The following is a 134298-nucleotide window of genomic DNA, read 5'->3' as shown; positions in this document are numbered from 1 at the left end:
TCGCTGATCCTTCAAACCTAGGATGGCCCTTTGCCAGCAGAACTGGGGAGACCCCAGAGAAATGCAAATGTTGGCACTTCCTGTCAAGTTAAAAGTTGGAGCTGGGTTTTCCCTGGGAAGTAAATTAAGAGCTGCTGGATCACTGCCAGGCTGAAAAATGCCTGGCAGGGATGGTTGAGAAGGATGCAACAAGATCCATTATTTCTCTTTTTGTGGGTATTAAGCAAATTATGGTGTTGTATTGCACTGTTTCTTTGTCACCTTTTGATGATGGAACCATTTGTATAGCATATTACCACCCTGACTTTGCAGTTCTTTTTTCTTGGTTGAACAGAAAACATCCTTCTTCCTTGGGCCAGATGATGATAGGCTCAGGAAAGTTGCTATTGCAGACAAGTCTGTTTTTAAAGTGAGAAACTTGTCATCTCTCACCTTGAACACAGGTGTAAAAGATTCACAAAAGATCTCTTGCTTCCAAGATTTTGCCATTTGATTTGTTACTTGCTGTACAGGAATCTTATTCCAATAAGTTCTTTGTATTTGTAAACAAAAGCTTGCATTTGTGTTTTAAATTGAATAAACAACATCTGGCAAAGTTTGGCTAATACAACTCTTAAGAGTTAAAATTACTATCTTATTGTTTCAATTATACAAGATGAAATGTACGAACTTAAATGGAACAAGATTTTTGTTCTCCAGGTCTATATTTGTGGAAAAAGAGGAAACCTAGGTGAGGGTGGAAATTCTTTACTGGAGTGTTCAAAGGACAAATAGATTTTTGTTAATGAGATTCCAACTCAGTTTGGCCTCGCCTAAAGGGAGAGGGCTCAGATTTTATGTCCTTTATTTCTAATACCTGAGGCATTTTATTTTCTTTGTAGTAATGAACTGCAGTTAGCCCCTTCAGGAATCTCCTCAACTGCTTGAGTGCATCATCTTATGCTAAATTGGCACAAGGCCTCAAAATCTATTCGAGATCATACAGCATCATAGCATCTATCATCTTCTAGAGGCATCATTCTCTTGGCAGCAACAAAACAACTGGCTGGTGGCCCCTGAAAGATTAACACAACTGTTACAGCATAAGCCACTATGATTCATGAAAAGCTTCTGCTATCATCGTTGTTTTTCAAAGGACTTTAAGTTTGTATAACAGTTTGATGCAGCCCCAGTGCACATCTGAAACACAGATGGGGCTCTAGAAAACAGAAACAATTAAGATGGCAAATTTTGAGAAAACGGCAAAGAACGAAATCTGAATGAAGGTGCATTCTCTTTAGGTGTGCAGAACCACAGGAAAGGATAGACTAAAGTAGAAAAGAGCCAAGCCCAGAGGACTGGCTATTAACTCCTATTCCAAGAAAGTCCTTGCACAATCAGCCTTTGAATTAGTCTTTTATGCTAAAAGGGAAAAGTCTTTAACCAGGGATCTTTTACATATAAAATATACAGTATAAACATTACAATAAACAGAAATACAATAAACTTTAAAGTCATCAGAGTTCTCTAAGGTAAGTTAGAAATGGGGTTTGCCCTGTGCCTTGTCATAACCAAGGGATTATCAGTCCAGTTCTATTGAGAAAAATGCAGTAGTACTTCTTAGCTAGCAAGGGCTGAATTTGCGTAAATACAGAATATATTTACTTGTTATAATCAGTGGGCCTTCCTTTTAAAGAATACCAATTCCAGAACTACATCATATAATCAAGTCCTGAGTGGTTTCTTCTAGTCAGGGATGTCTGCAAGGGAGGGTAAAAAAAAAATCAAGATGGCAGCCACAACCTAGGTCAAAAGGGGTGGGGCTTCGGTTATTTGTTTGTGGCCATTTTGTCCTCTCCTGCAGACACCCCAGCCCCTAGTGTTAAAATGAACACTAAAATGTCTATAACTTTGTTTTAACTCATGCTTACTGTCTGCCCGTGACATATCATGTTCCACATATTGTAGGGAGGAAAATGTGATGTCTGATTCTGACCATACCAGGGACTTGGGGAACCACCAGTACTTTATACCAGTAAAATCCTCCTCCTTAATTCTCAGGGATCTTCTGCACAACCATTTAATCAGAGACAAAGACTGCTAAGTAGAGTTGTTTAAAGGGCATCTTTCTTATTATGAAGCTTGGTTGAGGAACACTTACCTCAGTAATGAAGAGCCCTTGTCAACTGGTCCTATGACCCTCAGTGGGGTCCTGAAAGATCAGTTACAGGCCCAGCCTTCTCAGGTCCAACTATGGTTGTTGAATGTGTAGCAACTCACACACCAAACAGGCAGAGTATTATTGCACAACACTATAGAATTACCTGAGATTTATCAGCTAACCAAATAAACCTGCTCCCCTGGCTAGCATTGTTATTGATTCTGTAGAGATGCCTAGCATTTCTGCAAAGACTTTTGAAGAATGAAAAGCCACTTGGAGGATTTACTTTTGCCTTTTGCGGGGGGGGGGGGGGGGGGACCTTTTGCATTTCATCCTTTTGTGCTTTTGCAAGCTGTGTTCTTAATCTCCTGCATTTTTTTTTAAACAGAGCTATCACCTGCTGTGACCCATGTACAAGACCCATCTGTCACCACTGTCAGTATTTTAATGTGTGAATCAAGCTAACATCTACTTGTTAAAATTACAAAGTTCAAAGAACACCTGCTCTTTGCAACATACTGACATACTACAGAATCAGTGTTTTGGGAAGCTTATTATTTGATGATGCAACATGAGCTTTGCATTGCACAAAGGTCATACAAAGATATTATTTTAACAAATAATCTAGTGACATGTTTAAGGAGCAACTGATATCAGATAATCCAAAGAAGTGCGGCCAGTTAGGTTCTTTCCAAAGAGATAGAGGTTAGTGTTTCCTTAACTAATATATTGTGTTAAAAACAAAAGAACACTATAGTTGTAGCAGTGGGAAAACATGGAATAATTACACATGAAGCTGACATGATTTGGATCTCTGTAAAATGTGGCAAATGTAACAGAATGACTACAGAGTAAATGCCTCATTAAAAGTACCATCGGCATATTCTGTTATGAGTCAAGGTAAATTCTAAGTGATATCTATGTTTTTTTTTAAAGCTGTCATGTACAAAGTTGGACTTAGTTGTTGCCAACATAAGTGCACTTAATCTTGTGGTTAGACCTAGTGTGACCTCTGAATTTGGCTTATGATTCAAATTATCTTTAAGAAGCATCTTAACCACAGTTTCAAATCTTGGTTTGTCATGAATTTAGTCACCTAAATTGCTATCCAGTATGACATCCAACCCAGACTTAAGCATTAATCTGTGGTTAACTTCTGCTTCTGAGGTGACTGGAGCAGCTATGAAAATAGGCTATTGCAACTGCTGCTTCTTTTCTGTTCACCAGTTGGGTCACCATGTTCTTGTTTGTTAAATTCCAAATTACGCTTTAAAACTTCAGGAAGTGTTGGCTGGCCAGTGCCACAAAGGTGATTGGAATAACAGCCAAAGAAGTAGTTATCCAGCAATCCACAGCTGGCCATAGTTTGCCATTTTGTCTGATCTCAAAGCAGTGTAAATGGTTTACTCGTGGTTAACACCAGACTTGCTTTCCTTTGTTGTGCAGTCTCACCCACTGAATTTAACAATTACAAATAGCTCTTTTAAGTAGTTGTGAATTTAGCAAGTATGATTAAATCAGTATTAGGGCAGATCTGGCAAGCAACTTTAGTGTTGAAAATATCTTACTGATATAGAATAAGATGGGGAACTGAACAAGCATATGACAGTTTCAGTCAAACCCACACTGTGTAGTTAAAAACATTATAATGTTCCTGTATGTTTGGCAAGATAACTATCATTAATTATCATTTAATTGGTTTCAAATGTTGCAAAAAAAGGCTAGCAACAATACTGTAGCTTAAACAAGAAAATCAGAACTTTAATAATAGTTACGTGGTTTTCTTACAATAATTTCACTGCACAGGATGCCAACCCCACCCCACCCCAAATAGTCTATTGAAGTTTAATAGCAGAAAAAAGGCGTACTTTGGCTGGAAAACACTATAATGGCTTCCTGAAGAAATGTTTAAATTTGCAGAATTCAAATCAACTTGTCAGACTGAGCTGAGGAATATGGGTAGAAACAATAGTATCAGTGTATGCACAAGAACCCTTTTGTTCATCACTCCTAAATACTGCCTATTCTGGTACAATCAGAATTAAAGGCCCAGGATTTCAGGGCAAATAAAATATGTCTATCTATCTATCTATCTATCTATCTATCTATCTATCTATCGTATGAAGAATCACCATCTAAAAATCAAGCACTACTGCAGACCACTCTGAAGCCTTTTAGGGACCTCATGTGAAAAAGTCTAAAATGAGGATCACATCACCAGTCCTAGCCAGCCTTAAGACAGCAAGTAAAAGATACTTGAATTTCCCACACCACCTGCACATTCCTACCCACAGTTCATAAGCAATGCTCCTGCTCCGTTTCCATCTCTTTGCCCATCCCTTGCTATATGGGAGACAGTCAAAACATCAGACGGTGGAATTGCAGTCATGAGTTTGCTAATAAAACCTGAAGCAAAACCTTTTTCCCTGTTAGCACAAAGCTCTTATGTACACTTGTGCTGGTCAGGGAAAAGAGTTCTACGACCATAACAAATTGCTGCCCTTGCACTGTTCTTTGGTGGAAAAAGATTATAATAAATACAGGCTAAATAAAACATGCAGTATTAGCTATCAGGGAGCAATTTAAAAACAGAGCCCACATTGTGCTGGACATGTGTCCTTTTTTACAGAGGACCATTCTCCATTTGAAGAGATGTTTAGTCAAAGTCTGAGTTGAAAGTTAAGACTTCCAAGAAAGAAGAGAGGAAGTTACCTATCAATAGGCAACACCCAGAGAGCAACTGAAGAGCCACATACTTTACTGGTCATAGTTTTCCCAGCTAAATTGAGATGGACTGTATTTCTATTTAAATAATAGGAATTCTTTGCAAATGAGCATCAGTACCTATCTGCCCTCATATGCACATTCTAAACAAAACTCTATCTCCTGTTAAAGTAATTTCTTTATTAATGATCCATAAATGACCTCAGGCTGGACTGATTACCACATTTGAGGCAAAGGTCACGTATGCATCTTTCCTTCTCCTTGCATCTCTAGTCATGCAACGGAATTACTTTCATTCCTTTCTTGCAGAGCTCTGCTTTTATGTTTTAGTGGCTTCACAAAATAAAAATTAGACTTGAAAGGAAATGTGCAACTTTCCCTCTATACCCTGGGGGAAAACAGACTACCAATTATTGGGTGATGGCTACTACAACATTCATTCTCTTCCTTTATCATTACAGTTCTGAGTCCTGTAATGCTTAGAACAGACTAAAGACAAGCCCTTGAAAGCTCAGAAGCATCAGAATGACATTTTAAAGTACTCCCCACACAAATAACCACTCTTCCCCCGAACTGTACCCTCCCAATGTGTGAGTAACAGCTTCCAGAATCCCCAGCCAGCATTAGCCATTCCCCCCCCCCCACTTTTTGCTTGATTTTGTATGCTGCCCAGTCCTTGGGGATTGGGGTGAGTTATAAATAATGAAAAATAAATGAATAAAATTCTTTGTATTTTCAAAGCTTCAGCAAAGGGACCTAAATGACTAAGTCTTTCACAGAGTAGGGGGTACCTTATCTGGGGTGCAAAATCCAAGTCATCACCACACAAGAGCAAAGAGATAGAGAACACTTTTAACTCCTTTCAGCCAACTAGGAACCATCCAGATTTTTGCAGCCGAAATCTGGTAGCCCTAGTAATGCAGTAACAACTATATTAAGTCCTACTGATTTCCCCACCCCAAGAAGAACATTTCAGCTGTTCTCTCTGCACAATTGCAGTGTTGGCATTAAGGTCCTCTTTCACCAAATAAGCAGGTGGGTCTCCAAGCCAGCAGGGCTAGCTTTCTACATGTTAAAAGAAGTGACACGGTACACATTTCCAACTAAGAAGACACCCTGTTATTAAGGGCAGAGTCTTAAATGACCTAACAGCATGTTTAAGTTTAGCCCAGCAACAAACAGCTGCCTACCACTGCAGCCTCAAGAAAAGAACAAGGTTGAAAACACAGATACCCGTTCTCTGCTTCAAAAAAGAGTTACAATTCCAGGCTTATCCACTTGCTTCCTATACGTTCTCCTGTGAGACTCCAGAGCAAGGTCAATGTGACCTGTGGCTGCCTTGCACCGGCCTGGGCCTCAAGCCAACCCCACTTGTTCCAGGACAGCTACTGCTCCTCCTCCTCACCTTCTCACATAACAGCTGCACTCAGCAGGAGGCCAAACAGGAGTCTCCAGCAAGAAAACACATATCAGAGCCTGTGATTTACTTTGTACCAGGCATTTTATTTGTCCTCTTTTGAAATAGATAGCTAAAAAAGAGGGTGAATGCAAGAGGAAAAGCAATTAGCAAATTCTTTGTAAGCGTAGCCAAAAAGGAAGAAACAAGTCAACAGTGACATAATTAAGATACCTTTTTTCTTATCATTGTCAATTATTATTGACAATAATTATTGTCACCTTGTCTCCAGGGACTCAAGATGGTGTATACATAGACAGCACTCCCTCCTCCAAGTTTTCCACAAATCAAAAACCCTCCGAGGGAAGTTGGGCCAAGAGAGAACAACTGCCTCAGTCATATTGTACAGGAGGCCATCTTGTCAAATGCATGCGTCTTCTCCCATAGTCTGTATCTGCTTCCAACTGTCATAAAATAAGAAATGAAGTCTGGATGTGCATGAGTAAAGTGCAGGGGTGTACTGTAGCAACAAGCATATCATATCTCACTATTGACACTTCTTCTGGATGACCACTCTTCAGAAACCTCTAAGAAGGTCGCAACATTTTTATCAATAGCTATAGCTGTTAGAAACCGTCTGGTTCCTCCTTCATGCTATTAAATGTTAACTGCTAAATGCTTTAGGATTTTCTAGCAATTTTTAAAATTTTCCTTTATAGTTATTGTATTGTATGCTGGTCTTTTACTGTGCTTGGTCTTGGACTGTAAATACATTTTTATTTGATGATCTGTTTTAAATTTTCTGTAGGGAAACCCTTGGCGGGTTGATTTGTGTCAGCACCTGTGGTACCCATGTACAAATGGGTAAGTTCACTGTTAGGGGAGCACAAAACCATTATATCTCCAGCTTGTTCAGGTAAATTGTTCAGTTAAATTTGAAATACTAGTTGTTGCCCAAAATTATCTTACAGGATTCTGTGTTCCACCTACCAAGGACTTTGTGTAATTGCCCTGGGAAAGTTTTGCATGCAACTCAAATCCATTTCACTAACTAAGCAAGCCTCTTTTGAATGTCAGCAGACTAGTCCTTTATCCTGCCAAGACTGTCACAATTTGCAGACTCCCAGTGCGCAAATCCTCTAATTTTTCCTCCTCCCCCACAATACCTTTAACATTTTATTTCTAAACTCAATAACTTGGGGGTGATGGGTGTTTTTTACTTTTATGTAAGATGAAAAGTTCTTAAGAATTTAAAAGCTTCCATATTTATGATCTTACATATTGATGTAAGAAAAGGCACTGCACCTATATCACTTTTTATAGGACCTCTTTATGTCTATTGCACCCTTGACTATAACATTAGAATTTTTTGCATAAGAATAAATTAATTTCATCCATCAAGGATTTAAAATAGACAACTCCAGACAACATGTTGATAATAATCATGTGCTGCCTTCTTTTCTGCAATCATCTCCTGAATTTGTGGTCAAAGGTTTCTGAATAAACATACTAGGGAGTGTTTGCACTGAATCAAGTAAACAGGCTCATAATGTTTACCTGAAGCAAATGTTGTACTTATGTCTACCGTTTGTAGAATAAATCCAGGTAAAATAACCAGGATAATGGAATAGAAAGATTAGAATTAGAAACAAGAATCCAGATCACCTTGTGTTATTCCAATTGCAGTTTTCATTTTTAAGTACTGGATTTATGCTGCCAACTTCCTTCACTGATTCTCCTGGTGCTTCTTGTTTTGAATTCTGTAAACATGTTATCAATGGCCAACTAAACAGGATATAGCCCTAGATGTGATTCCATGCATATGCAGATTTGATACAATGTGTTTTACTCTTATAGGTCATGAACAAATAGTTGGATGGTGGGACTTGTAATGTATAGGTCATTTAGCAACATGGCACATCTGTCCAGTCATATCAACCATTAAATTTAGGTTTTTCTTTTGCATGTGAGCCCTTGAAGTTCAATCTAATGGAATGCTTTCTCATTTTCTAGGAAAAGCATGCTTATATATGCTCAAAACATGCCTGTCTCTTTAGTTGTATTCATGCTTCCAAAAATGTAAACTTCCATTATACGTTTTCTGTAACATTTCAGTAGAAAAAATAATGTTGGAGTTGGGCAGCTAATTTGAATAATTATAATAATATTCACTCTGCTATATAACCTTTTGACTCCTATATAGTATGAATCAGAAGAATCTAGGTGAGAATGTGGCTGACTCTTTCTCCATTATAGTTTTCTTACATTAATGCAGGGAAGAAACCATGGACACAAGTGTGTCAGTAAATTAACTACTGATTTTAGTCTTTGCAAAATAGCAAGTAACTGTTGGAATTCTCTAGGGTGCCACCAGATGGGTGCTAAGCAAAATGAGGGGAGAGGCAGATTATGGCTAAAATGGGTCTATAATGGTAAGAGCTGTAGTTTAAGCACTTTAAAAAGCCCAGTGATTTATTACTTTAGAGAATATCCTGAGCTCAGGTTTGTACAGCTCATGTTTTGTTTGGAGAAAGTCCTGGATTTTATCCCTTTAATCTCTAGTTTAAAAGGTTTTCAGAATTTCTGTTGCAATTTCTATGGCTTTCAGCAAATGAAAAACAAAAACCACCATCCAAAACTGTTTCTCCTTCATTGTAATATCTCTTGTCCAATCGTCTATGTTTATGAATTTTTACATATTTCTTCCTTACTTCCATGTAGACAGCCAACCTGATGTAGTAGTTAAGGTGGTATGGGGCGAATCAGATTCTAGTCCTTCCTTAGGCACAAAAGCTGGGAGACTTTGGGCCAATCACTCCCTCTTAGGCTCTTCCACATGCTGGCAGATAAACACCCTCATCACATCATGCATTGAGAGCCTCATTGGAAGAACTAGGCAAGGGCCTGTACAGTGGAAAAACAAAACCATGCAGGACAAATGCTAAGCAAAACCAACAACTTCCTACTGACAGGTCTCATGTCTGCCATTTCCATACACCCCCCAAAATGGAAGAAGGGAAAACAAACCATTCTTTACCTAGTGGAAAATTACCTTTCTACAAAAAAGAAAATACCTACTTATTTGAAATTATGCAAATGTATTAGTTAAGGCAACTGCTATTTTTGTATCAATTGGCTACAAGAAGCACAGTGATGCGTTACTGCCCCCTTTATCTAAAGACTGTTCTGTGTTGCATGGCATCTACATTTGTGATGAAAAATATCAGGAAATGTTTTAAATCAATACATAAAGAAGCTTAGCAAAAACACTTCATGCATACAGTAATTGTCTGAAATTTGGCCACTGTCAGCCCCTAATGTGTCAGCCCCACTAGGTAGACCAGACCAGGAAGGCTAAAACTATTTTCATTGAGATTGGCTGTAATAACACGATCTTGCAGTTGCGCTGTATCTCCTCTTCTAGTTCAGTGAATTAGCGAGGCATCTGCCTGAGCCACCTCCAAATGTTATCTCATTCTGGACTTTAAAAATGCTTTCTAGTCTGGTCTACCTAGTGGGGATGACCTGTACCAACTTTTCATCTAATTACTTTTGGAAGGCATCTCCATACTTCTTTTTTCTGTTTCTTGCTTCCTCAATATGCCATTTAGTATAATTTACACACACATAGACACACATACAGAGAAACTAGCTTGTAAACAACCCAAATATTATGTAGTGCTTTTTACTGTCTCCCAGAAAATATGGGAATCTACCAATCTATCAAATATGGTAAAGAATGAGTAGAATGAGATGAATCTCAAAGACAAGGCAGAAGAATCTCAGCCCAATGTATGAGTTTTAACCTCTTGCTGGAACAGTTTCAGATTTTTCAGTGGTAAGATCACTGATTTCCCTGATGCAAATTTATTGAAAATCACTCTCACTTTAAATCAACTCACTCCTTGATGAGGATCTTTTCTTTGAACTGGCACCCTCCTGTTGTATTAGGCAATTCTCATCAACTCCATTCAGTCACCTTACCAATGGACATGCTGACCGGCCCTGATAAGAACTAGTCAATATATTTGGAAAATGGCAGGCGAGTGAAGGCTACAGCAGAGCAGAGAGGACCAATAGAAGAGAATATCTGTAGCTCAGTAACTCTGGAATCCTTGGTGCTCTCTGAGCTTGGCTGTTTGCTTGCAGACATTTCATTGCCTGACTAGGTAACACGTAATACTTAGACTAGGTAACTACATTTACACACCATTCAAAAGAGAATTAAAAAAACTAACGAAACAAAAAGACCATGACACATCCCCTCCAGCAGCCAACACCCAGATAAGCAGGGATTAACACCAGACAAACCATCAAGCAGAAAACAATACCCTAACCAAGGAACTACCAAGGAGAAAACCACACCCCCACCAACACCAGCAGGGCAAGCTACTGCATATAAACAGGGAACAAACCCCACACTCCCTAGCACCAATGATGTTACCTAGTTGGGTTATGAAACATCTGCAAGCAAGCAAGCAAGCTCGCTCAGAGAGCACTGAGGACTCCACAGAGCAGAGAGATTTCAGGACCTTATGTATGCAGTTCCCAAAGATTTGAATGCAACAGGGTCTCTCCAAAAGTGGCCACCAATCTGTATTTTTAAGTGACAAAAGTGAACAATTACTAAATAGATGAATAATCATGAATGATCATGTATTATTAAATGATCTGTAAATCAAAATTAAATCAAGTTGAGTTTTGTCCTGATTCCCCCCAATTCCTTTTATTTTTATTTTTTTGTAGCTCCAGCATGCTACTCAAACGTCAAGCGCTGCTTTTGGCTTGAGAGAAATTGTGTGCTCCTGGACTGGAGCTTTGCAACTAAACTTAGCCTCTGCTGAAACTAAACCCACCCTCTCCAACATGTAGTCAGTGCATTTGTCAACCAGAGCTGTTTCCTTTGCTTATGGCAAAGGCAGCTGCAAGGAAGGGAAAGGATAGTATGATGAGCAAGCAAAGAGTTTGCAACACATATAATGCAGCATTGTACTATGAAGTCTCCAAAGGTTCTGCCCACGCACTACGATCCAGTAGAGTGGGCATGCTGCAAATCCCCTCAATTAAACAATGTCATCCACTGGGACACAGGAAGTATGCCTTCCCTTTTGCATCATCTGCCCTCTAGAACTGCATGCCCCCAGGAGGTCCACATGGGTCTCATCCTTCAGTTGTTCCAGAAGTTTTTGAAGACCTGGCTTTGCTTCCAGGAGTAGGGTCAGGGTGGTTGCTGAGCCCCTGATGGTTATTTTGTTATTTTTTGGTTGTTATTGTATTCTTTTCTGGACAATCTTGTTTTTTTCTATTTGTTTTCTGTCTTTGGATGTAAGCTGCCCAGAGTCATCAGGGAGTTGAATGGCCTTCAAATTTGAAATGAAATGAAATTTAAAACAAAAATAAGTTTGGAATGCTGTCCATATAAAGAGCCTTGTGTGGGGTGAATACAGCTTGCTAAAACAGTTGCTGTTTAATCTACAGGACATAAATACATTTTTTTATGTATGCATTCCTGAGGCCCCAGTCACTTGATTCCAAGGGATTTCTATAACTTAGTATTTGACTCCCTGATTTTCATTGAAAGGTAGCATAGGCATACCAAGATTTTAAAACAAACATTACACCTTACGCCCCAAGTCACTATCATGTGCCAAGGCATTTAGTCAACTCTTGCTTAGCTCAGAGGCTATAAATTATGCAAGACTATGTTTTAAACAATGAATAGAAAGTTCATTGTCAGATGTAAAACGGAGGGTGATTCAGTCAGATGTAGCTTTCAAACATCAGGTTTGCAGAGTTTCATAAACACGGCTCTGATATGAAACTTCCAGCAGCAGCTCTCAAAATTTGTATTTCCAGGACCAGACACATTGCATCCTAGGATAACGAAGTGATTAGTTGATGATCCAGCCAAATTCTTAAATATTATTGTTGAGAACGCCTGGAGAACTGTTGTAGTATCAAGTGACAAGAGGAGAGCAAATATTCCTGTCTTCCGAAGAAGGAAAAATGAAAGATTCAGCAAAACACAAACACCTAGGAAGATTCTAGAGCACATCATAGAGATAGATCTGCAAGCACTTCGAAAACAACATGGTAATCAGAAGTGAGCTTGGATTTGTCAAGAACAAATATTTGGTTTCTGGGCACTCCTTATGAATGCCAGCAATAAATCTGCAATAAACCTGTCCTCAGGAGAAGGGTTCACCTCTCAGAAATGTGGTCATCCAGGCTTTGGGTTTCGCATTTCTATGGAGTTGATTGGTTCTTCCCATCTCCATGGGTGGGGAGAGAGGACCAGTTTGACTGGTCCATCCCATGGAAGAGGAGATGAAGCATCTAAAGAGATGCCTGAGGTGACACTAGCAAAAGACAAAAAGTGAATTGACTATGTGGCAGAGATCCTTGTAGACAGAGAGGTGGGGAGCTAACATATAATAGAGAGCAAACACTGGACTCACCACAATATAGAGAACCTCCTGAAATTTATTTTTCCCAGTCCCTTTAGCATTCAAGAACAGGGGTTGAAAACAAAGACTCCTTGGAGCCTCAGCAGTCCAAACCAAGAACTCAAAGTAACTCTCCAAATAAAATATCTAACCAAGGAAGTAAATGAAACTGACAGCAGCAGTTTGAGACTTGTTCTCTTGCTCTCACACCAACAGTTTCAATCAGCTTTCCAGCCTCTGATGTGAGCATATAAGCAACTCCTTACTTGAGTGGTCTCCGGCCCCCGTCTTCCCTCTGAGTAAGCCTGAGGAACCAGCTTTCTTCTCTTCCTGGTCAATGAACTGAGTCCCAGTCAGCCAGCATAGAAGGGTGGGAGAATTAGTTTATACACACCTGATAAGGGTAATCCAGCATTTCTCTATAAGCTTCTTTGTCATCCTCTGATATCTCCCTCAACCTTCTTCTCCAACTCCCCACATCTGCCCTTTCTTCAGAGCAGCTTTTATGCTTGCAAGCACTGAGTCTGCAGGGACTCATAGTCTGGTGCTCTGGCTTATTCACAAGGAGATTGGTGTTTTCTCTTCACCATAGACTGAATATAGGAAAGCATTCAGGCTCAAGAGTGAAATATCAGTACTTTTCCATTCTTACTGCATCTTCAGATTGTTGCTCAGCATCTCTTTTCAGAATGACCTAGGGCTGGAAGAACTTTTAGTGGGATGCTATGAAGTGTTTGCAGTGCATCTTAAGGATAAGCTACTCAGATTCATCCAGAGTTATAGGCTGGTTGAGCAGGTCCAGTAGAGGTGATAGGGGCCTCATCTTGTGAGGTTATCCAGGATGAGTTTGTGTCTGGCAGTCCTAACAAAATAGACAAAGTCCTTTGTGTGATCAGCAGTGCCACCTGTCAGTGAGACACCTGCCCTTCCTGACTGGTGAAAGCCTCAAGGGAAGTGGCTGGGTCAGAGTTGTGGTTAGTGCATCCTTAAGGGAGGGGATGGTACCATTGGCCCTTAGAGGTGTATCCCTTCCTCAAGAAGCTATTGCTTGACTCAGGTGTGTTAGATAACTATCAACCCTTCTCCAACCACACCTTCTTAGGGAAAATTTTTGAATGAAAGATGATGATTTTGCAGATTTGGAAGGCCCTGAAGGAGATGGATTAATTGAACTCATTTCAGTCTGGATTTAGGTCAGAATATGATACTAAGGAGAGCCCGTTTGGTATAGAGGTTAAGACATCAGGCTAGAAATTGGGATGAGTTCTAGTCCTGCCTTAGGCACAAAGCCAACTGGGTGACCTTGAGCCAATCACTTTCTCTCAGCCCTAAGAAGGAAGCAATGGCAAACCACTTCTGAAAATCCTTGCCAAGAAAACTGCAGGGACTAATCCAGGCAGCTGCCATGAGTAAAAAACTGACTTGAAGGCATCCCCCCAAAAGGTACTAAAATCACATTGATTACTCTTGTAGATGACCTGTGGTTAGACCTTGTTCATATCTGATCTGTTGGCTGCCTTGAATACTGTCAATCATGGTATTCCTCTGGACCAGCTCTAGGAGCTGGGGGGGGGGGTACTGTGTTGCAGTGGTGCTTCTCTTTCTTCCAAGATTGGTTCCAGTCCTCCTTTATGGGGTAATGCAGGCCTCTATTTTCTCGCCCTTCCTATTCAATGTCTACCTGAAGCCATTGGGAGAGGTCATCTGCCAGATATCATGCAGATGATACTTAGTTGTAAATCAAATTCCTGGGTTGAACTGGAGATGTAGTTAAAGTGCTATCCCAGTTCCTGGAGACTATAAGGATCAAGATAAGGAAAAACACTCTGGCTCAATCCCACCAAGATAGAGTAGATAAGGGTTTGGAAGCTAAATAAGACCAGTGATATTCCATTTTTAGTTCTGGACAGGTTCGTGCTCCCAGCACTGAACTGTTTTTTAACTTGGGGTCTTCCTGTACTCACAAAAACTGCTTGAAGAGCAAGTGGCAGTTGGGGCTAGGAGAGTCTTCCCACAACTCCTTCTTGTGCACCAGTCTGATGGTATGGTAGGTCTCCCTATCATTGTTGCTTTTGGATTTGGGGGTTGGTTCCACTTTTTTTCTTTCGTTCAATGATCTCTATTTTATTTTTGCATTATTATAAGCTGTGCAGGGCAATTTTTGGAACTGAGTGGAATATAAATAGCAGAAATAAAGCCATCTCATTTTTTGATTGGGTAATTATCTTACTATGTTGTGGGAACGTTACAGACATCATATCTCTTGACTTCAGCAAAGCATTTGACAAAGTATCCCGTGACCTGTTGATTAGCAAGCTTGTTAAGGTTGTACCAGATGACAGAACAAGTAGATATACAAATGTATCTAAGTACATAAATTGTACTTAGCTCATCAAGGATTTCTCATCATATTTGCAGATGATACAAAATTGGGTGGAGCTACTAGTACCCTCTGGGAGAAAAATAAAAATTTTATTTTGATAGAGTAGAGAAATTGGCTAAAAGTAATAGAGTCTGTTTCTAGTTCTCCAACACCCAGTTCAAGCACCCATCACAGAATAATATATTTAAATTAGAGGAGTGCAGATTCCAACCAAATGTTAGAAAATACTTCTTAATTATAAGAACAGTGACAGTTGAATAAACTATAGTGACTCCAGTTGATTTCATTAGACATGATGTCATGCCAGGATTGTAAATAGTAGTACTAAATATATAGTAATTATTATTTTATTAACACCAACATTAACATAATTAAATTAACAAAATTAACATAAATCAGTTGTTGATAACACAAGCATCCTATCAATGAACACATGATATGTGAAAATAACTATTAAAGATTCTATCACAAGTTGATAGAATCAAAACATTCAATAAGAGCAAGTTAGTTACTATACAGTAAGTAAACTGTCATCTTTCTATATTTTCACTTATCTCTGATATCACTGGTTACAGTCCTCACCCTTCCCCACAAGATCATGTATATACAAAAGCCAAAAGAAAATAAAAATTTTAGTTGAGCTGCTTTATCATATGCTTTAATATGGATCTGCAGGAAATAAGGATCCTGCAGTGATGACCCTAGAGAACTGTTTGTACTCTAAGGGATCACTAGTAGAACAGCTTTCCACATACTTGTGCTTCAACAAATATGTTGAAGAACAATTTAGAATTGCTAGTCAGCAAGCATGCTTAAACACCTGCACAGGGTTGGAGTCTTAGTAATTATATAACAAAGTTTTTAATAAAAAAAGAATGACAAAAGGAATGACCCAATACATCAGGAATGTATAAGATTGAGATAGTTCTGATGGGATTTAAAATGCTTGCTGGAATTAGAAGTTCCTTGACCAATTATATCCCAAACTTCTAAACTGCTGATGATACGCAACTGTACATCTCTCAAATCAGTCCTAACAAGACTGAGTGGCTGTGGCTATTTGGGCCTCCTAAGTCTAGGATGTTTTCACCTTTGCTCTTAGATGGGCTTATACTTCCCCACTGAAGACTACCGTAGAATTTTTATTTATTAATTTTCTACCCCGCCTTTATTATTTTTATAAATAACAATACTTTTTAAAATTACTTTTATAAACAATAATTTGGCAGACCTTCTGGACTTACAGCCACTGCTCAAAAAGCAGGTCACACTTGTGGCCAGGAAATGCTTTGCACAGGCCCACCTTGTGCACCAGTTACCCCTTTTCTCAACTGGAGGCCATTCAGATAGTCAATCATGCCCTAGTCACCTCATGATTAGACCATTGCAATGCACCCTACCCGGGGCTGCCCTTGAAGAAGCTACAAGCGATTCAAAATGTAGTAGTGCGGGCAGTAATGGGCACTTCTAGTTACACACATGTACCATTGCTGCTTTGCAAGTTGCATTAGTTACCAGTAGACTTCCAGGTGCAAATTCTGATGGAGTTTTTAAAGGTTAATAAAAGAACTCCAAGCTGCTAACAGCAATCTTGCAGAGTAGAAGCATGAACCAAAAGGGAACTTGCACATTAAGCTTAATTGCATTCAGAAATAAATTCAGTCTTCACACTGTAGTTAGATGAAGAAAAATAGAGATAGCTTACTTTTATTCAGTAGAACTGGATACAAGTAGATTCATAGTAGAAAGCACTTGATCATCACTGGTTCTTTGTAGACACTTTCTATGTGGAATAGAAAGGGCGAGGAGCTGCATTCTGCAGCCTCCCCCCCCCCACTTGGATGTCTGCCACGAGGTAATGGAGACTGTTAATCCCCAAGCCCAAGGACGAGGAGGAAGAGGAAGTCAGGTGACCCATGTGACATCTCACAAGCACAATAGAGATGCAATTTGCTAGAGCGGCCCCCCTATGCTTATGAGACAATGCTGAGTTGATCCCTGATAATTCCAACAAATTCAAGGTGCTGGTCATCATCTATAAAGCCCTTCATGACATAGGGCTTGTTTATCTGAAGGACTACCTGTCTCTAGTTGTTTCTGCCCATCTGGTTTGTTCAAGTAGAGCGGATGCACTCCAAGTCCTATCGATTAAATATTGTCATCTTATGAGACCCAGGAAGTCTTGTAAGAGATACACATAGCTCCTACACTCCTTGGTTTCTGGAACTCTTTTAAGATCTGGCTCCATTCCCAGGCCTAGAGTTAGGGTGTCTGTGGAGTCCCTGCCAAATTGTTTGTTTCTGGATATTATTTATGTGATTTTGTCTGGGAAGTCATGTTCCTTTTTAAATTATGTATTATTTTAAATAATGTAAGCTGCCCAGAGTCGTTTTGGAGTCAGGTGGTCTCAAAATCAAACAAATAAACAAATAATAAATATTTGGGAGTTCAACCCATAAAAGCCTGCCTAAATCTTAATGTTTTCAAGACTGTCATCAGTAAAAATCACAAGTGCCGGGGGCGGGGGAGAGAGAAGAAATTTATTTTAATTTAATTGCCCAGAGTTGCTGGGAGTCAGGCAGCAAATCATCATCATCATCATCATCATCATCATCATCATCATCATCAGACTTTATTTACCAAGCAGCATAGGTAGGTGTGGAATGTTGCAAGTACACCAGACAGTTGAAAAAGAAAAAAGGGCATTGGAAGAATGTCTGAAGGACAGTGAAGAAGATGCACTGAAGCTAGTACACCATGAAGGCTTACTGAATACCAAGGAGACCAAATTGGCCTGTAAGAAAGACCAAATGAAGAATGGAAAAGAGACATGGCACGGCCAAGTATTACATGGCCAGTACGTTAAAAAAAACTAGCAGGCAAAGCAGATAACAACAAGACCTGGCAATGGCTAAGAGCAGGAAAGTTGAAGAAAGAGACAAAGGAGCTAATTCTGGCTGCACAAGACCAAGCCTTCTGAACAAATGCATATAAAGCCAGAATTGAGAAGCAAATGCCGTCTCTGCAAAGAAAGAAACAGTGGACCACCTAGTTAGCTGCTGCAAGAAGATCACACAGACTGATTACAAACAACCCCATGACAAAGTAGCAACAACGGTGCATTGGAATATCTGCAAGAAATGCCATTTGCCTGCAAAGCAAGAACAGGTGGGACCACAAAACAGACAACATAATATAAAACGAAGAAGCTAAAGTGCTCTGGGACTTTAGAATTCAAACAGACAAGCATCTGCCACACAACAACCCAGACTTAACAACTGTTGATAAGAAAGACAAAAAAGTCTGGATAGTGGACATTGAAATACCCAGAGACAGCAGAATAGAAGAGAAAGAACTAGAGAAAAATCGCTACATACAAAGACCTGCAAATACAAGTAGAATGACTCTGGCAAAAGAAAGCAAAGATAGTACCAATAGTAATAAGCGCCTTGGGTGCAATGCCAAAACATCTGGAGCATCACTTGAACACCATCAGCATTGACAAATCACCATCAGTCAGTTGCAAAAAGCAGCTTTACTTGGAACAACTTACACCCTTCAATGATACCTTTAATATTATTAAACAACATCTGCCTATCCAGGTCCTTGGGAGGGACTCGATAGGTGGACAAAAACACCAAATCCAGTCTAAACATCTGGCTGACTCAGCGACCAACCATAATAATTGTTATTAATCCAGGATCTTTAAAACAGAAAACAATGAAATTACAATGGGTTCAGGACTGGCTAGATTTTTTTCTATCATCTCCCTTATTTGCTTGCTTTTTCTTTCCAGCAACAAACTCATGTTCCCATGTTGTTGAATTCTGGCATATTGTATGATACCTTTGCTTTCTGTTGCTCTCTCGATGGGATAAACTACAATTTTTATTATCTGCAGCAAGTAATTGCAGTACATCTGGAGTATAACAGGTTTGCAAAGATTATTATAAACAGTTTGCAAAGGATTATATTATATTCAGAAACAAAACCCAATAAATTCATGAACAGAACACCATCTATGTAGTTTCCCAAGTATCTTGTTTCAGATGCTAGTTTGTTTCTTTCATCAGTAAACAGAACTTCATATATATTTCACAGTTTGAAGACAAAGGCAATTTAGTGTTTTGGGATCATTGCAGATGAGAACAAAGCAATACATTCAGTGCTATTCCACAAAAATTAGAGCAGTTCTCACGACCCACAATGGCCTCATTCATCCCTTTTTGTGTGGTTGGAGAGGCAGGAAAGGATGGCAGATGACAATGTTAATTGCATAGGACAGGCTACTGATAACCTTAATAACCCCGTGCACTTATAAGATGCATTAGACTATCATTCTATCACTTCTAGAATTCCTAGCCAGCATGACCAAAGCCGTAGAGACTGAGGATTCTGGGAATTTAGTTCAGTGGTTTTGAAAGGCACTAGGATGGGAATGACCACTTAAAGAGATCTGCAAACCAAGGCCAAATATTCAGTTCAAAAGACAGGACGAAAGTATGCTAACACGACCAAGATAATTAATCACTCTGGGAACGGTATCTTATTGTCTGTTAAACAAATGTTGCTATCATTAGATCTGAAATAAATAGGATTATTTGAGATAGAAAGGAAGTACAGTAAATGTTATAAACAATTATTTGTATTTAAGCAGAATTTTACCCCCATTAGTGAGAGAAACTATTTGCACAATTTTGGATCTTCCCCTTTGCCCTCTTCCTCTCCCTTTTACTGGGAAACTGGAGAAACATACACTGAGGTCTGCATTTGGCTTTGTGTTTAAAAAACTATGCCTTTTTGTTTCTTTGAGTGCATTGATTTTGTCCCCCCCCCCAAGTAGCCATAATTGATAAATTTAGGAGCAAGGGAAAGTTTAGAGAGATAAACAGCATCATGCCAGTAACATAATTAGAAGCTTTTCCATCTGGTTCAATGACTGACTTTGCAATCTGTCACCTAGTGTTAATGAGTACTGGGAAAAAATCTCACAAATTCAGTGGCATCCTGAAATAATCTCTTCTGGTTTTCTTGGAATTGACTCATATTTTCAGTATCTACAGAATGAAATGTATGTATTGGGCAGATGACCTGGAGTTATTCAAATTGAAAGGATCATTTCAAATGTGGACTAAATACCTATAGACTTTATTTCTTTGACCTATCGGAAGAGCTGGAAATCTTGTATTGTAGCCAAATGGGGCCATTCAAAGGAAACACTCTACAATTCTGGAGTGCAAGAAATGGGATACTTCTAGCATGAAGCAGCCACCCACTTCACATAGCAAACTGACAACTTCCTTGTGAGAATAAAGATGTACAGTTCTTAATCCCAGAGACAAACTTTTCATATCACCCAGCAACTGCATAGTCTGCTGAATCATCAAGGTACGTACTTTGCTCTCATAACTACTCATGTCCTAGTAATATTAATTATATCATCATGGTTTTATGGTATATGTAATTATCAACAATAATCTTCTATAATACTGAAACAAGGCAAGAAAAAAAAGTCTTAACTTAGACCTGATACAGGAGAAACCTTCAAAAATTGATTGTCACCATCTAGAACTTCCAAAACATCCTGCTGAATAGAAAGTCACGTTTGCTTTCTTTTTAAAAAAGGACAAATGAGATAAAGAAGTGAGATTAGATTTGTCTCGGACTTATTCCACACCTGCTTTTTTAAAACATAGCATAAAAGTTAACCCAAACCAAAGTTATCATAGCAGAACAAAGTTATATTATCTATCATCTGATGCTATGATCTATTCAGTTGTACTTGAGCTTTGCACAGAAATTATTATATTTCTTGCATTTTACAATTTTTTACTTCTGGGGTTTACTTTTTCCCCCTCTTCTGTTTATATATGCATAAACATGTGCACATTTCATTAGCCAGCTGAAGATAATTCAAATATCTAATTCAAATATGCTTAGGAGACTCAGGTTCCAATCTGTCCTCAGCCATGGAAGCTCACTGGATGACTTTCAGCCATTCCCTCGGCCCAACCTATCCCCTTGTTATGGAGAAAACAGAAGGAGCGAGCACTATGTACACTGCCTTCTGCTCCTGTACAAAAGGCAGGATATAAATCTAGTAAGTACTGTCTCCTGACTTCAGCAAAGCATTTGACAAAGCACTCCATTACAGCCTGATCAGCAGACTAATTAAGTGGGCTGGATAGCATGACAAGTAGATACACAGCTGGCTTGAAAACAGTAAGAGTGCTTATCAGTGTTTCCTCATTAAAGCTGGAGTGAGGCATCAACTGTGATGTATTCAGACAGAAATTGGGCAGACATCAGTTGATACTGGATTCCTGCAATAAGCAGGGAATTTGAATGCCTCAGTTGGCCCAGTCCAATTCTATCAAAGAAGAAAAGCCTTGAAGCAAGCAATGGCTAATGGTATGGTCAGTCACAAATCATAGCAAGACAATCTGGTGAGGTTGTTCCAAGCAACATCTTTTAATACGTTGAAGGGCTTGTTGCCATTTTTATTTTCCAACGATGTCTGTGGGACATACCTTTGGTTCAAAAGCATCCTTGTAAATAAAGATGAGATTCTTATGTATGTATGTATATGTACTGTATGTGTGTGTATATGTATGTAGTTACTTGACAATGAGCTTGATAAGTGCCATGAGAGATGAATGTGAACTTATTGGTGCCTACAGAGATCATGCTACATAGTGCATACCCTGCTTTAGTGCATCCCTACCAATTCTTCAGTAATGATACATTCAGGAGGGGGGAAAAAACAGCTATACAATTTTTGGCTGCTCTTTTTTGAGTAAACAGACTACACAAGAACCATACAGAGGACATTTTCAGTCAATGCTGCTTCAAGAGCTTTAAATAAGAAATCAAAATAGGCTGTTTGCAAATTATGTAATGTGAAGCAATAGTTTTTAGGATATGTTATTTGTTGAATCCATTCTTCCTTCCACCTGCACAATATTTCCTGTGCCAGTGTCTGCCATACAACCCCTAATACCCATGCTTAAAAGTTGGCAAGGTATTCTTTTCTTCAAATACTTCACCTTTTTTCTCCAAAAGTATCTTGTGTGGTCATGGGTAAACAATTCAGTTATTGTTTCATCAGTCTAAAACATATTGTTCCAAAACATTTCAGACTTATCAAGGTTTTCTTTTCTGTACTTTAGATGACTTTTGTGATGAAGTCTCCCATGTAGATAATTATTGATATAAGCATCACCATATGTGGACCTTAGGCTATTACTCCAGTGTCAGCTAAACCTTTTAGGTGGTCATTTGCAGGTTCTATTTTGCAGATCTAACCAGTTTTCAGGCAGTTCTAGCAGATTTTTCTAGCTCAAGTTAATGCCCCACAATAATTTGCAGTCAGTCAATTGAAGCTGAAGAGAGCTTCCTGCTAGATAATGACCTAAAACATACCTCCAAATCTACCCTGAAGTATTTACAGAAAGAAAAGATAAAGATTTTGGAATGGCTTTTCAAAGACTTGAACATTATTTCACATCTATGGGGAGATTTCAAACATGCAGTGCATGCAAGGACATCCAAGAATATTTCTAAGCTAGAAGAAACGTGTGGAAGCTGTTATTTCTGCCAAAGGAGATGTTATAAAGTATTGACTGAAAGAAGTCCAAATTTTTGAAGCTGCCAAATTCAGTGTGTTCTTATTTTCACTCTATAAACAACTATGCATAAATATTAAGTATGCATTCAAATTGGCAGGTTATTGTGTTTAACTTGTACAATGTATACATTCTGTTGACTTTGGTTCACTTGATCAGAAATATATATTATGTAACTTATCTTACAAATTTAGCACTCTCAGGGTGGAGAAAGAACTATGCTGGAACACACACTCTTTATTTTCTAAGCCTCTGAAATTCTAAGTCTTTGCCCATGTTTCACATGTACCTTTGCAACCTCAGTGTCTGCACCTGCATGAAACTGCTTCTAAAGCAAATTATCTTTTAGACCTGTACTCAAAGACTGGATAGCTACAACATTCAGAAACACTTTGTTTAAAGAACTATTCTCCTATAAAACTAAGAATTGATATTATGTAAGATATTACACCAAACCTTCAGCAAAGGATCGTTACCTTGTCGTGGTGCTGGAGCTTGAGCACCTCAATGATGCCATGAGCTAAACCGTGAAGGGCCACCCAAGACGGGAAGGTCATGACAGAGAGGTCAGACTAAATGCGATCCCTGGGGAAGGTAATGGCAACCCACCTCAGTATTCTTGCCGTGAAAACTAAATGGATCAGTACAACCAGAGATATGTCGGTATACCATCGGAAGATGAGACCCCCAGGTCGGAAGATGGTCAAAATGCTACTGGGGAGGAACAGAGGATGAGCTCAACTAGCCCCAGACGTGATGACGCAGCTAGCTCAAAGCCGGAAGGACGGCTAGCGGCCGACGGTGCTGGTGGTGAACGGCGAATCCGATGTTCTAAGGATCAACACACCATCGGAACCTGGAATGTAAGATCTATGAGCCAGGGCAAATTGGATGTGGTTATTGGTGAGATGTCAAGATTAAAGATAGACATTCTGGGCATCAGTGAACTGAAATGGACTGGAATGGGCCACTTCACATCAAATGACCACCAGATCTACTACTGCGGACAAGAGGACCACAGAAGAAATGGAGTAGCCTTCATAATTAATAGTCAAGTGGCTAAAGCAGTGCTTGGATACAACCCAAAAAACGACAGAATGATCTCAATTCGAATTCAGGGCAAGCCATCTAACATCACAGTGATCCAAATATACGCCCCAACCACAAATGCTGAAGAAGCTGAAGTAGAGCAGTTCTATGAGGATCTGCAGCACCTACTGGACAACACGCCTAAAAGAGATGTTATTTTCATCACAGGAGACTGGAATGCTAAGGTGGGCAGTCAAATGACACCTCGAATTACAGGTAAGTATGGCCTGGGAGAACAAAACAAAGCAGGACACAGGCTGATAGAATTTTGCCAAGACAATTCACTCTGCATAACAAACACTCTCTTCCAACAACCTAAGAGACGGCTTTATACATGGACTTCACCAGATGGACAACACCGAAATCAGATTGATTACATCCTTTGCAGCCAAAGGTGGCGGACATCTGTACAGTCGGTAAAAACAAGGCCTGGAGCTGACTGTAGTTCAGATCACGAACTACTTCTTGCACAATTTAGGATCAGACTAAAGAGATTAGGGAAGACCCACAGATCAGCTAGATATGAGCTCACTAATATTCCTAAGGAATATGCAGTGGAGGTGAAGAATCGATTGAAGGGACTGGACTTAGTAGATAGGGTCCCGGAAGAACTCTGGACAGAAGTTGGCAGCATTGTTCAGGAGGCGGCAACAAAATACATCCCAAAGAAAGAGAAAACCAAGAAGGCAAAATGGCTGTCTGCTGAGACACTAGAAGTAGCCCAAGAAAGAAGGAAAGCAAAAGGCAACAGTGATAGGGGGAGATATGCCCAATTAAATGCAAAATTCCAGAGGTTAGCCAGAAGAGATAAGGAATTATTTTTAAACAAGCAATGCGCGGAAGTGGAAGAAGACAATAGAATAGGAAGGACAAGAGACCTCTTCCAGAAAATTAGAAACATTGGAGGTAAATTCCAGGCAAAAATGGGTATGATCAAAAACAAAGATGGCAAGGACCTAACAGAAGAAGAAGAGATCAAGAAAAGGTGGCAAGAATATACAGAAAACCTGTATAGGAAGGATAACAATATCGGGGATAGCTTTGACGGTGTGGTCGGTGAGCTAGAGCCAGACATCCTGAAGAGTGAGGTTGAGTGGGCCTTAAGAAGCATTGCTAATAACAAGGCAACAGGAGACAACGGCATCCCAGCTGAACTGTTCAAAATCTTGCAAGATGATGCTGTCAAGGTAATGCATGCTATATGCCAGCAAATTTGGAAAACACAAGAATGGCCATCAGACTGGAAAAAATCAACTTATATCCCCATACCAAAAAAGGGAAACACTAAAGAATGTTCAAACTATCGAACAGTGGCACTCATTTCACATGCCAGTAAGGTAATGCTCAAGATCCTGCAAGGTAGACTTCAGCAGTTCATGGAGCGAGAATTGCCAGATGTACAAGCTGGGTTTAGAAAAGGCAGAGGAACTAGAGACCAAATTGCCAATATCCGCTGGATAATGGAAAAAGCCAGGGAGTTTCAGAAAAACATCTATTTCTGTTTTATTGACTATTCTAAAGCCTTTGACTGTGTGGACCATAACAAATTGTGGCAAGTTCTTAGTGGTATGGGGATACCAAGTCATCTTGTCTGCCTCCTGAAGAATCTGTATAACGACCAAGTAGCAACAGTAAGAACAGACCACGGAACAACAGACTGGTTTAAGATTGGGAAAGGAGTACGGCAGGGCTGTATACTCTCACCCTACCTATTCAACTTGTATGCAGAACACATCATGCGACAAGCTGGCCTTGAGGAATCCAAGGCTGGAGTTAAAATCTCTGGAAGAAACATTAACAATCTCAGATATGCAGATGATACCACCTTGATGGCTGAAAGTGAAGAGGAACTGAGGAGCCTTATGATGAAGGTGAAAGAAGAAAGTGCAAAAGCTGGTTTGCAGCTAAACCTCAAAAAAACCAAGATTATGGCAACCAGCTTGATTGATAACTGGCAAATAGAGGGAGAAAATGTAGAAGCAGTGAAAGACTTTGTATTCCTAGGTGCAAAGATTACTGCAGATGCTGACTGCAGTCAGGAAATCAGAAGACGCTTAATCCTTGGAAGAAGAGCAATGACAAATCTCGATAAAATAGTTAAGAGCAGAGACATCACACTGACAACAAAGGCCCGCATAGTTAAAGCAATGGTGTTCCCTGTAGTAACATATGGCTGCGAGAGCTGGACCATAAGGAAGGCTGAGCGAAGGAAGATTGATGCTTTTGAACTGTGGTGTTGGAGGAAAATTCTGAGAGTGCCTTGGACTGCAAGAAGATCCAACCAGTCCATCCTCCAGGAAATAAAGCCAGACTGCTCACTTGAGGGAATGATATTAAAGGCAAAACTGAAATACTTTGGCCACATAATGAGAAGACAGGACACCCTGGAGAAGATGCTGATGGTAGGGAGAGTGGAAGGCAAAAGGAAGAGGGGCCGACCAAGGGCAAGATGGATGGATGATATTCTAGAGGTGACGGACTCGTCCCTGGGGGAGCTGGGGGTGTTGACGACCGACAGGAAGCTCTGGCGTGGGCTGGTCCATGAAGTCACGAAGAGTCGGAAGCGACTAAACGAATAAACAACAACAACATTACACCAAACAATCATTTCATACCGTAGCTCCAGCAAGTGATTGCATGCTTAGTTATAAGCATCTATTTATGCAAGTAAGCACACCTGTCATCTAAACAATGCTACATGCTTAAAACCATACCTAGTAGAGATTGCACAACAGCAAGGCACAGATTGAAAGTTAATGAACAAGTTAGATACAGAAAGAAAATGTGCATGTAGTAGATTGAAGTAGTGCATGAGTGATTAGCTAAAACAGCTTCTCAGTTACACCCAAGCTTTGAAACAGATATTAAGTAGTATAGTCTTCATGAAGGAAGTCTCAGTGTCACACTTTACTCTGAATGTTATGGGTTCAAAAATCTTGGACCAGCTCTTAAAATCTATTTTCAAGGCCAATGAAATGTATGTTTTATTCCTCTTGGCTTTTGCCTGACATTTTCAGGGCATATTTTCCTCTCCATTTCAATGTTTGAACAATCCATTATTGCATGCAAAGTTTAGCCTAGTGGTGCTATACGCCTATGGTATTACCAAACATGCTGGATTCACATGATCAAATACAAGCTGAAACAGCAGATGCAAGGAATTGTAATATTCAGAGATTGCATGAAATGGAAATAAGAATTTTAACAGTTGCCAGTTCTGCCTGAACATGACACTAAAACACATGCACACACACTTTTACAATATTGAAAGCCTGAACTACAATTCTTGATGCTTGTTGGAGCGTGGTGGTGTTCTGAAGTAGAATTGTGCCCTCTACTGCCTGATCTGCGCACAACTTAAGATGCAAGCCATCCTCAGATGCTTGAGTAGCATCTGGTTACACGATCCTGCTAAGAAGGGAAATTTAGAATTAGGCATTTTAATTGATTGACTTGAATTCTATTTTTTGAGATTTCAATTGTTTTGCACAAATAAAATAGGTAAGCCAAAAAAGTGCACCTCACATAAGTGAAATTTGAAATAAGGGAATTTTTTTAATTCATCCCCTTGTCTACTTTATCCCTCCTCCCTTCCAATTCCATCTTCTCACAATGAAGTTATGCTCAGTCCTTATTGGAATATTTTTGGCCTCACCTGTTTTCCTTGAGGGGAAGGTTTTCCAGTAAATTCTCTTATAGTGCTATTTTGGCAACATATGAACTCACCTTCATACTTCAATATCAAAAATAGTAGATGGTAATCTCAAACATGAACCCTAGTTCCATGAACTCATGGAACCCTAGTAGGATGTATTTGTTTGCTTTCTGCATTATTCTATTATGCTAACATTCAAAGTTTGTGATATAGTAAGATAAATTTGTACTTCACATTTTTTTTTTTACTGAATACTCCATTTACAGGGAGAAGGAAGGGCCTTCTTTAGCTAGAGTGTCACATGAGGGAGCTTCTGAACAGCATTATACGGACGTAATGAAAGGAGAGATTTGTCCTACATTTGGTGGAGATTTCTGTGAAATACATTTACCCAACTTCAGGGAATCACTCCATACTGTCAAGAAACAAATCACCACCATTTGGAGACTTTTTGGTAAGTGAGCAAGGGAGTTAAAGACAGGAAAAAAATTGTACTATTTAACATTTTTGAGCAATCTACATTTTTCTAAGAACTGTATGATTAAACAAAGAACAGCCCTGTAACCACAGTCTTATCTAATAGATGTGCTACAAAGGAAGAAAGGAATGGGGTGAAAAAACAAATCAATTTAATAAAATATAAAAGCAGTACAATGCTGTTAATATACACAATTCACAGCTATCTTATAATTCTTTATAGTAAGTGGGACTATTGAAGCTAATTTCCCAAACATGAATTTTTCTAGGTGTAGTTGTAGCAGCCATATTAAGATATGCAAATTATCTTTAGTTCAAATTGTAAACAAACTGTCTAAACATAATCTGACAGTGGATTACAATACCATATGATAGTTAAAAATGCACTGTCATTTAATCAAAGAACAAAAAAAATATTTTAATACAAAGGAGCAGTTGCATAACTGAAGCACATTACACCCACTCTATTCTGAAATTGTTTCAGAAAAATTTATAATAAAGATTTAGTATTAAATCTGTGGAAATGAAAAGAAAGCCACCACTGCTAGTAACAGCGTGACTTAAAGCAGGGATGGGCAGCCTATGTGCTTGGTGGTCTCTTGGGCAACTCATTGTGGAGCCCAGAATGGATAAAACCTTATTTAAAAACATTATCCCCAATTCTGGGGTGGGAGGGCAGTTTAACACTTGCAGAACGTAATGGTAGATATCTTAGAAAGAGGCATGAAAGTCAGCCTAACCCACCACACAGGGTTGTTGGAGTTAAAATGGGAAGCAGGAACATCCTGTACGGCCTCTTGAGTTGTACAAAATAAAAGCAGGATATAAATCTAATAAACTAAATTAAATTATTCCAGTAAGAACTTAATAAAAGACTTTAAATGAATGACAAAGGCATATAATTATCTATTTTTAAGCACAACACCCCTTAATCCACCCCCCTGGATTAAATTTAGGATTTTGCAAGACATGAAAGAATGTGGTACACTGGCTGTACCAAATCTCAAGCTGTATTATCAAGCCAGTTGTTTAACCTGATTGAATCATACCACCATACCACTGGGTTACCTCTACTGAGGAACAGGACTCCTAGGAGGCTTGCAAAAATATCTTTGCTTGGACACAAACAGAAGTGTCCAGTCTACAGATTACTTGATCATAAATAGTATACTAAAAGTATGGGATAGATATACAAGAATAAGTTCAGACTTATTGCCCTTGCTTCAGTACTAAATAATATTTATTTTCATGAAGATTAATCTAGAAAAAAATGATCACCAGAGAGATAATTTGTAAATATTGCAAGATTTAATCTTCAAGAAAGCAAAGATGCTATCTTTCAAGACTCGTCTGTGGAATATTCGGAATTACTTCATTGATTCCAACACCTTCAAGTAAGTAGTATAGCTCAAAAGGAATGACAAAAATAAGATGGAATGCTCAGAGATTTGATTACTGTAAATTTGAAAAACTTGTAACACAAAATTCAGAACATCTATTGCAGTTTGTTTATAAATTGTTATAGAAGTACGATTAAGAAACTGAACAAGTCAAAGATTGTATGATTAAATGGATGCAGAATTTAAACAGACCTAGATATGCAGCAGTGGGAATACCAATGGAAGATAAACATCTAATTTACTGTATATAAATGAATTTACTGAGGGAAAATTAGTACTTTTTTTAGTTGATAAATTACTCCAATATTTATCACCAAAATAAATAACTCATATAAATAATGCTGGAAATGCAATAATCGGGTTGGATCAGTTTTTCACACTTGGTGACTATCTCAGAACTGAACAATTCTGAAAGACGATCACCACAGTATAAAACAAATCTTAAATAGTAACTGTTCTTTCTTGTCATTTTTCTGCTAGGCATAACGAAGCCTTATATATTTTATTTATTTACTATCTTCTTTATTATTTTGCTATAAATAACTCAGGGCAGGGAACATACCTATTATTCCTTCCTCCTCTTTTCCCCACAACCACCACCCTGAGTTGGGCTGAGAGAGAGTGACCTGCCCAAGGTCACCCAGCTGGCTTTCATGCCTTAAGGCAGGACTAGAAGTCTCTGTCTCCTGGTTTCTAGCCTGTTGCCTTAACCACTAGACCAAACTGGCTGTCTACAAAGTATACAGGTTTGGCTCTGTATATGACAACAGCTGCCAGGATACTGTATGCCTTTTACTGGAAATTACATGGAATTACTTTAGAACGGCAGACTAAGCTGTGGAAGTATGCATCAATGAAAAAAATTACTTCATCCTTAACAAACAAGTCTGATAAGGAATTTAATCTGCAACCCCCTTTTAGACTATAATTCCACGTATGGACTTGTACATCCTAAATTTGGATTTCCCATAAGGTTTTAAAATATTAGCTTTTGCCTGACTCATTATAAGAGTAAACTTAAATTAGACAAACTCCTATGGTTTATTTTGATTATTTTTATCATATAGGTTGTCTTTGATAAGTATTATTGATCTTCCTTAAAAGTTAAAACTGATATAAGATTATATAGTACTAATCTAATGTTAGTTTGAAAATTCTTGCTCAGCTTTACACAGCTTGTAAATCTTATTTATGTTTTCTTTGTTGCACTTTTAAATATATGCTAAAATAAAATAAAAATGCACAAAAATATTGCAGAGTTTAAGCTATCCACTGTAGCTATAGAAATACTACTTTCCAAAGTGGGCAGATTTTCCTGTTTTGGGGTAGTTTTAAGGGGCAAAATATCCCCTTAATTGGTGCCTCTGTAAAGCTTAGAGAACCAATTTTGCCACTTCAAAAACCAAAATATCCATCTCCCCAATCTGGTAATACCATGGTGTAACAAACCCATAGCTTCTATGGCTCTTAGGACACAAAGACATAGGGTTGACTACTCTTAAATGACATATGCCTCATGTGGCGCAGTGGTAGGCAGCAGTATTGCAACTGAAACTCTCCCCATGACCTGAGTTCAATCCCAGCCGAAGTGGATTCCCAGGTAGCCGGCTCAGGTCGACTCAGTCTTCCATCCTTCTGAGGTTGGTAAAATGAGTACCCAGCTTGCTGGGGAAGGTGACGACTGGGGAAGGCAATGGAAAACCACCCTGCTATAGTCTGCCAAGAAAACGTGGCAAAAGCGGCATCTCCCCCAAGGGTCAGACATGACTCGGTGCTTGCACAGGGGACCTTTCACCGTTTTCCCCCCACTCTTAAATGACACAAAATCGATGAACTCACAGAGATGTACTTTTCAAGATGATTCTGTTAAGAAACAGCAGTATGGTTGTAAAATAAATTTTAAGTGGAAATCTTAAGGACAAGTTCATAAGCATTTTCACTGATTTTGCTATAATAGTATTCTAGTCAAGTTCATTATACATATGAAAGATCACTGAATGACAGGGTACAATTCTGATAGCAGTCCTGCTACTTAGAAACAACTGACCTGTATCCAAACATGTTACCTGAAAGAATTGAAGGAGAATTTATTACTGAAGTGCCAAAGCTGTTATTGATTCAGAATTTTTCAGCTTTTTAAAATTAAGAAGTTGATACATTGAAATAATATAAATTATAATGAAGTGTTCTTAGATCCATAAAATCTTGTACAGTCTCTGTGGCAAAAACAGTTATGTGGCTTTTAACAAGAATTTAATGTCTTTCCCTTGCAGTAGCTTGGTTTCCATCCCATAATATACATTTAGTTTTTTCTTTGGACAATTTAAATTCCATCAAAATGTCAAGGAAAAAATGCTAGTAAAATATTTGGGGAATTCTATTATTTTACATTTACTATATCCCTCTTTGGGGGAGATGGGTGGTAACAAAATTTGAATAAAATATTTATTGAAATATATTTTCTCAACAGTGTTATCACATAAGTCTGGCCTATATGCCAGTGTATAAGTTAATGCTTTACTGCAATTTAATTTTCAGTTTGATCCAGTTTTTTAATTTAGGAACATGGGACCCCATGGACAAATTTACAATTTTATAAGCAGCTGTAATCAACTAGTTTCCAAAGTTTTGAATTCAGTAATTCAAAAATGCTCAAGTGAATTATCAAAAGCCTTAAAGCATGGAATATATAAATACAGCTAAATATAAACAGTCTTAATACACAATTTGTAGATTATTACTGATTTTGATAAACAAACTGATACGTGGCATATACTAGCCCTCCCCAAAACTGTGTCCTCCAAATGTATTAGACTACCAGTTTCATAATTCCCTAGTCAGCATGACCAAATATTGGAAATTAAAGTAACTGAAATGCAATTTGTGTAGAGGGTGCCAAGTTGGGGTAGGCTGGCATATACAGTAAAGAGTGGAAAAAACACAGAAGGCATTGGTATGGGTTATAAAAGCCCTTTTATAAAGCCATTTTTAAACAAAACCAAAAAGTTTACAAAAGAAAAAAGATACAGAAGAATAAGTTGCTTAATATATTCAAAAAACAAAAACAAACAAAAACAAAACAAAGTAGGGAGGAGAGAGAGAGAGGAGAGAGAAAATAAGGGGGACACAATTCCAACATGCTGAACAATAAAGGGTTCTTTTCCATGTTCTCTTTTAATACAAAATACAAGCCAAGGGTACACATATTTAAAACAGAGCTCAATAATAGATATGCAGTCCTGGGAACCCTTCAATAAAAAGCAAAGCAGGGACTTTTTTTTTTTTTTTAATTGCAAGTACATACAGAGACTGGAATATGTAAAATTAAGTAGCACGAAAGACTGTCACACAATTCTACCAATGCATGTTGCATCTATAATTCACGAACATGGTCAACAATATCATGTTCACTTCAACCCCCCTCCCCCTTTTAAAATTCTTTTTTATATAAAGCATTACTATTACATTCAAATTGAACCCCTAGTACCATGCTGCAGATTTCATTGTCAATGGACTGACAATTTTATTGGTTATTTATCATGACTGATGGCCTTGGCACCCCATTTGAATGTATCGTTTCTAATAATCTGGAGAGACTTAGAACCCAACAAAATAGTTAATTCCAAGACAAATATCCACTGCGTTCAATTCCATCAATTTCTATCTGATACAAAGAGTGCTTGCTCCATTTGTTGTCTTTTTCTCTCTAAAACTTGGGAACTCTTTAGGGTTTGACTGTGCCATGTTCCTGATAAACAAATTATGTAAAACTCTTATATACAGTTTCTGTAATAATTGTTTCTGCAGAAGTAAACCACAAATTTCTAACACACATTAAGTTGTCAGACAGACACCCATGCATGCGTACACACATGCGCTTTCATTCCCACTCATACAAGTTACTTGAAGGGGTTTTCACGTTACTGTGGCTATAGCAAGTTTATGTTCTGCCCCAATGCTGTATTCTCAACTAAAAAATCCCTACCCAGGTATACAAAACATATGCACAATGGTATTTTACAATCATACCAAACATGCTCTGATGGAACCATTCCGTTTTCTACTATTTTGAACAGCAGCAGGTGGGTCAATAGGTCTTTTCTTTTTTTAAAAAAAAAGGTTAACACATCAAATCAACATGTAGTGAAAACTTTAATAAGACTCAAAACAGAGAAGCACTTGCTTTAAATGTTAGAAGTTTTGAAAGAAAATAATGAAATGTAAGCTCTCTAGCAAAGCAGTAAACTGAAATAAGAATGTGGGAAAAGATACTCAAGCCAAGCATCAGCTTAGTTTTAGGAATCCTGGGCCCTGAAATTATCACAAGTATACCCATACCCAGCTTCTATGCTGTGCATTTCACACATGGTGCATTGTCCCATATGAACACAGAAGGAGTTAATCCCAGACTCCAGCTGAAATTGGGGGTGGAAGGAGAGTTTCAGTAACAGGATGAGCAAGCTTGAGACCAAGCCATTCAGATTCAGCCATTTAATGAAGTTAACTGAAAAGGGGGAAAAGTTAAATCTCCCCACAAAATACTAATACAATTTACCAAATACCTAAAATCATGGGAATCGATTTCCTTTTATTTTATAAAATCATGTGTCAACATTATGATTTGTTATAAAAAATAAACACTCCACAGAAAAATTACATAAAGCAAAAGCACCAATTTCTACAGCTCATAAATTTCCAGCATGTTATAGCATTTTTTCTTCCTTAGCTCTATTTAGTTAAGCTGTCTCATATACTTGGGTAATGCTTTTAAAATCAGTCTAAAAGTATTTTCAATTAACAGTTTCAGTATTTGGTGCAGGCATATTACAATTGAGTATATTTAACATTTATATCACATCAACCACCCAAATGCATATACATTTCCTTCTTTATTCCCCCAATATATTTCAACATGATTTTTTAATATCAGATCAAACCAGTCATTCTGCCCCTGCATTTGTTTGATCTGTGCTAAAATATTATACTGAAGAGAAGTCATCACAAAGGGTGTATCTAAATATTATCCTTTTATGGTGTGCAAGTTATTTCTTCAGTATTATAGCCACCATTACCGGTCAGGCCCCAAAGGTAAGGTGCAAACACACACCTTTCAAAACATCACTGAAATGTTATGTATACCCCTGTTGCTATCACATTTATATATGAAGCAATAACTTAGATACACTAAACATATTTGCTTTTGGTTTTTCAGCAAATGCAAGAAATATTTAATTAAAACTACTACATCAAAAAACCTGCCATTCCCAGGATGCAACCAATATAGTGTGATTAATGCACACTGGAATATACCTATTTGTTTATCTGGCAACACTTGTTCTATGGAACAAAGTAATGAACTAATATAGCTATTGCATCCCTAGAATACCTCACATAAAAGCAATATACACAGAGACACAGAAGTCTGAAAAAATAGAACGAAATATTTAAAATATTACTTTGCTACTGTTATGTGAACAGCAGGGGGGATTAATGTTCAGTCTCTGACTGTTTATCAAATGAGAAAAGGCCAAACAATTACTATCTGAATTAAGAGATTTCCGGAGCCTTGAAAACATTTTTGTCCAGGAGTTAAATGCTAGGATCAGTGAAATCACAGCATTTGATTTAGGATTAAAAAATCCAATTGACATCATTTATCTGTAAGAAAAACAGAGGAAGAATCTAAATGGTTTTCCAATTCTTATTACAAACAATCGTATCTGCTAGTAAAAGGACAGAAAGAATAAAAATGCGTATTCTATAAAACAAATCTGAATCAGCAGCAAAAATATATTGAGAGATTGAAATATATTGCTGGCTGACCACAATAATTAAGAGATAATCACTCCAATACCTGCACATTTGGAGCAACTAAATATACTAGATCACCAAGCATTTAATTGGTAGGATGGGATAAGTCTGTTTTGAACTTAGAATTCAGAGATAAGTAATACATAGCTATAATACCATTCAACACTTAAGCCTCAATTAAATTGGCAAAAATTACTCAGCCTGGATTGGCTTCTGTCCAAGGAGCAACTCAAAGCATTTTCACTTTCTGGATATTATTCAAAACTTAATAAGCCAACATCTAGATCAAAGCTGTCACTTCAAGCCAGCATGAATTTGTATTATTTCGCTAAAATGCCCCAGATTTATGTTTGAAACAATTATAGACGTAAGTTACATTGCTTTAAATAAGAAAACAAAATAAAGGGGATAAGCCAAGCATTTTTTAAAATACAAATTACATTTTGCTGGGTTTTTGGGTGCGTGTGTGTGTGAAAAAAAGAAAAAAAACAGAATAGTACTCCATTTTCACTTTGGCTTTGCAATACTTATTAGGTAAGTCTACCCCACAAAGGGAATATATTTTGGGTTGCCATCCACTTGGCTTTTTATAAACTTACAATGTATAAGCAGAGATCAAAAGATCTGTCTTCAGAACACTAATACTCCACTTTATTTAAAGAGATTATGATTGAAGTGAAAAGTGAAAAATAACTTCAAATTACACTAAATACAGCGGTTCTTTTTACAAGGACAGAAAAAAATCCAACCTATATTTAAATTGGAAATGTCATTGCATCACTTAAAACTTACTAAAATGCTAATTCTGGCAGGATTTTATTGTTTATCCCTCATGTCTTCCAGTTTACACCCTGTTCCTCGTTTAGCCTAGGTATCCAGCTTCTGCTAACCAACAAATGACCTGGCAGTGAACCAGCACTCAATCTCCAGGAAGGGAAGTAAACAGTGATGGTTATGGTAAAAGACAAATTATGTTGGTAGAAGGAGAGTATTCTAACTTTGTGGAATATGAAGGGAAATATTTAAATCAACACCCAGTGACTGAAAAAGATACTGTGTCATCACCCATTCAGTGCATTGCTCAAAAAATTTAAAGCAGATATTCCAGCTTCCAGAATTTCTCCATGAAATCAAACTTAATGGAAAGAAAGCACAAAAGCACAGAAATTTTAGAAAAAGCTGGAAAGATATGGATGCATTTTGGCCAATGGAAATGCTATCCTAACGAAGGATACAAATGGTACAAACAGGTGTGACCTTTTCAAAGTCTGGAACAGATCAGACTAAATTGTTATTAAAGTAACCTTGGCCACTAAAATAAACAGTGGAACCCCAAAGATTCAGAATATTGGAATTTGCAATGCTTAATGGAATTCAAAATAATTGAGGTACAATGGATGGGTTTATGCCAACAAAAATGCTATATGCAATAATCTATTGGTTTTGGATTCAATTAAGCAAATTGCCTTCTCAGCTTTGGAAAAATCTATTCTATTTGTTAACTATGATCTCCAAGTGTCAGCTTCAATCTTATTGCTTAACAACTGTAGTAAGCTTTCAAAAATATATCTTTAATTAGCTGTTAATTTAAATCTAAATGGCTTTCAGACTTGTTGGGGAGAACGGAATGGCCAGTAGAGACTGTGACATCAAAACATAAAGTTTTTCTTAAAAAAGAAAAAACAAAAAAAAAACAGAACTGTACTATTAAAACAGCTAAAGTAAAAGTGGCATTCACAGCCCAATAGTCAAGCCACAACCAAAACCATGTTCTACCCCCTAAGTACATCCTCTTTTCCTTACTCTCTCTCAAAAAAGTTTCTCTCCCACACCACCGTTTAATCTTCACCAGACGGGACTTCATCTTCAGACCCTTCATCCCCAGATTTATCTGGAGGTGGACTAACTGATTTCTTCTTTTGTGGAGGACTTTCAGGTTCATCATCATCATCTTTGGGGGATGGGGTTTTTTCTTTCGATGTCTTTGAAGTTGTGGAACGACCTCCCTTTCCTTTGCCCTTTACTGGACTGGGTGTAACTGAAGAAAAGAAAAGCATCAAAACAATAGTAAAATATTTTATTATTACAATACACACATTTTAATAATTAAGATACCCATCCACTGAGTATCAAATCGAAGGGTTTTTTTTTTCTTTTAAACATTGCTTTCTAGTAATCTAATAAAACAGGAACACATTAACTCTTGAACAAAGCCAGTATTATTATGAAATCATGCAGGACTGTTATTCAGCAAAGAATCAAGTTGAACTCTTGCTATCTGCATTTCAATAGTAAAATACAGGCAACCTACAAGTGAGTAACTTTCTTGTCAACAATTTTCCATAACCATGAGCAGCAAAAAGGTGATAAGAAAGCACTTTTGATAACAGTAGGACTTTCTACTGTAAGTATGGAAGGCAACAGCATTTTTGAGGATAAACAGATATGTGGGGAGGAAGTAAAATACAACTCTTCTATCCATTTTTTCATCTAAGTTGAAATGCAATTTCTAATAAGCAACATGTAGCCAAAGAAGTATTGTGTATTTAAAGATGTATGTAATTCTATATATATCTGAACATGTGAAAATGAACAATTCTGTTTTCTAATAGAATGAAATAACACTACTCGTTGGGGCTAATGGACACTAACATCACTTGTTTTAATCAGCACTGGCAAGTAGTCTGAACATACTACTGACAATGATGACATCAGAAAAACCCCATCCCAGTTCAAGTCACTATATTTCTTTGCTTCTTTGAAAAAAGGGATAATCCACAAATGAACTATTAATAACCTATTAAATTACACCACACACACACAAATATAGATTTAACATTAATTGGGAATGATTTGATTCATATCCTTCTAAGCCCACAAGATGAAGACCTGAGAAAACATAAGAACTTGCAAACAAATTTCATTATGTCATTCTTAATGGATGTAAAATAAGAACTTTTGAAGCAAGCTAAGCTCACCTGTAGCCTTTAGTCTTGGTTTAGGCATTTTCTTTTCTTTCCTTTCTGGTTTGGATTTCTTAGCCACTTTTTTATTCTTCTTTTTTGAACTGCCATAGTCACTATCATCATCATCTTCCACAAGGAAGTCTTCATCGCTGCCAGAATCTTCTGTGCAGAGAGAGAGGAATGAAATTTCTCTAAGAAGAGCTGTTCTTGTTCACTTGGAAGAGAGACAGAATGAGGGAGAGAGTCTGGTAGGTTGATCAAGAGATAGCAGTCAGTATTCTTGGCTTCTATATCCTGTAACACACTTGCTAGAACTTGCAGAAATCACGACTTCTGTGCCTCAGTATGTCCTCATGTAAATCTGCTTTAGGGCTTGTGATAAGTAGCATAATTATTTAAAATAGCAGTTGCATAGGCAAATTTCTCCTTCCCTCAAGAGTAATTAAGGCTCAAAGCCTGACCATTTTTACACCAGCTGTTGTAGGTTCTACATCAAAGCCCTTCCCAGCCTGTCATGATTGCTTTCTTGTTCAATACGGTCTTCCATCTTGTAGCAAGTTGTAGAAGTGCCCTTTGCGGTCAATACCAGTAACTTATTACATACGGAACACAGTATCTTACTCTTCCTAAAACAGACTTCCAGGTTTTGAATCCAGGTTTCCATGATTCTAGTTCATCAGTTCACAGATTCACTGGGTTTCTGTTTATTTGATACATTCACTGCAAATTTCTCATGGGTCCCCACCTTTCACCATTTAGAGCAAGCGTCTGTTAATTTATACAACAGACAAGTTAGAAAGCAAAATAAGTCCTGCAGATATTTTAACACAAATTGGTTTTTAAACTTTTGGTTTATTCTAACTGTGAAGATGAAAGGATTTGAAGCCCTTCACTGTATCATGATGCCAGGTAAGATGGTACTTGTAATAAAATAAGACTGTTCAGACTATTGCCCAGTGCTGAAGGTAAAACAGTGACGAGTGGCATTTTAACTTTAACATTTGTATTTCTCTAGCAGAATATTACCTAAAAAATTGCCATTGTCTGAAAATACTTTATGTCCTGAGTTTTAGGGACAGCTTTTTTTTAATCCTCTTTTTGCTGCCAAAAGCCAAGCTGAACATCAAGCATATCAACAATGATATGACTGTTATGCTTAAGAAGTTTGGTTGTCTGAACATTTAACATGGACACCGCATCAGACACGGCTGCAGATTGATGGTCCCATTCCTATTTTCCATATGTCTGTACATGTGCTACTGAATACCACTTACTTTCCTGAAATGATGCCTCTTCCTCTTCCTGATCTTCCTCCTCACTTCCCACATCATCCATTAGCATTTCTCTTTGCTTGGAAGCAGCTTTGGATGCTGCTTGCCGCTGCTGACGCACATTTTTGTGATCTTCTTTCTCATCCTCACTGTCCTCTGTTATAAAGTCAGACAGATCACTAAATATTTACAGTTCTGTATACATCTCCAACTTAGGTAGAAATAAACGTCCACCTTTCCACAGTGCCGTTGAGTTAATTGACCACTACTTGTATCTGATAGCTTGCAAGTTGCAATTATTCTGTATATGTTTTGAGGCAAGATATTCCTGGTAATGGAACATCCAGCATTAATTAACTGTCATCCACATCATACTATAATCAAAAGCAGGGATAATTATTACTCTGGATCCACATACAGAACTTACTTTCTTTTCCTTCATCTGGCTTTCTGAACTAAGCAAAAGTTTATGGAATGAATGAATTCATTCATATGGGGAAATATGAACAAAGTAAAAAATTAAGCTACTGTACTAATTAGATCAGAATCAAAACAGTGGGAAGAGACAAGGCTAAACAAAATAGTCAACATAAAGTTTAAATTCTATTTTATGTGTCTGTGTATGTTATGGCATATTTTTTGTCTACCTTCAACATGTCTCAGATCAAGAAACAACTTGATTTTGTTCTGATTTTATCAGTTTTCATCCATATAAATGGTTGCTTACATACTTCAAAATGGTTATTTAAATTACAATATGATTTATTAAGATTTCACAAAACATTACCTGAAATTGTCTTTCAATCAATCAATCATGTATCACTTAGGTATTAACTGATTTTGTCTTTAAGTACATCATCAGAAGACATTACCTGCAGCCCTTTTTCTAGATCTAGAAGCAGCTCTTTTGTTCTTGTCAGGCTTCACTTTTTTTCCTTTTTTGTTCTTTTGAGAACTTTCATAGTCGCTGTCAGCTTTACCATCATCTGCTCCTATATCATCCTCACTGCCAAAATCTTCATCTGAGAAAAAATGATGAAATAATAATAATAATAGTAATAATAATAATAATGAGAAGGAAGGAAGGAAGGAAGGAAGGAAGGAAGGAAGGAAGGAAGGAAGGAAGGAAGGAAAGGAGGAGGAGGAGGAAGAGATTCTTAGAAATCTGCTGTAGCAAGGGTGGGAAGGTTGTATAGGATGGCTTTGGTCAATGTTGAAGAATGCTGGGAGTTGAAATTCAGCAACAGGTTTCCCATCCCTGTGCTACAAGGAAACAAATCATATGGCACTAACTATTCAGAGATTAATTCCACATAAAGTATCAGGAATAAGCAGATGATTTAAACCAGAAAGCATTAAGGGTTTCAGGCAATAGCTACAGTGAAGTAATCAATTGCATACATTGTTCTAACTGCCATTAATTTACAAAAATGGCATAACTACCTGCTGAATGTGAATCGTCTCTCTTTGTCTTCATGTCCTTTTCTGAGTCTTCACTGTAAAAAGAAAAACCATTTTAAACTATTGCCAAAAAGATTGCCATGATGTTGCTATATTCCTAGATGGAGTTAAGAGGAGCAACTAAATTCATTTTACAGAATTTATTAATTGCTCTAGAAATCAATCAATAGTAAGTTAGTTAGTTTTCATCTCTAACAGTCCTCAAGATGCAAAATGGGATAAGGAAGGCAACTTGCAGCTTAACTGTGAAGCCTCAGTACTAAGGGTATCTCTCTCTGAAATTCATCAATGTGACAGCTTTCTCAATAAAGTTTGATTTAGAGAGTGCGCTAAAATTTTAATAACTTGGCAAAAACATTTCTGGAAAAAGGCAGTTTTAAGAATGCCAGTTGAGAATTAACCTGCAGCTATTCAGATCTCATTCCAGAAGTTCAAGTGTGGATCTTATGCATACCACCAGTTTTGCATTTTTCCTACTTAAGGCAAGAAAAAAAAGGAGGCGCTACTTAATATTCACTTTTCCCATGACTTATATAGGGAAAAAGCAGAGGATCTTGGTATAAAATATTATGTTCAGATGGTTCAGTGAAATGACATGCCAACAAGCCAGTGACTCTTCACACCCCTTTCATGGTTACAGCAAGCCTTGGGAACTGTTAGTCCATGACCTGAGCTGTCTGCAATTCATCCAGGCTGTTTGCAGTCAATTTTTCTTCCTCGACCTCACTGTGACCTCCTTGCTACCTCAACTACTTGCACATTTGGTGATTGTATTTGCTTCCTCCTTCACCTTCCTTGATGGAAGTGGAAGGAACATACTTGATTAGAATTTTAAAAGCTATGGTCAAACATTATAAACTTGTTATACAAAATTGTTATCCTCCCTTCATGGTTCTCAAATCTTGTACTGATGTACTGTAATGTGGAATGGAAAAAGTCAAGCCACAAAACCTTACACAGGGGCATGGAGGAAGCTGGCAATACACTGCATCAGTTCCTCCCGTTTCTGTAAGCTCATTAATATATTTCTATTCAGCAGTAACTGCAAGTGGGATCAAAACAGGTAACATGACAGTCGCAGCACTGTGATCCAAAGCCTGCCCCTTCTGTATGTGAGCCAACACTGCATGCACATACCAAGGGGTAGGCACTGATTGTGGTGCTGCAACTGTCACCTTGTCTGTTTCGACATCCCTCCCTGCAGACACTGCTATTCCTATTGCATTTCAGTTGAGTTTCACTCAAACTCAAGCTTGAAAATACAGAATACAGAATTAAAATATAGAATTACATTATATGTATATATGTATATACACACACACACCAAACCTAGAACAGTGGAAATAATCCGATTATACAGAATTAAATACCCTAAAGCTACATCCAGACTAAAGTAGAAGATTAATATCAAGTATTAAAAAAGGCTGAATATATTTTCCAGGTCTCTGATACCAGAGAAACAACACAGGGATAGGAAAGCTGTGACTTCCAGATGTTGCAGAACTACTGCTCCCAGCAGCCTGTTAGAATCATCAACAGTAAAGAAAACTAGGAGCTGTGGTTTAGCAACAACTAGAACATGCTATCCTTCCATGTTCAATGTGACACAGAGCATTATAGGTCAAAACCCAGTATTTCAATTTGGACCCAATTTATAGATCAGTGAATATTGTTATAGTATTCATGTTTTCTAATTATCTAAGCTAAGCTAAAAGAACATATAGATGACTCTAGATCAGTGTTTCTCAACCTTGGCAACTTTAAGATGTGTGGACTTCAATTCCCAGAATTCCCCAGCCAGCCCAGTTGAAGTTCACACATCTTCAAGTTGCCACGGTTGAGAAACACTGCTCTAGATAGACACACACCAAATCTAACTATTAGAAAACTATCTCCAGTTTACCTGTCCTCCTGAGAATTCTTTCCTGACCGCCTCTTATTTTTTGCTTCTCTTGGTGATGAACGTATTTTCTTTGCTGGAGGGGCTGAATCTCTACCATATTCTTCATCTACACAGTAAACAGGATTAAGCAAAATTAATAAATAAGTTACAAGTCTGTCAGCTTAACTTGAAAGTCATCATTAAATATAACATTCTGATAAAACCAAACAATTACACTTTGATCAGAAGTACTGAAAATCCAGGGTTGCTGTTGCTTAAAGCAGAATTTTGTAGTATTTGCTATTATTTGAGTAGTTTACATTTGCAACATTTTATTGCATTTACAAATGGGGAAATAATACTGAGAAAGTCAAGCAACATTTTTAACTCTTCAGGAAAGCAAAATTCAATCCAATTGTGTTAAATGAGATAAAACCTTACAACAGCCTTCACCAATGCGGATACCTTTGAGATGTATGGATTTCATCTCTCAGAATTTCCCAGCCACCATCTCCATTGCCGAGAATTCTGGAGGATGAAGTCCAGATAACTGGAGGGAACTGTTGGGGAGTTCTACCTCACAAATTTAACCCAACAGCATCAATAAGGTGGCCAAGGTTCTTGATGAGATCATATTATTTAAAGAGAAGTCAAACAAAAAGGGAACAAAGAACTTCAAAAGGATCTCTCCAATTTAGGTAAATAGGTGTAAAAATAATATATGCAAGCAAGGGCAAAGTGAAGAGTGCTGAGGCAAAAAACAAACAAAAAAACTCATACATACAACACAATAAACTCCAAATAAAACAAAGCAAAACAGCAAAAACAAAAAAACCCCTTAAACACACTTAAGTTGACAGCCTCAGCTTGAGCTGATTGAATGAAAAAGGATATTAGAGTTGTGATAGTTAGATGAAAATATTGACCCAATGTGGGGAGACTGAAAAAAAATCCCATGCTGGATATCATTAGGAAAATAATTAAAAACATAACAGTCAAAATTATAATTCTTGTATGCAAATCTGTTGTAATTACCCTTACAATATACATTGTATCCAGTAAACTTTTTTCTTATCATTTCTTTACCTGTTTGATTTCAATATGAAAGACAAAATAATGATAATTCAAAAATCTCTCTCTTAAAATATATTTTTTGTTGTTAAGTTCCAAACAATATAATGTGTTACATGTTGGTCTTTGTACAATATTTGAATGTCTTTAAACTTGATTAAAAAATTGTATTTGTTTATACTTTTTTTCTGTTTTGTAGTGGCTTGACAAACGAATTTCCAAAATATGTTGGGCTTTCACATAATTATTTTTACTGGCACTTGAGGCTTTTTCTCCCCCTTCACCTTTTTTCCTTTTGTTGCATAAACACTGCTTTAGTACACATGGGTGAGTTTTATAAAGTACAAAATTCTCTACTACAGATGGACTGAAGCCATTACCATACTGATTTTTTAAGGAGGCTACAGAAATTCATTATTTATTTATTTCTCAAATTTGTACTACTGCCCATCTCCCCCCAAAGAGGGACTCTGAGTGGTTTACAATAAATTAATCAAACATTAAAAACAGTAATCATAATAAAGCATAAAATATAATACAATACAATACAATACAAAATTAAAAATAAAAATAAAAATCCAGATGGCTACAAAAGATCGCAAAGATAAGGGGAGCCCGCTAAGGTGCCAGCCATCCCCAGGACTGACTACCCCGCTCCCCACCCCAGGCACGGCAGCAGAGCCAGGTCTTCAGGGACTTCCGGAAGGTCAGGAGGGATGGAGCCTGCCTGACATCTGGGGGCAGGATGTTCCAGAGGGTGGGCGCCACTGCAGAGAAGGCCCGTTTCCTGGCACCCCATCAAAGGGAATTCTTTCACCGATGGGTCCGCAAGATGCCCTCTCTGCATGAACGGGTGGGACAGGATGATGTCATGCGGATGGGACGGTCCCTCAGGTAGCCTGGCCCCATGCCATGTAGGGCTTTAAAGGTGATAACCAACACCTTGAATTGGACCCAGAAGCAAATTGGTACCCAGTGCAGCTCGTGCAGCAAAGGTGTTACATGTGCCGATCTTGGGGCACCAAAAATTGCCCACGCAGTCACATTCTGGACCAGCTATAGCTTCCAGATACTCTTCAAAGGTAGCCCCATGTAGAGCACATTGCAATATGGGGGTCTATATGGGGGATGACCAGGGCATGGCTGAATTATATATAGCCATATACTATCTCCATTATTAAAAGTGAAATGATTGACAGCATTAGATACTGAAAAACATGAACAGGAAGTTACTATTTACATTCATGTTCTAAGTTCAGCAGTTGGCTTTAAATGCTCAGGCAGTGCAAAACTTTGATTCAATCATGATTCAATCAAATCGTATCTTACAATCCATTTGAAAGATAAAATAAAATTCAGTAACTTTGAATTAATTTAAAGAGTCAAGGACTCCTGAACATGCATGCATACATGCACTTCTTGATTTTGTCTGATTCACACATCCTTATTAAAGTCTGTGGAGTCCTTGGTGCTCTCTGAGCTTAGTTGTTTGCTTGCAGATGTTTCATTACCTAACTAGGCAACATCATCGGGTCACATCATTGCAAGCAAACAACCAAGTTCAGAGAGCACCAAAGACTCCACAGTTCAACCCTGAGCTATATATATCCTCTTTTATTATTAAAGTCTTCCTGTTTCTGGTTTTATTAAAATCTGGTTTATAATTAAATTTAACAGATGACAATTACATGGAATTTTACCATATTTTACTCTTACTAATTAACACAATAACAATTCCAGTCACCATGAAGTTACAGGCGCATGTCTACTATCCAAGAAAGGAAATAAATTGTATAGGTTCCAGAAATGTTAGTGGAACTGCCATCTCTGAGGAAACTGAAAATATAGTTTTTAGAAGCATAGATATTAAAAAGCCTTATCTAAAAAGAGCTGGGCAAACAACTAACTGAAAGAACCACTTCAGCTTGGCACCTTACTAAAATATATATATGCATACATTAAAACTGTTTTTCAACTATTTGTTACCCATCACTTTTCCTAACTGTAGAAAAGTTTCGACATTTTTGCTTAGGAAAGATACTTACCTGCATCATCTGATTCCTGAAACTGTGAGTAGTCTACTACTTTTCTATTCCTGGAGGAGAAGAAAAAAGTATTAATTTGAGGAAACTTGAAAAGTTACACCATCTAGAACTGATTTTTAATACAAAGATAGCTTTACACAGAGATATTAATTATGGTTGCCATGTTTCAGTAATTCCATTATTTGACTAATAATGGAATTTTGACTAATTAAAAAAGATTTGGTCAATTAGGGTAAACAGGCGTTAGAATATTTAACACCTTTTTTCTTCCCTAAATCCACCCAGATAGAAGACTTGCAGGGCATTCAGATGATATAAAGGGAGTATTCCCTAGTTCTTACAGGAAGTAACAAATGATGTACCATCTTAGTGACATTTGTCATTACTATCTATATTCAGAGATGTCTAAAGTTACAGCAGCTGACAAACAGAAACAGTCTGCAATGCAGCTAAGGCTTGCCTCTGATTGATGCTAGGTCTAGTTAGCAAGATTGTTATGAAATGTTTAAAAACACGTGACTTACATAGCAGGATTCCTGATTTAGTGAATATCTGAAAATATTTATACATGGTCTAATATGGTAATCAAACAACAACTGAAGGGAGGAGAAATACCGCTGTACATATTAATTTCATATAGCTAGAGAACGAACTATTGTATCTCAAAATTCCAGTGAACTTTGTGTCACAATTACATCATCAAAACAAACACAGTTTGCAGAGAAAATCACATATCAAAGGCTTGGATATTCTTCCTAGAAAAGAACCATGAACTTTCTAATCAAAACAAAATATGGCTTCCTCTGATGTCCAAATGCATCCATTGTAAAAGTGGTTATAATTTGTAATAGGTGACAAAAAATAGATTTCATATAAATATAAATTATACACATTCCTGAACTACATCCAAAACTAATTCTTCAAAATTCAGATAAGATTCTTAATTCCAGAGGTATTTAAAAAACCACTTAGACTCTTCACCAAGTAACTTTGTTTTTCTGTCTTATTACATACACAATTCCCTTAAAGTGCATTCTCATTAAAAACAAGTAAGAGTATAATCAAGTTACTAATCCAGTTTCAGGCAAAATAGTGGAATACATTTTGGTGCAACAAGTTAATGAATGCATCTTGAACAAGAGAACACTCAATTCTCCACAAAAAACTAGATCCTGGACTCTGCTGCAATACAGAATTCATCCATCATCAGAAATGTTTTCATTAGTTCATGAAATATGCCTTTTAACTACTTCCATGAATGCCTTGGCTGGTTTCTACTTTAGTCAAGTTAGGGTTCAGCATCCTTTGTTCATCCGGATATATATTTTCTATACAAACAGTATGGCACAAACTAGGGGTAGGCACCATTTTTGAAAGGACGGGGTTTGGGTACAGTGAGTGAGGCAATGGGATCAAGTATCAGAGACATCTCTCACACATGTTCAGGGCCATGAGCTTCTTTTGGGGTTGAGTATGATCTTAGTTCGTTAAACTGCCTTAGGCCTATTTTATGGTCTTCAATCCACTGAGTCACTTGATTCTACAGTCAGAACTTATAGAATTTTTCTAGGTGTTAAAGAGTTCTGTGTTTAAGGGATTTTCAGTCTAAATACTGATTGTCTTCTTCACACCCACCTCTTTCTTTTGTGTCAGAATGTTCAATTCTTTCTAAATTTCTATTCATATAGAATAGACTAGGTAGAGTTTTGAGAATAGGACCTGGAAAATACAACAAGAGTGATTTGTTGTTTATTGATAGTAAAAGCAGCTCAGTTTTCAAGATAAAAATAATTTTCAAATGCAGCAAAATTTGCAGTATAAAATTATTCATTTTGAAGATCTGCATCTTCTGGTTCAGATATCTTCATTAGTTTGTGCTTAAAATATTTTAAGAATTATATTATGTAAAATCATCATCAAGATTTTTTCTATAAGCTCACTACAAAATTATGACGGAACATGCTAATTTAATGATCATGGCTCCTCCATCATCAACTCAAGAGTTGGCAAATTAAAAACAGGCTTAATATAGTACAAACCACACACACGTATATATGTCTGTATACAGTATAAGGTACACAAATGAATTATAATTTAGATAAGATAGTGAAGGGCTGATTACCATAATGGCACTAATCAAATTTCAACTTTTTTTTAATCTCACATTTAACGCAATTAACACAATGAATTGTGGCTCTATAACATTTCTACTTCTAAGCTTCTCTTACCTCCTGTCTACATAATTTTGACTTTATGATATCAGTGGTGCTTCAGAAGCCAATAAATAAGGTGTTGGGGCTTGTAATGAGCTGTGCACATGTTTTACAACTCTGGTATCCTCTCACCCCTCTTGCTCTCACAACTTCTGGGAGAAGTCCAGAGTGTGTTACTACCAAGCACTTCAAAGCAATCCTCTCTACCTGTTTTCTCTGAGATATCAGGGAGGAGGCAAGTGGCCACCCCGTTCCTTCAGCAGCCTGATCCGGTGGGAAGGCATATGCTAAAAGTTGGATCTCTTTCCTAGACTGAACACGATTTGATTCATTCTAAATCTTAATTTGGAGAGCCAGAAGAAAGTTGAAAAGAAAAAGAAAAGGGAGAAGGAATGAACAACTGCTTTCTGGGGGGGAAAAAAAAGTTACCATCACCTTGGGGACTAGCTGTTCCCTCAGTCCCCAATCTCACACACCAGAACAAGTTCATACAGCCTAGATCTCAGTCCATAACATGAAATAATTTACATTGCAGCTAGTTCCAACAATCTTAGCCTGCTATCCAAATTCATAGATTCAAGCTTGGTTGTTGCTGGCTAAGGGCTTTACCCTTACCCTTACTTCAGCCAGCTTTGGAGGATAAAATGCAAATCCCCAAAGGCAAGGTAAAGGATCGAAGTTGCCCTCCCCTCTTTTAAAAGCCCACTTGACCAGGGGTGGGGTGGGGGAGAGAACCCCCTGATCAGCTCAATTTTTTATTTTCTTGGGCTTCTGTGATCTCTGCCTGTATCTTGGATTAAGCCAGGTAATTTTTCTTTAACCCTTTCAAGTCTCTGGAACGCTTGATGTGGAATTTCCCCACATCTGAATTACAGATTGCCCACCTGAGTTAAGAGTCACATTTCTTGTCCGCCATAACTTTTAAAACTGTTATGCATTTGAAAGCAGTTAATTGGACAAATCAGATTGGAAAAAATCAACTTATATCCCCATACCAAAAAAGGGAAACACTAAAGAATGTTCAAACTATCGAACAGTGGCACTCATCTCACATGCCAGTAAGGTCAAGATCCTGCAAGGTAGATTTCAGCAATTCATGGAGCGAGAATTGCCAGATGTACAAGCTGGGTTTAGAAAAGGCAGAGGAACTAGGGACCAAATTGCCAATATCCACTGGATAATGGAAAAAGCCAGGGAGTTTCGGAAGAACATCTATTTCTGTTTTATTGACTATTCTAAAGCCTTTGACTGTGTGGACCATAACAAACTGTGGCAAGTTCTTAGCGGTATGGGGATACCAAGTCATCTTGTCTGCCTCCTGAAGAATCTGTATAACGACCAAGTAGCAACAGTAAGAACAGACCACGGAACAATGGACTGGTTTAAGATTGGGAAAGGAGTACGGCAGGGCTGTATACTCTCACCCTACCTATTCAACTTGTACGCAGAACACATCATGCGACATGCTGGGCTTGAGGAATCCAAGGCTGGAGTTAAAATCTCTGGAAGAAACATTAGCAATCTCAGATATGCAGATGATACCACTTTGATGGCTGAAAGCGAAGAGGAACTGAGGAGCCTTATGATGACGGTGAAAGAAGGAAGTGCAAAAGCTGGCTTGCAGCTAAACCTCAAAAAAAACCAAGATTATGGCAACCAGCTTGATTGATAACTGGCAAATAGAGGGAGAAAATGTAGAAGCAGTGAAAGACTTTGTATTTCTAGGTGCGAAGATTACTGCAGATGCTGACTGCAGTCAGGAAATCAGAAGACGCTTAATCCTTGGGAGAAGAGCAATGACAAATGGTAGCCCATCCACACTTTCGACTGCAGGGGCACTTCAACTCACTCCACTCGCCTATCTCCCCTCTCCCATCTCTGCCTTTTTAGCCACCCTGCACAGTGGTACTCCGTGGCGGGGCTGAAGTAGAGGCCCAGGGGCAAAGAGTCCTGGGGGCACTGCTGCCAAGGAGTGCTGCTGTGCAGGGCAGCCAAAAGGGAAGAGAAGGGGGAGATAAGTGGGTGGGGGGAGTTGAAGAAGAGGTAGAGGAGGCAGTCCCTTACTTTACCAAGGCTCAGGGCTGATAGGGGCCCAGCTGGGAATGGTTTGGATTGGGGTGGGTCCTTGCCTAATAACAGGTGGGATTCAGTTAACAATGGCAACGGGCAGTGCTGGGACTGCCGTTGCTAAGTGATGCAGTCACATGACATCATGCTTTATGACCGCATTGCTTAGCAATGGAAATCTGGGTCCCAATTACCAAGGACTACCTGTACACATCTTTTCTTTGCATTTAACATGAAAAATACAAGTTAACCAATACAAAAGCTAATAAAATGCAGGGAATTAAAATGACTTCTTTCCTAAGATATAAAGGGATGTCTTTCTTCTAAAACTAGCATTTGCTTCGAGGAAAAAATTAAATGAACCAATTTATCTCCCAAACATACTGACTTGGAGGAGACTATTCTATATTTTATTTTCACTTTCTGTCAATCACAGGCATTTCATCTGTGTTTATACTTGGTTTCTGTCAAGTAAAATAAAACACTGAAAAGAAAGTAACTGGTCTAGTACACAAAATCCTACATTCCACTACATATCAGGCAATCTATCATGCATGCTGATTGTAATAAAGATAATACCCTCCATATATTAAAAATGTTTAATTTGATAAGCTGTGAATTCTAGGTACAAGAAACTAACTGTGAATACTTAAACTAATTGGTCAGATTTTGACTACCTTTTAGGAAATGTACATTGTATGACCAGTGGAAAATCTGATTAAAATCAACTTGTCCTATATGACGTTGATATTAGTTTCGACTTTGAAAGCTCTGAAATGACTACCATGAGAATCCTGAATCACTGACTGCTCCTATATAAAGCAGTCCATTTGCTGAAGGACCTTTTCCAACTACCAAATTAAACTGCTCTCCACTCATGCCTTAGTCATCAGAATATCAGCATAAAATTGCTATCCTTGCTGCCAAATACCTCTTCTGATTCTACTTGTCACTAGGTGGTAGAATCCTTATTTATGAAGTGCAGGGCATATAGAGAAAAACTGCTATACTGATTAAACCGCCCAGAGTCCCTCTTTTGAGGGAGACAGGTGGTGACAAAATTTGAAATATGAACGAACAAACCCTCTGGGTTACTCCTTTCCCTCCTTTTCAACATCACCACCCAGCAGAAAACCATGAACCAATCACAACTCTGCTGTGATCAGCAGACTGATTTAACAGATGGAGGGATCCATGGGTTTAGATATGTATCAAAAGCTATACTGAGATGGCTGATCTGGGAACTGGATGGGAACTGCCCAGTACAGCAGCCCTCCTCTAGCCTTCAGTCCTAGGCCACAGACCCTGTGCTGAGAACACATATAGTCTGTGAAATGGCAGAAGGTGCCTTACTTCTCCTGCCACCCATCCCAGCCCTAGAAGCTAGCCACCAGGGTGTCAGGGGAAGCTGGGCAGAAGCAGCCAGCATCTCTTGGCAAGCCAAAAACAAACAAACAAACAAACAAAAATCCACAACCACCCCAAAACTGAAGGGCTTTATTAAAAAAAAAGATAAAACTCAGTTTAATGCTACATTTGCTTTGGCCTATTACACTTCACAAAATAGCTGAACTTAAGTCGTTGATCAACCTTTGCATTCAGGTCGGTTCTTCAAACCTCTATGTTTCAATACTGAAATGGGTAAATCTAAAGTCAATCAGATCAAATTATACAACCTTAGGTGCCATTTGCAGCCACCCTGACCCATCTTTTAAGTTCATTTTCCCCTGTGCAACTGATAATGCATGAGAAATACAGCTTGTATATTCCTCCAATAGAATCCAGAAATACTAGATGAATGGTAGTGGTATTACTTTTCTCATTATTTGCCCAGAGTTTTATGAAAGTACAATGTGATTCACACAGAATGTAAGTTTGTTTAACAAATACAGCGAAAAATAGAGACAGAATTTCAGAAAGGTACTCTTCTAAAACCTTTTGGTGTTTATGCTACAGGACCAGTTCCCATATCTATTACTCTGAGATAATGAAATAGTCCTGTATGATATGGTTACATCTAGTACCGTCACTGCATCTTCTTAGGAAACATGGCTGATAGACTGAATAATCAAGCCATGAAACAGAAACACCATTCAAAATTCAACAAGTATTTGTACAGAATAAATGTAATTGTTTGCTAAATTAATTTTATTCTAGATCATGTCACATATAGTATATACAGATATGATGAACAATTAATTTTGATTTCATCTTTGATTACATCCAAATCATAAATATCAGGAGAATTAGGCCTGAACAAATTTTTTTATCAGGTCAAGATCTAAAATATTTGCGATTTTTGGGACTTCCAGGGAAGCAATGGCGAACTGAAGACGACTGCTGAGAGTGGAGCTGATGACTGTAGCGGAATGAGGAGCCAGCAAACGGATCCGCAGACAAGGAGAGGACCTGGAATTGCCCGCAAGTGCTCCACACAGTGGCTCCCCGCAAGACCGTAAGACAGCGGTCTCCCAGGTTTTAGAGCTCTGGGAGCCAAGGGATTACCATCTTTGCTCAAGCCAGAGTTAGGCACCTTCAAAAGAACACAGGGTTTGCATACTTCCTTTCTTAATCACTTCTGGAAATTGCTTGTTAATGGCTTTTTCAATATTAAAAACCTTCAGAAAGGCAAGTTTCATTACACTGGGTGAATTTCCTTCAACCCTTGGTGAAAGACATTTTGTGCAAGTTTAAGGACTGAAAAGAAAATTATTTTGGAACAAACAGCAAAAGAGTGATCAAAATGTTGATTTTGGAAAGTTATAAATGGACTAAGGGGACAGATGGATTTGAAACAGCATTTTGAAATTCATTATAAGAATCTTTCCTGTGGGTTGTTTAAAATTCTACAAAAATATATGAAGATTTCTTTTATCGCTTTATTATTTTATAAATAACTCAAGGCAGAGAACATACCAAACACTCCTTCCTCCTATTTTCCCCACAACAACCACCCTGTGAGGTGAGTTGGGCTGAGAAAGAATGACTGGCCCAAAGTCACTTTTGAAACTAAGTGTAAGACATCTTCCCATGGGAAAATGTTGCTAGGGAAAAAAATAAGATAGTACTTTGAAGGATGGACACTAAAAGGAACCAGAAAGAACTGAAGATTAAAAATAAAGAGGAGACCGGTTAGGAAAGAATGGACTGAAGTATTCTAATTTTGGAAGAATTAAAGGATATTTGGGAACAGTGCATTCAAAAGTTACTTTTAAGATTGTCTGCTTATCATAAAAATGGACTTAAAGAGATGATAAGACTGAGACTGAGGCTGTTTAGAATGTGGATTTAAAAACAACAGGTTACAAGAATGATATGGAAAAAGATGTTACACTGAATTTACAAATGAAACCAGTAATGTCTAAATAAATAAAAAGGACATACAAATAACAAACCAGAGGAGTGATTTGGATAACTTTATCTTGGATTTACAAAAGAGACAGGTTAAACTTAAGAAGGAATTTCTGAGAAGAGACAAAGAGAAAATGAAATCAACTTTTGGGACACTATTTAAAGGAATTAAAGATCAAGATTCTTAAAAGCAAAGGGAAGGAATATAAAGGTGGTTCATCTGATCAAGCTTAACATATATGCTGTTTCTAGTAACTCTTAATGGTTTTTTCTTGACCAGGACCAAATGAGGAGGCTTTAAAGATTTGTTTATAGATACGATATGGGAAGAGATTCTTTGTTGTATTTTCAGAGAAAGTGGTAAAGGAATATAAAGTTGGTTTATTTAAGGTTAAATATATATATGTTATTTCTGGTAACTCTTAATGGACTTTTGCTGATTAGGACTCAATGATGAGACTTTAAAATTTGTTTATAAATAAGATACCTTTTGTTGTAGCATCAGAGATGGCGGTAAGTTACTGAAATTGTTTATACTTCTCATGATGAAGGAGGGAGTCATTTCTTTATATATCTTTTACTATTTTTTTCTCTCTGCATTTTTTCTTTTTTAGTTTGGGTCATTTTTTTTTATCTTTGTATCTATAAATTTTAATAAAATTATAAAAAAATAACATAATTGGGATTTTCATCATAATAGTCTAATTTGATCGTTTCTACTGCAAATAAATCATTACAATTAACCTTGAATTTCTTCCACTAAACAAAAAAATTGCTATGCATATTTTTCCTGTCAATCTACTGAACGTTTCCTCTCAAGAATTTAAATTCTGATTAGTGATCACACTTGCCATTTCCATCATGTAAATGCCAAAATACCAGAGTAAGTTCAATCAGCTTCCTGTTTTGGATCAAAATCTTAAATTCAGTTAATATGGAATCACAACTCCTGTGAATCTAAAATCACAACAGTTGATTCTGAAGTAGTTCCACTATATGTGTAACAGCACATCTGCTTTATTATGGCCGCATAAACAATTAGATAAATGCTGAAAAGTATATTATTTCTTTTCAATATAAAAATAAAGACAAGAATTATATTATTTCAAAATTTGTATTTTTCTGTAATACATTAAAATAACTTATGCTACTTTTTTAATCTTTACATTCTGCTATATACTAGGGAGCAGGAATGCAGACTCTCTTGACTTGTGGCCCAATACTGCTTGAAGTATGCCCACATAGCTCATATTGCAAGACCCCATCTCAGTAGTGTGAGCTAAACTTGATATAATTCCATTGCTTCACCATGTAACAGTAAGCAGAGACTACTCTCTGCTAGTTCCCAAACAGAAACCAGCTTTTTCCCTCAGCAGAGTAGATACAAAGTGCTTTTCTGTACCTGTTTCTGCACAGAGAAAGAGGCTCATGCAGCTCTGCATTTCTTAGAGTAGCCAAGGAGTACTATCCTCTGCTTGCTCCTACATGTATATTACATCAGGGGCAGGACTTTTGTCCAGGATGAGATTTATCCTTAGAGCCCTGCTCACTGACCTAGTCCAGTCCACCAGCAAGAGTAAAAAATCAATACCCAACTAAAATGAATTATCTAATCCAACTACATAATCAAGAAGTCTACATTGCCAAAATGTTCTAAATAAGCCCATCCACCAAAAAAAAATGATAAAGGCATACTTAATAGAAGTAATATTCTTTCTTTTTATATTCAATAGAGGCCTTCTATAGGTTATGCATAAAAATATGCATCAGGCTACTTCAAGGGTAGCACTATTTATGATACCTTGAACTTTCTGGAAAAAAGGTGAGATAGAAGTTATAGTCATTTAATATCCAAATTGTATGAGAAGCTTTCTTAAGCTTTCTTTTACACCCAAATATTTTCCACAAAGATTTTTTAACCTTTACAGAAGTTAAACATTTTAGCATAGTTCTTTCCATTCTAAACCTTGCTTTGTATTTGATTAACCAAAACTCAATCAGATTTTCCTGATGTTGACAAAACCCAGTAAAGCAATAACAAATCCAAATTATGCCAGATGTTGGAAAATAAGCTAAAGTGTTGTTGTCTGGTGTAGAAAAATGAACAAATTTTAACAACTGAATTACAGAGCACTTTTAAAAAAATACTGTTAATTATTTATTTATATCAGGTACTATGTAATGGTATTGCTAAGCAGTATTTTACTCCATTTGTGATCTGAATCACTACAATTAACAGTTAATTTAGGATTCAAAATGATAATGATTTAATCTAATACAAACTATACCTATCAGATAATTTAAGTCCTCAGGCTTTTCAGATCTCAACCTCATCTGATAATAGAAGTTAAAAATTTATATATAACAAGTCAAATTGTATTAATCCTTAGCTTTTCCTCAAGAAGAGCATGTTTTCTCCCTAAGAAATTTAAATCCATATAATTGACAAGTCTCTCAGTTAAAAGTATCACATTTAATTGCAATTCTAGGTAAATATGAAAATACAACCCTTACAAGCATACTCCCACACACTCCTTCAAGCATGTCAAAAAATCACCATCCTCTTAACATTAAAGATTTGCATTTTCTAGGTTCTTCACTTTCACTTTAGAAAACACCTAACTATTTAGAGCTCTATTTTTTCTTCTTAACCTACATAAAAACAGATATTCTTTTGAGGATGGACAGAACCTTCTGTCCATCCCCAATAGTGAACAGTCTTTCAGCTTCTCTTCCCTATTAAAATTCAATTCCTAAAGAATTAATTCAACACTGCCAAAGCACCCCTCAAATTCATTTGAGAGGTATACCATTTCCAGAAATTATGGGTTAGAAGGAAAAAAGAATACCATTTGAAGATTTTCATGGCAACCTGGAGAAATCAATAATTAAACATATTTATTTCATTCTAACTATTCTTTAAGAACAATAGCACATTGTATATAACTTAACACTAACTGCTCTATTTGGTAAAACTATGACATTTAAAAATGTAAATGCCCTAATCAATTATAGTTACAAATATTGTTAAGAATGCTACAGTTAAAGTTACATATTTGTATCTTAGTTTTGTAGGCAGAAAAAACAATAAAGAGTTGAAAATGAATGATTTGGTAAATGTTCATAAAATGAATTTGAAATAGATGAAATTTACTAGAAATCTTTAAACAATACTATCCATCCAATTTATTTTTCTAAGGAAAACAAGCCTTTGAAAGATCTTATTTTTAATCCTATTGTCATAGACTAACGTTTTAAACAAACTGGTTTACTTTTCTGCTTACTTTCTTTTCAACAGTATGAATTCTAGTGAAGGATTAATTTCTTTCACAAGTAAAAGAAAATGAAGGAATCTGGAGTTCATTTGTTTCAGCTGCTATCTGACAGGCCCCATTGTTACAGGTTTAAAGTGGGCCTAAAATCTCATTTTGGCTTATAACGTTATTAGAATTGTATTTTAGCATAATACTACCTTATGTTTTGTGATTAGAAATTTAAAGTTTCTGGAAATGTTGAAGCAATAAAAAATTTCCCCCCAGTTTTGTTTTGAAGAAAAAAAATAGAAATAAAACCTCTGTGCTACTTATTTTTTTAGCATTATTTATAAATGTGGCCTCTATCAAAGTCTTTATTCTCAATGCTTGGAGTTTTAATAGAGACAACAGATGACCAACCTTCAGACTAAAAGTCAGCAAGAGTAAGCAAGCCCATGAACAAAGGAGAACGAGTTCTTCTCTTGTGAAAATTAATGACAGTGCCCTCTGCAGGAAAAAAATACATTCCTATCTTCATATTTTAAAAGTTGTACTGCACAAAACGGGGTCAACAACCCTTTTAAGCTATTATGCATCAACAAGCAATTTTGCATAGTGGTGCAGGTATTAATTTTTCAAGTAAGAACTCATATATATATGAGAAAGGAAACATCACAAGAATGCCACATTTCATTGAGATTCCAGTATTCCCATCTATGAAGACTTGCAGGATTTTAATGTTCTTGCTTGCAAAATCTCAGTGTTCAGACAAGAACACTGAACTCTCATGAGATTTGGCAACCTCATAAAATTTAAGTTCATGAAGTCCCATGGACACCATCACACATGAAACTGGTACCAAACCTGTTATAAATATTCTTACATAAAAGTCTTCCTATCACATGGTTTTTTGAAATTACTTTGAAGAATAAAAGCTTTTTGTTAAAAGTTTACATATCCTTTAAAAAGAAAAAGTTGTAAGACTTGGTAATCCTACTTTTTAAACTAAATACTATTAGTTATTTCTAAGCAACCCCATGTTTTATCTGCAGAGGTAATAACTAGCATGAGAAGAAACTGAACGTTGAATGAATTTCTGTAGAGGAACAGAACGTAAAACTAAAAACACAGAGAAAATGTTGATTCACAGCAACTGCAAAATTGCCACTCAGCATTTCTTATCCAGTGATATCTTCCATAATTCCCACACATCATGGCTACAATTTATAGGGAATTACAGAAGTTGTAACGCAATATACATGTTTTAAAGTTTATATAAAAGCTACCATGGTGTACCAAAGAGTGGATTTTGATTGGAGCAACATCTATTTAAATCTTGTTGAACCAGATTTAGCACAAGAATTTCAGACAAGTCACTCTTTTAGTCCTACCACAACTAATGATAGTTAAAACAGAACCTTAGGTTCCCATTTTTTGGTTGATTTTAATAGTCAAATTAGAAATATTGGGAAATTTTCTCTCTTCCTCTGTTTATTAGGCAGTGTTTCATAACTATCACACAGGAAATGGAGCTGGGAAGCATACTGCCCTGACTGAGCTGAAAAGCAGTCAGGGAATCCCTTGTAAATAGAGAGTATCATGGCATGGTCAATCAGCCTAGAATAGCAGTCAAAAGGATGACCAGAGCATCTTGGCAAAACTGACAAGGAAAGAAGTTAGCATATGTATAAAAAGGGCTTCTGGCTTTCTTATCAAGGGCAGACAAAAATTCCATACTTCTTCACTATGCAGGAAAACCCAGATTCAAACTTCTAATCAGCCACAATGCTGATTAGAAAGCTCATCTTCAGCCCAATCCTTCGTAAAATTGTTGGAATATCTATAATTTGAAACAGAGCTACATATGTCAATTCCTTGGAAAAATACCAAGATTTAAATATAATACATGGTGAAATATAAGGCTGTTTGAGTGTCTTTAGTTCAGGTCCGTTGAAACTGCACCCTTTCATACGAAGGAGGAGAAATTACCTTACTTCTCGATCAGTCCGCTACAGTAATCTACTACCCTTCCCCATCAGGAAATCCTTTCCCTATGAGCTGCTCACTCTTGCCAAGAAGCTGCGTCCCAACACGTATGTACTAGCAATGCTGTACAAAAAGGCTTAATAAACACACGTCAGCTAATGTGTAGTTCAGCATATCGAGGCGCCTGGCCTCTTCCGGGGTGAAACCACACACAAATCTTCGAGACGGTGTCACGCCGGACTAGCCTTCGTTCACTCTTTGCTGGCGATGCGCACCGAGAGAACTAAGGACGCCGCCGCTTCTTCCCACGTCGAAGCATGGCCTTTGCTTGCGCTAACCTTAAGGGGCAGCATTGCATCCTGTAAGGAGGGACCTGCAGGGCGGCGGCAGCGGCGTGCCACAGTCCCCCAACTATCGAGAAGCAGCACGCTGCATGCCTGCACACGCCCCTCCCCTCTGCTCTCCCGCCATACCTACTCAGTCCCGGCCGTCTTCCCTCCCTCGCGTGGGACCTCCTGGCCAGCCCTGCTTGTTTCTCCGCTCCAGGTCCAAGGATGGCCTCCGAGAGGGAAAACCAAAACAGCCCCAAGGGCCTTTCTCCATTTGCAAAGGACTCACCTGACAGGCCTAGACATCTTGGCTGGTTAAATCGAAGCTCGGAGGCGGGCTCTGGCGACGAAGACGATAAAATAACCGAGAAGCGTTGGCACTGTTCTTGCTCGCCTTCCCGGGGGGGGCGTTAATCCCCGGGTCCAGCGACTCAGGCCGCCGTCCCGCGCCCCAAACCTGGCTCTCTAGCACCGTCAATGGCCACCACTCGCAGCTCCCCCCCTGCAAAATGGTCGCACTTCGTCCAGCAGAGGGGATGCGCCGAGCTGAGAGGACAGCGCAACCTACACCACTCGCATCTCCTCCCTAATTTTTTCATTGGTCGCTTCACGGACTCACTAGGGCTTATTGGCTCATTCGAATGATCATGGAAGCGACGGCCCGCCCCTCTCTTGCGAGCGGGAGGAGTGAAGAAGGTGGAGAGGACCCCCCCTCGCTAAAGCTAATATGAGAGCTGAGTAGCTCTGAGAAGCCAACAACAGCTACAAAAAACTGACGGACTACGACGTAGGCAGATTCGTCAAGAGCCCACTTGAATTATCGCTCGAGAGTTCAAAAGGCCCAGTCTCCTTCACAGGCGAGATAATTTATTTTAATAGGTATTTATTACTCTTAAAAGAGATCTTAATCTTGAAGCCGATCAGCAGATTCGATGTCAAAGCTGCGCAAGGATTTTGGAGGGAAAGGAGAGTGAGATTCAATCAGCTCTCAATCATATGTAACGCTATGGAAGTACCAGGCATGTACTTCATGCTTTCGTTTCTTGACTGCTAAATTAGTTATATGGTTATTTGACAGGATATCATTATTCCCCAGAGGGCCACTTTAAAGTATCCTCTTCACATTCTCAGCTTCTTATTACTTACTAGGGGATGACAAACAACAGGCTGTAAAATTAAAGTGAGGATAGTACTAGTTCCCGGGAAGCCTCTGATTCCGTGCTATGGCAGAATCTTCTGGGATTACTGCTCTTCTGGGGGGAGGCAGGGAATCTTGCTAGCAAATGCATCAGGGTATGGCTATTCCTACCTCTTCTCTTCTTGTCCTCTGTTCAAAGCATCAGCCCCACCATGCATTAAGGAGAGCAACTGATGGTTCTTCTTTTCATTGGCAAATGATACTGAACCAGTGAAATCCACCAATTGCTTTTCTCAACTTGTCCTGCATTAAAACTATAAAATCAGTACTACTTGCTGGCCTCTCTACTGAAACAGAAGAAGGTTCCTGTGTCTGGGCAGCAAACCTTATGCTGGCTCAAGGACTAATGGATTGTATTTTAAGGTGGCCATCTGGCTGGACCTTAGAAAGAAGTGCTTCTTCCAGCTTCTATGAGCAGTACAGCGTTGCTAAAGGAGCAGCCACCTCATTCTCTCCCACGCTTGTAAACCAGTGTGAGAGTGGTTGAGCAAGTAGGCGGAAGAAGCAACCTACTTTTCCCAAAGAGCAACCCTAAACTCCATCACCAAGTGAGGGAGGAGAACAGGCCTTCACCTTTTTGTCTCCCTAATGGGCCAGAAAGAGGGACTTGATTAGTGTGTCATGCTAAAGTCACAGTGTGGTTTACTTAGCACCAATTTAATGTTTGGGTCAATTACCATTTATTATACAAAACTTGTCTTAGTTTTATTCCTAATCCCAATCAGAATGAGAGAATTGAGCATTGTAGAGGGAGAAAATAAATTAGCAACCAGAAACGGACCAATCTGTACAGTACTGCCTAAAGCACCTTCTTTCTCCCTCTGCATTGCACAGAATAGAGGATTTGGTTCATTGAGCAAATGCACCATCAGAATTCAAGTGAACAAGTAAGTGAATAAAGTGCTTGTTCCTATATTTTACAACACTCAGGTAGCACCATGTGTCTAATCCACTGTGCTACTTCACTGAAAGAGAATGGCCTTTTTTCTCTTCCATGTTTCTTCTACTACTACCAAAAGGATATAAACCTAAGGCACAGAAAATATCAAGTGGAAGCAACAAAAAATGAGTTGAACTGTGCAAGTTACAATTCAAGAGGAATTCACCTGAAATAGAAGTTCTACTGTCTTTGCACAAAGCTCAGCCTTTTATTTCCTTGGCAGTAAGAATTGGACAGGTGGAAGTTACTGCCTTTTCCAAATTATCACCTAGATTCTCTCTTTGCAGAGCTCTACTTGCTTACATATCCTATTTGGGCAATGGGGCTTAGCCATCCAGAGGGAACAAGGACAAGACAGCTGCTTCTTTGAGCACAGGCTCCAACTTTGCCCATTCACCTGTCTTTTCTGACTGGATTATCAACTACACAATTTATTGCCTAAGGTAGAGCAACAAATGATCCCCCCACAAGCCAATTGCCCAAAGCCAACCAAGTTAGTTTGGTACCCAAGACTGAAATATCCAGTGGCACATTTCTCAGACTGTAAATATACATACATTAAGTAACTTGATTATTCTTTCAAACCCAACCAGACAATGGAAAGAAATTATGTAAAGGGGCCCAGAACTCTGTCCATCTGGATAACTCTGAAAATAGCACAGAACCAAATTTGAGGGAGTGAGAAAAGCCAACAAAAGAGTGTGTTTCAAAATGGGTCAGATTTTTCCGGAGGCTGCATGGGAGCCTATGGGAGAGGCAGTTGGGCAGCAGCTTGGAAGATGACTGACTCCTCCATTCTAAGCCCTCTTCCCAGTCATGTGACCAGAGTGGCTATTAAGAGGTTAGAAAGAATTCCAGAAGCCATGTTCTCCATGCTTTCCCTCACTTGTTATTCCTTCCAACTCAACAGAATGTTGGATTCTGTCCATCTGCTAATCAGGGAGATAACCTCCAGAAGCAGATCAGAACTGGACTAAATATGGTATAGGGAGATAAACCAGCAAAGATAAAATCAAGTTAAAAAATTAGTCAGATCCACCCATGAGCTATGGGAAAAAAACATTCCAGGGGGGGAAATGCCATTATGCATCTCTATGGGAGATGCAGTTGTGCAGCAACTTGAACTGTTGTTGACTCCTCCAGTCTAAGCTGTCCTCCTGGTTATAAATGCAGCACAGAGCTTATGCAGCCCTCTCTGTGCTTCCCAGTGTGTACTCACAAATACATATGCAAGGTGAGGAGACAGCAGAAACACACACACTGTCTTAGTTTGTTACCTTGAAGAAAATACAGAACCTACTAAGGCCACTGCATTGTGCTTCTTCTATTTCTGATTTGAGTTTTGTATATTTGTTGTCAAGAAAAATTTAACCATTTAATTGTGAGCTCCCTAGCAATTTGTTGGTTTATGTATGTATGTGTATATTTAAAATATTACACATATGAAAGATAAAATCCAGTCTCATACCTTGAATATGTGCAGAAAGTTTTCCCACACTCTTGAGTAACCACCTGGAAATCGTCAAGCAGATCCTAGAATTACAAAGCAGAGTTTCCCAACTGCAAAGCTTCCCAAGCAGGCTATCTTTAATTGTAGAAACCTAACTACTGTGTTGTTAAAGCCTACAATATTTGCATATCATACAGTCTTGCTAGATTCATATCTAGCAAGTTGAAGCCTTGATCATAATAGATCATAACTCAAAGCATATACAGCCCACTCCTACACAGACATAGTTCAAAGCCCTTCTAAGCATTACAGAACTTTCATTTAAATTAAGAGCACGTAGAATTGCTAGCTTCCTTAGAAACAAATTCTACTTTAGAGATTTACCCTTCCTTCCCCAAAGTATGATTGAATGTTTTGGGGAAGTGAATGTATGCTTTGTTTAAAAAAATTCCAGCTTTAATCGTTTTGTATAGTTTTTAGTTATTTTCTTTATAAATCTATATGGGGAAATGTGCAATAGGGAGTTCTTTATATCTTATTCTATTACCTACAGTATCTTTTGCCCATTTTCTCTTGCTTTACCTTAGCAACATGAGCTAAGAAAAGAGTGAAAAGAAAAAAATGAGCAAAACTTATAATTCTGAGTTGCACCTCTACTTTTTTGCAGGAATTTGCCTCAGAAGTAGTGGGAAGTGGACAGGAGAAAAAAACTTACATTTTAGGCATCCTAATTTCTTTTACAGTGCTGTATTTAATTGTAGCCCACCTTGCTAAATATGCCTATGTGAAGGAAATTATGAGCATATTTATTTATTTTATTTATATGTCGTATTTCTTTACCACCCATCTTGTAACGACGACTCTGGGCAGTTTACAACAATTAAAAACAGAGAAATAACATATTAAAATAAAACGATATAAATATACATATAAATATGTAAGTGCAAAATATATATATATAAAATTCAAGATGGCGAGTACAAATATTATTATTGGCCCCCTCACAGTGCCACCCACTCCCAAGATTGGCTATCCCCCCTCCCACCTCAAGCAAGCTGGCACAACCAGGTCTTAACCCTCTTCTGGAAGGCCAGGAGAGTGGGGCCCTGCCTTATATCCAGGGCTAGCTTGTTCCAAAGGGTGGATGATACAGCAGAGGCGGCCATCCTCCTGGACCCTGCCAGTCGACAATCTCTCATAGGCAGGGTCCGTAACATCCCCTTTTCTCATCCCCTGACATCTGTTTGGTAGAAGAGGGCTTCTCGGTCTTGTATTGTGAGTATTGGGGAAAAAATGCATTGTACTTTTAAACAGACATAAAATCCAGCTTCTCTAAAGCCCTATAATCTCTTCTACCAAAAAGAATAATCCCTGGACTAATTGCCAAGATTGCGCAGTAGAATATACTACAAAATATGTGTAGAGTACCATATCAATACATAGAGCCCTTCATTCTTCCTATTTAATACTAGGAGATGAATTGCAGATCTAAGGTATGACTTCCACAAAATGGAGTTTTGGAATCTCACATTTAGAAAACTTTCTGCTTAATTTTTGAGATATTGGTCCACTGTTTCCAACATGCCACTTGTAACGTCTGATGAGAAAAGTACATTTATATGGCAATATGGTTTCAGCTAAGAAAAACAGCTTGACAATCTGTACCTTTGTTGTCAGTGCAATGTGTGTCTGCACTTAATATTTTGTCTGGATTTGTCATAGTTTCCCCCCCCCCCAAATAGCAGACATCTCTTTATTTCATGGGTATAGTCATTATCCCTGTGAAGTTTTGAGCCTACAAAGTTCGCTATTGTTTCAAATTCTTCCCTGCCTATTTGTTTTGGGTTGGCATTGCTTGTTAGAATGATCTGAATTTTAAAATGTTGAGCAGCAGATAGGCTTTTGCATTCTTTTTTCACTTTCAACAGGAGATTTCTTAATTTTCCCTCACTTTCAGGTATCTTCAACATATCTGAAGCTGTCAATATTTATCTCACCAATTTTAATTCCAATGTCTATTTCTTCTAGTACAGCATTTCTCATTATATGAATAAAAAAAGTAACAGTTTACAAACCTGATGCATTATTTTTCCAATTTTAAGCCAATTAGTTGCTTCATATACAGTTCTAAGTATTGCATCCTGGTCATCTTACAAATTCTTCAATAGGCAGATGAGGTTGCCCAGTATATCCAAATTTTTAAGGGCTCTCCACACATTTATTACACAGTCAAAAGCTTTAATGTAATCAATAAAACAAAAATCAAATACTTTGGGAACTACCTTGTCTTTTCCATTAGCCATCAGATGTTTGTAATGGAATCTTAGATGTCTCTGACTCTTCTGAATCCAGCTTGTATCCAACAGTTCTTGTTCCATGTTGTGCTGTGGTCTGGATTGCAAAATTTTAAGTATTATCTTACTAGCTTGTAAATAAGTGAAACTGCATTCTTTAGCACTGCCCTTTTTGATACTGGAATATAAATTGATCTTTTGCAATCTTTTGGACACTTGTGGTTTTTCATCTTTGCTTGCGGAGTATACAGTTAATTTGATTTCAGTGTTGTCTTTCTGGAGAAGTGCCTGTATGGAGTTATCTTTTAGGTTGCTGGAAGAAGAAATCTGTTATAAACATTGACTTTTCTAGGCAGAACTGTATTAGTCTGTCTTCTGTTTTGGTTTGTACACAGAGGTCAAATTTCCCATTATTCCAAACGCTACTTTACTTTTAACGTTAACATTCCATTTGCCTATAATGAATATGCCATCTTTTTTAGTGTTGTATAGACAAGGTATTGCAAGTCGTCATAGAAATGTTAAACTTCTCCTGCATCTATGATTGGGGCAAATGGAACACCGTCCCATTGATTTGCTTACATTGGACTCATTGAAATCATTATATAATTTTGGGAGCTGTATGCAAGCACCAACTGTAACGCCCTTTTGTTAATAATGATGGCTTCTCCATTACTTCTATGATTTTCCAATCCATAGCAGAAGTTTTGGTGCTCCCCTGATGTGAAGTTCCCTATTCTAGTCTACATCATTTCACTGATTCCCAGAATATTAACATTCAGTCTTGACATTTCTGCACTGACAACATCAAATCTGCCTTGGTTCAGAGTTCTGGAGTTCCCCGTACCAATGGTATTCACATCTGACCACATCAGAAGCTATATTTCAGCTTTAATCCAGCCACATCATAAGAACCACTGCTACTTATAATTGCCCTCTCTCTTTCCCAGTACCTTGTTGGATACATTCTGACCCAAGTGGCTCATCTTCAAGTACAATGTTGACATTGTCTTGGTTTATTTTCTGAGCAGAATATTGGAATGGAATGTCATTATTTCTGGGATAGCCCAGAAAAATTATCTTAAGTGAGAGAAATGGGTAATAGAATGAATTTTAAGATGGGGAAGTAAGTACAATGTTTTTCATTTTGGAAATATAAAAGCACAAGTACAGAATGGGAATTACCTGTCTTGATAATAATACTTGTGAAAAGCATCATGGAACTGTAGTTTAATGCAAACTGAATATGAACCAGCAGTATGATATGGCTGCAAAAAAGGAAAACATAATTTTAGGCTGCATCCACATAGGAAAAATTAATTCCTCTTTATTCTGCATTGGTCAGATTTGCCAACTGTGTTCAGTTCTCTGTACCATATTTTAAGAAAGATTCAGATAAATTGAAACTGGTTCAGAGAATGGCAATGTAGAAAATGAGAGGAAAAGAAACTAAATCCTATGAAGATAGACTGAAGAATCTTGGTATACTTAACTTTGAGAAAAGACAAGGGTGGATATGATAGCACACTTCAAAAGTTGCACTCAGGGCTACTTATTTATGAATATATAATATACTTATTTATGCTTACATTTGTGCTATAAATATCCAAATATACAGTATACCCAAAGAAAGCAGCAGCAGCAACAAAAGGTAAATCCGACATTATGCATTAAATTGAGTGCCTCTACTCTGACACCATATTTCCCATTTGCCATCATGCAGTACTCTTCTTTTATATATTCTAAATTTCTTTTGCTATTTCCCTTTCCTTCTTTGGATTAATTATTTTTATTTATTTATCAAATTTCATCACCGCCCATCTCCCCCAAAAGCGGGACTCTGGGCGGTTTACAAAAAAGCTAAAAGGATTTAAATACAATAAAAAACAAATTATGGTACATACAATATAAATATAAAATATAGAATGGCATCAAGATGGCAGTTAAACATTCTAATTCGATTCATAAATATATGAGGACCACTTTAAGGCTCTAGCCACCCCCAAGATTGACTACCCCACTTCCCACCCCAAGCAAGATGGCAGAGCCAGGTCTTTAACTTTTTCTGGAAGGTCAGGAGAGAGGGGGCTTGCCTCACGCCTGGGGGGAGAATATTCCAAAGGGTGGGGGCCACAGCAGACTATAAATAGTTGGTTTCAACTACAGGACTTTTCAACTTAGACTTTACCAACTTACCAATTCTTTCACATAATATGATTTCAGAGTGTCATCTACCTTTTGTTCAAATTGATAATTCTCCAAGAGGGTTGCTATGATTCTCAAACTCTATGACTGAACATTCTTGAGTTGGAGGGCCTCTTGTGTAGTTTGGATGTAGCTTGCAAAAGAACGTCATGTCTTGCCAGAGGATGCTGGGTCAGAAGTTCTTCCCCACTCCATTTCTTACCTCTGTGCAGACCCTTAAAATGCATGAGTCTCCTGTTTAATTACCCTAACACTGATCCATCTCTGCCCCTGCTTCCTTGTTTTGTATACAGTGAAGTTCAGTTTCAAGAACTAGCTGGGGAAGTGGGTGTCTGGTACAGTTGAATGTCCATTAACTTGAAAAATAATTCATATAGATTGTCATTTATATAATGCAGATGATATACCAATTATGTTATTTACATGTTACAACCTTTTGTGTAATGTCATTACCCAACTTACAAAAAATGAGGCAAATAAAGTGATTTGCATTATTTAGGTAATGACATCATTATGCAAATGACTAAAATTAGCATAGATTTAACTGCCATCTCCATACTATAGAAATTTTGTTTATTGTATTAAAAGCCTGCTAGATGAGGGTCTGTTAGATTGAGGTTTCAATGTATTTTAAATTCCTAGTGAAACAGTTCTAGTAGAGAAAGGGCAAAAAATGAAGATTGTTCTGCTTTGCGTGTTTTCTCTCTTCAGTGCAAATACATGAATGCTGATGATATAAAGAACAAAAATGTGTGTCTTCACATCATTGTAAATATATCATTTACAGATCTGGATTAAACTATAAATATACATACCAACTGGCATTCAAAGCATAATTTCATAACTGATAATTAACTTCTGCTGTGTCTGCATTGACACATATTTGAAGTTCACATCACTAGAACTTATCCTAGAATCCAGCAAAAAATTAGAACAGTTTGTTTCATGCTAAGATGGAGAAATAACAAACACCTTAGGGGATAGTATCAAGATTCAAGAGGAACTTGACAAGCTGGAACAAAGGGCAGAAAGATAAATCCCATTAGGAACAACTGAACAATCGTACATCTAGGTAGGAAAAAATCAAAGGAACTCTAGGCCACATCAATGGTAAAACAGCATTAAGATCAAGAGAGTAATGTTTCCTTTTCAAACTTTCGAAGTTCCAAAACATTCAGTACAAGAGTCGTAATGATTTACTCATGCTTCTATCATCCAGAAGGCCTTGAGTCATTATTTCAAATGATATGAGAGTTTAGAAAAAAGTATTCTAGCACTTAGAAGAACACTCTAGCAATGAATTCTAGTGCAGAGTCCTAAGTGGACCACTAAATATGGGTAAGAATGGTAGTCTTGGTTCACTTATGATCATTTTGTAAGTAGAAAGTCTGAATGGGGATGTAACAAGATACTAATACCTTTGAACAAACAAAATAAAATTCAAAATTGTGCTTTTAAAAAAAAACTGCATTAGTTATTGAACAATATGTATTCATAGAAAACCTATATTAATACATTAACATATTTGGATCTATGCATGGAAGTATTTTAACGATTTCTGCATAATTACAGGGATCACACAGAATATGGATGTAGTACAATAAACTGATGCCTAATTCAGACAAGACTCAGTTGAATACATTCAATAAATAATTCAATCAGTTCAAATTATAGTTGGCCCAGAATGTAGCACACAAGTAGTTGTGGGGCCACCTGTGTATGTCCATCTAGTGCCTTGGTGATTGAAGCAACATAAAAGCACCTGTAATAAATGAATACATAAAGCAAACTAATGGTAGCATTTTAGTTTTATATTTCTCATGCTTTTAATGTTTTATGGATGTTTTCACTGTCTTTATAAGCCATCCAGAGCCATTAAGGTATGGGCAGAATTTTATATAACACACATGGAACCTGTATTCTCCTTGTTACAAAGTATTTGATTATAGCAATTTCATTACTGGAAGTTATTCTACCTCCTATGACTATCCACTTGATCTTTCTCTGAAGTTACATGTAGAATAGCCATTTATCTTCCACACTTTGGGGAGAGGGGTTTGTATAGCATGCTCTATCTGCCTACATAAGTGGGTGTTGTATACTCTGTAGACTAAGAAAGAATGTGAAAATAATGGTTAGATAATGATTAATTAAATTTGTATACCATACGCCATTATGTAAATGAATCAGAAAACGTGAGCAAAGAAAATTAAGATATCCCCAAATATTCACCAAGCATTGATGTTATTCTAAAGCTGCTTTTGTAACTGATATTCCTCCTTACCCTCAAATCACCTGCGCTGAGAAATACTGGATAATCTCATTCCACACATCCAAATTTTACCCGATTGCCCAGGGGAAGTCTGCTGTTTTGCTAGCTGCTGAGGCTTTCAAATAATATTCAGAAACCAATAAATAGGTGCAAATAACAATTTGAGGTTTTTGTTTTATTTTTAAAAAGCATATTAATTGTCTAAAAGGTCAGGTCAAGAAATTGTGTGATTAAAAAAAAGCACAGTGCAAAAGTTATCAAGCGTAAAATTCTATACATGTTCCTCTCAATATAACACAGCATCAAGTATTCTTATGTCGTTCTCACAAAGTCCCCCATTACAGTCAAAGTAGCTGCACTGAACTTAATTCATAAATTAAGATGTAATCCATTAAATTCCCATGCTTTACTGCCATCAAAAGGAAACGATGCTATGCCAGAAATGCTATTTGGAAAAAAAATGTGCACCATGCTAAAACATCTTCAGACCAATTAGTTAACAGCAATTCCTTTTGGACATTCAGTTCTGCATCGTATACTGCTTCCCAAAAATGGTTCAAGAACTATTGCCTTTCAGACAAAAAGGATGACTATCTCATAAGGATTCTCTCCAGCGTATGTTGATGAGAAATTTTCTACACAATCCTTTGCTGAAATTCTTTTCCTAATATTTTCTTAACTCAAATAGGCAGAACATTTGTATTATTTGTGAATAATAATATGTTATGCTACTTTTGCTGTTCCCCATTTAAAACAGGAGAGAGGGATGCTTGAATACTGTACACCAAAACATAAGCAAAGTTTTAGAGCACAGTTCCCCTATTCAGCATCCCTTTAAAAAGTGGTTCAGTTTGACCTTTTTATTGCTGAATGCTACAGCATTTTTCTGATACAGTACAGAAGTCAACCATTTTAAAAAAGATTAGAGATAAAGAAGAGATTGCCATTAAGAAGGATATCTTTTTGTTTCCTATCCAGTGCTTGTAACTTCAGTTAGGAGCAGTTATTAAATTACATCCTCTAATTCAGTTTTTTCAAACTTGGTGACTTTTAAGATGTGTGGACTTCAGCTCCCAGAAGGCTGGCTGGGGACTTCAACTCCCAGCAAGTCTGGCTGGGGAATTCTGGGAGTTGAAGTCCACACAGGAGAAACTCTGATCTAGAGATTACATCAATTCCAGGGGCTTTCTCTTTGAACTGCAAGAATTAGAGCAGTGTTTTTCAGACTTGGCAATTTCAAGATGTGTGGACTTCAACTCCCAGAATTCCCCAGCCAGACTTGCTGGGAGTTGAAGTCCCCAGCCAGCCTTCTGGGAGCTGAAGTTCACACATCTTAAAGTTTGTTGAGAAACACTGCTCTGGATAATACACAAGGTTGAGAAACACTGCTCTGGATAATACACACATAAGCTGACATAGAAACCCACGCACTACTCAACTTAGATAATTTAAAAGGGCTGTGCACAGCTCTGGAAAGGAAGCTCTGCAAAGCATCCTGTCCTGAAGTACAAGAGCTTTCCCAAGTTGTTAGTGTATGAGTTTACTCTGCTCAGACTGACCGCAAAGTGAAGCGCCTCTGTATGCACACGTAAAGGGACTCTGGGAAAGCCCTTGAAGCAGCCATTGGGAGTCTTCTGGAGGAGCGGCTGCCCCAACCTTTGTGAAGCAACTATTTGAAGGCTTTCCAAGCCCTGCTGTTTGAAATCCTCTGTAATGTTAGCACAGCCAAGATGCAAACATGGGCAGACAATAAAAGATCTTGCAATCAGTCCTCCCAATAATTTCTGACACTTTTTTCATCCCCAGAATATTTTACTCTCAACCATTGCACTTCCCTGACTGTTCATTTTAAAAAGAAATATTAAAAATTCAAATACTTCAGTATTTGACCATTCTGCAATGTCAGCCTTCTTGAATTATGAACTGACCAATTTATAAAAATCTGAATAGCTTTAATTTCATATGTTCACCAAAAACAGAAGGCTCCCAGCTAATAATCTCAATAAAATTGGGTAAATTCCTGCTATTAAAAAAATTAAAAGGCACAGGAAATATTTTAACTCTTGCTTTTTGTCCTGCTGTGCTCTCTATTCTATCTTTTATCCCTCAGATCACTAAACCAGTAGGTGGTCTTTCAAACAGCCTGCCATGCTGGCTATCTACCCTACTTAGTTGGATGGCTAAAGGGAAGTAATTCATCAGAATCTGAAAGAGGCAAATTAGATCCTGCAAGAGAAAGGGCTATAAAGACAATAAATATGGCTGGTGCCCTAGTAAGGTGTATCAATACAAAGAAGTGTATGGCTTTTGCCTCTCTTCACTGCTGGCTCTCTAATAAAGTAACTTCAAGAAAGAGCTTAACAATTGCATGTCTGACATTAAAGCAAGGACAAAAACGGCCAGAGTTGATAGAACTTTCCTAAGCTGAGACATGATATTATTGGCGAAAAAGACAAAAGCAGCAATTTGGCTTCTCGTGGCAAAAAAATGGCACTTCAAGAAAAGCCGCATTAAGAGGATTCGGCAGCTGCACCACAAGACAGTCCAAAGCCTCTTTCCACAAAAGGTTCATTAAGAGAAGTCGGTTTTGAATGTGAGCAGAGGAAGACTTAGCAGATATGACAGTCAAACACAAAAGATTCCTTAGGCTTGGCTTTTTGAATGTTGAAAGGTCCCAATACCAACACTTCCTGCAATGGTATTTTTGATTAAGAGGAGAAGAGATCTTCCTTCAACTGCAGGGAGCTGAAATCAGCAGATCCTTCAAACCTGAGGAAGCTGAAGAGGTAATGCTGAATGGAATGGAGAAAGAATATACCAGTGGTTCATAAGTAGCCAAGACATACTTTCCATTGTCCCTGCTAGACTGAGGGATTGCCTTCTCTTCTGATTTCCTCAACAGTGGAGAGAGAGAATTCGCTAGTGCTTTTAAAAGCATCATATAGTTTTGTCTGAATGGCACTCTAGACCTCTGATCAGATAAAGAAGGAAATGGAGTTAGCAGCAACCCCAGTTGGGTGTGGATCCTTCTTTCAGATTGATGTAGTCCCCGTGGCCTGAAACAGACATGTCTCTATCACCTGGCAATGTTGTGGCCATCATCTTTTCAATAAGGACCCTAGGAACAAAAAAACTGAATTAGCCACAGAACTTGCAGCAATCATTTGACAGCATCTCAGGAAAGGATAAGTCTCCATTTATTTTTACAATCTCTCTATTCTGGATCTCTTCTATGTAAGTAAGTAATAAGAGTGTAATTATGGAAATCTGCACTGCACTGTTTATACAGCACCTTTTATAACAGAAATACAAGTCAACAAGCATCCAGACATGTTGTAACTCTGCAGATGCTCACTGACAAAAGTTGGGATTGCTGAGGATGAATACCAGTATGAGCGAAAATCACCCAAAGTGAGTTCTGTGCATTAGCATTAACAAGGCTAGGCATATACTGTTGTTTCTTCTGCTGTACTGTTCGTTCAATTTGCTGCCTCTTACTGTTAAGAGCTTAGATTTCTATAGAGAATCACTGTTATACTCCAAATATAAGCTTTTAGCAATGGTAGCCATCTCAGTATAAATCAGCCCTGATCTCTGTGGTAGTTCTCATTCCAATCTTAGCTGCAATACCTCCTATTTGTAGAATTTAAATATACCTGCAATACCATTTGGTACTTCTACTTATGTCGGTCAGAAAGGAACAATATGCCCCAATTGCTTTTGAGAAACATTTAAACAATCAATTTTCCATACCTCATTGATTCATTAACATTTTTGTTTTCCTTGACAGACGTCTCAGTCCAACCAGTAAAACCATTCTCTTTGCTGAACTGGTCAATTTCTTCTCTAGTCACAGCCCATGGATAAAGATCACTCTGGAAAAGAATTCAGTAATGCTCAAACTCATTGTGAAAACAATTACTTATTGAGCATGATTTTTCTCTGTCACTATTGTTATATTGCAAGATGGCTGCTTGATTATAAAGCACATCTTTAGCTCAACAGTGCTGCAGTTTAATCTAGCAAGGTAAGAGGTGGAGTATTCATGTCCATTCTGCAATTAAAGAAAATCTACCTCTTCTTAGTGATCAAACTCCAATCTTGGGGTTTTAGTGGCATGCTGGAGATTGAACTCAAAAGTGGGTAGGACCTGGACAAAAACTAATTTTAATTTAATTTAATTTAATTTACAATTAAATTAAATTAAATTACAATAACTGTTACTCCCCACTGTATTTAACAGTTTCTTCCTTCTGCAAACATTAAAAATCACACTGCAAAAAAAAAACAACTCTTCCATTTGTCCATCCAGACAAGCCTAGATCCAATTCAATATTCTGAAATGGAATTTAAAAGCACATTTTTAAAAATCCCCAAAACCTATGGTGCTTCATATGGCACTATAATTTTTAAAAAATGATACTCTTTGGTTCAGCTGAAAATAGGACAGAGAACATTGGATAGGAAAATTATCTAATTTGTCAAGGACAGAGCAAATTGCTCCAAGAAAATTGAAATCAATGCATTGCAGAGAGTTTTAATTTATACACTGTGAGCTATTTATACAATAGCTATTTATGAGAATGATGGCTAAAAGAAAAATGATATGAGAGTTACATTTCCTTCTTTACTAAGTTGAAGTCATTTAATAAGTTAATAGTGTTGTTTAATATGATTCTGGGATCTTTGTATATTGTGCATACACAAAAGTGATGCACAGAAAAGTATGGTAACCTCTCTCTTTCTAAATGTATACATCCATTTGTATGCCATCTCCTTGAAAGATTCTATGGTGAAGTAACAGTGCATATCTACAGTCACTTACATTAATAGGAAGACAAGTTCTAGTACTGTAAGTCAGTATTCACTTACCTTATTAGCCAATAGCAGACAAGGAACAGGGCTTCCATCTTGCAGCTTCACCTTACTGTCCAAATCTTGTTTCCATTTCTGGCAGCTGGTGAATGTGCTAAAGCTGGTGACATCAAACATGATGACACAGGCTGATGCCTCCCTGTAATACAATCGAGTCATAGACGTGAAACGTTCTTGACCTGTAAGTTAAATAAGAATGTTAAATCATTATGTCAAAACAAACATTTTCAGATTCAGCTATAACACAGTTTTATCTTTAGTACGTCATATTAAACTTTTCCCAATCCAAATATAATCAGAGATAATCCAAAGTAAAATGGAGGCTTTTAATACCATTAAACTTGCTCCTGTTTGCTGGCCCGTAATACAAATGTGCTAAATAAATAAATATTATGCCTGCCAGGCTTGGGAAATGATAGATGAGACAAATCACTGGGTGGCTTTTACTAAATGGGAAGGTTGTGACTTCCCACTATTGGGCAAGGGCACTGATTGCACATTTTCTCTCCCCAAAACCAAAATGAAAACCAGTTCCTGGGTTAAGCATGTGTTTCAAGATACACATTACTCTGCTTTAATGTTAAATATATGTCGGTCTCACTGGATCATCAAGCAGAGATGCCCACCCAATTTAGTCTCCAAGGCCGCAGGTAGCCTCTAGAAGGCTTGAGTAGGCCTCTCACAGACCTACAAAACTTGTCAAAAGGTAAAGACTCCCAAATCAAGCTAGGCACCTGACAACTACATGAAGTTTTCACACGAGCAGTGCAGAAGTGGCTTGCTTTTGCCTTCTTCCAAAATATTTTTTTCAACTTTGCAATTTTCCTATAGCTCTGGAATTTTCTGGTGGTCTCCCATCTAAGTATCAACAAGCTTTGATCCTGCTTACCTTTTTGAAACAGCCACATTGCTCGAGCTACTTCTACTTGCTCTAGGCTCAAAAGCCATTACTTGATTATCATTTTTAATGCAACAAAAAGGAGGAAATTGTAATTGTCTGTAGAATGATTATATTACAGTAAATACATTGTGAAGGAATGTAGACCTGGCCTTGAGAATGGGGAATGAGTGAACCCTTAAAGGGGAGTTTCAGAAAAGATTACTCCATCCTGACAAAAAGGAAAGTGTGAGAAAGAAACTCAAATAATCCTGCCTTGATTTAGTTTGGTATCAGGTGGGGCAGAGAAAAACTCTGAGAGGCTTTCAAGGTTCTGTTATTTTTACCCTACAACAATAAGGAGCATTCCTGGAATCCCTGCCGTGTCTGTTTCTTGACTTTGTCTACCTCAGAAGGCTGACACATATTTAACTTTAAGTAAGTGCATATGAAAATAAGATGAAATCAAAATTAGCTCTGGTCCTCATCCCAATTAATACTTTTTAGTATTGTCTCTGCTTCTTGAGAGCCAGTTTGATGTAGTGGTTAAGGGACCAGGCTAGAAACCAGGAGACTGGGAGTTCTAGTCCCACCTTAGGCACAAAGCCAGCTGGGTGATCTTGGGCCAATCACTCTCTCTCAGCCCTTGGAAGAAGGCAATGGCAAACCACTTCCAAAACTCTTGCCAGGAAAACTGCAGGGACTCGTCCCAGGCAGTCGCTGGGAGTGAAAAGTGACTCAAAGGGGCACACATGAACACACCCTGCCTCTTGGCATATCACTTAAAGTATATTAAATGAAAATGAAACACAGACAGATGTTACAAGGATCTTGTAGAAAGAGAAAATAGATATAAGCCTGAAAGCTACCTTAAAGGAAGATAAAAGTGAACAAGTGTTGTCTGTAAAAAGTAGAAAGGTACCATATATAAAGATCACATCACTGGAGAGAGGATCACTTTTTTTCAGTCTCCTGTATTTTGGCAGCAGGGAGGACCTGACATTTTGTCTTACGCCTCAAAATATTAAGAATTGCTTATTTCCTTACTAAGAAGTCTAAATGCGTACTTTGAAAACTGTCACAACCCCTTTGAGAAGTTAGCCTGACATCTATAGAAATAAAACCTATGCACATGCTATTACAAAGGGCTGCTCAAGATACAAGCCACTTGTTTTCAGTTGAAGAACAGGTTATTTATTCCAACTACAAAGATGTCAAACTTTAAATAGCAAACAACACTCAAATTATGTCATGGGTTTCTAATGTATAACAGGTCCTTTCTATAATAAATTTTAATTCCAATATCCATCAACCTGCAGAACTTTCTCAAGCTTTTTCATGGTGTTCCAAGAACTATTGCTCCTGAACTGACAATGCAAATTATGCAAACTATTTTACAAAGAGGCAAAACTGTAAATACTCTCAATTTGAGTTTGACTCCTAACATACACATCCATGCATCATGATGCCATCCATGTGGCATCAACAACAGATATGGTTTGTCACTGCATTCTTTCAAGGTGTTTTTGGGTGGTGGGTTAGGGGGGTTTGACCTCCCAAGCTAGACTAGAGTCAACACAGTTCTCCCATCCAAATGCTAACCAGACCTAAGCCTACTTAGCTTCCATAGCAGACAGAGTTGGTTAGATGCTGCCACCTGCTGAGACCAGAGGTACAAGACATAAACACGTTAGTGGAATATTATGTAATTTGAGATTTCTTCCCCTATTGCATAGCTTAATTGTTAGGTTGACTAATGGACCTAAACAAGTAAGGTAAGTACAATTACTCTGGAAACAGCCAAGGAGCAAAACAGCAGGTCACTTTTGGAAACTCACCAGCAATGTCCCATAACTGCAGTCTCACCGTCTCAGACTCTGACCATTGCACCACCTTCAGAGCAAAATCCACTAAAAGACACACACAGAAAATGAGAGAGGAAAAAGCAAACACCAGTGATTGCTGAACAATATAGTACTTGCTTTCACACTGTGTATCAGTGATTACCCACTATGTACAGACACTATATAATACTTTGCCTATTGCACAAGCCACAGCACTTCTGACTTCATGGGAAAAACTTTTGTAAATCACGCTGAAGAACAGTGGAAACAACCAGCCCATAATTGTATTTCTTCCCCACACACAGAGCTTTAAACTCTGTGCGGACTAGTTACCTGCGAGCTACTATGATTTCACAAACATTCGATTCTCCAAATTGCTGAAGTATATTAAGCAGTTTTAACTTAAAGGGATTTGTACACCATATAGAAATGTTTGAATTACATATGCATTATGATCTCTACCAGTGTTGATTTTAAATGGAATAAATTTGAGTATGACCACAATTGTTGGCAGCAGCACATACTTCTGGTTAATTTTGAGGTAAAAGCTGCACATGTTTCTCAAGACAACTTCTTTGGTATTACAACATTGTTCCTCCAGTACACAATAAGTGTATCAGCACAATCTTACCTGCTTTAAGCACCATTGTTTCTATTAGTAATTGAATACATCTACTTTTAAGTGTTCACATTTGAATCTTTCCAGAAAAACCTAGAAGAGCAGCTGTCCCCAAAACCCAGTATGTCCACTGTCATGACTATCATATAGGACAACCACTAAATCTTAGAAATATTCTACTACAGAAATACAATTTTGTTCAGAAGTGGGCCACCTATGCACTCCAACTAAGTAATGAAGGGTAGCTCGGAAGGAAGGAAGGAAGGAAGGAAGGATTGAGCAAGATGAGTGAATGTTCCTGGGACAAATCTATACTGTCTTCCCAAAGTGTGCTAAAAGTTTATAAACATTATTTATTTATTTGATTTATATAAACGCCCATCTCACTTTTGTTTGGCTGTAGGCGGCTATCCACCTTACTTGGTTGCCCTGACAGGAAACACGACCAGATGAGCTAATTCTACTTCATCGTAAAGCTACATTAACAGAATCTTGCAAGTCTGAAAGTACATCTCTCCCCCCACCCCATCCTCTTTACAACCCAAGAAGCTAGGGAGGGTCTTTTCTGAGCCTCTTGCCCCACCCACATTCCTGCTGCAGGCTCAGCTGCCTTTTATCTGACCATTCCCTTGGTTGCATTTCTTTGTCCTGTCTCCCAAGGTCATTCCCATATACTGTTACAGAGGCTTACAATAAAATAAATAAAATACATAAAATACTCAGTATAAAAAATAAAAACAAAATAAATAGCAGCTGGGCATCAACCAAACAATTGTCTGCACAGCCAGGAGATGGGCTCTATCACATACCTAGGGCCTCAGGCTTGGGCACAAAACCAAGTTTTCAAGGCCTTACAGAGGGCCATTGGGAGGGGGCCAATCTAATCTCAGGGGGGGATTATCTAATCTCAAGGGCAGGTGCCATGGTAGAAAAGTTTTCCTTCTAGCCCCCACCAGCCAGCATCTCCAGTCGATGGTACCTGGAGCACGCCTCTCTGCTAGTATACACTTTATTATTGTCATCCAACAATAAATAAAACGAAGAATTATTTTAACATGGGTCACATCTCCCTACTACCCTATCTACCTGTAATGGTATGTGGGAATGACCTTGGGAGACAGGATGAAGACCTGCAGCTTAGGCAACAGTCTGATAAGAGGCAGCTCAGTCTGCAGGTGGGGGAAAAGCATGGGAAGCGTTTCAGAAAGGACCCGCTCTAGTTTTCCAGAGACTAAAAAGAGAGGAGGGGAGAAATACTTTCAGTCTTTCAAGATTGATGTCAGCCTTGTGAGGTAATCCAGACAGGAAGCATGCCCAGATGAACTAATTCTAAGTTACATTAACAGAATCTTGCAGAGTTTTGCAGGCATAGGGAAGGGGTATTCTAGCAAATTTTGTGGTTTTTAACTTTGGTTGTTTTTTTACTGGCTTTATTCTGTTTTAACTGTGAGCTGCCCAGAGTCATGAATATGAGATGTGTGGCCCTCAAATTTATTAAATCGATCTATCATTGCATTGGAATTCGTAAGACTCTTCATGGCAACTATTTTGTGAGCGGACCAGTCACCATTTTGCAAGAGCACCTACAACATGTTCTTGAAATTTCAGAACCAATCACAAACCCAACTCTTCCTGAGTCACAAAATTACTGTGATCTTTTCCCTCTCATAGATTAAAACAAACATAATTATTTCACTATAGAAGTATACTTTTAGGATCTCCACTAGCATCCTGCATTTTTCCCCATAGTGCAGGGGAAACAAAACTAAACTGGGCAATGACTATTATCTACATCCAGTGTTTCAAGTTCCAGGTGGTCTGGGGAAAAAAAAACAAGCAACCTCCAAAGCATCTCCATTTTAACTGATCGATACCTATTTCAGGGATGAAACTGGGCCCTTTATTTATCATGTCTTCAGTGGAACTCTCTTTTACTGACCTCTGCGCATGGGATAATAATTCCTTTTCTACAGCAATCCTGTCGCACAGAGAGAGCATTTAACCCAGACCTCTTCAGTTTTTTAAGCATTTAGAATCAGAATGGTGATAAAGGATAGCATACAAAGTTAAAGCAATTACTAGCTGGCAGCCACATTAAGCTTAATTAAAAGCAGTTGCAAGTTCCTCAGATAAACATTACTGTGATGCAGTATTCTGTAATGGCACTAGATCAGATTATGGGCAAATACTCTAGCTAATCTGGCATTACAATTCCTGCTGAATAATTTACAGAGCAATTCTACATCACTTTTGACAAAGGAACTCAGGAGATTTAAAAAGCACTCTGGGCTGAAGACAAAGAGTTACTAGTGAAATGGTGGGGTGGGGTGGGGTGGGGTGGGGTGGGGTGGGGTGGGGGAGAGAAGCCAGCATATAAGTGTGTGCGTATGTATTTAACTAGCCTTCCAGTCAGTGTTGACTCCTGGTGACTGGACAGTCCAGAAGAGCTGAGAAGCAATTTATGTAACCTTGGATATGTATCATACTGTCCCTGCAGTTTTCCTGGCAAGATTTCAGAAGTGGTTTGCCATTGGTTTCTTCAGTGCTGACAGCAGTGACTGGCCCAAGGTCACCCAGCTGGCTTTGTGCCTAAGGCAGGACCAGAACTCACCGTTTCTAGCCTGGTACCATAACCACTGAAAAGCCTGTCAGCAGCTATGCTTACAGCGCACACCATTGATATAGAACTGGGGTGAGTGTTAAAATTATTTTCAGGGCAAGGACTTCACTTTGCCTTTTGGGGCTATGCCAGGAACACACTCCATACAGTATGTGTTACTGACCAGCATGAGAGTCTGGTGAAAAACTAAATTTAATTTGCATCTACACAATTATAATACTCAGCTCCGTTGAAAACTAATATTCAGCCACATTAAAAATTCTAATTTGGCAGCAACTTTCAGAAATCTCACAACTAGCCCTAAGTTGTGTATCTCCGGTACAAATCATCACATATTCTGGGCAGTTGAGCTCACCCACAAATCACTGGATACTGATAATGCCTAAATAACAAGCTTAAAAAAATAGTTAATGCCTTAATTGTTTCATTCAGTATGTGTACCCCTAGTCAGATGTCCTACATACAGTACATATTTATTTCCATTATGTACTGGTTGCCTATTCTAAAACACCATCAGACTCATGAGCAGGAATTCAAAGATATCTGATTGATTAAAGAATAGTATGCAGGATCACAGAGAAAGCTGAGAATGATGAAAGCGCACCAAATTCAAACTAAAAACCCTCCGTGCAAATGAAATCCCTCCCCCCGTAGAATCTTCCCAAGTCCACAATCCCAGGTGCTCCTAGCGGTTTCTGATGGCCTGCGGGAAAAGTCCTTGAACAGAGAACATAGCCCAAACACATTCCATTGTAATGAATTCAGATACAGAGCTTGGTACAAGGTCTCAGAGCAGCTCCCTCCCAAACAGAAACACACATCAGCGCCATGGCATGTGAAACGTTACGATGTATAAACTACACTGAAACAGGGAACGTGACACATTATTATTTCCATTTATTATCAGTAAAATGATAAAATAATAATTTATCTAAAAAGAAACTACTGTATTCTAATACAAATATATATATCAGTGGACATTAAAAAAAAGTGTGCAGTCTGCTCATACTTCTCATGCTAGAATTTATGCTGGACTAGGTGGAACTGATAAGTAAGAGTACCTATTTAGATCATACACTGAGATTCTATATATGTAATAGATATTCTGCCTTGAATTATGAATTTTAAGAAAACACATACTTTGGATTAATCAGAAAAGAAATGAAAAGAGCAGAGCGCCCATCAATGTTTGGTATAGTTTGTCTTTCTATGGCAACAAAACACTACACAATCAGAGCTTATGAAGCAGACTAATTATTTAACAGACCGCTAAGACTATAAGTAAGCATGATCACATTTCACTATGATACTTCAGCAGCATAGTAGTTTCCAAAGTGAGGAAAAATAGGGTTTCATTTCAGCAAAGGATGGAAACAACACAAGAGACAAAGAGGAACTAAGTAGCACAACATTCACATAAACAGGAATTATAGAAATAAGGCAATAACTTTTGTGGTAACTTCTCTTGCAGAAAAGTTTCAATGCAAGCCTTTTCATCAGACAAATCTTTGCCAACAAGGAAGAATTTAGTGCACAAGAACTCTGTACAGTAGAGCCGCTCCCTACCACTCCCCCCCCCCAAATATTCTTAGGTGTTTCTGTAATTGTCTTGCCGACTCCTGCAGAAAAATCCCAAAGACTCACCTCCTACTGTAGACTTGTAGTGCTTGTTGAAGCTGTCATTAGCATATCGCTGGACCAGTGATGTCTTCCCAACTGTGGCATCACCAATAATTAAGACTTTGAACATGTGATCGTGGTGGCCCACCATGACTGAACGCCAAACCCAGTTAAAAGAAGTGCGTGCGGCCGCCTCCTCCCTCTCCTGAGTGATCAACCACGTGAAGGAAAACCAAGGCACACTTCGTGATACCTACAGAGAAAGAAAACCCTGTACATTCAACCGTAGTTTCTGTAATACAGGGAACTCAGAAAAGGGAGGCTTCCTGGCTTTCTGTCACCTCTTTCCGAGCCAGCACACTCCTAATTTAGGGACAAGGGGACCAAACATACCACTCCCAGAAGCGTTTTTCTTTTCAGTCATGTGCAGAGTTACGGTGCTGCAATAGGAAGTCAGGAGAAGACTCGTCCGCCCTATCTTGCTTTCTTAGAAAGGAAAAAGGGAGGGCTCTCCACCCAGTGAAGCACCAAAGCGAGACAATCGAGCACGTTTACCGGGAAGGCAGGCAAAGCTTAAAGCGAAGTCCCGCGCGCACTTCCTTCCCTCGCGCTGCTTTCTGACCCCGGTTGCCAGCTCTTTTCCGCATTCGCCTTGCTGTCATGTGAGAGGGCCAGGCGGCAGCAAGGCCCCTTAAAACCCCAAAACTACATCACCCGGCATGCATTTGTCGAGTGCGCCTTGATTTCTTGGGAAATGTAGTGTTTTAATCTGCTCCGGCGAAGGCTGCAGTAAGAGGGGTGTGTTGGTTGTTAACTGGAAGCAGTTTAAAATCACGCCCTCACAGATGAAAACTGTTAGGAAAACTCCTTGCTGAAGGATATACTCTGTTTTAATTCCTTCTGCAAAATGAGCATGACCTGTCTGTGCCCAGCATGCTGTCTGTGCCTTTCTTGCCACATGGATTGGATAAATACTGGAGTAAAGAAAAGCGAATTGAATATGGATTTAAATGGAAAAAAGCTGATTTCCATGTCACTACTTGGGAATGGGTGGGGCATATAAAATGTCTATGTGCCTAAGATACATAGGAATCACATAATTCCTTTTCAGGCCAGCACCGTTATACAGAGGGCACAAAAGGACTAAGAAATAATCTGTGAAATTAAAGGCACGAAATAAGAGAAAGAAATCAGTGATTTACATTTAGGGGTACTGGATATCTGAGCAGGCAAAGGAGAACCCAGAAAAATGAGAGGAAAAATGTGGGAGGTGGGGGGAGGGCACACTGTTTAACTTTCTTGACATCCGGGACAAAAATTACAGTGAAAAACTGCCCCCTCCCGCCCCCATGTACTTAGGCGTACTTGAATGTGAAATTACTTTTTCCAGCATCAGAAAGGCTGGTTTTTACAATCGCAGGAGAGCGCTAGAGCCGGTTAGGAGGCAAAAGCCTTCAGGTGCAACTGATTAAGGTTTCAGGCAGCAGCGCAAGCTGGCCGGAGGATACTAATTAAATAATTAAGGTCACAGAGCGGAGCTTCTTAATTTGCGGTTAGCACTTATTAGGGAAACGCTGCGCCGCGGAGAAAAGCTGCTAAGAGAGGCAACAAGCAGGACAATGTTTCATTTTAAGGCTATGCCTGCCGAATGGAGGACAAAAAGGGAAGACACATCCTCCTTTTGCAGGATGTCTGGTAACCCGAGTTTACACTAACATCATTCATTACACTCTGGCCACCTTGCTATCCAGACAACCTACTTTCCATCATTTCTATCTTGGCAACCTACACGCTCATCACATCCATGTACTGCATCCTCCTTATTCATCCTTGACCCTTTCCCTTGTTTTTTTTTTTGCCATACTTAAAGCATCCCATTCATCCCTATACAACTTCCTTTTATTTCTCTTGACATAGCCAACTCTCATTCTGATCTAACCAAGTGGGTAGAATCCTGCTTTCATTTACTGCCATGTTCACTGTTTTTGACAAACCTTCATTTCTCACAGCACATCACGTTTCTACCAGTATTTGCATTTCCCTATCTTTTGTTGGTTTATGTTACAATTATTATAGCCTGCCCAACTCAAAAGGGGGCTACAACACATTAAAATTATTTATTTACTTCCTTATTTGTCATACTTCTACCCTGCCACAATTGACTCTCAGCATCTTACAATCTATATAAGCAAAAATTATCCAGTTAGCTTAAAATCAATCCAACACATAATAGCAATGATAACAACAGCTGTAACAGCCCCCCCCCCATAAAAACATAAAGACACAAGAAACAGCAAAAGAAAAGATCAGAAAACAAAAAGAAAACCCTAGGAAAAGGCCTTCCAAAACAACTTGGTTTTTCACAGTTTCTGGAAAAATCAACAAGGAAGGGACCAGCAATTAATAAGAAGAAATCAAAATTACAAAGAACAGCAGTAATAATAAATCAATTCTTTCCCCAAGATGGATGCCAATAAAGTTTATCCAGCATTAAAGGCCAGTTAAAATAAAACTGTCTTTAAAGATCTTCTAAAAACCACAAAGGAGGTAGCTGTATGGACCTGGGGGTGAGAGTTCCAAAACTTTCCGTAATTCAAACCTATTCACTTTATCATACACGTTCTCTTAAATCAACAAATGTACAGGAAACTTTCTCATACATTTCTATTAGATAATTTAAATGATTACAACTTTTATGAAAACCATTCAGATCTGTTTGTATTCAAGGTGGCAAATGCACATGCATCTGCTTATTTTTTTTATCCATTCAGCTTCCTAGAAACATAACCAAGTTTGGCAATGGAACAAGGAAAAGCTGAGAGGAATAACAGATTTCAGTTGCAAGTAAGTATCTACGGTGGACAGTTATAGCCAGTTTAAATGGATTCTTTGCTTTCTGAAAGCAGCCCTCCCTTTCTGGCTAGAAATCCTGGAAGTTGCTACCCTAATGTTTGATTTAGAATTGTTTTAGAAACACTTGCCCCTGAGGTTGTTCCAGGGCCATTACTAAGACCTGTGTATTATTATGAAAGTCTTTCTATAAGTCTTTCCATAGACTTTCTACTTACCGCCACACTTCAGATAGTAGAGTACTCCAGACTGATTCATCTGCCCTGATCTCCAGCTCTAGAGGAAAAGTTGTAATTCTATCTTCCTAATGTTTCCTTTGGAAGAGCAGCAGAAAGGTAATCTAGCAGCCGCTGAAGTTCTCCCCAAGACTGTCAGAGTCATGGAAGCACAGGAGTGTGTTGCCTATCCTGGACTGGAAGAGACCAGAGTTTGGAAGCTAAAATACTTCTAATACTCATAGTCACAGAATGATTTGGTATGTGACACCTATTTCTTTTGAAGCTTTATAGGATGAAACTCCCTACTGTGGGAGCAAAGTTGTTTTTGTTTATTCAAACTTTTTGTCCCTTTGCTGGTAAATGGCTGAAGCGTAACCATTTTTGGTCCTCAGCATGGACAGCATGTGAGGAGATTCTGAGGTGCTGGCACTGGAAACAGATCCAAAGTTCATAATCCCTGCTTGGTCAACAAGGTCAGAATCATGCAGGCAATAGTTTTCCTTGTGATGCTATATAGGTCCAAAAGCTGGGACTTGAATAAGCAGGATAGAAAGAGTATTGATACTTCTGAACTTTGGTGTTGGAGAAGACTCCTGAGAATACCCATGGTATCATGGATAGCTAAGAAAACAAACAAATGGATCATAGAACAAATCAGTTCAGAGTTACCACTTGAGACACAAATGACCAGGCTTAAATTATTACATTTTGGGCACATAATGTGAAGACCCAGTTCCCTGAAGAAGTCCATAATGCTAGGGAAGGTGGAAAGAGAAGAGGGTGACCAGCAGCAAGGAGGGTGGATTTGATTATTGCAGCAACAGCTGCACCATTGGGAGACCTGGTAGGACAGGTCTATCTATGTGGTTTTTAAAAGTTGACACTGACATAACCACTCAACCAGGTCCTGAGTAAAGGGACATAATCTGAGCTGTGTAACCTAATTTGGATAAAGGTGTATTTTTCTTAGATATTAAACAATGCTCATATGTGACCCCTTCTTCTTTTTAACAATATTTTTTATTTTTTAAATAATTTTATGTCCCTGTCTTTTAAAGAATCCCTAAAAGGAGCATGTAGCTTGGAAATGAAGGACAAAGGGGCCAATGAGTAAGACTGAAGGAAACTGATATGGCTTAGACTTTTTTGCTTATTAATAGGAACATCAGCCAAAATTAATAGGAATGTCAGCTACAAATTGCTGATAAAAATAAAGGACCAAAAAACCATATAAATAAATGTAAATCTTTATTTTACCAAATATAATTTATCAGTTAAATTGATATTTGTCAATTCAGTTACAGCAACTATAAATAAGGAATTTGTTTTCTTCTTTGAATAAAAGTATAAACCAATAGCTTAATTTTCATTTGCAGCCAAGTCTAAATATACATGCATTTGAGTGCAACTGGTGAGTATAAAATTATTATTTTTTTACAACATTCTGTTCATTTACTTGCACTTTGCTTCCCACCTCACCACTTTCAAGGCAATAAAATTCAGGGATCTCACCCAAGCAGCACTAACATTTTGGCTCCTGGATGAAGGGCTAAATTTAACTAGGAGATGAATATCCTTTAATGAGATCCAGTGACACAGATATTAACCAGAGAGACAAACACAATGAGGAAAAATGATGCTTATGTGGTATTATATATATATAAGAAAAGTGCTTAAAGTGTTAGATTAAAAATGACTGGACATTTAGATGCTAACTGGACATTTAGATGCTGATAAGGCAAGTGAAACATCTTTAAAGAGTTTAAGACTTAAATGCTTAAGATAGGATGAAACCCTTAGACTCTTCTGAAAGTAATTAGATAACTTATATTTCGTAAGCAGAAACTAAGCATTTGCACCTACTAAAATCTGAAGGAACCGCACAGTGCAAACACTTGTGTTCACAGAGGGCAGACAAGCACGACATCTTCAGCCATATCCATTACTCCCAAATTACCAAGGGCATCATGCACACAGAAGGATTATCTCACAAACAGTTGCAGCATGAATTCAGAGCCTCCCTTAATGATACATTAAAATATGGTGATGGCAGCACCCAGGCTGCAAACTAAACTAGGTCATAGGACTATCCTAAAAATAGTTGCAGTCTACAGAAGCTCCTGTGGAATATACTGTGCATATATTCACTTCCACTCAGAATTTTAATTTTGGTCAAGCCCCCTAAATTGCAGCAACATTGTTTTTAAGAGTAACTTGCAGGAAAGCCACGGTTACATTCCAGGTAACAGCTCAATTCCAGCAAAAAGGACTCACCACTTTTCTGAAAGTCACAGGCTTTCAGTTTAATTACTTGGGTAAGTTTAGGGCTGCAACCTCCCAGGCAACCACTAGAAGGCAGAAAAGAAATGTTAAGAAGTTCAAAAGTGTTGTTGCCATCTGATGGTTCTCTGAATTTTTGCAACCCATATTTGGTAGCCCTATGAATTTTGATAGTAGTAAGTCAAACCTAGGACCCAGGATTTCCAAGGGTCCATCTATCGACACTCCTCCATCCCTTCCTCCTGCTTCAGCTTTATTAGTAATTAAAGCAAGCAGTTCAAAACAGTCCTTGATTATAGAGCAGCTGAAGCAAAAGAGCCTTAAAAAAAAGCTTTAATGGAGTTCTGCATTGAGGAAATGTATATGACTAGTGAGTCATACACAAAAGAGGTAGGTGTCCCAGCAATTTTGGTTATATGGTTGAGTTCAATACCAAATAAAATGCAGCACAATAGGCCTCCACTCTCTCTGGGACAGCCCAGAATCTTAATTTCCATTCTTGGATAAAATGAAAAAGATCCCCCTTTCACATCTTGTTTTATGTAACTAATTTGGCATTCCCTATTAAAATATTTTGAGCTACTTACGCAGAAGCTCCATCTATGCAAACAATGTAGTGTGAGAGGATGAATTCTGGAGAACTTGATAGTAAGAAGAGAATACTTCATACCAAAAATCCCTGCTCACAGAACCTGATCTTTTGTTGCTTCCACAGGTTCAGTTGCTATCCAAAACATCCAAATCATCTGTAATCTGGTTTTTACAACACTAAGATCTTCCTAATGTCTCATTTTTCATGAAAAAAGTATTATAAAATAAATGCTGTTTCTTCAGATTCATGATAATAGCATTTTTCAACTGGTTGTAACACTATGGATGTTCTGACTTTCGACCTAGAAGACAGAACTTATGTTGAAAATGTGAAGGGTCTCACTACCATGCAGACTGACAAATATGGGTAGTACCAGCCAATTTTTATAACTCTACCATGCAAACAGGACAATGCTGGTATACAAGTCTAAACTTCAAGATAAGCCTACAAAAATTATGTGAGGAGCTTTCATTTTTAATTGTATTTCATGTGAAGGCTTTTGAAACAAACCAGTTGGACCTTGGTACAACAGCACATTGATGTTACAATGCATCAGGTTGGCTCTGGGTAACATCTAACAAACTACTTTGAGATGCACCCAATAACTTTATTTGAATGTTGTAGATCTGAGGAAGTGCTAAGCACCTATAGTTGTCTTCACCTGTAGTATCATGATTTAGTATCAAAACATTAAGACGTGTCTCAGTCCCACATATTGAAGATTTTCAGATCCACAAAGACCTGATCAATTAAATGTGCTATACTATCATGGATAAGCAAGGATGGTATGTATGTATCCAAACCACTTAATCTATTTCAGAGCTCAATTGTGATAACAGATGAAAAATATGTGCCTAGTTTAAAAACAAACCAAATCCCAGCTGCATCTTAATTATTCACATACACATATGTTATACAGGTGATAGCCTTGTATATCTAGTACAGTGTTTTTCAAATTTGGCAACTTCAAGATGTGTGGACTTCAACTCCCAGAATTCCCCAGCCAGCATCTTGAAGTTGCCAAGTTTGAAAAACATTGATCTAGTGCCTTAAGTGGGTACAGATGGAGGAAGGTGGGATTTCTTTAAAATTTGCTGATCAATTTTTCTCTATTATATCTTATAGTTAACCATTTTGAAATTGCACTTGGTGATTGTCTTTACATATTTTCTTCTTCTTCTGTCCTTCCTAAAACTAATTCTCCTGTACATACTTGGCTTGAAATATAAACCACATAACATTCCCATTGAAAATAATGAGAACCTAGTATCAAAGTTAAAGTCCCAAAGAAAGAGGGTGGCAACAAAGCTTCATGGGGGCAGGGGAATGTCACTGAAGGAGATGAACTGGGGACTGAAGAAGCTGAGGAAAGGTGCTGTTAGTCTCCCACATCAGTATCCCGATCCCCAATTAGCCAGAGGATATGGAAGCTGAGTGCCAGGAGACCTGTCCCAAGCAAGTCACCCAGTGCTGTCAAATAAGGTATAGAAAAGTTGTCCGGGTCCAGGCCTCGACCCCACATCCAATGAACCATCCAGTCAGCAATGTAAAGAAGAATGAGAACCTGAAAGGCACAAGCATAATGGTTAAGTTAGCAAGAAATAAGTCAAAACACCAGGGCATATGTGAAGACTAATTCCTACATTCCTCCTACATTAGGTCATCAGTGGGGAGACATCTTGTAGATCCCTCCATGATATGGATGCCATCAATGATAAATTCTGTCTTCTCTGGGGTGGGGCAAAACCTTCCATCTTTGGTCTGGATGGGGTGGCACTGCAGTCTGGGGGTGTGTAATATGGGGGTCCTCCTGGACTCTTGGCTGCTGCTGATTTACAAAAATGCATGCAATGCTTGTAGCATTAATAAACTTGGGAGAGAGATTGCTTTCAAGTTATATATCAGTTTATATATCAACAGAGATAAGAAATTACAGTCTAAAATGACTCAGAATGCCCTACTTGTTCAGAAAAATAGGAATGAGAGAGAATAAGTCTTCCAATACAGAGAAAGAAGAAATTGAAACTTAATGCAACGTCTAACTAGTTCCTTAGCAATACTCTGAATTCTAAAGCAAAGCCCTCTACTGGCTTATCCTTGGACCTCCCCCAGCTTCTGGGGAATATATCTTGATACCAGATATTTTTCAGAGCTGCTGGAACATGGTGCATCCCACTTGTTTTCCTAGGTTTTTGCTTTGTTTCCTCGGAGTTCTGTCTTTACCTTAAGAAGCTCTCTAGGTTGAAAGGTAGGAGGCTGGTTGGAGTTTTACTCCTGGGCACAAACACCTGCTGCTCCCCCAATACTCTCTCTCTTCCCTTTAGCACAGGAATCTGTTGCCAGCCTGCTTCCACACCCTGAGCTGCTGTTTCTCCCCTCGCCTGGTGATTTGAGGACAAAGACCATTGCAAAGAGGTGGAGAAAAAGTAAGGCTGACAATACTACACTTGCTTTTAATAGCTGAAGTATTTCTAAGGAAAGAAACATTTGTACGTACACATGTATGTGTGTGTGTTTTCCAGTGTTGAAGAGGAATAACGCAAAGTAAATAAAATAGGATGGGGATGAGGAATAGATATTTACTGCTACAATGAAGGGCACTGTAGATGGCATCAAGGTCTTTTTCTCCAATAGTGGACAGAGAGATCTGCTCTAGGAAGGAAAGCCCAACTTCAAATGTTCCCACCTAGATGTCAAAGACTTCTGTATCCCTTGTTTTTCTGATAAGTGTTTCAGTACGGTTATGACAAAAAGGGCTCAGGAGAGGTACCCATGCCCTCACCAATAGGTTAACTTAAGAGCTGATATTTGAAATTGCTTTTCTCCTATTCCTTTTCTTTCTGCATCATGTCTTTGAGGACATAATCCTGCAAGATAGAGTTAAAAATTCCATATATAGATATACATTCTATGAGATGGCAGTAGTAGTTGTATTCAACTTGCCATTAGCAAGTCAGCAGGCACTATCTAAAAGTTGCTGTGACACTTCTAAAGTCATAATCATTGTAGGCAATCAGTACTGAAAGAGCAGTACTGCCCTAAAATTATACTTTGTCCCTGGAACTGGCCACAGCTCCCTATTCCAAATCCTCACATGCAAGCACAGCAGGGTCCCTGGATGAGCTGTGTTTAATAGCCATGTCTACTATTCTTTAGAAGAGCTATACCTTGCTTTCTGAATTTTAGCTCAATTGTTAATTCAACTGCAAGAGTTAAGAACCACTTCTCCAGGCATGGAAAGCCAATTTCAACCAGAAGCATCCTGGGATAATCTCACTGCCCTCCCATGTTGATTAAGAACCATGCAAAGCCAAGATCCTACTGATGCAGCTTAAAATAATCTGCCTCCCCAGCATCCATTGTCCATCATTCTTTCTATTTGATGTGGCAGTTTACTACCAGATAGACAAAGGCATGATCAAAGAGAGAGGCAATTTATGTAAGATTGCACTGCATGCTCCACATCCCTTTCTCCCTGCAGGCAATCTAATTTTTACTATCCCATGGCTAGGCAAAGTTGAATACAAAAGGGAAAACAGCTTTCAGTACAGAGAAGTATGCAGCTCTACTTACAGTCACACAGATATATTCAAAGTCTAATTCAGCATTGGACCACGCGGCCTGTGCAGTTAACTTATATAAGGAGTATTAGCATCTTGGAATAAATTAATCGTTTTAAAATTTTGATGGTAGTTTAATTGCATGACACCCCCAAGCCTAACCTCAGGTTCTACAAGTGTACTTCAGCCACTTTTCTGGCAATTGAATTTTCTTCAGTTTGTCTACACAGTCCACAAGGCTGGAAACTTGCCTTTATTTTTAAAATTTATTCCTTTTGAAAGTAAATCATTAATTAGTTTTACTGAATAGCCCCTTACATCTACATTATAACAAAGAAATTTATAATCAAAGATTATAGCACAGAAGTTTATAAAATAAAATTGATATGTTGAGATTTCTAATATATATGAGACATGCACATTACATTAACAAAATAAAGGCAGTATAATTGGACAACACAGAATTTTAAAAAACTGGGCATTTGCTTCATGAATATCATTAGAAGATGAATAATCTGGATATTCAAATGCATGTATACAAAAATAGCACTCTTGGTTCAATATTCTTATAGGTTTAAATCAGAGGATGATTTTTAAAAATGGTAGGGTGTTTAAAAAATTACCCATGGGATGTGTCACCATGGAAGCAACATATGCCTAATAGACTTTCTAATGGGAGATGTTGGTTCTGTCCAGCAAAGTAAGTATATGAGTATTATCCATAATGATTCTTTAAGTCTGTGTGTGTATGTGTGTGTGTGTGTGTGCATACCTAGGTAGGTGTAGAGAGAAAAGAATATGACCTTGATGGAAATATGCAAGAACCTAGGCAAAAGGGGTGGAGAGATTTGGTAAGTCCAGAGCAATGAGATAATTTTTGGAAGTGCTCAAGCAATTGTCTCCCTAATTCACTGAAGTAAAAGAAGTAGAGAGTGCAGTGCACTCAGATTTGGCCTCACCCTCTCCGACAGAGGAGGAGGAGAAAATGTGGCTCCCAAGTCAAAACAGTCTTGTCAGAATCCCCACTGACAAAATAAGCCAGACAACTGCTGACAATTCTTACCTGGAGAAGTGCTGCAGTCATGTAGAAAACTATGAATATCAGAGTGAGGGTAGTGTGGCCTCCCTGCATGGAGCTGATGGTGTAAAGGAAAACCAAATGGCCAGGCACAACCAGGAGGAAGAGCACCCGAGCAGACCGTGAATTCACATCTGCTGGCCAGAAGAAAAGGAGATGGATGAAGAGTTAAATTGGCACATACGACTTATGAAATGAAACTTCTCTATGTCCTTATTCCAAACTCCATTTTAACTGTAAATTGGAAAGTGCACACTCAATGTTGGGACTGTTTGTCCAGAATTGTATGCTAAAAGGAATATGATATCCTACCATTGTAATTTGACAGTGTTGTGTACTTCACTGTAATGATTGCCCTAGCCCAAATACTCAGACTCACAAGAGGCTGCTAAATGAAATCTGATTTATTAAAGAACTAAAGACAAGTACAAAGAAAGCTGAGAATGAGCAAAAGCGCGCCAAATACAAACTTAAACCCTTGGTGCAAACGTATCCCGCCTCCCTCGTAACAGCCCCGCCCGGCACAGGTGCTAGCAATCGTCAGAGTTGCTAGCCTGGGAAAGTAACCTTGAGCGCAGTAGATAAAACAAATACATTCCAAAGCAAAGCGAAAAGATAACTGTTCCCATCCTCCCCACAGAGATGAAACACGCATCCAATTAATGACATGCGAAACGTTACGATGTATCAAAGACATTGAAACGGCGAACATGACATACCGCCTCCCTAAAAATACATCTAAGGACCTGGCTTAGTGGGATAAGCAGAGTGAAAACGGGCTACCAGGACAGGGGAAGCCACATCTGGTGCAGCCACCCACTCTGGATGAGGGAAATGTTTCCAACGAACTAAATATTGTAAAGTATTGCGAAGGCGTCTAGAATCCAAAATTTCTTTAACTTCAAAGTGTTGCTGACCATCAATCATGATGGGGGTTGGAGGTGGAGGTTGGCGATGCCAGCGGTCAGAAGGAATAGTCGGTTTGAGCAAACTGCAATGAAAAACAGGGTGTAAGCGTTTGAGGTTATGAGGCAAGTCAAGTTTAAAAGTCACAGGGTTAATCTGAGCTATAATCGGGAAAGGACCCACAAATTTAGGCGCAAGTTTCTTTGAAGGTTGTGAGGACTTGAGAAACTTAGTGGAAAGGTAAACCGAGTCCCCGACTTGGAATGGAGGGTGGGGGGCCCGCTTTCGATCAGCATACAGTTTATAATCCGCTTGTGCATCAGCTAATGCCTTTTGAATCATTGGCCAGGAGTCAGCCAGTTGTGTTGTCCAATCATCTGGAGTAGTTGATCCTGCCGGAGGTTGTGGTAGATCAGGGATAGGTACAAAGTCTTTACCCTGGGCTACCCGAAATGGGGTTTGGCCAGTGCTTTGGTGCACTGCATTGTTGTAAGCCACTTCAGCAAACGGTAGGAGGTCTACCCAATTGTCCTGCTGATAATTTACAAAAGCTCGAAGGTACTGCTCCAGAGTAGAGTTAAGAGCCTCAGTGGCCCCGTCCGTTTGAGGATGCCAAGCCGTGGAGAGGGCTTGCTTCGTGCCTAACAGCTTGAGGAACGCCCGCCAAAATTGGGAGGTAAATTGTGTGCCCCTGTCCGAAATTAAGCGGGAGGGGCATCCGTGTAGCCTGTACACGTGTACCAGAAACAGGCGGGCCAATTGACGCGCTGACGGAATGGACACGCAAGGGATGAAGTGAGCTTGTTTAGAGAAATAATCTTTGACCACCCAAATGACTGTTTTGCGCTGGCTGGGTGGCAGTTCTACAATGAAGTCCATGGAGATTTCCTCCCAAGGGGAAGAAGGGGCAGCCACCGGCTGTAGAAGGCCCTGGGGCTTGCCCACCTTGCGTTTAGACATTGCACACACAGTGCAGGAGGCAATGTAGTCCTTGACATCTTTACGCAATGTGGGCCACCAAAACTGCCTCCGAACCAGGTGCAAGGTTTTTACAAACCCAAAGTGACCGGCGAGCTTGTCATCGTGTGAGCGTAGTAACACATCTTTTCTGAGGCTTTCAGGAACATAGAGGCGGTCAGATTTCCAAGCGAAGCCTCTGTCAAAAGTAACACTGTCTTTATTCGCTAGCAACCAAGTATCCGTTTTCAGTTCTTTCAGAAACTTTTGTTGCAACTGGGAGGGAATTGACAAAGTGCTTGGCTGGGCAGCGCCCGTGGTGGGCGGCTGCTGCGCGCGCGTTTGGCTTCGCGTCACAGCCTGCATGCCCAATTGGGGCGCCGTCCATAGGGTGCTAACCACTTCTGGCGCTGCCCCAGCGTCCTGAGGTTGCCTTGACAACGCATCAGCCAAGAAGTTCTTTTTCCCCGGAATAAATTTCAATTGAAAATTGAAGCGATTGAAAAATTGAGCCCAACGGACCTGTTTGGGGCTCAGTTTCCGAGGGGCAGTAAGCGCCTCCAAGTTTTTATGATCAGTCCATACTTCAAAGGGATGATTTGCCCCCTCTAACAGATGCCGCCAAGCTTCCAACGCGGCTTTTACTGCAAACGCCTCCTTCTCCCAGACATGCCAACGTCTTTCAGTTTCGGAGAATTTCCGGGATAAGTAGGCACAGGGCTTGAGGCATCCAGTCCCGTCTTGTTGCATCAACAATGCCCCAATGGAATAATCGGAGGCATCTGCCTGTACTACAAAAGGCTTTGAGGGATCAGGATGCTGTAAAATGGGCTCCTTGACAAAAGCTGCTTTCAGCCGCTCAAACGCCGTTTGACAAGCAGGCGTCCAGCGCAACAGCGCCCCGGGATTCTTGACTCTCCGAGTATCTCCCACCCCTTTTGTTCGAAGCAGTTCAGTTAGTGGCAGGGCAATCTCGGCGAACCCCTTTATGAATAATCTGTAGTAGTTGCTGAACCCCAGGAAACTTTGCAGTTGCCTGCGGGTGCGGGGACTCTCCCAGTCCATGATAGCCTGCACCTTGGCAGGGTCCATCTCTATGCCTTTATCTGAAATTCTATACCCCAAGTAGTCAATTCGGGTCTGATGAAAGGCACATTTAGACAGTTTGGCATACAATTCAGCTGATCTGAGTTTACACAATACTTTCCTTACCAGAGCCACATGCTCTTCCATGGTTTCAGTATAAATCAATACATCATCCAAATACACCAGTACCCCTTTAAACAGATGTTCATGCAGTACCTCATTGATTAATTGCATAAATACCCCAGGGGCCCCAGCCAAACCGAATGGTAACACCTTATACTGGAAAGCTCCCAACGGGCAATTGAATGCAGTTTTCCACTCATCCCCCTCCTTGATTCGTACACGATAGTAGGCTTCTCTTAAATCAAGCTTAGAGAAGATCTTTCCCTTGGCCAGATGTGACAACATGTCCTTGATCAATGGCAAGGGATATTTGTTGGAAATTGAGACGGCATTTAATCCGCGGAAATCGGTACAAAGTCTCAATGTCCCATCCTTTTTTGGGCGAAAAAGCACCGGCGCCCCCACCGGTGAATTAGCCGGCTCAATGAATCCGCGCGCCAGATTTTTGTCCACAAAGTCTCTCAACAGGGTCAGTTCCTTTTGTGTCATGGAATAAATCTTTGGCTTGGGCAATTGGGTGTTGGGCAGCAGTTCTATGGCACAGTCCGTCTTTCGATGGGGGGGCAACTGGTCGGCTTCCTTTTCACCGAATACGTCAGCAAACATCCTGTACTCGGCCGGCAAGCCTTCCAGAGGAGGAACTGGGTAAGGCGGAGTCGCAGCTGCCGCAACCCCCACCATCTCCTCTGGGGCACCCTTCCCCTCGGCCGCTTGATAGAACCCATCCCTGAACGTGATAGTTCGGTAAACCCAGTTTATGTGGGGGTTTTGCTGCACCAACCAGGGTACCCCCAACACCACCAAGGGTCCCCCCACCGGAGCCACGACAAAAGACAACCCTTCTTGGTGGCTGCCCAGCTGCAAGGCTACGCGCCCTGTAAAATGGGTGACCGGTTTGCCCCCTGCCATGGACCCATCCAGTTGAGTAAAAGCGATGGGTCGTTGTAAAGGGAAAATGGGTAGCTCCAAAGCCGCTACCACGTCGGGGTGCATAAGACACCGGGAACACCCCGAATCAATCATGGCCCATACTTCTACAGTCTTGGATTGGGAGCCCAATTTCAATTTCACCGTGAGAATGCGGTAACTGCCACTCACCGATGGAGGCTCGCGCCCTTCCTCTACCACCTGCCCAGCGGCACCCTTTAGAGCAGGTGGCTGGCGTTTCCCGCCGGCGGCAGGATTTCGGTCTCCCCTTCCATGTCGTAGAACATCACATCGTCTCCCTCGGCTTCAGCCACCGCGGCTTTCTGCTTCCTTGGCAATGCAGGGGACTTCGCCGACGGTTTGCCGGGCCGTTCCTCCCCCTTTGCCTTCGGGCATGCTGCTACTCGATGCCCCTCACCACATCTCAAACACAAGCCTTTTGCGTACCGCTTCTCCCGCTCCTCGTCCCAGGGTCGTTGTCCCGGTTTCCCCCCGGTGCTCACTGGGCGGCTGGGTTTCACCTCCCGCCCCAACTTGGCGGTCTTTCGCTGGGCAAAGATCTCCTGGGCATGTTCAGCCCTCCCCGCCAGCAGGATCCATTCGTACAGCGTATATGGGTCGTCCCTCCCCAGGGACCAGCGCAGCACCTCTGTATTCAAGCCATCCTTGAAGAGCTCGATAATGGTTGCTTGGGACCAGTCATCCACCTTCCCAGCTAGCGCTTTAAACTCCAAAGCATAATCTGCGACCGATCTGAACCCCTGCTTGAGTTCCTTCAGGGCTCGCTTTGCTCTCTCTTTTGCTAAGGGGTCCTCGAAGTGTTGTTTCAACGCCCAGAGGAACTCATCGAAACTTTCCAGTTCAGGCGCTTCCGACTGGCACATCTGGACATACCAGTCTGCCGCCCTCCTCTTCAGTTTGGTGGCAATGGTGATGATCCTTGCCTTCTCCGATTGGAAAACCGCTCCCCATTCTTCCATGTAAGTTTTCGCATTCGTCAGGAAGAACGAGAGTTTGGTCGGGTCCCCATCAAACTTGACAGGGAAGTCTCGCATGCCGCCTCCCGCCGGGCTGCGCCCCACCACTGGTGCTGCCGCGGCTGTTGCTTCCCTGGCTCGGGGCGGCGCGGGGCCCCGGGGCGATCGTCCGGGCGATGCTGCGATTTCCATCTGGACCGACTGGTCCCCTTCGCGCCTCCGCACCACCCGTCGCCGTTCCGGGGACCGCCCCTGGGAAGAAGGGGTTGAATGCCTCTGGCTTGATTCTTCCCGGACCTCTCGCAACGAGGTCACATCCAAGCTCAGCTGTTTCAGTATAGCCTCCAACGAATCCATTTTGGACTCCAGTACTCGGATCCGATCCGGAGTGGGTGAGCCCTCCGTTGGCTGCACCTGCACCACGTTGGGGGATAGTGGGTATCTCTGCCTCCAGGATGGGCCCCCCGCTACGGTGGCATCTCCTTGGGTCTCATCCCAGGTGAGCAGCTCGCCCGGGGAATTCACGGTGGTCTCCGGGGCCGTTTTCAGCCCCCCGGCTTCACTCTCCGACTCGGAGCTCGCCTCTTCCCGGATGGCTGACAGCTCCCCCCCTTGGGACGGTCGGCCGGACTGCCTCACGGTCGAGTCCGGTTCCCCTTCTTCCATCATCATGATGTCGGGTTCGGTCATCGCTGGCTCTTTCCCTCACAGGGTTCGACACTTGTCTTTCCTGGACAGGGGCCAGCGGGGTTAGGATCTGAGATTCTCAGCTTTATGTAATGATTGCCCTAGCCCAAATACTCAGACTCACAAGAGGCTGCTAAATGAAATCTGATTTATTAAAGAACTAAAGACAAGTACAAAGAAAGCTGAGAATGAGCAAAAGCGCGCCAAATACAAACTTAAACCCTTGGTGCAAACGTATCCCGCCTCCCTCGTAACAGCCCCGCCCGGCACAGGTGCTAGCAATCGTCAGAGTTGCTAGCCTGGGAAAGTAACCTTGAGCGCAGTAGATAAAACAAATACATTCCAAAGCAAAGCGAAAAGATAACTGTTCCCATCCTCCCCACAGAGATGAAACACGCATCCAATTAATGACATGCGAAACGTTACGATGTATCAAAGACATTGAAACGGCGAACATGACATTCACTGAACTCTACAACTAAAGCCCATGCAGCTATTATCCAAATCTTTCTCTAAGAGCTGGATGTTATGTGTCCAAAACTGGGCATCAAGTCTTCCTTTTTCATTCCAAAATACACTGGTGACCTACAGCACTTACTTAATTTTACTCAACTGGATTTAAACTGGGTTTATTCAACTGGGTTTAAAGACAGACTTTATGGCTACAACAACAAACACTCCTTTAGGAGGTAGCTGTTCTTTGCACCAGAAGCTTTATTCTGAGCAAAGGAGATCTATATATGCAGAGACAATGGATGAACCCCCAGCTAGTTTTATGTCATTGAAAGAAGAAATTATTTTGCATTATTTTGCTAGCACAGGAAATTAAGGATACTGTACAATAGCTGGCATACTTTTTAAGTCTCCTTTTTTTGGGAATTGGAATATAGATTGACTTCTTTCAATCTGTTGGTCACTGTGTTGTTCTCCAGTTTTGCTGGCATAGCTTGGTTAGAACCTTTACTGATTCTTCTTCTGTTGCTTGCCGTATTTCTGTTGATATTCCATCAGTTCCTATAGCCTTCCAACTTGGTAATAACCAGGGTGCTGTTCTAACTTCACCTTCTAGTACTAGAGACTCTTGTAAATTGGGAATATCTTCTAAGGAATCTTGGACATTGACATGCCTGCTGTACACAATTTCAGTGTATTCCTTCCATCTTTCTTTGATCTTCTTAGCTTCTTCTTAGCTACCTGTTGGTGTTCTTTAGCTTACAACTTTGAGGTTGGGAAATCTTTCCTTGTTTTTCAGCCTGTGGAATCCTTGGTGCTCTCTGAGCTTGGTTGTTTGCTTGCAGATGTTTCATTGCCTGACTAGACAACATCTTCAGTGCTAGAAGGGAGTGGTGTTTGCTCTCTCTTAATATACAGTAGCTTGCCCTGACAGTGTTGGTGGGGTGTTGTTGTCCCTTTGGTAGTTCCTTGATTAGGCTGTTGTTTACTGCTTGATTGTTTGTCTGGTGTTAATCTTTGCTTCTGCAAGCAAACAACCAAGATCAGAAAGCACCACTTTTTGAAAGCACCACCACAAGGACTCCACAGTTCAATCCTGAGCTACAGATATGCTCTTCTTTCAGTCTGTTTCCACCTTCGTTGCCTTTACAGATGTCTTTGTAATACTCCTTCTTGTCTCTTCCAACAACTCTCTGAAAATCTCTGTCAAGTCCCCTCCTGGTGTTGACTTCTCTTTTTGGCAATTTCCACTATCCATTCTGACATTCAGTTTTATTTGTTGGTCTTTGGCAATCTCTTTTCACATCCACATCTTGCTTGCATGTTCTGTCAATTTCAAATTGAGCTTGACCATAAAGCTCATCAGCCTCCTCTTCTTCTGCAACAGTAGAGCATAAACCTGGATAATTGTTATAATTGAAGTTTGTCCACAAAATCTAATTTATATTATTTGGTCATTGATTGCATTGTAGCCAAGTACCATTCTTGCTCTACCCTTCCTAACTATGTAAGCAATGCTGTTCCTTTTGTTTTTCATGTCCTGTGTAGTAAACAGCATGATCTTCTGACTGAAAGTGTTCAATTCCAATCCATCACAACTTGCTAATGCCTAAGATGCCAATGTGTGGCTGATTCATTTAATCTTTCACTGTGTTGAGCTTTCCCATGTTCATACTTCTTACTTTCCATGTTCCCACTGTAATTCTATCTTCATTTCTTGCATGGCAACATCAGCAACTAGATGTTCCAAAGGCTTTAATCTAGCTATCATGTAAACACCATTAACACTTCAAAAAAACTCCCCAGTTCTTCCTCACTAGCATGCTGAATGCCATCCAACCTGAGAAGCTCACCATCCTGCATATATTGTCAATCATTTTGTATTTTCTATCCATGGGGTTTTCTTGGTAAAATACAGGAATGGTTTACCATTGTCTTCTGACACACAGCATGAAATGATGCCTTGACTGTTGTATTAAAATGATCTTTCCCCTCCAGACTCTTCCTGTATCACTGCTTCCCAATATGGATGCCTGCTTGTTTAGCTGGGCAGTGGGGATGACCTTCACACCTTCATTGACCCTGCTGGGATTATATATTCTTGGCATATACTCCTGGTTTTCTTCACTCATTCCTTCCAGGAACAACTCTCTGCCCTGATGAAGTAGCATGGCAGCACTTGGGGTGTGTGTGTTTAAAATACTATGATTTAAAGGAGTATATACCTGAACTGAAGAAGGTGCTACAGGGGCTTGGACACTTGCGAGGGGCTATCCCTGAATTCTCTCCAGGCATCCCACTCATATGGAGATAAGTGGAGATGCGGCTAGCCTGAACAGCCACCAGATTGCCACCAACACCTGTAAGAATACGAAGACAAGATACCACATCAAAAGTTACATTGGTGCCAATGATTCCTCAGCATCAGTGCATCCAGAAATGCCTTCCATACTTGTGTACAGCAAAGGATTGGAACAATCTGAAGCTGATCACTCTCACTTCTTATGGGGAGTTCTACACTATCTAATAGGAGGCAGATCCAATTTCTACTATGGTTCCAACATGGTGAAGTGCAATATTGTTATCAGTGATGGAAAGAATTCATCCTTGAGAGCTTCAAAGTAATAATGAAATTGGAGAAGGGACTAGTTTTACAACCATCATGCCATTCACATGAAAAGAATACAAACAGGCTCATAGAAAGAGAGATGGAGATTCCTGTAAGGTTGCATTAGTATGCATTTAATTTTTTGAGTCTGCCCATTAATAATCTAATTCCCCCCAAATAGATCATAGTCCTACTGAGCATCCATTTGAAACACAGAGCTCACTTAGAAGACCTTACTGACCTTCAGACTGGCATTTGTTTATTCACTTATATGAAACACTTTTCTAAGGACTTAAAACTCAGTTAAGGTACCATTGACCAAATCATTTCACAAATAAATAGCAATATATGCTATGACAGAAAGTCATTAGAAGAAGGGGAAAACTCCACAACGTTCATTCATTCTAGAAGATGTTGATAGAATTTAGCAAGTACAGGTGGTTCTCATTTCATGACCACTTGTTAAGTGACCATTCAAACTTATGATGGCGCTGAATGAGTGGTACTTACGACCAGTATTTGGAGTTCTGGCACTCGCAGTATCCCCACGATCATGTGATTGTGATCTTGGTACCCAGCTTGCAATTGTGATGTTGCAGTGAGCCACAGTCATATGATCATGATTTCTGACGTTCCCTGCTGGCTTCCCACAAGCAAAGTCAATGGGGAAGCTGGCAGGAAGTCAGAAGTCAGAAGTCACAGTCACATGAGGTTCTCACTTAATGGTCCACATGGTCCTCCCTTAATGATGGCAACAGAGACTGCTGGAACTGCCATCACTAAGCAGTGTGGTCACATGATGTCACACTTTACACTTGCACTTAGTGATGGCAATCCTGGTCCCATGACATGTCTTACACATGTCACTTAGCGATGGCAATTCTGGTCCCAACTGCTGTTGTAAACCGAGAACTACCTGTATTAACATTATAGTACTGGTCATACACAAATATCAAACTGCAACATAAAGCTAAGATAACTAATCAGGAAGCTATATTAAAATTTTCTGCCATTGTATACTGTTAGTCAACATAGTAATCTTTCATATGCCATTCTCTTGTCTTTTTTTTTTCAGACCTTTATTGTAGTAGTTTTGATCAAGTTATTTACTAGTTAAGTTCCTCTCCCCACAACATGGATCTTCATATAATTTAATTAGGAGTATGAGTTCAAAAGTATATCCAAAAACATTGTCACATGTAAGGTGTTCTATCTGGCACATAAATATATGATGTAGTAGTGTTCCAATGAAGCTCTGAGCCTGGTCCCTGTTTGTTACATTCAGATTTTTCATTTACTCTAGGAGCAAAAGACAGCATACATAATACCCAGAAGTCCATGTACTCCCCATCTTGCTGCAATTTAGTAAACAAGTTAAAACTGTTTTATTCCAATATGCTTTTGGTCCTAGCTGACAGTGAGTGCATATCTTTGCTTTTTTGTGTGTGGTTAATTTTTGTCTTTGATATTCATTTGGATTTAATTATTTATGATCATGTTTTTCTTTGATAATGTGTATCACCCAGAGTCTGTTGGGATTGGGGTGAGTTATAAATACTATACATAAATAAATGAAGTACTCCCTCCTCCAATTTATCCTCACAATAACCCTGTAAGGTAGGTTGGGATTAGACATGATGACTGGCCCATCACCTAATAACACACATAATCTGAACATGGATTTGATCCTAAGACTTCCCAGTCTAGTTCAGAATCCCAACCACCATGCATCACTGGGTCAGGTTGCATTTTCCTAAAGCAGCAGTTTCTACTGTTACCCATGGACTATAAACAGGATGCAAGCAGAACAATAATTATGACATACGTTTTTATTCCCATAACACACAGCAATTGAGCTACTTAAAATCCCACTAGCTCCCTCCCTCCCTAAGTCTTAAATATATTAAAGGTGATTGCCTAAAGCAAAGAGCAGCTCACCATTTATAACAGGAGTAAAGACTGCCATTCCTGCAAAATTTGGATCTGACACAGTTTTATCCAATATCAATCCTCCAACGCTGAAAGAAGACACATTGAAAAAAAATTGGAAGATGTAATAGCCAACTGCATAAAAGTATTACTGCTATAGGCTCAAAAACTGAGGCAATTTCTTGTTTTCTATGATGCTTTGAAAATACTGAGTGCATTCTAAAAGTATACGGGCATTCATAAAACAAATGTCTCAAACATTTGTTTCTTTCAAGCATATAAAATGCTTTTGAGAATCTAAAGTTTAACACTTGTAGTCTGTTTCTAGGTAAGAAAAGGAGCCATAAAAAGACACATTAGAAAATGGAGTTCATTGGCTCCAAAACCAAATTAACGGAATGATCAAGAATGCTCATTTCACCACAATACTGGAGCATTCCGTCTATTGAAAAGTGCATCCAGATTTCTTTTCAAACAATTGTCTTCCTAAAGTCAGAATATGGGGAAAGGATTACAAATATGGAACTCTAGATTTGTTTAGTTTTTAAATTTGAATAATCTTCCAAAATCAATTTTCTGAATTAAAAGAAAAAGATAAATTCTGTCACTGTATTAACACTGAACGAGGTTCTTAGCAGTTTAGTGTAACAGGTAAGCGAGACAGTTTGCCATCTGGCTAAGGAAGGGAATTCCATTACATTTGATCAAGGAATACTAGTATTGAACTAGTTAGGATAGTATAGTATAATACTAGTATAGGATACTGGTATTGAGCTAGGTTAAGTATGGAAATGAAATAAAAAATTCATATCTAAGCAGGCTTTTTAACACACTTCAGCCTTCTAATAGACTCAAGTATGTCGAGTCAAAAAAATCCAAACACCTGTTTTGCCTATACAATTTAATTTGGCTCAGTGAGCCCAGGGTATCCCTCTCATTTTGCAGGTTGGGGTTGGGGGAGACTCTTGCAGTCTTCATACCTGCTAATTGCCATGGCAATGATGACTGGTTCCCAGCCAGAATATAGTACCTCCTGGGTTGCTGGATTCCGCTTAGCAATGATGATCCAAAGGGGCAGCAGTGCAACAAAAAAAGCACACACCAATGGATTCACATAAGCCTTGTCCTCTAGACAGAAAGAAGAAAAGGGAGTTGAAAGAACAATCAGTGCATGGGAGATACAGCAGAGTATCAAAGCAGCAAGTAATTTGGGAACTAGAAGTCAACACTTCCTTCTATTGTCAGAACTTATGCTTTAGAAAATTCTGTGCACACCAATAGCAACCATGGGTTCCTTGTAAATCAAATTAATGTTTATAAAGGAACTTGGTTAGCATTCATTATGGTTTGGGAAATATATATATACAAGTGGGTTATACCAACATGAGTTACACCAATAAAAGAAAAGTGAATTTGCTCCAGAGGGGAGAGTAGATAGGTAACATATTTCTAAGACTATCCCTTGGTCTACAAATAATGTGAACTGGATAATTCCTTTTCTCCTTCCTTCTATGAGGGAAGAATCCCAGAAGTGAGAGGCAGGCAGAGAACACCATAAAATTTCCTTCAGTTGGACTACTCCTCCAGTCTAAGATCATTACCACTCATTGCTCAATGAGAAGAATCCCAAAAGAGACGAGGAGTCAATTGTTCTACATACACAGAAATACATACCCTCATGTGTAATCAAGATTCAAGATTAGTATTGATGTTACTTATAATATAGCCATTATACTATTCCCTTTAGAGGCAAGCAACATCATTCCCAAGGAGAAAGAAACAAATAAGGAAGGCATGAGATAAGAAAAAAGTAATTAAACTGATTTATATCAGTATGTTCATTCTACCATTTCCTATCTTTCTATCTTTGAAAACTATCCTTGCTTCCACCATATACAGTACATATGCCACTTCCTTGCCTTTGGTTCTTTAAATCTGTCACCTCTCTTTTTTTGAGGATCCATCAATTCCATTCATCAATTCCATCCAACAATAACTTTCTCAGTCTTCTCCTTCCTCTCAACCTATTCATTTTCCCTTCATATAATTGTTTTGTGATTTGATACACATTCATTCTTTCTATATGACTGAACCAATTCAACCAATTCTTTCGTATTTTCTTTCACTCACTCATTCAGCGCCTATTCATTCCTGATCCTATCTTTTTTTGTTTTACCACACACTTCTGAAGTATCCTATTCCTACTGCATTCAACTTACTGTTATGTTTCTCATGACATGCATATCTCTCATTTCCATATACCAGAGTAGCAGAAAATTATACACAGCTATCGTACAGCATCATCTGCATACAGACATTTATGTACATTCACTTCCCCAACCAACACAGCTCTAACGTCACCATAAGCACTGCTTATACATTTATCTACAAGTACATTAAAGAACCAAGGGGACATTACACATTCTTGTCTCAGTCCCTGCTCAATGTTGAACCATTGGCTAAGTATTCCACTTATTTTCACACCTGCTTTACTTCCATCATATATCAATTTTGCAATGAATCTTCATAGTCACTCAAAACATTCTGTAATTCAAGCATATTTGTGTTATCATATGCTTTCTCTGAGACAACAAATGTAGAATAACCCTTTCTCTCAGTCATACATTTCTCAGTGACCTTGTGAAGAGTAAAGGTCTGGTCTGAGACACCCCCTGCTTGGCATAAAACCACAGTGTACCTTCCAAATTTTGTTCACAGCCAATCTTTTCCTCTTGTATCTTTTTGGGTAAGAATTCTGCCAAATACTTTCCCAGGTTCACTTAAACAAACTAATCCATTGTAGCCTTAGCTTTCACTCTTGCTACTTTTCGCTTTCTCTAGGGAACAGTTTATTTTATTGCCATACTATACAAAAAGAAATGAAAGAAAAACTGCCACAATATACAAAGCATAGATAAAAAAAAAATCACACACAAACACACACCTATGCAAACATAAAAGCTACTAGATTTTTAAACTATAACTGAACCTTGACCACATGGAATGATTTTGATAAAGATTAAATTCAAAGAAAGAGAGTGAAAATACATCTTGTATTTTAAGTTTGAAGTGGCAGTACCTTTCCAATGAAGCAAAACAATCTTTTTGGTTACACTGCATATTGGAAAAATTCAAAGTTCTTCACCAACAGATAAATTGCAAGGGTCTGGTACCTTACCTCATAATTTCATTAATATCTTTAAAATTAGTATTCTACCCAAAGTCAAGAATCTTATAAATATTAAACCAATGCAGGACAAACATAAAACAGACCCAAGTCAAATATATGAACAATACTAGCATTCTTCCAATCATCAGGCATAGATGCAATCACATATACACTATACAAGTCACACAGCCACTCCATAAGGAAACTACATTCATTTTTAGCATTCTCTCGTTATCCCATATATACCTGCAATCTTCCCATTGTTCATGGTTCTCACAGCATTTTTTCTTGAACACTAGCATTTACAGCATTCATTTCAATTACACTCTGCAATATAATACTATTACTTCCATAGAAATCTCTGAAATCCTCCTTTTACCATTCCCCCACTTTACTTTAATCATTTCATCACATTTATTTTTAATTCCAGTCACTTTGCTAGAGGCTCTTTTTTAAACTCTCTTTTTCCACTTCCAAAACAATTCTTTATTTCCATCAAAATCACTCTGCAGTCTCCGTGCCTCTTTTATTCATAACAGTTCCTTACTCTTTTTGATTACATTCTTTGCAACTAGCTTTTTCTTTCTATGCACATCATACAATATATCTCATCCACAATTTTTCCAGCAATCATTCTCTTACATGCATTTTCCAGCCTCTTTCATTTCATCATTCCACTAAGCATCCTTTTTGTACTTTCAACATTTGTGACATTCTGTATCTTAATTGGCCAAAAAATGCCAAGGCTGACTGCTTCAGTCCTTATTGTTAGCTGGGAGTGCTGCATATGGCACAGGTATAACTAAGGCTGGTAACATAGTCTACACCTTCTCTATATTGCTAAAAAGTATGATGTGAAAGCATTACAATTATATAAATGCATCTTAAAAACTAAATCAATGGGAATGAGCTACAGAGTTCAAGCTATTTAAATACTATAAAGTATTAGCACATTTTTCCTACAGAACAGAGCAATGTAGTTTCCATAATCTTACCCAGTTCTATATAAAGGCCCCAGCTTATCCCAGAAAGCAGAGCAAGGGTAATGAGGTCACCAAGACTGGCAGCAATAGGTGTAGCCACATTGTCAGGATTGATACCCATCTTTCTGGAACCAATGATTACGCCAATCATGATCATGCCTAGAGCCGACAGAAAGGAGATGTCAGTGTTACTACAAAAAGTACTGCAGATGAAATCTCTTTCTCACTGAAGAATTTGTTTCTTACCCAGCACAAGGGAGGCAATGAAGGCAGTGGCCACACTACTGGCACAAAGAAGAATGGCATGGCCAACGCTGAAGTGTCCATCTGGGATCCAGCCAAATATCACTGCAGCAATTGAAGCCAGAAAACCAACGACTGTTGCTTGAACCTAGAAAATGTCACCAAACATAAGAAAGGTCCAAGCTGCACAGGACTTTTTAGTAACAACAGCTAATTGAATTGGGCCTGCCTACTATCTACTAGCAGTCAGTGCAGATCCAGAAGGATAGGTGTTACTCTATTGAAGCACCAGCACTAGCACCAGCTGCAGCTTCCAGGTGATCTTCAAGGAAAGTCTCACAAAGAGCAAACTGATTCTCACTCAGATAGAACCATTTTGGAGGCTAGCAAATGTCATTTTAATTGTGGTGACATATGGTAGAAATTGTTGGGTGTCCTGGGCAAGCTTGCCTCTCCAGTTCTTCGAACCAGTACTTCCTCAGGTACCTGCCACTGCTGATAAATTCTGATTTTTTTGCTGAGTCACGGAAAGGACTCAGAAGGGACTTCTGTTACACTTCAAGATAAACTTTTTCTAGGTTGTGGCAGTAGTGACTGCCAGCAGACTGCTTAACATTCTTTGGAACTGATGACCATGTGACAGATGTATCCAGAAATTGCTCAGCAGTATATAGCTGGGATTTCCCCACCCCTACTGGCTTTTTCCCTGCCCTCGTGCCAGAAGGTAGTGTTAGCTTCTCCAAAATTCACCTGTATCAGAGCCATGTTCCCTATTATCATCTTCCAGAGCTCTTTTGGTGTGTCCATTTGCCCTATGTTAGCCTACAAGGAAAAAAAAAAAAGGTTAAACATAAAGCAGATGGAGTGATGCTTCCTGAATTATTTATAATATATTTAGAATGATAACCACAGAAGTTATTATGAATAGAACTGGTAGGTAAACCCACCATTACAAGTCTAGATTTACTGCTTCAGGCAAGCGTCTTGCTCACCATATTCCCTTTTTGATGTAATTTTTATTAAAACATTTAAAAAGGAGATAAAAACTAACAAAAACTAATATAGGGTAAAGAAAAGAAAGAAAAAAGAAAAAGCCTGAATGTGGTTCTGAGTGTCACATTTGCATTTGGTAGCTGTTCACTGGAACTCTCAACATGAGGTCCAAAGAGTGTCCATGCGAGTGAAGGAGGCCATCATTAGGCTGAGAGAACAAAATAAACCCATCAGAGAGATAGCAAAAACATTGGGAGTGGCTGATACAACAGTTTGGAACATCCTGAAAAAGAAGGATGTTCTTTTTGGCAAGCTCAGCAACAGCAAAAGGCCTGGAAGACCACAGAAGACAACTAAAGTGGATGACCACAGAATTCTGCTCATGGTGAAGAGGAACCCTTTCACAACATCTAGCCAGGTCAAAAAAGCTGTTGAGGCCATGCAGCTGCTTGTCAGCCATTCATTCCATTACTTATGAGCCACCAACGATGGAGGTTTGTGTATGCCAGTGGCTGTACTTCCTGAATGGTTAGTGCCCCACCATTGTCAATGACAAAAGGTGGGCCACTAACCTTGAATGACAGCTGAAAGTCCTGAATTTGCTCCCATCTGGATGTGTTTCCTTTCAACTTCAATGTGGTGGAGTACAAAGGCCAAATGCCGAAACAGTTATCCTTGTTCCAGTATTTCTTGTCCTGACTGTATGACAATGTAACAGATTCACAGAACCAAAGTGATCATCTGTACATTCTTCCACATTTCCTTGGCAAGCTTGGAATAACAAATAAAAAATAGGAAGTTCACTTTGGTCATTTGGCACAAAGAAAGGACCAGATAGCGCATGATACGTAAGACACAGGAGCTCTCATTTCTCTCCCAGTAACCGGAAGCCCATTCAAGACAATACATTAATTACTGTTATCATTATGAAGATTATTTTTATTCAAAATCATAAGAGATTTCCAAGAAGCTATCTGCTCTACCAGTACAGCCATCAACCTAATGTCCAGCATTTCAGTCAGTGAACTCCTGCTTTGTTATTGCTGTTAATGGAATGTAGGTTAAAGGTAGATAGATGGATACATAGACAGACAGAATCATTAAAGCAGCCATCAATCATGAATGACCTCAACGCTACATTGCCATGGCTAACATTTAACATTAAGCCATAACAGATTGCTATTGGCTTGGCATGTGTGAACACACTCACTATGGCTATGTATAATTCATAATGGTTTGTTAATAAGCCATGATTAAATATAAGGGCTTAAGTACATAATCCTAAATCAAAATGTAGTATGAATCTATGAAGTTCATCAGGACAGGAGCAGCACTTACTCATGGCAGTGGGACAAAGTTCCATCAGTGGCCTGAGAATTATTACCAGACCTTTCTATAACTACCCCTTTTCACATTTATGTTTGTTCATTTATTAGGTAAACTGGCTCTTTGTCTCATTTTTTCTTCTCTCATGTTTCACCAGTACAAACATAAAGAAAAACATCACTAGCAACAGAACTGCTTCAGAGGAAAGGACACATAAAGCTGCTGGCAGTCCCAAATCTGGCAAGTTCCAAAGAGAAGGATAGGACACAAGTCATTCAGCCTACAAAACTGTAGTTGGTTCCACTGTTGAATTTGGCTCAGGGATTCCTTGTTCTCTTGCAATTAGGTTAGGGATCCACATAACCTGGCTACTGGCAAAAACAAACTTTTAATCTCCTGTACAGGATGAATGTGTTCTCTTTTCTTAAGTAACACAGAAAATTATTTTGGAAATGTTAATGCACATCAAATAAGAAGCTGGAATTAGTACTAAGCTTCTTTTGCATACAGCGTAAAGATCAAGCAAACTGACTTTTAAAAGCCGCTCCGAAATTCTTCCCACTGCTGGTGAGCCTCCCTTGGATAGCTTTGCTTAAGAAAGGAGTTCATGTAATTTCAACACACACATATTTAAGCCCTAACTTTCAAGGGAGAAGAGCTATCCTTGAAGAAACAACTTGCATAGGCACAACTTGTTGCTAGCTCAAACTCAGTAACAAAACCTTATTGCGGAAAACAGTAATGCATAATTCCTGTTCGTAATTCCCTCCACCTTAATTAAAGCCCCAGTTCCAGCTAAAGAAAAGCAGCCCCAAAGCATAATGCTGCCACCACCATGCTTCACTGTGGGTATGGTGCACTTTTGGTGATGCGCAGTGTTATTTTTGTTCCAAACATACTTTTTGGAATTATGGCCAAAAAGTTCAAATAAGAACATCCAAGCCCGGCTACATTTTGCAAAAACCTACATCAAGTCTTACAAAAGCATGTAGGAAAATGTGTTATGGTCTGATGAGACCAAATTGGAACTTTTTGGCCATAATTCCAAAAAGTATGTTTGGTGCAAAAACAACACCATGCATCACCAAAAGTATATGTAGACTTTTTATATCCACTGTATATAGGTTCACATATTGCACTAAATGATGTTTATTTTTAACTTTGGCCAGTGGAATAAGCCATATTTGACAATTCATATGTAACATTAAGTGATAAAGCATAGTTTACCAACCACAATGGCTGGGTTCTCACTTCATACTTTGCCAAAATCAGATAATCCACCTCATATCTTCTGTGTGAGAAGTATGACCTTACTTTCACATTCCTAGAATGACCATTCATAGATTTATGCACTGTCAGTTCAAACCATGAGTACAAACTGAGGAGGCATCTCAAAACCATCAGTGCAAATGAATCTACTGACTGGCTTCATACATTATCAACAGGCAGACAATTCACTGGCTGGGTTCACACATCACCCTCAACTATAACAGTTTTTAGCTTAACATTGTATAATGCCAGTCCCCGTGGCTTACTCAACAAACCACAGCTTAGTAAAAATTATGACCCAAGCCAAACATTATTACATTTCTACTACATTATTACATTTCTACTAAAGTTTCCTTATAGCATATCTTCAAGTCTCTAGAAGGACAGTTACCATATACAAGACTGAGAGGACAATAGGATCAAGAAGCTGAAATGCCTGTAAGTTGTTGTCTTACAAAAGCAAGGACAAAGCAGGGGAAGAAACTGTTCAGGGAAGACATTGCTGCCGTTGGTTTCTGTGATTGTACCTTGTTAGAGTTACAGCTGTGCAGAGAAGACTGAAAGTGTGAGTTTATTCAACCTTTATTCAACCAGACTGAAAAGTAGTAACTGGTGCTGGCTGGCAATTTATTTATTTGTTATTTCAAGTTATATGGCCACTCATCTCAAATTCATGACTCAGAGTTGCTAACGGTGTGGGTATGTATATATGTAGGTATGCATAAAAAACAGAAAATACACATAGAAAGATTAACTAGGGTAAAAACAGACCATCGGTCACAAGTTAATATAACCAATGTATGGGCTCACTCCCACCTCCTGATCCCCAGGCCTGGTGACAAAGGTTTTGTGCCAAAATTGACTGATATGTGGAACTGTTCTGTGCTGCACCCAAGACATTAGTTAGAGATGTAGCCAAGAAATAGTGAAGGCTCCTTGCAAGAAGTAACTGGAAGAGCTCATGTCCCACTGGACTCATGCCTCATTTATAAAGGCAACATACCCTTCACTGCTGCCTATCCATAGAACAGAAATTCAAGTTCTGTGGAGATGATGAAGCCAAGCTTGTCCTCCTGGACAAGCAGCCTATGTGGTGTCAGGACTGATGAAGCATTAAAATACATCATAGCTCTTCAAGAAAATTACATACAGCAGCCTCCTTTGCCATTCTTACATTTTTGAGTACAAGTACCCAGCCCACTGATCAAGTAATAAAATGTCCTATGTTGATTTGGGAGTCCCATTACTACTTTGTCTTCTTTTTTCTGCCTCACTTTTTACCCAAGGAAACAATATACTTGTGAGTACACAGTGGCAACACCTAAACACTGCATCAAGGATTTGAAAGGCCAATCAGATCTGGCTGCCATACCCAAAGATGGTTCTTAGGTAATCAATCACATTTTTTCAAGACAGCTAGAAGTTTAAACCAAATAATGATTCTGAACTAACTTTGTACATTGGAATTGCCACAGGAATATTATATGCTTCTTACTGGAAAGTTCATACAGTATTTATCCTTGCTTACAGGTAAATAGTGATTTATAGTCCTTTAAAGTGATATATTCAATTGTTCATAAATTACTAATGATATACTGAAAAACTAACAACTCCTTGACATGTTTAGATTCCTTGTTTACTCATTTGTGCTTCTTTTATTCTCTTTATCTGTTTAGAAAATCTATTCTATTTTCTCTTTGTGTTTCTTTATATTTTGTTGTTTGTTGTTTATTCGTTTAGTTGCTTCCAACTCTTTGTGACTTCATGGACCAGCCCACGCCAGAGCTTCCTGTTGGTCGTCAACACCCCCAGCTCCCCCAGGGACGAGTCCGTCACCTCTAGAATATCATCCATCCATCTTGCCCTTGGTCGGCCCCTCTTCCTTTCGCCTTCCACTCTCCCTACCATCAGCATCTTCTCCAGGGTGTCCTGTTTTCTCATTATGTGGCCAAAGTATTTCAGTTTTGCCTTTAATATCATTCCCTCAAGTGAGCAGTCTGGCTTTATTTCCTGGAGGATGGACTGGTTGGATCTTCTTGCAGTCCAAGGCACTCTCAGAATTTTCCTCCAACACCACAGATCAAAAGCATCTATCTTCCTTCTCTCAGCCTTCCTTATGGTCCAGCTCTCACAGCCATATGTTACTACAGGGAACACCATTGCTTTAACTATGCGGGCCTTTGTTGTCAGTGTGATGTCTCTGCTCTTAACTATTTTATCGAGATTTGTCATTGCTCTTCTCCCAAGGATTAAGCGTCTTCTGATTTCCTGACTGCAGTCAGCATCTGCAGTAATCTTTGCACCTAGAAATACAAAGTCTTTCACTGCTTCTACATTTTCTCCCTCTATTTGCCAGTTATCAATCAAGCTGGTTGCCATAATCTTGGTTTTTTTGAGGTTTAGCTGCAAACCAGCTTTTGCACTTTCTTCTTTCACCTTCGTCATAAGGCTCCTCAGTTCCTCTTCACTTTCAGCCATCAAAGTGGTATCATCTGCATATCTGAGATTGTTAATGTTTCTTCCAGAGATTTTAACTCCAGCCTTGGATTCCTCAAACCCAGCTTGTCGCATGATGTGTTCTGCATACAAGTTGAATAGGTAGGGTGAGAGTATACAGCCCTGCCGTACTCCTTTCCCAATCTGAAACCAGTCCGTTGTTCCGTGGTCTGTTCTTACTGTTGCTACTTGGTCATTATACAGATTCTTCAGGAGGCATACAAGATGACTTGGTATCCCCATACCACTAAGAACTTGCCACAATTTGTTATGGTCCACACAGTCAAAGGCTTTAGAATAGTCAATAAAACAGAAATAGATGTTTTTCTGAAACTCCCTGGCTTTTTCCATGATCCAGCGGATATTGGCAATTTGGTCTCTAGTTCCTCTGCCTTTTCTAAACCCAGCTTGTACATCTGGCAATTCTCGCTCCATGAACTGCTGAAGTCTACCTTGCAGGATCTTGAGCATTACCTTACTGGCATGTGAAATGAGTGCCACTGTTCGATAGTTTGAACATTCTTTCGTGTTTCCCTTTTTTGGTATGGGGATATAAGTTGATTTTTTCCAATCGGATGGCCATTCTTGTGTTTTCCAAATTTGCTGGCATATAGCATGCATTACCTTGACAGCATCATCTTGCAAGATTTTGAACAGTTCAGCTGGGATGCCGTCATCTCCTGCTGCCTTGTTATTAGCAATGCTTCTTAAGGCCCACTAAACCTCACTCTTCAGGATGTCTGGCTCTAGCTCACTGACCACACCGTCAAAGCTATCCCCGATATTGTTATCCTTCCTATACAGGTCTTCTGTATATTCTTGCCACCTTTTCTTGATCTCTTCTTCTTCTGTTAGGTCCTTGCCATCTTTGTTTTTGATCATACCCATTTTGGCCTGGAATTTACCTCCAATGTTCCTAATTTTCTGGAAGAGGTCTCTTGTCCTTCCTATTCTATTGTCTTCTTCCACTTCCGCACATTGCTTGTTTAAAAATAATTCCTTATCTCTTCTGGCTAACCTCTGGAATTTTGCATGTAATTGGGCATATCTCCCCCTATCACTGTTGCCTTTTGCTTTCCTTCTTTCTTGGGCTACTTCTAGTGTCTCAGCAGACAGCCATTTTGCCTTCTTGGTTTTCTCTTTCTTTGGGATGTATTTTGTTGCCGCCTCCTGAACAATGCTGCCAACTTCTGTCCAGAGTTCTTCCGGGACCCTATCTACTAAGTCCAGTCCCTTCAATCGATTCTTCACCTCCACTGCATATTCCTTAGGAATATTAGTGAGCTCATATCTAGCTGATCTGTGGGTCTTCACTAATCTCTTGAGTCTGATCCTAAATTGTGCAAGAAGAAGTTCGTGATCTGAACTACAGTCAGCTCCAGGCCTTGTTTTTACTGACTGTATAGATGTCCGCCACCTTTGGCTGCAAAGGATGTAATCAATCTGATTTCGGTGTTGTCCATCTGGTGAAGTCCATGTATAAAGCTGTCTCTTAGGTTGTTGGAAGAGAGTGTTTGTTATGCAGAGTGAATTGTCTTGGCAAAATTCTATCAGCCTATGTCCTGCTTCATTTTGTTCTCCCAGGCCATACTTACCTGTAATTCGAGGTGTCATTTGACTGCCCACTTTAGCATTCCAGTCTCCTGTGATGAAAATAACATCTCTTTTAGGCGTGTTGTCCAGTAGGTGCTGCAGATCCTCATAGAACTGCTCTACTTCAGCTTCTTCAGCATTTGTGGTTGGGGCGTATATTTGGATCACTGTGATGTTAGATGGCTTGCCCTGAATTCGAATTGAGATCATTCTGTCGTTTTTTGGGTTGTATCCAAGCACTGCTTTAGCCACTTTACTATTAATTATGAAGGCTACTCCATTTCTTCTGTGGTCCTCTTGTCCACAGTAGTAGATCTGGTGGTCATTTGATGTGAAGTGGCCCATTCCAGTCCATTTCAGTTCACTGATGCCCAGAATGTCTATCTTTAATCTGGACATCTCACCAATAACCACATCCAATTTGCCCTGGCTCATAGATCTTACATTCCAGGTTCCAATGGTGTGTTGATCCTTAGAACATCGGATTTGCCATTCACCACCAGCACCGTCGGCCGCTAGCCGTCCTTTCGGCTTTGAGCTAGCTGCATCATCACGTCTGGGGCTAGTTGAGTTCATCCTCTGTTCCTCCCCAGTAGCATTTTGACCATCTTCCGACCTGGGGGTCTCATCTTCCGATGGTATACCGACATATCTCTGGTTGTACTGATCCATTTAGTTTTCACAGCAAGAATACTGGGGTGGGTTGCCATTACCTTCCCCAGGGATCGCATTTAGTCTGACCTCTCTGTCATGACCTTCCCGTCTTGGGTGGCCCTTCACGGTTTAGCTCATGGCATCATTGAGGTGCTCAAGCTCCAGCACCACGACAAGGTAACGATCCTTTGCTGAAGGTTTCTTTATAAACTTTCTCTAAAAATTTACATTTTAAACAGGGGGCAAAAAAAGAGAACCGTAAAAATGCCATTTTTAAAAAAATAATTAAATATATGACAGTGCCCCAAATTCATCAGAGTCCTAACTCTGGCAAGATGTAATGCCCTTCTAAGAGTTGCTTTTGAGGGGAAGTTACAGGGTATCCCATTTGAACCAAGACTTTGCCTCTGTAACGAGGCAAAGAGTAACATATATTTTGCTATATCACTCTTATTACATAGATGCCTGGTTGCACCTAATGACTCCCCATCTAGTCAGCTTTATTTTTCTGAATGTAGCTAAGTTTACTTTTGCTATCTGCAGGATACACCATACTTTGATTATATCAGTGTTATAATTATTTTTACTATGCTTTTTAAAAACCAAGATTATGGCAACCAGCTTGATTGATAACTGGCAAATAGAGGGAGAAAATGTAGAAGCAGTGAACGAATTTGTATTTCTAGGTGTGAAGATTACTGCAGATGCTGACTGCAGTCAGGAAATCAGAAGACGCTTAATCCTTGGGAGAAGAGCAATGACAAATCTCGATAAAATAGTTAAGAGCAGAGACATCACACTGACAACACAGGTCCGCATAGTTAGAGCAATGGTGTTCCCCGTAGTAACATATGGCTGTGAGAGCTGGACCATAAGGAAGGCTGAGAGAAGGAAGATCGATGCTTTGGATCTGTGGTGTTGGAGGAAAATTCTGAGAGTGCCTTGGACTGCAAGAAGATCAAACCAGTCCATCCTCCAGGAAATAAAGCCAGACTGCTCACTTGAGGGAATGATACTAAAGGCAAAACTGAAATACTTTGGCCACATAATGAGAAGACAGGACACCCTGGAGAAGATGCTGATGCTAGGGAGAGTGGAGGGCAAAAGGAAGAGGGGCCGACCAAGGGCCAGGTGGATGGATGATATTCTAGAGGTGACGGACTCATTCCTGGGGGAGCTGGGGGTGTTGACAACCGACAGGAAGCTCTGGCGTGGGCTGGTCCATGAAGTCACGAAGAGTCGGAGGCGACTAAATGAATAAACAACAAATGCTTTTAATTGGCTCTCAGAATTTGTTTGCTTTTTGCTTTTGAATTGGCCAGTGATTATCACAAAGTTTACTATTGCGACTACATAACGTTAGGCATGCCAGTTTCACTCACAGCTCTTCTGAGGGTCAAAGTAGATTAACCTAGCAAAGATATAGTTACACCTGATACTGCTGACAATACAGGAAATGGGGGTGGGGGAGAAAGTTGGCAAAGAATAAATTGTTTTGATTAAGGAATATTTAACTCCTCCAGCAACTTACAGATCTTGCCTGCACATCCCTCAACCCACCTTTTTAAAAAAATCTCTCTTCTAACTTTGAAACTTAGGTTTTTGTTTTAACTCCCCAAAACCATTCCTTTCCAGGTTATTTCCAATCATTCAGTTTGTGCCATACACTGGCAACTCTACATTTCTCTCATGATACCTAAACTGCTTTTATATGTCAGCCTTTCACTCTTAAAAAAAAACAACTATCACTTTAACCATGATAGAAAAAAGACAAACATCCACATTATGACAATATCTTTATTAGAATCCCACCCTTCCTCAAGTAAGACGATTTTCAACATAAAAAGATATTTAAATATTGCAAAATATATTTAGTCACATATGAAGACCTAATCACTTGGTTCATCACCATGGAACCCATCAGCATTGAGAAATAGATTATTGCAACATTTCTCTACATAGCAAAGTAATTTTGTTTTCCTTTGTATCTTAAAAGTCAGTAGGAGGATGTTTACTCTGAATTTGCAATGTTATCAAATTGAACAGGCTGAGGTATTAATATTTAAGCAGGATCTGCTTTTGTATACTGAAATAATGGCAGTTAAGTCCTGGAAAACTACAAAAACATCAAATTATCAGTCATCACACCTCAGTAGAAGAGATAGTCATATAACCAAGTTGGAACTTGAGATCAAGCAGAAATGTAAAGAAAGAAAATTAGAATGGGTGAAAATTAGAGAAACATGAACCTATGCTATTTTTTTTTAAAGAAATTGACATGCTGTTTGCCACCATACTTTCATTATTGGAGTCCTCCAACTATATCCTACACCCTTCACAAGAATTTCTAAATTTTCATGAGCAGATTTTGCAGAAAACTATGGAGCAAATGGGAAGGTGAGAAAACACTCTCATGAACAACAGTGAATTCTTGGAGGATAATTGGGAATCCAAGACACTGTTGTTTTTATATTATTTTCTCCAGATCTGGAGAAGGCACATGACAATACCTGTTTACACACAGAGACTACTGTATATTCTCATTGCCCAGCAGTACTAAGCTATGTCTCATAGCAAGGTAGAAAATAACACTGTGGTTCTAGAGCACTGGTCATGTGGGTTATAATGCTTCATTAATCAAACTGAGAACAGCTGCATATACATACATTCCAAATATAGACGATCTTCACTTGCAAAATTACATTTGGCTCTTTCAAAAAAATACCTTTTTATCTGAAGTGATTGATACTGTTTGAAAATGTGTTCAAAGAAACCCCCTTTTTAAATTAACACAAATTCTGTATATGCAAAGAAAAACAATGTTAGGAAATGAAGGCTGTTTGCTAGTCAAATGACCGAAATACTCACAGCAGTAGAAAGGCGAGAAGCTAGTGTCATCTCCAAATTCCCTTTCAGTCCCAAGAGAGCTGGAACCAAGATAAATACTTCGGTCACATACTTGAAGACATCCCAGTGCTGTAAAACCAAGGAAATCACTCAGGATCTAGTAAGAGATTGCTCAGCAAGGAGCAGTTATTTTTGAAATACGCCATTAGAAATTCTAAGATTTTTCAATACTTACCAAGAGATTCTGCCAAAGCAGACTGGCTATCAGAAAAAGAACATGTCCTGTTATTGATGTTCTGCTACATAGAACAGAAGCTATTTGGTTATGCTTGGACAATAGGATAAGTTATTTTTATGTTGATATAGGGCAACAGAATATGCATTCTGTGGAATGAGTCACAGAATCCTCTGCAGTGGGCAAGAACTGCATGGCCAATGATTAAAGCTTATTTGGCTTTAAGGAAGAAGCTGAAGTAATTGCAACAAATGAGTAAGAATGAGGATGACAAATGTCTCCTGCTTAATAGAGAGCAATCACCTATCTTTTTGAAAGTTACTGTCTAGTTATACTTATCAGAATGGTATAGAACATGTTCTCTTAAGCTTTTGGAGCACAGAGGTATGAATGCTACACTATGGCATACCTTGTGTATGTGGTTTTACATGGGAGCATGACAGAATGCAACATCTGTATCTCTCTGCTCTGAGAGCTTAAGGGAAGGAGGACTATGTATACCATTCTAATAGATTCTATATATCCTTTCCTGCAATTATAAAGCACCAAACCCTAGATAGCTCCTAAGGTTAATGTGCTCTATATAGACATCTAAAGTGCAAAGGTTCATGAGTTCAGTTCACGGTAGAGGATTAAAACGCCATAGAATAACATCTGGCTACCTATGTCTCATGAGCCCCAAATAGGAAAAGCTGGTCACATAATGCCTGCCTCTTGGTAGTCAAGGTCTAGTTACAGAATCCAGGTCATTAAGGCTACAATTTGGTCTACAAGGCCCTGGGAGTAAAATTCACTGACCAGAGTTGAGCATGTAAAAACAGATAGGATTCAGCTTTGAAATTTATCTGGCATACATGGGAGTCAAACTCTTAGTTCAGAACTCTAGATCAGGAACAGCCATAACAAGGTTATTTTCCCCAAAACTCGGCATTATTTTCATTTTTTGAATTATGTCCTGCCTTTCTTCCCACAAAGAGATTACCAGGTCTACTTTCCAATTAAGACTTACATACATGAATGTGGGCAAAGGAAAAATTGAGGTAACTAACAGAAATAAACTCATTCCCATTCATCCAAAGACTTGTAAACATCCTGTCCCTTCCAGCATAAACCCAAACACTCTATATATAAAGGGCAAAACATGGTTTTCTTCAGCAATGATAATTACAGAGCAAAGACTTTTTGGAGTAGAAAAGAAAGCCACAAAGGCCACAGGGAAGGCATAAAGCCTTCAGAATAACACAAAATTAACTTTCCAGTAAGAGTAGATGCCTGAGTTAAGAACCTAAGAAGAGCTGTGCTGGATCTAATCCAGCATTCTATATCCACAGGAGCTGACCAAATGCATATGGGCAACCTACAAGCAGGACATGACAAAATTGCATTCTTCCTCAACAGCTATATGGAGTAGCCTATTGCCTCTGATCCTGGACTACATATAAAGACATAGCCGCTAATACTACTAGAGTTGTCTAAATCTTTCTTTTAAACCTTCATCATTGGCTTCTATCATTATGGCTTGATTCACACATTGCACTAAGCCACTGTTTATATAATCATGGTTGTTGATTAAGCTACAGTGGCTGAATTTGCACAACACCTAAGCAATAAGACTTCCACCATAAAATTATTTTCAGGTTGGTGTTTGCCAGGTCAGGATCTATAACTGCATTCAAAGTGAGTGGTTCTTTTTCTTACACACACACACACAGATGTAGATATATTTACTTTTACTTTATTATAACTTTTAATATTATCCTGTTTAGTTCCTTCTTGCTGGAAATAGGAAAGGATAATCATTCTCCATGCCTATCTCCCATACAGCTCAGTTGTGTCAGGACAGTGGAAGATGGTCATTGCTTAAGTTCTGGTAGAAGATTACCAACATTTCCTTCCCTGAAATTCCTGGGGATTTTATGATGCAAACCTAAGAGCTCAACTATCCTAAGAAATTACTAACCAGTTCACAACTGAAGATACTGTAAGCAATTGGAGCTGAGAATAATATTCTCAGGAAACCACTGTTTTTGTCTGTTTTTTGTCTTTCAAAAAAAAAAAAGGTCTGTTCTTCAAAAACATAGCTTTCTCAATTAACAACCAAAAATATTAAAAGGAATGTGTCTATGAAGTTTAGTGTTACTTTTTATCCATAGAAAGAGGCTATTAAACTATGATCTCTAAAGATATTCTTTTACCTACTATAGTGTTTCAACCTTCTAAAAGTCATGGACTGAGGCCAACAAGTTCTTCTACCTCAATGATTATTTTTAGGACTGGCAGAGAGTTGTGCAATACTACAGTGAAAATGTATTGGTTGAATGTCCCAGTTTCTACATATCTGAAAGCACTGTGGGCTTATGTCTGATAATATTTATGTACATATTTATTAAATTTGGGTGCTGCTGAATCCATTCAGACACACAGTGTTTTACAGTTAAAAAAAAAAGTAATACTTTGGTGAAAGGAAAAGGTGAAATTTCACTTCCTAGAAGGCATTGTTACATTTATTTCTTTGTTCAATTTACATTCCACCTTTTCTCCAGGAGCTCAGTTCCCAGTTTCCCAGTTGATTGACTTAGAGCAGCCTTACTCAATCTTTTGACCCTGGAAGAACCCTTGAAACATTGTTCAGACCTTAGGGAACCCCTGCACATTCAGGCTCAAATATAGGCCACAAGTTACAAAATTATAATATTTGTTTCATATGTAGGCCTGTATATATGCATTAACAGTGTTCTTAAACTAAAAATAAAGAATGAAACTTATGTCTTTAATGTGAAATTGCCCAAATTTGAAATATTTTTTTAAATAAATTGTGATCTCCCAGGGAACCCCTAATGATCTCTTGCGGAACCCTAGGGTTCCACAGAACCCTGGTTGAGAAACCCTGACTTAGAGAGTGACAGATCAAGTCACTCAGTTAATTTCCATGACTAATGGTAGACTTGAACCAGAATCTCCCTAGTCCTAGCCTAATACTATAACCACTACATCATACTGCCTGCTATATCATACTTATACATCTTTTTTTGTTTAATTTTAAGCGTTTTCATCCTTGTTCCAGGTTTCCAGAGTTATTTTAAAAATCAATAGGACAACTCGTATCCTTAGCTTACACAGCTTGTTTCAAGGTACAACACAAAATGAAATGGGAAGATGGCAAAAGAAAAACATAAATCCAGAACGAGTTTTTAAATGACCAGATGGAATAGGAATATTCAGGAAAAAAAAAAAGAAATGAGAAGTTTCTGGTTGATCAATGGACCAATGGAACACTCCTGTTTTTCTTTCCTCACTTTAGCCCAAGGCATAGATAAGTAACATTTTAAAGATTATGGGTATATCTGGAATACTAAGAGCATATTATGGTTGCCTTGGCCAATTACAAAATGCCAATTAATTAGAAGGCAACTAGTGTGGTTACTCCCCATCACTTCCATCAATCCCTCATGATTTCACTACCACTACTGTTTAAATAAAAGAACCTTTAAAATTTTAACTAGTTGATTATGGGCACAGAAAGGTACACTCTGTATGTTGGCTATAAAGTCAGTTACACTGGTGAACAATAGCCAGAGTTTAAAGGAAGCCCTGAAGTGCCTCTCAAACATGAAGCTATGAGAGTTTTTGAGACCTCATGCAAGAACACTGAAGTCTCACAAGAATTTGGGACTTTGGAGTAGAGAATCCTGCAATGCTGCACAACTGTACTTACTTCTTTGACCTGCTTTTCTTAAAAAACAAAAAACCGAAAAACCTCAGATCTGTATTTGCGATGACACCTAGGACTGAAAAGCCAACCAATCCTTGCATTAGATAATACAAAGGTCAGTAGCCAAAGTACAAAATAGACACACTTTCAAAACTTAGTCATACTGGAACTGATGTACCAATACCACAAAGATCTTTCTCAGACTGAAAAGGATGGAAAAGATGTATGACTCGCCAATAACAAGTCCATATGTTTCAGGTACTACCCTTTATCCCTATGCTGGAAGGAAATCTTACTAGGTCCGTTCCGAGCCAGGAATGAAAGTTCTTAGGCGATTGCTTGAACAGAGATAATTTTATTTTCCAAGAGCATGTACCGAGTCTGCTGGTTGGAGGTGGCTATATTTCCCCCGCAAGCCCTGTATATAGGAGAGCTTGACTGTCATTATGCGAAAGTGTCCCGGCCCTCTAGGAACTTCTGAGAAAAGTGGTTTACCTGAGAAAAGTGCAGTTTACCAGAGAAGAGGTGGTCTGTGGTCAGCCCCCTGCTGTTTGTGTCTCCTGTTCTGATAGTCCAGGTTCTCTGCTGGGCTGGGGCCTTGTCTACTAGCCTGGACTGTTCACCTTGGAAGGAATCTTTTGTTATTTGGTTATGGAGATCTGTTTGGCTGTTCACCTGAATTCTGTGAATGAGCGACCTTTTGTCTTACAAGGTCTCTGATTAAGTCTGAAGGGAATCTTTTGTCTAAACAGTTGGGGTTTCCTGTCATATTTTAATTTTCTGGTATCCTCTTTGTATGAATTCATTCTATTTTATAACTTTTAACCTTTTACCTTGCTCAAGGGGAAAGCAATATTGCAGGAAAACAGTGTTCTTGGGGGAGGCAACATGGAGGGCAGGGAGACATCTTAATTTCTTCCAACCTATGCAACTTTCAACTAAGCCATAAAGTCCATATTTGTTCCAGATCATGCATTCTCTACCCAAATCTGTAACTATAATATCACAAAGAGTAAATTCATTCAACTACTTTTGCATCCAAAAGGGATTTAATTAAATTTTTGACATATAAAAGTCCATCCATGTGAATATCAGCACTGGTTTAAGAGGCTGTATGGGACTTTTCTGAAATTTAGCTGCCTGAGAAGCTAAAATAATGGAAAAGGCATGGATCATACAGATTCATTAGTACTGGTTAGCTCTTAACAAGACTAGCTCAACCGCTATTCTCCACTACTTTATTAAATATCCTCCTTATTCTTGTAATCACATGCTGGCTCTCATCACTTTCCATTCACAGAACTTTGCATTTGTTCCCCAAAAGGAAACCTGAACCAGACAAGTTCCTCAAGATCACCTCAAAAGATACTTGGGAATGATGAAAAGAAAGAGAAGATAAACTGGCACTTATTCTGCCTCAGGCAACTCATTATTACAGTTCACCTCCCATGGCTGATCATTACAAGCAAAATAGGAGGAAAATTACAGCCATTAGATGGTAGTTCAGCTTTGTGTCACAGGGGAATTACATAAATAAGTAGAAAGATTCTACTAGAGCCAGTTTGGTCTAGTGGTTAAGGCAACGGGTTAGAAACCAGGAGACTGAGAGTTCTAGTCCAGCCTTAGGCCTGAAAGCCGGCTGGGTGACCCTGGGCCAGTCACTCTCTCTCAGCCCAACTCACCTCACAGGGTTGTTGTTGTAGGGAAAAGAGGAGGAGGAAGGAGTATTAGGTATGTTCACCACCTTGTGTTATTTATAAAAATAATAAAGGCAGGATAGTAAAGGTAAAGGTTTCCCTTGACATTAAGTCCAGTCATGTCTGACTCTAGGGGGTGGTGCTCATCTCCGTTTCAAAGCCGAAGAGCCGGCGTTTGTCCGTAGACACTTCCGTGGTCATGTGGCCGGCATGACTGAACGGAACGCCATTACCTGCCCGCCGAAGGGGTACCTATTAAGCTACTCACATTTGCATGTTTTCGAACTGCTAGGTTGGCAGGAGCTGGAACTAGCAATGGGAGCTCACCCCGTCATGCGGATTCGAACCGCCGACCTTCCGATCGGCAAGCTCAGCAGCTCAGCGGTTTAACCCGCAGTGCCAAATAAAATAAGTAACGGAAATGTCATGCATGCCATTCTTGACGATTGGGACACAAACTCATAACAGCAGCAAAACAAGGTTTGGCATAACATCAATAAATTCACTAATTCTACCCTCAGTTATGTTACCTGTATTTTCACAGATCATTGCAAATACCAGTAACGAATTATGTATTTTTACTTAGGAAAGGGCACCTTCTGAACAGCAAATAACTGTCCATCATATTTGTATTTTATTATGTACTATATTTATTGTATAGTTTTATATTCCATTGTTTTAACTGTGTTCTTATTGTAAACCACCCAGAGTCCCTCCTCAGGGGGAGATGTGTGGTGATAAATTTGATTAATAAATAAATAAAACTGAAATCTGATATTCCTGTAACACATGACCTGTAAAAACCATAGTACAGATTTCTCAGTAACCATTCCCAGAATCAGGCAGTGGGAAGGCAAGTGTGAATTAATGCAGACAACCTTCCTGGATGGAAACTTCCTAGTTCTGAAATTTAGTCCCTCATAATCCATTAACCTAGTGCTCTCCAGATCTACTGTACTGGGGTTACAACTTTCCCAAAGCAGTCCCAACATTTTGTCTTTGGGCACAGAGCAAAAAAATGTTTCTCTGACTACTTAGAATAAAACTGATTTTGAAGAGTAACCTTTGAAATATGCCTTTGAGACAAAAGGGCCCTTCTCTTCAAGGTCTCCTGCAAATGTACAGAGCAGCATATTGTCTCCAACAATAGATGTAATATGCAGCCATCAGAACTAGTAGCCAATGTGAGTCTGTCTTATTAGTTTTTTTTTAATGGACTGTCCAAGTAAGTTTCAATCACTACATTTTCAAACAGCAGATTCCATGGTCTGTCACTGAGCTGGTCAGTGCTAAGGTAACACTGTAAAACATTATTGGAAAACCTCAGCATTACAAGGGGGAGAAAAATGTTCTCCACCTACTTTCTCTACACTATGCATAATTTCATGAAGCCATATCATATCCTTTCTTCCTCACCTTTTCTAATCTACAAATTCCAAATTTTGCAATGCTTGCTCAAAGGTGAACTGCTTCAATCCTTTGGTTTGGTTGCTCCTCTCTATACTTTTCTTCAGTTCCACAACATTCCTCATGAGATATAGCAATCAAAACTATATACAGTATTCCAAATGTGGGCTATAGGTTAATTTGTACGTATCTCATAAAATCATGACCTGCATAATGAAACTGACAGAAATGCCCTTGAATGTGTTATCTGATGCATGGAGTGAATCCTTTCTTAGAGAAGGATTAACTGGACACAATTAACTATCCTCTGGTAAAATTTATGCTAGATTGTGATAAGACATGAGGCTGCCTTTGAAAAATTCTAGGAATTTTGATGTAGTGCAGAATTCAGTGTCAAGATGGTTAACTGAGATAGACAGCCAATGTATACTAGGATCTTGATTGATTTCAAGTTTGTTTCAAAGTTGTTTGTTGAAAGCACTAGTTTTGATGGTGAAATGTCTTATTGTTCAATATATAGCCTGAATATCAGATTATCTTCTGCCTAATTGTAGGAATGGTTTTCAGAAGTCCTTTTCTCTATATCATCAAATTACCTCCTAGCAGTTCCCCCCCCCCCGTTTTCAAGGCAGAATTCATATACAAAATCAATCAAGTTGGAGAATAAATAGGCATGTTTTAGTGATCAAAGCAATTCTTTAATATCCTGGTCCCCAAATACTATAATCTCTGATTAAAAGGTAAGTGGGATTGTGGGTTACTTCCAGGTAATTTGGAAAAAATTATCAAATCATAATTTGTATTATAGTTGTTCAGAGAACTTCCATATCAAATTGCAAAGCTGGTTCAAATAGAAATGATAAAAAACTGGGTTCCCTTCTCCATTAAAACTATCAAAACATGCTTCAAGAGGTGTCTGACTATATGCTAAATAGGACTACTGTTTGCTTTATATAAAAAGTACTATCCATGAACTCACAAGGAGGTAAAGTCCTTTTACACAAGACAGTGACCATTCTCTTATCCGCATTTCTCAGAATTAGAGATCATGGATAACCATCTTAATTCATGTCTTCACCACACCCCTTCAGCAAACCAATCATTTGATTAGTTCCAAGGGATACTTGAAGACCTTTAAATGGCTAAGGGGTAACCTGATCATTACACAGCCACTGTTCATCACAGTTCCAAATTACTGTATTCCATCACAGGGATAATGTTTTGCCCAGGATTCTCTCAATTAAACAGCATAAAATTATACATATTGCATAACACCAGGAACTTTGGTTTCATGGAGCTGATGAACAGAGCTGCAGGAGCAGAAAATTTAGCTCTAAGCATGGCTGAAAAGAGATTGATTAATCACCAGAATTTAATGGATTGTACCTGTATAGCCTAATCTACTTTTCCCAAGAAACAATATCCTATGTTAGTTTAAAGTCTTCTTGACAGTTCTTGACCAATCTTTCTCTGAAAGCCACCAAGGAAAAGGAAAACTACAGTCTCCTTCAATAACTCGTTCAAAGGCTGAACTATTCAAATAAGACTTTTTTTCTGGTCCCTAAGTTAGATCTGTATCCACCTCAAAACTTATGACTTATTAGTTAATATATTGGATTATTATTCATAGCTTTTATACAGGCTTCCTGACAACATGTTCTCAGGACAGTTCACAAGTGTTAAATAAAGAAATACTATAAAAGAAACAGCAGCTTAAAATCAAAATCTGTTTCACAGTATGGTTACAGATATACAACATAAACACAGTGGGTTTCAGTTCCAAATGTTAATATCATATTATAAAAGATCCAGAAGGACAAAAAAAAAAGACATTGTAATCAAAATGACCCTAAAGAAACCACTGGTCAATGGCTTTAGGCAGGGACATTCCACTTTGTGATGTTTCAACCAAGAAAACCATATTTCTCATTGCTATCCACCTCACTTAACTTGTGGGGAAAACTGGAACAAAGCCTCTGAAAAGAATCCCAAGGATACACTGGACCCTGATCTCAAGCCATAGAAGATAGCCTATGTTTGTTTAGGATTTCCTATTCAAGCTCTATGTCTCACAGGTGCTAAAAATAAAATCATTTCGAGGTAAAAGGACAGGCAGCAGCAATCTCTTTCACCTAATTAAAAAAAAACTCATTCAACTGACAAAAACAAAGAAAGGGAGGTTGATCGGCCTTATATGGCTCCCATCCAGGACTAGCGGAGAAAAGGGTGGGGGCAGGAAGACATATTTTTGTTTCTGTGGGGATGTAAAGGTAGTGGATTTATAAGCGAAGAATGTCAAAAAGGCCATCTGTCCAGAGAGAAAAGCTATCAGACATGTCCAGAGAAAATCTAATTTCCATCCACTAGTTTTACAAGTCAAAGATTTGACAATAAGAGCAGTCAAGGGAAATGTCCCCAGGATTGTGCTGCTACCATTTCAGAACATTTTTCTGCAAAGAAAAAAAAACCTGAAGAAATCCTGAGTTCCCACTGAGGCATGAAAAATATGTATATATATAAAATCATCCAAGATACTGTGTAACACATAAATGTAAGGGTAGAAATGTCAAACAAACTACATCTCATGAATTAATACTTATTTGTGGGAAAACATGACTTCCCTCCCTATCTTGGCAAAGTGGTAGAAATCTTCCAAAGATACTGGGAAGCTCTGCCAGCTCAAACTGGTAAATGGTTGTTCTTCATATGACTCTGCCTTAATCATATATAGAGATAAAAGACGTGTCCATCTACATTAAAATCTTCTACTGCTGCAAGAGATATAACATAATCTGATTTGTCTATGAATCTACATTATGCTTGAAGCTATTCCTCAAACCACATTGGCTTTTATACAACAGATTCTGTAGCCAGCCAAAACAAGTCATGATCCTGTTGTTTTAGGAATTGACCTCTCTCACACTAGATATAATAAAACACTTTTAAAATGTCTGCATAGCTCTAATCTGGCTCAATTACCATTATAAAGATATTGCTCATCCTGCAAAAAGTAGGGGAAAAAATCCCTTCTTGCCTAATGAGATCATGAACCTGAGCATTTGGCAAGTTTTAAAACTGATATATCAATGGCCAAAAGTATAAACTTCTTTTTCTGAACATAATGTTTAATGCTGACTCAGTTGAATAGATATAACAAAACGAAGTATAACTGCCTAAGGAATAACTGTTATTCCCTGGGAATAACACTTAAAACCAAGATTGGTTGACTATAATATGCTATTGACTATTTCCTATAACAGGCATAAGTTAGATTTTGCAAATCCAAAGACCCACTCCTGAATAAATGAAGCAAAAAAGATAGATCCCTGAACTTTAATATGACTTAACCACACACTCTAATTGCTCAGGCAGTTCAGAGGACAGTGACACTGGAATCCTAGAAATTCAGTTACTTCATTTGAAAAGTGGGTAGCTCTCACATGTCAACTAGGATTTCAGCAAGTCTGCTGGAAGCCTCAACTGTGCTTGCCTTAATATTTAATGTACAGAAAGAGGAATGTGAATTTGGGCACAGCCAGATCAGAGTTAACACATGCAAAAACTTAAGGAAGCTTCTGAGTTCTCAGCTACAGACATCTTTTAGCCATGTAGTAGTCACTCTGATTTGTCAGCATTTATATCATCACCAGCTTTGATCACTGGCTACACAGTTACAAATTATTGCAGCAATTTGAGTCATCTCAGATGGACAATTCTGTAGATATACATTTTACTACCAGTCACCACGCAAAGACAATATTGAAAAGGTTATGACGACTTAGGACACTTTTCTTCTATTTATTATCTAGAGTATGAGCTTTGAGGAGAATCCTGAAAAGATTTTAAAATACTCCTTGATTATAGAAGGAAGAAACTTATAGAAATTGCTTAAAATTGAGAATTATAAGATGGATCTTGAATGAATAAGAGAACAGAGAATGAATAGAGAAGGACCTGTAGATATTCCTTCCCCCCTAAATTCTTAAGGGTGTTTTCTTAATTGATTTAAGAATCAATTAAAGAATAGCAATGATATCTCTGATTCCAGAATGTGCAATCTACTAACTAGGAAGGAGACTTTTAGACATACATCATAATTTCTTGCTTAGTGTTTAACTGATACAGAGTGTAGGATTAAGCCACTAGCAGCAAATGTGCAAACTCAGGATTAAGAATTTCACACCATGCTTTGTAGAAGAGTTTAGTCTTACCTGCACAATATCCAGCACCATCCCCGCAGCCACTGTTCCAAACCCTGCCAGCAGGAATGGAAAGACGACTTGTAGCCCAATAGAAAAGGAAGTCTCTTTGAGAGGAGAGGTTGGTTCTGGGCCCCGGTCTGTACTCGTATCATCACTTTCAGTAGCCTGACTGCCATTTTCCAGCAGGGCATCCTCTTCCCGCACCCCTTTGGCATTGGCTCGGGATTCTATCACCACCACTTCCATGCCTCCTCCTCCTTCTGGTCCTAAAAAATCAGAAGACTCGACGAGATGTTCTCGGTCAGGGCTGGAGAGACAGTCTATAGGCCCAGCAACAATGGGTAGCACCACTCCATTGGCATGATGAGCCTCTTTTAGTTCCATCTTAGACGTTATGTTGCACAATTATGTAGTTCTCCTTCTTAATACAGTACAGAAGGCAACTGTTGCAACAACAGACTTTTGTTTGGGGATTAAGCCGATATGGCTTTTGGCACATAGAAGCCAAGTCCCCCAACTCTAGTATTCTGTCCTTAGTTGTAAGGTTGGCACCCCTAGGAAAAAACCCCATCAAGCACAATTCAGAACTGGAGATGCCAGACACAGAGCCAGCAGAGAAACTACAGCAGTTCCCAATAAAATCAAATCCACTATGGTTCACCTTTCCTGGAGTTCTAACCTCCAGCAAGGAATATCCAGCACGCTTAACACACAACATAAAGTGCCCAGATTATCAGCTTCTTTGGTCTGCAGTTTTCCAGAACATAATCCAAAGTGGTGTGCTGATGTGTTCTGTCCCACTGTGGCTGCTAGGAACAGTTCAGCTGCTCTTCAGAGTCGAGAAAAGAGATCCTTCAGTAAGGCACTTTGTATATTAGTCTTTAAAAATAGCATGAAATTAATTTGGATCCAAGCTTTAAAAAACAACAACAACCAAGATAAATAGAACAAAATCTGAATTCAGCTTTGCAGTCAGTTTCTACTATCCAGAGATTTGAAGGAAAAATCAAACTCTTATATTACCTCTTTTCTAGAATGGAAAATACTCATTCTGTCAGAGCTGACATATTGCTATGTGACCTAAGAGATTATGAAAGGCTTGGTTGACATCTGGCCTTCTCCCAACTCCTAGTTCACGTTCTTGTAGGACAGCTAGGTTATTGGTTGCCTGTAAGGAGAGCTGCCCCTTTCTCTGAAAGGATATCGTGCACTTTACGAACTGGGGCAATTAAGGTTTTATTTAAAGCAACATGAAGTCCCTGGATAGGCTTACACGGCAAGCTTGTCCACTGTTAGCAGTGACAAAGTATTTCAGAGACTCTTCAAGGATCGCACTGCTCTCACCTGAAAAATAGAAAAACGGAAAAGACATAATATAATTTTCAGCAATTGTAGAAAAACTGTTTCATTTCATTTTGTTCTTCCCTCCAGTGTATTAGCTTTACTTTCTCTATGCTAGTAAAAAACAAAGAATCCTACATGCACGCATACGTCAGTATAACAGCAGCTGCAAAGGAAGTGGCCCATATGCTTCCTCTGTCACCATCATGTCTGCCCAGCCCCTCCTTCCCTCTCCTTTTACGTTAAACCCCAATTGAGAGCATCATATATCAGAGTCACAGGACATATTGCATCAATGTATTCCATGCAGAGGATGAGGCTATTATTTGTTGTTAGCGACCCAGTGTAACTTCAGGCAATGAATATCCTTGAAGTTGAATGCAGCCAGAAAGCTGTATCTTCAGGGCATTTTGGGGATAGGAAGTTTTTGTCTGAACTAAGTATGGAAGCAGGGAAACTTATAGCAGAAACATGAATGTGTTAATGTATATACACTACTGCCCTCTGCTGTGTTGTGTATTTGATGCTTTTTTAATCCAACAGCTAACAGTTGTGAACAATTTTAGTTTAGAGCGTAAGTTCCATGTTCTCTTTTCTGGCTCTGTTTGCACAATAGTCTAATCCATGTTCTATTGAATTAACCCTATCTCATAGGCTCATGCAACACACTAAGCCATGGCCTGGCCACACTAGCTAGGTTTGTTAAATATACTGAGCCACAAATTATCCAACCTCATTTTAGACCAGCTACAACATAAAAGACCTACATCCACCACTGTTTTGTGGCTTAGGTTGCTGCATTAATTTGTCCATAATAGTGAGTAAATCATGGTTAAGCAAAGTGTCACTGAGTGGGCTATGTGAAAACAGCCAGAGTTTCATTATGTCAAGAGGGCCAAGTAAGAATTTCCTTGAGCCTTAGCTCCCCAACTCCTCATGTAGGTGCACTTCCCCAAATTCTTATACATAATTTAACTTGCTGAAGACATTTAATGAACTAGTTTTATATTTGTACAAGGAATCCTACATGTAGCAAGCCACTTCAACACACCATAACTCAACACATTTTTAACTGCTTTATACTAAATCTTAGAAGCGATGATATTGCCATTAGTCAGCGAATTTTGTTATGTGAATTCTGGAGTCATTCTGAATACATTTTTTTAAAACTGATGGAACATCAACCAGCCATACTGTCAAAGTTCTGTAATGTTATATGAGTTCCCACTGGCCCACAAGCATAATATTCTTGCATTAATCTCTGAAACTGCCAAGCTTCCTAATGCTATATTTGCAATTGTCATTACTCATTGATTAATGAAACAAACAAGCAAACAACTTGGAAACTTTCCATGTTAGTATAAGCAATAAATAGTATTAATGTTTTTGAAAGACGGCCTTCAAGAGACTTTAAATCTGAGTTTGAAAGGAGTGAACATTGGGCAGAGACTTGCTCTCAGACAGCTATGTAATCCAACTTTATATTCAAGGAAATCTGGAATGTGCTGTCTTCACCCAGGCCTTTAGTGAGGGAGAGCGATACCCCTTGCTTCATCTTTTATCTTTTATTGAATTTATTATAATTTCTTTCTTTGTTGTGAGCTGCTCAGAAGTGTGTGGCATACAAGTTTAATAAATTATTATTATGTATAAGTCAGGCAATGGCTTCGTAATCATTCAGGTACATGAAATAAAGATAACCTAATATCCCACCACCAAGTTTCATAAATACTTTCAGAAAGCGATATTCTGCTTTATCTCACTGCATCTCCTTTCCTTCATCTCTTAGTATCTCTTAGCAGCCCATGTCCTGAGATCCACCGGCAGGCCCTTGATATTTGTGATGACCCTACATCCTCCAGCAGAAAGTCAGATTCAATTCATCCATAATTTAGTCAGTTACATCCCTTAATGCTCTTTATTCCAATCTAATCCATACTGTCAGCATCCTATTACAGAACCCAGGGAAACATCTCAGTTACCCAACACACACATCCTAACCTGCCTATACTTCCCTTTCCCGTAACACTCTACCGTCAACAAAATCTTCCCCTCCCCAAAGTCCTACACCCCATAAGTGATACCCAGAAACGGCTGTGGCCCCCAAAGAAGAGAATAGCCGTCTACTTTCATGGGGACTCCACTTCATTAACCAGCTTCCACAGCCATTACCCAAAATAAACCACTCTCCCTAGCTTGTCCTCCCACCAAAACACAAATCCCGGGTGCAAAGAGAAAGCAGCTGAGGGATTAGAAAGGGGACAGGAAGGCGGGAAATAAAACACTACTGAAAAGGTACCTACAACAACCCCCCCCCCCCGTTCCTATACAATCCCCCTGCCTTGTACTTTTAAAGCCTCCTCTGGAACCTGCATCTATACCTCCACCACTTACTACCTTGCCTTAATTCCACTTGGGCAATGAATGAGCCTACCTGCATCCCAATTCGGCTTCCCGATTCCACTTCTGGGTTCCGCTATCCAGCCTTTCGCCCCGATCCCCTCTCCTTACGACTGCTGGCTTACAATTAGAGCTGGACTGAGAAGCCGCTGCTGCTAGCGGAGCAAGAGAGGGGCGGGCTAAGTCTAAGCTCCTCCCACACTCAGGGAGTTGACATCACTCGCCTCCAATGCTTGTCCGCCTGTTTCCCGATTATTGGTTCTGCACCGCTGACACGAATGACCATTCCGAGTTCCTGGAGCGGATTGGTAGCATCTCCAGCCAACCGCAGCAGGGGAGGAGGCGGACTTTGCAGGACGCCTTCCCTTCTTGCCGTGAAGAGAGACGGAAGATGGGCTTGGCTGAGTGGTAGCCAATCACATGCTCCCTGCGAACGCCGTGGCGTTCCTTTCCTGGGGAGTTTCGGCAGCTGTTCCGAACGGGGTGTGCGGGGCGCTGGCGCTTTAGGGAAGAGCATTTGCACAGCTGGCAGCACTTGGTCCCGGCAGCGATTTGGGAGGAAGAGCGGACACCAATTGTCAATCGGAGGTAGCGGAATAAAACGATTAAATTGTCCTGCGTTAGAGTGCAAGAGGGAGAGTAAC

At 39.0% G+C, this 134298-nt stretch overlaps 3 protein-coding genes across 7 annotated transcripts; all 3 read right to left on the bottom strand.

The window, feature by feature from the left end:
- Positions 1-32289: 32289 nt before the first annotated feature.
- On the bottom strand, positions 32290-59602 carry NUCKS1 (nuclear casein kinase and cyclin dependent kinase substrate 1). Of its 3 annotated transcripts, none has more exons than XM_063297500.1 (8): positions 59332-59602; positions 45843-45892; positions 42748-42853; positions 40827-40879; positions 40256-40405; positions 39387-39539; positions 38125-38271; positions 32290-37184 (listed from the first exon to the last, which is right to left on the bottom strand). In XM_063297500.1, the coding sequence occupies exons 1-8, from the start codon at positions 59346-59348 to the stop codon at positions 36985-36987; spliced, it is 876 nt and encodes a 291-aa protein (XP_063153570.1). In that variant the 5' UTR covers positions 59349-59602; the 3' UTR covers positions 32290-36984. The 3 variants fall into 3 exon arrangements, with proteins under 3 accessions (XP_063153570.1, XP_063153569.1, XP_063153571.1); XM_063297499.1 differs by having other exon boundaries at positions 38125-38274; positions 59332-59599; XM_063297501.1 differs by lacking the exon at positions 38125-38271.
- An 11147-nt stretch (positions 59603-70749) lies between these two features.
- Positions 70750-82504, bottom strand: RAB29 (RAB29, member RAS oncogene family). The gene is made up of 6 exons (XM_063297498.1): positions 82250-82504; positions 81881-82109; positions 76992-77063; positions 74274-74455; positions 73155-73276; positions 70750-72519 (listed from the first exon to the last, which is right to left on the bottom strand). Exons 2-6 carry the CDS (start codon positions 82005-82007, stop codon positions 72399-72401), a joined length of 624 nt encoding a protein of 207 aa, XP_063153568.1. The 5' UTR covers positions 82008-82109; positions 82250-82504; the 3' UTR covers positions 70750-72398.
- Positions 82505-86155: 3651 nt separating this feature from the next.
- Positions 86156-133820, bottom strand: SLC41A1 (solute carrier family 41 member 1). 3 transcript variants are annotated; one of them, XM_063297496.1, is made up of 12 exons: positions 133689-133820; positions 131187-131257; positions 129923-130179; positions 118682-118789; positions 108233-108304; positions 107486-107630; positions 107252-107398; positions 104068-104215; positions 103097-103176; positions 100776-100910; positions 92420-92568; positions 86156-89360 (listed from the first exon to the last, which is right to left on the bottom strand). In XM_063297496.1, the coding sequence occupies exons 3-12, from the start codon at positions 130157-130159 to the stop codon at positions 89175-89177; spliced, it is 1407 nt and encodes a 468-aa protein (XP_063153566.1). In that variant the 5' UTR covers positions 130160-130179; positions 131187-131257; positions 133689-133820; the 3' UTR covers positions 86156-89174. The 3 variants fall into 3 exon arrangements, with proteins under 3 accessions (XP_063153566.1, XP_063153564.1, XP_063153567.1); XM_063297494.1 differs by having other exon boundaries at positions 129923-131257; XM_063297497.1 differs by lacking the exon at positions 131187-131257 and having other exon boundaries at positions 133689-133818.
- Positions 133821-134298: the final 478 nt, after the last annotated feature.

Source organism: Candoia aspera, chromosome 3 (genome assembly GCF_035149785.1).
Source record: "Candoia aspera isolate rCanAsp1 chromosome 3, rCanAsp1.hap2, whole genome shotgun sequence".
In the NCBI taxonomy this organism is placed as follows: Eukaryota; Metazoa; Chordata; class Lepidosauria; order Squamata; family Boidae; genus Candoia; species Candoia aspera.
The sequence above is the reverse complement of the archived record's forward strand: the minus strand, read 5'-3'. Positions and strand labels throughout refer to the sequence as shown.

Bases quoted from the DNA above. Each gene is read 5' to 3' on its own strand.
- NUCKS1 (XM_063297499.1), bottom strand. The intron at 42,854-45,842 runs GTAAGTATCTTT...TTTACTGTGTAG, and splicing joins TCAGGAATCAGATGATGCAG to ATGAAGAATATGGTAGAGAT. The intron at 40,406-40,826 runs GTAGTTATGCCA...ATTTTTTCTCAG, and splicing joins AGACGATTCACATTCAGCAG to ATGAAGATTTTGGCAGTGAG.
- RAB29 (XM_063297498.1), bottom strand. From the start codon at position 82,007: ATGGTGGGCCACCACGATCACATGTTCAAAGTCTTAATTATTGGTGAT. The intron at 74,456-76,991 runs GTGAGTTTCCAA...TTTAACTTACAG, and splicing joins GCAGTTATGGGACATTGCTG to GTCAAGAACGTTTCACGTCT. The intron at 73,277-74,273 runs GTAAGTGAATAC...ATTCTTTTCCAG, and splicing joins GTCTGCTATTGGCTAATAAG to AGTGATCTTTATCCATGGGC.
- SLC41A1 (XM_063297494.1), bottom strand. From the start codon at position 130,297: ATGGAACTAAAAGAGGCTCATCATGCCAATGGAGTGGTGCTACCCATT. The intron at 118,790-129,922 runs GTAAGACTAAAC...TTGGTTTTACAG, and splicing joins TGGTGCTGGATATTGTGCAG to CACTGGGATGTCTTCAAGTA. The intron at 100,911-103,096 runs GTGAGCTGCTCT...GTATTCTTACAG, and splicing joins CTTTACTCCTGTTATAAATG to GTGTTGGTGGCAATCTGGTG.